This window comes from Vulpes vulpes, chromosome 10 (assembly GCF_048418805.1).
Source record: "Vulpes vulpes isolate BD-2025 chromosome 10, VulVul3, whole genome shotgun sequence".
NCBI classification, from domain to species: Eukaryota; Metazoa; Chordata; class Mammalia; order Carnivora; family Canidae; genus Vulpes; species Vulpes vulpes.
Genome location: NC_132789.1, coordinates 40633769 through 40764379, shown reverse-complemented (window position 1 = coordinate 40764379; position 130611 = coordinate 40633769). Strand labels below are relative to the sequence as shown.

Below are 130611 nucleotides of genomic sequence, written 5' to 3'. Positions count from 1 at the left end.
AGGAATTCTGAAAGTTCTTGTTTGTGACAGTCATGCCCTCAGAGATGAGAAGGGGAAGACACGTGTTAGCTTATTTATATGGAAAAGGGAGATGTCTCAGTGGCAGAGGAGACTGGGTGCTCCGGGGGTGGGCTCCTGTTGGTGCATCCTGCTTGTTAGATGATATCCTGAAACCATAGATAACTCAGTGGCTTTGTTCCTTTTAAAAATAGGCCAGGAATAGTCTGTAGTTCAGGAGGGACTCCTGTCAGTACTTCTAGTCACCACCCCCTCTCCCCTCCCGAGGGAGAACACTGTTGGGCGAAGCATAAGCAATTAGGGAGAATGAGGAATTCATGCTCTTCTTTATTCCTTTGTCTACTGGTACCCAGTAAATAAGCACCCTTCCCCCTCGTATTAATAACCTCATGTTGGGAGGGATCCATTCTATTGTCCCTTGTGGTGAATCAGAAAGAATCGTAAGTTCTTCTATCTTTAATTCTCTCGGCTCAGTCGGGAGCCATTTAGAACAATACAAATGCCAATTTATTAATAAATATTCTCTTTGATGAGATAATCTTGTCTGCTGAGAAGCCAAATAAAAGACTAGCCTCTTAGTTCTGAAAAGCACCGGGATACTTCAGGCTCAGCTGTATTGGAGATCAGCCAGGAGCGCTAGGCCATCAGAGTAAACTGAGTCTACTGGAGTGGACATAGCGCTTTCCTGAGAACAAATTAAAATTGTTATTTCTGGGCAGTCCGGGTGGCTCGGTGGTTTAGCACTGCCTTCAGCCCAGGGCGTGACCCTAGAGACCTGGGATGGAGTCCCACGTCAGGCTCCCTGCATGGGGCCTGCTTCTCCCTCTGCCTGTGTCCCTGTCTCTCTCTCTCTCTCTCTCTCTCTCTCTGTGTGTGTGTTTCTCTCATGAATAAATAAATAAATAAATAAATAAATAAATAAAATCTTTAAAAAATTGTTATTTTAAGTGAAATAGAAAATGCACACAAGCTTATTTTATCTTAAGAGCAGTTACCAAAATTTCACAGACTATACAGAGGTCAGCAATCCCTGATTGCCTACTGGTTGCCCTCAGAGTTATCCCGGCAGGAAGCGTGGAGAATGTAGCTTGTCTCAAATATAATTTCTATTTGGGACTCATTATTTTTAAGGTCAGTGCTACCAACAAATCAGAAGGTCAGAGTACTAGGATTTTACCAAGCTTCAACTCTAGGCTGCCAACACACATTAACTCTATTGTAATAAGTGTAAAGCATATTTTTCTTTTTTTTTTTTTTAAGATTTTATGTATTTATTCATGAGAGACAGAGAGAGAAAGTGGGAGGCAGAGACACAGGCAGAGGGATAAGCAGGCTTCACGCAGGGAGCCTGATGCGGGACTCGATCCTGGGACTCCAGGATCATGCCCTGTGGGAAGGCAGGTGCTAAACTGCTGAGCCACCCAGGGATCCCAAGCATAATTTTCAACTACAATTTTTTTAAAATATTAAAGTCCAACAAAAAGAACTTATATTTATAGATAATTCCAGGAGTGATATTTATCTTCAAAACATTTTTTAAATTCCTACTATATGTGAGGCACTATGCTAGATCCTGGAGACACAAAGGTGAGCAAAAAAAAAGTAGTAGGGCCTTCCCCTCTTGGGACCCGCAATTTTGTGGGAAAGCAGATTCAAACGAAATAACTATGTAAAAAGGTATAAAATTACACTCTGGCCAGTTCTATAAAGAAAAGATGTAGGAAGGAGATTTGACCTAGACTAGGAAATCAATGACTTTTCTTACCAAAGGCACCCTTGAACTGTGATCTCAGATATGCTTACTTTGCAAAACTTGAGTTGGAGATAAACAAGGGAGCATCTTAGACAGGAGGAAGCCCTGTGGAGGGAGGAAGTGTAGTATCTACCCCTCACTGTTTGTATTTTAACACCATCTATAAGTCACATCAAAACTATCTGAAGGCTATATATTTGGGGGTTTTTTGTTTTGTTTTGTCTTCTTTGTTTTTAAAGATTTTATTTATTTATTCATGAGAGACACACAGAGAGAGGCAGAGACACAGGCAGAGGAAGAAACAGGCTCCATGCAGGGAACCCAATGTGGGGACTCATCCCAGGACCCGGGGATCACAACTTGAGCCAAAGGCAGGTGCTCAACCACAGAGCCTCCAAGGCATCCCAGCTCTCTATTTGTTAATAGCCATGGCTCCCCTGAGGCCCAGGGGTAAGATAAAGCCCAGTGATTAACACTGACATTTATTGAGCACTTAACCATGAGCCATGAACTTTGTCAGACACCGTAAAGGAAAATAGACTCTCCTCTGTATCTTCTCCTTTCCTCTCACACAGCAGCTTTACTTCTGACACCAGATGTATGGGTTTCCACACATCAAGCAATTCTCTGACACTAGCTGGATGCCCTACAATTTAACTCAATTCTGACCCTGTAGCATCAGATCCCACAAGGGCTTGGTCCCACACACTGTCTCCACCTTCAGATGCTAATCATAAGTTCCAGGTTGTCACCTATGCTCTGACCAACCCACTAAAAGTCTAGGTTCTCATGATCCCCTGCTTGGGTTCAGTAATTTCCGAGAATGACTTACAGAATTCAGGGAAACATTTTTTTTTTTTAAGATTTATTTATTCATGAGAGAGGCAGAGATACAGGCAGAGGGAGAAGCAGGCTCCCTGTGGTGAGACTGACTCGGGACTGATCTCAGGATCTCCACCTGAACCAAAGGCAGATGCTTAACCACTGAGCCACCCAGGTGCCCTCAGGGAAACACTTATGTTTAATGGTTGATTATAAAGGTTTACTAAAGTTACATAATAAAGAATCACCAGCCAGATAGAGAGACATAGGGCAAGACATAGGGCATGGATTTGGGATGCACCACCATTCTGGTTCATAAATGTGTTCACTAACCCAGAAGCTTTCTGAACCCTATACTTTTAGGATTTTTAGGAGGCTTCATTGCAGAGACATGATTTTTAAAAATAATTTTTATTTATTTATTTATTTATTTATTTATTTATTTATTTATTTATTTATTTATTTATTTGACAGAGAGAGAGAAAGCACAAGCAAGAGGAGCAGCAGAGGGAGAGGGCTCCTTTCACTCAGCAGGGAGCCCTACTTGGGGCTCAATCCCAGGACACTGAGATCATGATGTGAGCTGAAGGCAGTTACTTCACTGACTGAGCCACTCAGGTGCCCCCAAGACATGATCAATCATTAGCTCAATTTCCAGCCCCTTTAGCCTTCCCAAAGGATGTGGCATGGAGCTGGAACTTCCAAAGTACCTAATCATGGCTTGGTCTTTCTGGTGACCAGCCCCATCCTGAAGCTGTCTAGGAATCTACCAAAAGTCACCTCCTTAGAACAAAAGACATTCCTTCTGCCTGGGGGAGTTCTAAGAGATTTAGGAGCTCTGTGTTAGGGACCAGAATCAAAAATGACCTCATTTAAGCCAACAACAACAACCCAATGAAGTGAGCTCAATCAACCCCAACTTGCAGATGAAGAAACTGAGACATGAAGTTAGGGCCAACGTGAGACAGCATGTAAGAAATAGAATTTGAAGCTAGCAATTCTAACTGCAGAGCCCTAATATTTAACCTCACTGCCACCTAAAATTTGCAAGTTCTCAGGAGATTTATTGAACTCACAAGGCAGGGACGCCTGGGTGGCTCAGGGGTTGAGCATCAACCTTCAGTTTAGGGCGTGATCCTGGAATCCTGGGATTGAGTCCTACATCTGCCTATGTCTGAGCCTCTTTCTGTGTCTCTCATGAATAAATAAAATCTTAAAACAAAACAAAAACCCGAAGGGCAGCCCAGGTGGCTCAGTTGTTTAGCGCCACCTTCAGCCCAGGGAGTGATCCTGGAGACCCGGGATTGAGTCCCACGTTGGGCTCCCTGCTTGGAGCCTGCTTCTCCCTCTGTGTCTGTCTGTATGTCTCTCTCTCTCTCTCTCTCTCTCTCTCTGTGTGTGTGTGTGTGTCTCTCATGAATAAATAAAAAAAATAAAATAACAAAAAAAGAACTCTCAAGGCACAGTGGCATCTTGGAGTCAGTTCTAAGGAACCAAGTTTTACGAAGAGTTGTATGATCTAACTCTACACATGCTAAACCATTCTCTGTAGTCCAGCTCCCATCCTATGTCACCAGCAAGCCCTATATACCAGTAGCATATAAACAGTGGTGGGTGGAAGATATTTTTGAACAGGAGAGATAGAAAAAAGAAGCCATTTGTCCCAGATTAAGAAATGTTTTCCTGGGGAGATATCTGGTTTTTCTTGTAGTATCTTGGAATATTGTAACATATAGCCCCTTCCGATATAAGCCTTAGTAAAGTTCTCACATGTACCCCCTAAGAATGCCTGATACTGGGCGCCTGGGTGGCTCAGTTGGTTAGGCTCTGCCTTAGGGTCAGGTCATGATCCCAGGGTGCTAAGATCAAGTCCAGCCTTGGGCTTCCTGCTCAGCAGGGAGTCTGCTTCTCCCTCTCCCTTCTCCCTCCCCCCTGCTCATTCCCTCTCTCTCTCTCAAATAAATAAATAAAATCTTTTTAAAAATGTCTGATACTTTTGCAACAGGTCTATTCCTTCCCCAGTGTCCAGCAATACACCAAGAAAAGGTAAATTCTGAGAACATTTTCTAACTATTCTCCATACAAAGACATTTGTAAAATACACTATTGAAAGAGAAACAAACAAAAGGAAGAGAAATCAGGTTCAGGGTGTCCAAGGACTGCAGGCCTCTACACCCAAAGTTGGGTGCTTGGTAGGATGAATATGGTGCTCCATTTCAATTTCTAGTTTATTTCATGAGTTCTTGCTGTAAGTTGCTTCAAATATTTTTATTTTTTATGAGTTTGGACACAAATCTGTTTAATAAGCCATTCAGTGTTGATACAGAAACTTCTGATCACTTATGAGAAATAGACGTGGTACCATGAGAGCAAGAGCGGGAGCCAGACCATTATCAGACTGTTTTCATTATAAAACTGGACTAAATTATCTTTAATTCTTTCAACCCCAAGATTCTGTGCTTCTATGGTGTTAGATTTATCAGTAAAGCTTAATTTAATAGTTCCCTATTTCATTTTTTTAAGGAGAACCGATAAAGAGGAAGGCAAAGAAAATTGTGCCGCATCTAAGAATTGAAGTCAAATTCTGTTGTAAGCAACAGCTCCATATTTAGATACTGAAAATAAAATACTCTTAAATATAAGTTCAACACAATACAACTGTATTAAGCTAGGTTACGAGCCATGTACTAAGCAAAGCAGAATAAAATAATCTTAAATATCTTAAAATACCCATGCTAGAGATCAATATTTAGCACATTTTTTTAAAATATTTAGCACATTTTTAAGATTCTTTAATCTCTTTCAATGTAATCCATACTCTTGTGAACCACCTGAGTAATCAATTCATCAACTTTGTACATATGGTAATAAAGTGAGTTTTAGTAAAGCATATTTTATTTTAGGTAAGTGTATTTTTTTAAGATTTTATTTTTTCAAAAATTTATTCAATATTTCTTTTTTTTATTTTTTTTAGAATTTTTATTTATTTATTCATGAGAGACACACACACACAGAGGCAGAGACACAGGCAGAGAGAGGAGAAGGCTCCATGCAGGGAGCCTGACATGGGACTTGATCCTGGGTCTCCAGGATCACACCCTGGGCTGAAGGTGGCGCTAAACCACTGAGCCACCCCGGCTGCCCTAAGATTTTATTTTTAAGTAATCTCTATACCCGATGTGGGGCTCAAATTTATAACCCTGAGATGGAGAGTCACACATACTGTACCAACTTGGCCAGCTAGGTACCCAGCTAAGGGTATTTCTAAATATGCTATTATAAAGTTCATTTTTTTTTGTTTTATAAAGTTCATTTTCAATGCAATCCTTGATTACATTTATAATATGGAAAGATAAATTTAGACTTTTTCCAATTTGACAACTTAAGTGGTTAAAAACTTCATAATTTTCAACATAAATTTCAGAATGATAGGTTATGTTTGTGGACCAAAGATATCACAAAGTGAAAAATAAATAAAAGTTGACTTTCTGACCAATTTTTAAGTTACTATGGTTAAAGATTAAGAATTGCCTGATTGTATGTGGCGGGGTTGTTGATTGCCAAGTAAGAGCTGCCTGACTCACGGGAATAATTTGGAGTTTTTCTAAATTCTAATTTCGGACATTTTACAAAATGAACATTTAACATTTAACAAAAATATTGTTTTTAGATAAATTATTGCTGTAATTTGTGCACATGGGTATGTATGTTTGCACGGGGGGAGTGTTTTCTGTGTCTGCAGTTATTTGGAAAATTTGGGGGCAAAACAAAAAATGAACAGAGATTGATTTAATTAATTTTCTTAATATCTTAAATGCAACATGTTGTTAGAATGCAATGGATAGAACTCAAGTAAATAGGCTGGCCCAGAATGTAATTTTGTCTTGAATCCTCAATATGGAGGCAGTGAGATTCTGGGAACACAGTAAAAGTTTAATTTATGTAGTTTTTATTTCCTGCAGACCAGCATAGTGAAGTAAGAGAATAGTCTATGGACTTTTAGAAAATTTTGTCTGCAGTGAAAGTTTATTGTTGCATATAATTTGTGATATGTAACTGGATTTTTAGAACAATTCTTCAGTTTTATTTATTTATTTATTTATTTATTTATTTATTTATTTATTTATTTATTTATTTTAATTCTTGAGTTTTAAAAGTCTTTTGGAAATTGGGGATGGGTAATAAGTAGAAAATATCTGTTTTAGGGATGCCTGGGTGGCTCAGTGGTTGAATGCCTGCCTTCAGCCCAGGGCATGATCCTAGAGTCCAGGGACTGAGTCCCACATCGGGCTCCCTGCATGGAGCCTGCTTCTCCCCCTACCTGTATCTCTGCCTCTTTGTGTGTGTGTCTTTCATGAATAAATAAGCAAAATTTTTTTAAAAAAAGAAAGTATCAGTTTTAAAAGGCTTTCAGGGCACCTGGGTGGCCCAGTCAGTTAAATGTCCAACTTTTGATTTTGGCTCAGGTCATGATCTCAGGGTTGTAACATCAAGCCCTGCCAGGGGCTCCCCTCTGGGTGTGAAGCTTGCTTAAGGTTCCCTCTTGGGGTACCTGGGTGGTTCAGTCAGTTAAGCATTGGACTCTTGGTTTCCAGTCGAGTCATGATCTCAGGGTCATGAGATCCAGCCCAGTGGTGGTTCTGCCGTCAGCACAGGAGTCAGCTTGAGATCCTCTCTCTCCCTCTGCCCCTCTCCTGCTGCTTCTGTGTGTGCACATGGACACACACTTTCTCTCATAAATAAATAAATAAATAAACAAATAAATAAATAAATAAATCTTAAAAAAAAGATTTTCTTTCTCTCCTTCGGCCCCCCCTCCTCTTGTTCTTTCTCTTTCTAAAAAAAAGGGGGGGGTGGGCTTTGGAAATTATCCAGTTCGTCCTTGTAATCCATTCCACTAATATTCAACTAATATTTATTGACAGCTATTATATGTCAGGCATTATTCCAGGCACTTGGAATAGGTCAGTGAGCACACAGGACAAAGATTCTTGTGGTGCTTCTAGTAGGGGAAATGGACAACAGCAATCAATATAATAAATAAGCAAATTCAATAGTATGTTGGAGGCTGATAAGTAAAATGGAATTTTAAAAAATAGAATGGGAGAGGGGCGCCTGGGTGACTCAGTTGGGTAAGTGTCTATCTTCAGCTCAGATCATGGTCTCAGGGTCCTGGATCAAGCCCTTCATTGGGCGCCCTGCTCAGCAGGGAGTCTGCTTTACCCTCTCCCTCTGCTGCTCACCCTGCTTGTTTGCTCTCTCTCTCAAATCAATAAATAAAATCTTTAAGATAAATAAAAATAAAATAGAAAAGGGTAGGAAAGATTGCTAGGCTCTGCAAGGGTGTCATAATTTTATCTTTTTTTTTGTAAGATTTTATTTATTCATTCATAAGAGACAGAGAGAGAGAGAGAGAGAGAGGCAGAGACAGAGACAGAAGCAGGCTCCACGCAGGAAGCCCGACACGGGACCTGATCCTGGGTCTCCAGGATCACACCCCGGGCTGAAGGCAATGCTAAACCGCAGAGCCACCTGGGTTCCCTGAGTGTCATAATTTTAAATAGGATGGTCAAGGTAGGTCTTGTTAAGAAGGGACATTTTTTCAAAGACTTTATAAGGAGGGGAATTTAGCCATATGATTCTCAGGGGAACAGTCTCTTAAGCAAAAGACCTAATTTGTGTGAAGCCTGCAAGGCAGAAGTGTGCTCACTAGAGTTTGAGAAACAGTGAATAGGCCAGTGTGTCTGAAGGAACAGGGAGCTGACAATAGCGGCATCCAGGACCAGATCAAGGAGAGCTTCATAGGCCATTGTAAGGACTTCGCCTTTTTCACTCTAGATCCAAGTGGCTCAGTCTTAGCACTGTTGACACTTTGGGCTGGACAATTCTTTGTTGTGGAGGACTAGCCTGTGCATTCTAAGATATTAAGCAGCACCCTTGGCTTCTCCCCACTAGATGCCAGCAGTACCCTGACAATGAGACAACCAAAAAGGTCTTCAGACAATGTCAAATGTCCCCTGGAACAAAAACCTTCTTTCTCTCCCTGGTCAAGAACCACTATTGTAGATGCTATGGGAAGCCACTGGAGGATTGTAAGCAAAGGAGTTGACGTCTTACATATTTTTAAATAGCTTTATTGTCATATAGTTACATATCATAAAATTCACCTATTTAAAATGTACATTTCAACACTTTAGTATATAGTTATATAGTCAAACCACTTCTCGAAGAGACCATTCTTTCTGATTTGTTTTCACACCCTTCTTGAAATCAATTGATTATAAATGTAAGAGCTTATTTCTGAGCTCTCACTTCAATTCCATTGATCTCCATGTCCAGCCTCATGTCACTACCACAGTGTTTTCATTACAGTAGCTTTGTAGTAAGTTTTGAAATCAGAGGGAGGCCTGGTGGGTCAGTGGTTGAGCTTCTGCCTTCAGCTTAGAGCATGATCCTGGAGTCCCAGGATCGAGTCCCACATCAGGCTCCCTGCATGGAGCCTGCTTCTCACTCTGCCTCTCTCTGTGTGTCTCTCATAAATAAACAAATAAAATCTTTTAAAAATTAAAAAAAAAGTTTTGAAATCAAAAAGTGTGAGTCTTCCAACTTTGTTCTCCCTTTTCAAGATTGTCTTGGCTATTCTAGATTGCTTGCATTTTTAAAAAATATTTATTTATTTATTTATTTATTTATTTATTTATTTGAGAGAAAGAGTGCGAGTGGGGGAGGGGCAGAAGGAGAGGGAGAGAATCTGAAGCAGATTCCTCAGAGTGCAGAGCCTGATGGGGGCTTGATCTCACAATGCTTAGATCATGACCTGAGCCAAAACCAAGAGTCAGACACTCAAATGACTGAGCCACCCAGGCGCTCTGAGATCTCTTGCATTTTCATATGAATTTTAAGATGAGTTTATCAATTTCTGCAAAGACTGGCTGAGATTTTTTTTAAAGATTTTATTTATTCATGAAAGACACACAGAGAGAGGCAGAGACACAGGCAGAGGGAGAAGCAAGCTCTCTGTGGGGAGCCCCATGTGGGACTCCATCCCAGGACCCTAGGATCATGACCTGAGCTAAAGGCAAACACTCAACCACTAAACCACCCAGGTACCCCTGTGTCACTATTTCTTGATTTATTATCTATTTTTGGCTTCCTGCTATGATAGATAGGGGTTTAGCTTACTTAAACACATCCGATCTCCTGCTATCTTCTTAATTAGTAATTCTAATTAATATTTTACATATTTGTTTTATGTATAGGCAATAGAAACATCTCTAGACTCCACATTTTTGTAAAACACAAATATCAGCTATCTTCCCTTTCCTTCAGTGTTCTTCTCCACATTCATCTCCCAACTTCTATCATTTGTATGTCTACTTTTATGTGACCAAGATGGAAAATGTTTATATTCGGGCAGTCCCAGTGGCCCAGTGGTTTGGTGCCACCTTTGGCCCAGGGTGTGATCCTGGAGATCCGGGATCGGGTCCCATGTCAGGCTCCCTGTATGGGGCCTGCTTCTCCCTCTGCCTGTGTCTCTGCCTCTCTCTCTCTTGAATAAATAAATAAAATCTTAAAAAAAAAAAGAAAATGTTTATATTCAATCTTCTGTGGCTTGTCTAGAAGTTAACTCCCAAAGTCAGTCAACTACATATTTCTACTGTTTTAACTGTGTATTTTTCATTCATAGCAAAGCCAAATCATAACTTGTAATTTATATAACTTAATTGTATTTCCCTTATTTTTTCTTTTGTGTTTTTTCAAATTAAATTATTGACAAAGCTGTTTATGATGAGCAAAGGAACTCATTTTCCACCATTGACAGGAAATAGCCACATTGGGTTGTTTTTTTTTTTTTTTTTTTTTGACATGATCTCTTGATGTGAAAATTCAAAAAAAGAGGTGAAAATAAATGAAAGATTTTATTCACATAGTAAAAATAACAATTAAGGTATATGGTAAATTATGGGACATCTCAATTTGTGTTTTAACACCATGGTAGTGACCTAGTCTAGTTTATAGGCAGCTATTTGTTGTGATATAGATTTTATGCAATGTTTCAATGTTTCCTTTTCTACGTGGTAATCTTTTTGAACTGAGTATATATTGTTTGTCAAGAGACCCTACGCCACAGTTCAAATGTCGAAAAATTATGCTGGGCAGCCTGGGTGGCTCAGCAGTTTAGCACCGCCTTTGGCTCAGGGTGTGATCTTGGAGACCTGGGATTGAGTCCCACATTGGGCTCCCTGCATGAAGCCTGCTTCTCCCTCTGCCTGTGTCTCTGACTCTCTCTCTCTCTCTGTGTCTCTCATGAATAAATAAATAAAATCTTTAAAAAAATGAAAAAAAAATTAAAATTATCCTATTGAATCCTATGTACCTGCCCCTGAATGTTTTATATAATGTCCTTAGATAAGATCAATTTCAGTGATTTTGATATTGGTATTAGTATCTTAAACCCATTACCTATGAATATATTGAGTAAATGAGCTGAGTAAATTAGAAAAGTTAAATTAGAAGTCTTATGACAGTAGGCCTCTGGCCAAAGGAAATTAATAGTCATAGCATAAATTTAATGGGAATAAGCTGCCATATTGAAAATGGAATACAAATGTTTCTAAAGTTTTGGGTTGCATTGTAAATTAAATATATGATCTGGTGTGACCATATGTGGCATGGGTCAATGTCTGTCAGTGGGAGACCAGAAGGTACACACCTATAGCCAATCAAAGTAGGGTTTTTTAATATATTTTTTAAAGATTTTATTTATTTAAAGAGAGACACAAGGAGAGGAGAGAGAGAGAGAGAAAGAGAGAGAGGCAGAGACACAGGCAGAGGGAGGAGCAGGCTCCATGCAGGGAGCCCAACTTGGGACTCCATCCCAGGGCTCCAGGATCACGCCCTGGGCTGAAGGTGGCGCTAAACCACTGAGCCACCCAGGCTGCCCTCAAAGTAGGGTTTATTGGCTCATTGCAGTCTGAAAGATAGTAAGCCATGGGGTGTCTCCTTAAGAAGATGTCATAAAGGACTTACAAAATGTGCGCTTGGGCTGGATGATTTGGGAAAGGGTTTAAGGAAGTGTGGCTCTGGTTTGTATTGGATACTTTCAAGAAGCAGGACAAATTCTATGATAGAGTAGCTTAATAATTTTTATCCAGAAGTCAGAAAGATCAACGTAAAGTTAAGGCTGTATTGGCAAACGAGCAGTAGTCAGTCATATTATTCAGGAAAAAGGCATGTCTTCAGTGGCTTTTGTGATTTAGAGGACATTATTGTTTTTGTCTACTCAGACTTGATCAGGGAGTGGTCTTGTTCTGTCTGCCTCTATCATACAGTGGCCTTATCTGATGTTTGTGTTCTGCAAAATGTTTCATGTTCTGCCGGAGAACACCATGCTGAGTTAGGAGTACCAGGCCAGCTCCCAGCTAGGCCAAGGCCCAGGTGTGAGCACCAGGACAGTCCAGATGAAAGGGGCTACATTTCTCTTTCTCCTGATATTAAGAATGTGTATGGTATGGGAGTGTCTGGCTGGCTCAGTGAGAAATACTCTTGATCTCGGGGTTGTGATTTAGAGCCCCACTCTGGGTGTAGAGATTACCTAAATAAATAAATACTTTAAAAAATGTATATGGTATGAATATATCATGTATTAAAAATTAAACAGCTAACAGTTCAGATAAGAAAATAAATGAAAATTGAGAGAAGTATATTGAAACTTCTAACTACCATGGTAAAAATAGAGCAGGAAAAAAAGGAATGTTAGAGAGTGGAATTGCCCTGTTAAATGATTCAAATTTTTGTGTAGAATTTTAACTTCTATTTATGTATTTATTTTAAAAGATTTTATTGATTTACTTATGAGAGACACACACAGAGAGGCAGAGACATAGGCAGAGGGAGAAGCAGGCTCCCTGAAGGGAGCCGGATGTGGAACTTGATCCAGGGACCCCAGGATCATGACCTGAACCAAAGGCAGATGCTCAACCACTGAGCCATCCAGGTGCCCCTTAACCTCTATTTAAGCTGTTTGTATTAAACTAAGATAAAAATAATGAAGTGAGGGTTAAAGGGAACTCATGAATGAAAGCCTTCCACTCAGTTAATAAGATGGTTAATGTTTGCTTTGTTCTGGGCCAGCTGACACCCAACAGTTACTGAGAATGATACAAATGCAGCCTTAGGTCCTAAATCTCTCACACTCTCCTTAGCAAAAAGAAACCAGGGCTTCTTGGAGCGCAGCCAGTGCCAAATCTCCAGGCAGAAAAACTCCTGGTACATTTTGTTACTGATGGGAAACAGCAATTCTTTGGGGATTGCATGTATGGGCGTTGGAGGAGGCAGAGAGGGCAGTTCGAGAAAATGTTCACACTCAGGGACAGTTACCCCCTGGCAAGCTGAATATTGAAATCAATGACTGTGATCAAATGAACTCAGTGAAATCTATAATAATGCCTTAAATCTAGGATAATATGGAGAAAAGAGATGTTAACATATAGTAGGTGTGTTTTTTTATTTCAATGTTTTTTAACATGAAGTAGGTTTAAAATAGAATTGCAATGTAGAAGTAAATGATTGATATATGTTTATGAACATTTGGTTAATATTGTTTACTGATTAAGCCAAGTTATGAGAAGTCTACATTAAAGCTGTGGTCATGACTTGAGTAAATAATCACAAATTAATACCCTACAAGACAGCACTACCCAATAGAAATAAAATGTGAGCCACATATGTAACCTTAAATTTTATAGAAGTCCCATTTAAAAAGTAAAAAGAAACAGGTAAAATTAACTTAAGTAATATTTTTATTTAATCCAGCATACTCAAAATATTATAATTTACACATGATCAATGTAAAAATCATTGAGATTTTCTTTCATTCTTTTTTTTTTTCATGCTAAGACTTTGAAATCTGGAGTGTATTCTATAAGAGTTCATCTCAATTTGTACTAGCCACATTTCAAATGCTCAATAGGCAATATATCCACAGGCTACCATGTTGAACAACACAGCCATAGGCCAAAACACCAAATTGCTTGGCTGAAGAATAACTGTGAAAAAAAAAAAAAAAAAAAAAACAATGCTTGGGACAGCCCAGGTGGCTCAGCTGTTTAGTGCCACCTTCAGTCCAGGGTGTGATCCTGGAGACCCAGGATCAAGTCCCACGTCGGGTTCCCTTCATGGAGCCTGCTTCTCCCTCTGCCTGTGTCTCTGCCTCTCTCTCTCTTTCTCTCTGTGTCTCTCATGAGTAAATAAAGAAAATCTTTTTAAAAAAATTATTTTTAAAAAAACAATGCTTGTTATTATTTTTTTTTAATTTTTATTTATTTATGATAGTCACACAGAGAGAGAGAGAGGCAGAGACATAGGCAGAGGGAGAAGCAGGCTCCATGCACCAGGAGCCTGACATGGGATTCGATCCCGGGTCTCCAGGATCGTGCCCTGGGCCAAAGGCAGGCGCCAAACCGCTGCGCCACCCAGGGATCCCCAATGCTTGCTATGATAACAAATTCCTCATATGTCCAAACTGTGAAAATGTACCTAATAAAAGGGTAGGCTTCATAGAAAATCATAAAAACATCTGTTTATAATGATAACCAACCCTTATTTAGCACTTTCCTTGTGCCAGACCTGTACCAAGACCTTCACAAGGGTTATCTCATCCATCTTAATCCTCACAACACCTGATAAAGTAATTACTGACATTGATAGAACATTGTTCTAAACATTTTGCATCTATCAATGCATTTGATCTTAGGCAACCTGATGATGTAGTTTCTATTAATATTCCATTTTGAAGACCTAAGATGAAGAGATTAAGAGCCTTATCAAGTAAGTGCAGAACTAGAATCTGTGTAAGCCTATTTGTAAAATATACATTATTTATTATTTTTCTTGTCTTAGAAAGAAAAAGGTCACGGCGAATGCATATCAAATGCATTGTTTGCACAAATTAATCTGAGATCACTTTATACTGCTAAGTGATACTAGGCCACAAAAGATGTGATTTTGTAGTAGGAGTTAAAAGTTTTCTCAAAAAAAAAAAAGTTTTCTCCAGAGGCAAGATAAAAGCAGTCCTATCAAGAACCACTAAATTCCTCATAGCTCTTAAAAGGTCTTTGAAACAAATAAACCAATGAGAGGTAAGCTGTCTTTTCTGTTCTAATAGCCTTAGGAAAATAGACCCAAAGTGTTACTGAGCCTGCTTTCTTATGGGTGGAAAACAGGGAAGGGAGATCTCATAAAATGCTTGGGCTTTTCAACTTTTCCTATACAGGGATCCAGTGCCATTATGACATGTCTCAAAAGGGTCCCTAATTTCACATCTATGGTCAGTTCACAATACTTTTTTTTAAAGATTTTATTTTTGTGTAATCTCTACATCCGATGTGGAGCTCAAATTTACCACCCCTAGATCAAGAGTCACATGCTCTACTGACTGAGCCAGCCAGTCATGACCATTTTAGGGAAAACTTTGAATTATAAGAATGTGTAGCATTTCTTCCATAGAGAAATATTTTTAGGGCAGCCTGGGTGGGTCAGAGGTTTAGCGCCGCCTTCAGCCCAGGGCATGATCCTGGAGACCTGGGATTGAGTCCCCTGTCCGGCTCCCTGCGTGGAGACTGCTTCTCCCTCTACCTGTGTTTCTCTCTCTCTCTCTCTCTCTCTCTCTCTCCTGTGTGTGTGTCTCATGAATAAGTAAATAAAATCTTAACAAAAAAAAAAGAAAAATATTTTTCAACCTATTCGGTTTTATAGAAAAATCCATCCTAAAATTCATATTGAATCGCAAGGGACCCCAAATAGCCAAAACAATTTTAAAAAGAACAATATTGTATGTCTCACAATTCCTAATTTCAAAACTTTTTTTTCAAGATTTATTTATTTATTAATGAGACACACACAGAGAGAGAAGCAGAGACATAAGCAGAGGGAGAAGCAGGCTCCCATAGGGAGCCAGATGCAAGACTTGATCCCAGATCCCAGGATCACAACCTAAGCCAAAGGTGGACACTCAACCGCTGAGCCACCCAGGCATCCCAGCTAATTTCAAAACTTAATCCTACCCTGCAGAAGTCAAAACAGTTTGGTCCTGGCACAAACACAGACATAGCCTAAAAGCCTGGAAAAAAAAAAACAACTCTTGCATATACAATCAAATTATTTTTTTGACTTTTGTTTTATTATTTTTTTTAAATTTTTTTTTTATTATTTATTTATGAGAGTCATACAGAGAGAGAGAGAGAGAGAGAGAGAGAGAGGCAGAGACACAGGCAGAGGGAGAAGCAGGCTCCATGCACCGGGAGCCTGACGTGGGATTCGATCCCCGGTCTCCAGGATCGCGCCCTGGGCCAAAGGCAGGCGCGAAACCACTGCGCCACCCAGGGATCCCTTGACCTTTGTTTTAATTGAAATATAATTGACACAAATTTTATATTACTTTCAGGTGTACCAGTGTTTATATACATTACCGATAATAAGTGTAGTTACCATTTGTCACCATACAAAGTTGTTACAATATCACTGAATGGCCCTGTGCTGTACTTTTATCCCTATGACTTATTAATTTGATAACTGGAAGCCTGTACTTCTGAATCCCCTTCACCTATTTTGCCCATCTCCACAATCCCTTCCCTCCCAAACTGGCAACCACCAGTTTGTGTTTATGAGTCTGTTTCTGTTTATTTTGCTTGTTCATTTCTTTTAGTTTTTAGATGTCACATATTCTTGCAGGTCCTTTCAGTAGAACTAGAAAATAGGACATCAGCTAGGAAATAGACTTATGGACACATATCCACACAAACATATTGTGTGGATTCTGAAGTGTTGGGCTGCAGTCAGCTCATATGGGCTTGCAAAAGCCCAATGTTGAATATTCAGAAATTCTGCAAGCAGCTGTTACACTGGTGGTGGTTTGAAATTGGCTATAGTAGGAGTATTTATACCATGGAAATCAGCAAATGCTAAATATCAATGTGGTTTTTTTAAATCAGAAAGCCACTTTACCAGCACACCACTACATATATATCACACACATGCATCTTCTCTTCTCTTTCTTTATATATGATAGTTAATATTAACTCTACCTACACACACACACACACACACACACACACACCCCATGGCTCATGCTTCTATCTTTAATTCTATATTAACATCAGAGTTTGTTCTAGTTTTTTCCATTTCCATATTTGTAACTGTCTTCTTCAACAGTGAGAAACTTGGCTCCCATTATTCTTGATATATTCACTTTTTACTCAACCTCCTAACCCCAGGAGCCATCTGCTTGGCCCCATTCCCACTGATTCTGACTAAGAGAGCTGGATCCTTTGCCTTGAGGGCCTCCTAGTCCTGATGTTTCCAAGCCGCACTTCAGCCCTAGCCCTGCCAGTCCAGACCACCAGAGTTGCTTTCTTAGCCTGGGCCCGTCAGCCCTAAACTCATCAGCTAGGGGATCCCTGGGTGGCTCAGCGGTTTGGTGCCTGCCTTTGGCCCAGGGCACGATCCTGGAGACCCGGGATCGAGTCCCACGTCGGGCTCCCGGCATGGAGCCTGCTTCTCCCTCCTCCTGTGTCTCTGCCTCTCTCTCTCTCTCTATGTCTATCATGAATAAATAAATAAATCTTTAAAAAAAAAAATAAACTCATCAGCTAAATCTTGACTTTAGCTTTTCACATTTTCTTTTTTTGGGGTATCCCTTTCCATTAAACATGCTTGTTTCCCTATTGTTTTTGAGCTCATGGTTTTGAGTAGTTAATTTAATTCATTCATAAGGGTTGCCAGATAAAATACAGGAAGCCCAGTTATGTTTGAATCTGGGACATACTTATACTAAAAAAGTATTTGTTATTTATCTAAATTGGAAATTCAACTAGATGTACTGCATTTTAATTTGCTGAATCTGGCAATCCTAGTTAGAGAGAACTACAAATAAACGTCCTTTAATCCTAATCAGCCCCTGGGTCAACTGAATATGATCTGTAACTCCAGTGTGTCCCTGCACACACTGGGCTTCTAGCTTTTCCTGTACCAAGTACCATCCAACTCATACCCCTGCTTGAAGGGCACAGGTAAGTCCCCCCTCCCCAGTCTCACTTTCTGAACAGCATCTTTTCTCCATCCTTGGTCTGCACATACTGCTTTTGCTCCCTGCCAAACAAATATCAGAGTTGCAGACAGAAGCACACAGTTTAGTACACAACTAGAGGGTTTGGTTTACTAATTAGTTTGTGTTTTTTTATCCTGGAATACACATAAAAGAGATGAGACTGCCCCATTAATCTCCAGGAAGCTTTACCTAAGCTAGCTAGAAGTCTGTAGTATTCCACAGAACCCACTGCATTCTTTTTTCTTTTTTTTAAGATTTTATCTATTTATTTGAGAGAGAGAACACAAATGAGAGAGAGAATGAATGGGGGAGGGGCAGAGGGAGAAGCAGGCTCCCTGCGGGACTGGGTCCCAGGATCCTGGGATCATAACCTGAGCTGAAGGCAGAGGCTTAGCCGACTGAGTCACCCAGGCACCCAATCCACTGCATTCTTTTTATCCCTCTACCATGATTTTTACCTCATTATATATTGGAAACTGTTTACAGTAGGTGGGAGAGGGGGGGAAAAGTATCTGTTTGATATGTTTTGTTATGGAATTATCTCCAGAGTAGAAGTGTTAAGTTAAAAAAAAAGAAAGAAAGAAAAAAAAAAGGCAAGGAGAAGAACCAGAATAAAGAAAGGGCAAAGCTACTATATACAAAGCTACTGTATATAAATACCATATTGAAAGGGGGGATGGAGATAGGGATCACAGGGAGACTTATTTTTACTATGTATTCTTCTGTGCAGATTTTTTTAAAAATCAAAAGCATATTTTAATTCTTCAAAAATATTCACTTTTTTAAAAGAGAAATGATCTGTTTATGTGTGGGTCCCTCACTACACAGTAAGCTGCTGCTTGACGTGAGGGATCCTGTCTATTTCAATTTGAATGCCAAGAGCCCAACATTGTCTCCAGGGCAGGGTCATTATCTGGGCTGTTCATATGTATAATAAAAACAGCATTTCTTCTCACTGATTCATTTCCATTACTATCACTGACAGCACATTATCGTGATATTAAGATAAATTAATATTTATTAAATTATTTAATGTCAAGTGTAGGTTAGTGAATAATAAAAACAATTTCAAATTCAATTGCTACTTGAATTTAAATAAAAGAAGTATTAAAATAATAAAACCTATGAAAAGATTAGATTTTTAGAAATTCCTTTTAAATAAAAAGAATTAGCTCGGGGCACCTGGTGGCTCAGTCAGTTAGCATCTGCCTATGGCTCAGGTCAAGATCCCAGGGTCCTGGGATCAAGTCCAGCATTGGGCTCCCTATTCAGCGGGGAGTCTGATTCTCCCTCTCCTCCCTACTTCTCCCTCTCCTCACTGCTCATGCTTTCTCTTGCTATCTCTGTCTCTCTCAAATAAATAAATAAAATCTTAAAAAGAAATTAGCTCTATTGAGGTATAACATACAGTAAAATACCCACATAAATGTACAGTTCAATGAACCTTGGCAAATGTATATACACATGTAACAATGATCACAATCAAGATATAAAACATTTTTGTTATCCCAAAAGGTTCTGTTTGTCGCTTTCAATCAATTTCTATTCCCTATCCCTGGCCACTGACAACAACTTAATAATTATTAAGTTTTATTAATGGATTTTAAGTATATTCAGTTACACATAATTAACAGAATGCCTGTTTCCTTATTAAACTAAAAAGCAAAGTACTACCTACAAAAAAAGTACCTAGTTTGACCATATTCTTGTTTTAATTTTTTTCTGATTTTCTCTTTATTTTTAGAGAATAAATTTGTCATTTGGCATAAGAAAGAAAAGTGGAAAGGCTGCCTAATTTTCAAAAACAATAGTACCAGTTGCCAATTATTGAGCATCTATTGTGTACCAGGCACCATATTCACACTTCACACAAATCCATCTTCTCATTTGATCCTCACAACAACCCTGAAAGGTGGGTATTTATTAATATCCTCATTTAATGTATAGCTCAGAAATATCCCTAACCTCACCCAATCGTGGTTAACAAATGTACCACACATTTAGCAATAACCCAAATTTCTAAGCTCTAAGCAACCCACCCAATGCTTAACTGGCAGTAAATCTGGTCTTTCAACCAGGTCCCCTGCCCAGTTCTCAAGAATAACTAGAATGACCACTCTTACTCTGCTACCCAAGGACTGCTGCCCTCTTCCAGGCTGCTGAACTTTTCATCTGTTGCCAGCCCGCCCTCCTCTCCAGGGGGTCAGAGTAGCTGGCAAAGACCTTCAAACGTTCCTGGGCTTGAGTCCAGTAGTCCAGAAACAAAAGCCCTCTAGGGGGCAGTGTAGATTAACACCTTGGCCCAACCTAACCAAGGTAACCTCTGACCGCTTAAAATTCTGTTCTATATGAAGGACAAAGCTTCAGACTCAAAGAAGTAAAATGGTCAAGCTTGCCTGATCAGTCAGCAGCAAGACTGGGATTCAATCTTAGCCCTTCTGACTTCAAGACAGTAAAGGCTCTCTCCCCTCTTGTTAGACTATCTTTCCTGACCATCCATCAGACTGAAGAGAAAAGCACACAGCAAGAAGCAATTAAATAAATATGTGTGTGGCAACCATCCGTGCCAGGCCCCAACCCATGAATTGAGCAAAAGAGGAAGGACAGCAGATGAAGGAAGAAATGTTCTCTGGGAAGAGCCAGGTGTAAGTTAAAGCAGAGAAGAGACTGCGAATCTAGGTGGTTTTGCTGATGATAGACCATGAGTTCCATGCATTGTAACCTATTCAGTCACTCAGGCATCCAGCAAAATGTTCATGCTTGCTGTGGCCTCTGAGTTAGGCACTGAAATAGAGTGGAGAACAAAACAGGCCTGCGTGTTTATGATCTAGTGAGGTGGTGGTAGGGGATGTTAAACAAATATGCTAATACTTACATACATAATCACAGATTTTGCTAAGTACTAGGAAGAAAAAAAGTACAGGCTGCTAGAAGAGAGAAAAGCAAGGGACCTACTTTAAGAGAAGAACCTTGAGGATTGAGGAGCTGGATAGGTAGAAAACAAAGCCCTTGAGGTAAGAAAAAGATTAGGATTTGAAGGGCTGAAGGAAGGGCCAGTCCACCATGAATGGTTAATACTATCTCTTCATGCCATCTAGGTCTTTTTGTTGTTGTTGTTGTTGTTTTTAAAGATTTTATTTATTTATTCATGAGAGACACACAGAGAGGCAGAGACACAGCAGAGGGAGAAGAAGGCTCCATGCAGGAAGCCCGATATGGGACTTGATCCCAGGACCCCAGGATCATGCCCTGGGCCAAAGGCAGAGAAGCTCAACCACTGAGCCACCCAGACATTCCTCTTCATGCCGTTTAGTATAAATGGCTGGGAATTCCAGGAAGAGGTGACAAATTGGGCAAAGACACAAAGGTAGGAAAACTGTATAAGGGAGGGTGGTGGTAGTGACATGTTTGGGGAGCTGGCAAAGAACTCCGTGCTCTTAGGAACTGCAGGTGGTAAGTGGTTGGATTTATTTTATTTTTTAAAAATTTTAAAAAGATTTTTATTTATTTATTCATGAAAGACACATAGAGAGGCAGAGACACAGGCAGAGGGAGAAACAGGCTCCATTTGGGGAGCGCGACAAGGACTCAATCCCGGGTCTCTAGGATCACACCCTGGGCTGAAGGTGGCGCTAAACCACTGAGCCACCGGGGCTGCCCAAGTGGTTGGATTTTTATTCTATTTGAAGCAAGAAGGGGCTGAGCATGTTTCAGCAATGTTGGTGAATTTAGGGAGATGAATTTCAGGGAGCAAGGGGGATGACCTAGAAGCAGGGATTACTGTTCAGACCCTCTTGCAATAGCCCAAGCAAGAGAAAAGTAGGACTTTGTCTAATGGTGGTGGTACAGAAAAGGAACCAATGTAAAATCCTCCAAAAGGAAGAGCAAAAAATTCTCTTGCAAAGAGCAAAGGTTCTCTCCCTGGGAGAACCTCTGGCAGGAAGACTGAAGCAGCATCTGTGAGGTTTTCTAGTTTGCATCTCCTCTGAGGGTTCTCTGCCTTTGGGACCCCCGATCCTTCATCAAAACACAGCAACAAAGCCTCCTAGAATGGAACACTAGGCTCCTGGGAGCCCAGGGCGGTGAGGAGTCCAAAGGAGAGAGATTGGGAAGACGTGGTGACAGTCCTGGGAGCTCAGCATTTAAAGGAGGTTGTGGAGTATAGACCTTGCTTCCTCACCTTGCAGGTACTCTTCCCCTCCCTGCTCTTCTCAGACTTTTAGAGGACATTACGCTGTGTTCTATACATGTTCCCAATCCCAGGGCATGGATATGTGGGAATCGGCCACAGAAAAGACAGATGGAAGAAAGTTTCCTGAGGACAAATGGATAGGATTTGGAATCAAACCTGATTAGATCTTGAGGAAATGAAAGAGAGAATAGAAGATAATTATAAAGAAGGCTGAGTGTGGAATGGAGTGATTTAAGATCCTCTAGCTCCCTTTACACTGATCCCACCTGCCCTAAGCAACCTTCTGATGCTAATTTTGTTTCCCAAGTTGACTTTTCTGTAGGGATGCCATTATATTTCTTAGGGTGAATTAATAAATTGGGCTCTTGTGACTTAATCACCACCTCGGTGAAATGATAGAGTTGAGTTCTTGAACTTGCGAATCGGAAATTCTAGCCTAATCAACACCTTTAATGATCCACAATATAGGTCTGTCCTCTGATCATTTTGTGTCTCACACAATAGTCATGAAAATAGACTGCTTCCATAGTCACTACGTGTGGGAGTCTACAATAAGGGAAGCTAAAGTTATTCTCTGAGACTCAACCTCATATAAACGGTAATAAAATTTATTGAGCACTTAGTATGTGCCCAGCCCTCTTCTGGGCACTTTAACAATCCCCCTCTCTCTTTTTAAATTTTGTTTTATTTTTATCCTTTAAGAGGTGGGGAGGGGAGGGTGAAGGAGAATATTAAGAAGGCTCCACATCCAGTGCAGAGCCCAACACGGGTTCAATCTCACAACCCTGAGATCATGACCTGAGCCAAAATCAAGAGTTGGATGTTTAACCACCTGAGCCACTCAGGTACCCCTAATGATAGGTCTTTATTTATTTTTTTTAAGAATTTATTTATTTATTTATTCATGAGAGACACAGAGAGAGGCAGAGAGACAGGCAGAAGGAGAAGCAGGCTCCCTATGAGGAGCCCGATGTGGGACTTGATCCTAGGACCCTGGGATCATGACCCAAGCTGAAGGCAGATGCTCGACCACTGAGCCACTCAGGCATCCCCCCCCCCTGTTTTTTTTTTTTAATGGTATCTCTTTAGATACATTCTAATATTATGTCTATCCTAAGATAAATAACCTGAGACTCAAAGAAATTAAATGATCTAAAGGCATACAACTAATATGCAGTGGGGCTGGGATCCAAACTCGGCAAACTTAACTCCAGAACCCTCTGCTTTTCACCTATTTGGAAAAGAAGTTACCACTACTGTGGTAGATGTCCACATGTTTTTTGAATCTGAAAAGATGAATCTGCAAAATGAAACTACCTTAAATCATCACTTGTAAATGTATTGCTGATGGTGTATTGAGAAATACCCTAAAGGAAAAAAAAAAAGAAATACCCAGCTTCAAAATCTTAAAAAAAAAAAAAAGCATTAAGGATGCCTGGGTGGCTCAGCAGTTGAGCCTCTGCCTTTGGCTCAGGGCGTGATCCTGGAGTTCCAGAATTGGATTGAGTCCCACATCAGGCTCCCTGCAGGGAACCTGCTTCTCCCTCTGCCTGTGTCTGCCTTTCTCTGTGTCTCTCATGAATAAATTAATAAAATCTTAAAAAAAAAAGATAGAGAAATACCAGCTTCATCAAGGAGAACTGAGAGTATCTGTAGAAGTAGAATAGGACTCTCGAAAGTTGAAGGTAAGTTAACTGTAGTGTAACTTCTGGGAAGAAAACAATACAAAACACAGGGACATCCTTTATTCATGACTTTTTGTTTTGTTTTGTTTTCAGTAGGCTCCACAACCAATATGGGCCTTGAGCTCATGACCCTGAGATCAGGAGTCACATGCTTTACTGGCTGAGCCAGCCAGGCACCCCCATTTAATGACCTATTTCTGCACTTAGAACAGTACCTGAAACATAGCAGACCGGCCACGAGTATTTGTTAAACAAATGAAGAATGCCACTCAACACTGCCCTCAGTCTTCGCACACACATATGGTAAGTATTCTTTTCTTTCTCACTCTGAAACAACTCTATCTCTAAAGTTTCTTCTCTCTTCCAATGTTCAACACTGCCTCTCCCCACCTCCTTCCTTACTGTCATGTCAGCTCAACACTTTATCTCATACTTCATGGAGGAAGAAGCACTCAGGAAGCGACTCCAGAGTCTCTCGTTGCCACATTTACACACTTCCCCGCATCGACACCCATATTCAGCAGCTTCCCTCCTGTCAAAGTAGAAATGTGTCTCTAATTTCTACCCTAGACCAAACCTTTCCCTGTTATCTGGATGCCATCTCTTCTTGCCTTCTCAAGGACTTTTCTCTTGCAGTTTGTCCTCTTTTCTACATCACACTTTTTTTCCTGTTTTCTTGTACCATTTCCATATGCATACAACCATTCTGCTTTGAAGTAAGATAAGAATATCCTTATCTTCAAGAATTCCTTCCAAAATCTCACATCCCCTTATAGCACAGCCCCATTTTTATGTTCTTTCACAACCCCCCCCAAAAAAAAACAAAAAAAAAAACTTCTCCAAAGTATAAACTTCCTCCCCTTCCCATCCTACCTTTTTTACTTCCTTACCTCCAGTTAATTCTTCAACTCTCTCCAACAGGCTTCCATACCAGAGATCCACAGACACTTCTCTAGTCAAGGCTATTGACAATACCTATGACGTCATATCAAATGGTCACTTTTCTGTCCTCATCTTACCCAAACTCTTGTTAGCAGTCTGCATAACTAACTGCTCTCTTCCTGCCACTTTCTTCTTTTGTCTTCAGGAATATTCCACCCTTCTGATTTACCCTCCACCTCTTTGGTAGCTCCTTCTCAACATTTTTACTAGTTAGATACTAGTCTTGTGTGTCAATATTGAGTGATCCTGGACCCTCCTCCTTTTTTATGTTTGAGGATTAGAAGATCTAACAAAATACGATCTACATTCCCCCATAGCAATAATTGGCTGGAGCTGAGTACCTGCTGCCTGGGTCATTTTTTTTTTTTAAGATTTTATTTATTTATTCATGAGAATACACAGAGAGGAGAGAGAGAGAGAGGCAGAGACACAGGCAGAGGGAAAAGCAGGCTCCCTGAAGGGATCCCAACACAGGACTTGATCCTGGGACCCTTGGATCAGGCCCTGAGCCAAAGGCAGGTGCTCAAACGCTGAGCCACCCAGGTGTCCCTCCTTCAATTCCATTTAAACACTATAAGCTTTTAAAGCTTCTTCTTTCATTTAACAAGTTGATTGCCCACAATATGCCAGGACCTAATTGTACCAGAGACACTAGGGTTACAGCACTGATAAAGCAAGTCATCCTACTTTCAAAGACCCTACCTACTGTTATACATCAGTTTTATTTCAATCAGGAAAAAAAAAAAAAAAAAACTTGGGGCATCTGGGTGGCTCAGTGTTTGAGCATCTGCCTTTGGCTCAGGTCAGGGTCTCAGGGTCCTGGGATAGAGCCCCATCTTGGGCTTTCTGCTCATCAGGGAGCCTGCTTCTCCCTCTCCCTCAGCCTGCCACTCTGTCTGCTTGTTCTCTCTCTCTGTCAAATAAATAAATAATAATCTTGAAAAAAGAAAAGAAAAATAATAAGGTAAAGCCAATTAATATGAAAATATTACAGAAGAGCAAGGGGATAGAGAAAGCTATTTCAGATAGGGTCACGAGAAAATGTCTCTGAGGTGATACTTGAACTTGAATAAAATGAGAAAAGAAAGCTTTGCGCAGTGGCAGTATCGTAGCCAATGAGGTTTATCCGAGGCGCGATTATTGCTAATTGAAAATGAGAAAAGTAAAAGTACATCAGAGAAAGGAAACAGTAGGTATGAAAGTCATGGGCCTTATTTAAGCATGCTAAGGCCACTGTGTTTAGAGCCACAATGGAGCAAATGAGATGAAGTGATGGGGAAGTGAATGTGGAGAGGTAGCACGGCCCAATAAGGTAGGACTTTGTGGGCTCTGGTAAGGATGATGGGAAGCCCCTGGAATATTTTGAGCACAGGGATGCAATATGAATTATGCCTTACAAGTATTAATGTGGCTATGATATAGAGAATTGACTGTAGAAGGACAAGAATAGAAACAGCTAGCTTACCAGAAGGTTTATTACCTATATTTAGATGGGGTGGGGGGACACGATATTAGTGAAGAGGCCTAGGGGGTATTGCTGAGGAGGTAAGAATGGATTAGATTTGAGAATATATTTTCAGTTTATTTTTTTAAAAGATTTTATTTATTCATGAGAGACACACACAGAGAGAGAGGCAGAGACACAGGCAGAGGGAGAAGCAGGCTCCGTGCAGGGAGCCCGACGTGGGACTCGATCCCAAGTCTCCAGGATCAGGCCCTAGGCTGAAGGCCAGCATTGAACTGCTGAGCCACCTGGGCTGCCCATATTTTCAGTTTAGAGCTTGGATTAGACATGGAGTGTGAGATAGAGAAAGGAGATGAGCATGACTCCAAAGTCTTTGGCTTAATTAGCTGAATGAATACACGGTGGTTTACTGGGAAAGGAAAAGTTTGGGGGGCATATTTTGTGTGAGATGCCTGCTAGATATGCAGAGGAGGCAGGAGGCAGAGTCTGGATGTCAGGACAGTGGTGATAGTTAGGTTCATTCTTATTATTTGTAGGGTCAATAGATTTATTGATATCTATTGATGATATAAAGAATCTCTCAACCCATGTTATGAGTAGACAAATATACATATGACCATAAAATTTAGGGGTCAAAAGAATTGTTTAGTATTGCAAAAATTTTCTTCAGTCACTATGGGAAATTGTGCTAATTCATTAATTGTTTCCAAACTATGAATTAGAATGTGAAAGGCAATTTTAAAAAAGGGACATTCACTACTACTGGGAAATAATACTTGGTTATGCAAGAATATGTTGCATTTGTGCTATCTAAGAGGAAGACTATGACAAGTTAATCTGTGTTTTCTTATCTAAGTACTTCTGCTGTTCAAATTCTCTTAGCACTGCAAAGCAGTGCCTGTTTCTCTTAAGTGGCTCCACCTAAAACTGTAAAGGCCTTAGGATGCAGTTGCCTTTCAGTTTTTTTTGTTTTTTTTTTTTTTAAAGATTGTATTTATTTGAGAGGGAGAGAGGGAGAGAGCACGAGTGGAGGGAGGAGCAGAGGGAGAGGGAGAAGCCAACTCACTGCTGAGCAAGGAGCCCAACCTTAGGACCCTGGGCTTATGACCTGAGTCGAAGGCAAACGCTTAACCTACTGAGTCACTGAGGAGCTCCTCAGTTTTTTATATCATGAAAAAATACACATAAAATTCACTATTTAACCTTTTTTTTTTTTTAAAGATTTTATTTATTTATTCATGAGAGACATACAGAGAGAGGCAGACACAGGCAGAGGGAGAAGCAGGCTCCATGCAGGGAGCCCGACATAGGACTCGATCCTGTGTCTCCAGGATCAGGCCCTGGGCCAAAGTCAGCGCTAAACCGCTGAGCCCCCGGGCTGCCCTATTTAACCATTTTTTAAAAAGATCTATTTCTTTATTTGATGGGGGGAGGGGCAGAGGGAGAGAGAAACCCAACCCAACTCCACACTGAGCACTGAGCCGGATGCAGGGCTTGATCTCATGACCCTGATCTCAGGACCTGAGAGGAAATCAAGAGTCAGATGCTTAATGGACTATACCACCCAGGCACCCACCATTCAATCATTTTAAATATATGGTTCTGTGGCATTAAGTATACTCACATTGGGGATGCCTTGGTGGCTCAGGGGTTGAGCATCTGTCTTCAGCCTAGGTGTGGTTCTGGGGGCCTGGGATCGAGTTCCACATTGAGCTCCTCGATGGGGAGCCTGCTTCTCCCTCTGCCAATGTCTCTGTCTCTCATGAATAAATAAATAAATCCAAAAAAGAAAAGTATACTTACATTGTTGTACCACCATCACCACCATCCATCTCCAGAGCTTTTTTATCTTCCTAAATTGAAACTCAGTACCTATTAAATACCAACTCCCTATTGTTATTTCCCCCAGCCCCTTGCAACCACTGTTCTTTTTGTCTCTGATTTTAAATCCTTTAGGTACCTCACACAGGTAGTAGCACAGTGTAGTTGTCTCTGATTTACATATTTCACTTAGTATAATGTATTCAAGATTCATCTATTGTGTAGCATGTGTCCTAATTTCTTTCCTTTTTAAGGCAAAGTAATCTTCCATTATATGTATATACCACATTTTGCTGATCCATTCATCTCTCAATGAATGCTTGGGTTGCTTCCACCTTTTGGTGATTATAAATAATACTGTTTTTATTTAAGATTTTATTTATTTATTCATGAAAGACACAGAAAGAGAGAGGCAAAGACATAGGCAGAGGGAGAAGCAGGCACCATGCAGGGAGCCCGATGTGGGACTTGATCCCAGGACTCCAGGATCAGGCCCTGAGCCGAAGGCAGACACTCAACTGCTGAGCCACCCAGGCGTCCCTAAATAATACTGTTGTAAACATGGGTATACAAATATCTGCTCAAGTCCTTGCTTTCAATTCTTTTGGTGCCTTTTAGTTAAGGAGGACATAGAGCAAAAGATATGGGAAAGAGGTTCTTGAGTTTGAATAGTGGTAGTTACAAAAGCAAATATTTAGGGTTGTTCTTTGTGGTGAGTGCTAGATCTTGAAAGAAACTTGTGTTATTTAATATAGCTATAGTGTGTGTGTGTGTGTGTGTGTGTGTGTGTGTGTACAGAGAGAGATTTTTGCCAGGACAGGGTATCTTTGCATTGTATTAATGGGATTAATGGGCATAAGTACGTAAATGGTATTAGAACTGGGTGAGTATAGCAGTAAGTGTAGATAGAAAAGAGGTTGGGGCACCTGGGGAGCTCAGTCAGTTAGTGTGTGACTCAATTTCAGCTCAGATCATGATCTCAGGGTTGTGGGATCGAGCCCCGAGTTGAGCTCTGTGCTCAGCATGGAGTCTGGTTGTCCCTGTCCCTCTGCTCTTCTCCCTGCTCATGTTCTCTCTCTCTCTCTCTCTCTCTCTCTCTCTCTCTCTCTCTCACACACACACACACACAAATAAATAAAATCTTAAAAAAAAGAAAGGTTGAAGGGCTGTGCTTGAGACGTTTAGAAGTCAGAAAAAGAAGGGAGAGCAAGAAAATAAACCAAGAAGAAACACCAGGAGAGTATGGAGACTTGGAAGCCAAGTGATATCCAATGTTGAGGAATGATCCACAAGCTAGAACACTGTCAAGGGACTAGATAAAGGACTGATAATTTGACATTTGATACAACAAAAGTGGAAATTACTGGCAACATTAAAAAAAAAAAAAAAGCAGTTTCAGTTAGAAGCGAGGATGAAAGCCTGGCTGAAAAGTGTTCAAGACAGAATGAGAAGAAAGTGCAAACAGAGGGTTTGGCCAGCTCTTATAGGAGTTTTTCTATAAGAAAGAGCAGAGAAACAGGGCGGAAACTAGAGGAGGATGTGGGGAGTCAAAGAAGTGTTGTGGTTTTTCTCCCTTGTTGTTGTCTTATAGCAGGGATATCACAACTGATGGCTCTGCATCTAGAGCCCTGCCCTCCCTGAAGTTCCAAAGACATACTTCCAAGTGCATCCATTTGGATGTCTCATAGGAAAATTAAAATTAACCTGTCCCAAGCAGAACTCTTGGTTCTCTCTCCCCTTCTTCCCAATCTGTTCTTTCCTAAGTCTTCATTTTTCTCAGCATCATTGCCAACCATTCAGCCCAAAAGCCATGCAGTGATTTCAGATTCCTCTCTTTCCCTCACTCCTCATAACCAGTGCACCAGCCTGTTGGTTCTGCCCCCAAAATATATCCTTAATCTATTTACTATTGGGACTGCTACAATAGCTTCATTCTTGCCTCCTACCACCTAATTCTGTGTGTGGTGGCAGCAAGAGTGTAAATCAGATGATATCATACGACCACTTAACACTTTCCAGGGGTTACCTGTCACACTTTAAAAGATTTACTTATTTGAGGGAAAGAGAGCATGAGTTGGGGGTAGGGCAGAGGGAGAGGGAGAGGGAGAGAGAGAACCTCCAGCAGATTTCCTGCTGAGCGTGGGGCCAGAGGTGACGCTAGATCTCACAACCTGAGATCATGACCTGAACCAAAATCTAGAGTCAGATGCTTAACTGACTGAGCCACTGAGGCACCCCTACCTATCCTATCACCCCTAAAATCCCCACTGCCTACCTTGAACTATAAAATCCTATATTATCTTCTCCCTTTCTCCTCCAACCTCATCTCTACCACCTTCCCTGTCTCTCATTACATTACAGATACATTGACCCTCTCCCCACCCTACTCAATCCTGCCTTTTTTAAAACCTAATTATTTATATTCTAAAGATACAAAAAAAGTACAGAGAATATTATAGAAAATCATGTGTCCACTACTTAGATCTAACACATTAATATCTAGTCACATTTGTCCATTAAAATACCATTGTTCTTGGGGATCCCTGGGTGGCTCAGCAGTTTGGCGCCTGCCTTTGGCCCAGGGCGCGATCCTGGAGTCCCCGGGTGGAGTCCCGTGTCGGGCTCCCGGCATGGAGCCTGCTTCTCCCTCCCCCTGTGTCTCTGCCTCTCTCTCTGTCTATCATAAATAAATAAATAAATAAATAAATAAATAAACAAACAAATCTTAAAAAAAATAAAATACCATTGTTCTCTTAATCTCTATTACCTGGGAAAATGCTCAGCACAAAATAGGTGCTAATCAATCAATGTTGACGTTCACTATGCTAATCAATGTTCACTATGCTAATATCGGAAATTTTCATTCATTCATTTACTGGCTATATACTTCCGTGTGTGAATATACCATAATTTATTTATCCATCTCTCCACTTTTGAACATTTAGGCTGTTTCTGATATTTTATCCTTATAATAGTATTGCAATGAACATCAGCAACATAGTGGTTAAGGGGTCAGATACTTTTTTTTAAAGATTTTATCTATTTATTTATTCATGGAGACAGAGAGAGGCAGAGACACAAGTAGAGGGAGAAGCAGGCTGCATGCAGGGAGTCCGATGCGGGACTCGATTCCGGGACTCCGGGATCACACCCTGAGCCGAAGTCAGGAGCTAAACTACTGAGCCACCCAGTGATACCCAAGAGGTCGGATTTTGGGGGTGTCTGGGTGACTTAGTCGGTTTAATGTTAGACTTTTGATTTCAGTTCAGGTCATGATCTCGTGGTTGTGAGATCAATCTAGTCTGGCTTAGCGCCAGAGAGATTCTCTCTCTTCCTCTGACCCTGCCCCAATCTATTAAAAAAAAAAAAAAAAAAAAAGAGGTCAGATTTTGGAGTAGACTATTTGGGATTGAATTCTGGACACCACAATTTATTAGTTCTGTTACTTTGGTCAAGTTATTTAAATTCTCTGTGTCTGTTTCCTGAATTATAAAATGAAAGTAATAACAGTAGCTTCCATAGTATTGTTAGTAGGATTAAATGAGTTGAAATATGTAAGGAACCTTAAAAAGTGCCTGACACATATCAAATTTCAACAAACATCAACTCTTATTATTAGGAATTGCTGAGTCACAGGACATAAGTATCTTCAATTTTATTAAATATTATACATTCTTCTAGGTGATGTACCAATAAACGCCTCTACCGGCAATATATAAATTCCATATTCCTAAATCCTAAAACATGGCACTAATTTAAAACTTCTGCCAATCGAATGAGTATTAAATTATATCTACATATATCTCAAGTTTACTTATTTAATTTCTACACCCAACATGGGGCTGGAACTGGCCACCCCCTACATCAAACACCACATGCTTTTCTGACTAAGCCAGCCAGGTGCCCCATTGTTTTAATTTGTACTTTGATAGTTACAGCGAAGCTAAACATCTTTTCATGGGTTTATTGGCCGTTCGTGTTTTTTTGTGGAGTTGGTTGTTTTTGGTGTTTTTTTTTTTTTTTTTTTTTTTTTTTGGTGAGCTAGCTCTGCATATCCTTTATTTACTTTTCTACTGTATTGAACGCTTTTATCCTTTCGATTTTGGTTCGGAATGTGTTCGGAAACATATATTTTGATGGTTTTGTTTATCTGAATACCATCTAGTTTTTGGCTGGTCTTTGTGTTGCACCTTTTAAAATATATCTTGGTAGACAATCAACACATTTTGGTGCAGTCAAATCTAACAGTATTTTCCCACATGGTTTGTGCTTTCTGGATCCTATTTAAGAAATTCTTCCTTATTCTAGTACCAGAAAGCTATCTTCCCCGAAAAAAAAATATTTCGAGCCTTTCATCCATCTGGGATTTATCTTGGGATATGGTTTAAAGTAGAAATCTAATTTTTATTTGTTTCCTATCGGGAGAAAAAAAAATTTCAGCACCACTTCTTGAAGAGTTCATCCTTGCCCTACCGATTCGTAATGCCCACCGTTATAAAGCACCTTCCCACGGAGCAGGTCTTCATTTCCGCTTCTCAACCTGTGCTTCTGTTCTTTCTACTGGGGGATGCGTTCCTGTCGCGCTTCCGATCGCAGCTCAAGCGTCAGCCCCCTCATACCTAGGTTTTGTCTACAGGTACGTCAGGCTCCTGTAGTCCGCGACTCCAGAGTCCGGGAGGCTGAGGCAGGTAGGAGCACAGGGGCAGGTATCCTCCAGGCTGTTGCCAGGGCGGCCGTCGGGAAGGCCGCCGAGAGGAGGAGCGCCCTGAGCCTCAATGACGCAATCGGGCCGGCGCCCGCGTCGCCAAGGACTGCGTCACTACGTGCGGTCGGCCGGGGGCGGGGCCAGGGCTGAATCACGTGGCTTGGTTGCCTACGCGCTGCTGGGCCGTGGGAAGATGGCGGACGGAAAGGGAGACGCCGCCGTCGCCGCCGGGGCCGGGGCTGAGGCTCCGGCGGGAACGGGAGCCGCAGACGGACCCGAGACTGAGTCCATGGCTCGGGGTCATCGCCCTGCTTCTCCGGCGCCGGGAGTCCCGGGACTGCGACCGTGTCTGTGGCAGCTGGAGACAGAGCTGAGGGAGCAGGAGGTGTCGGAGGTCTCATCTTTGAACTACTGCCGGAGCTTCTGCCAGGTGAGGGGCTGACTGGGGGGCTGAGGGCGGCGGGGCGGGGAGGCCTGGGGGAGAGGCCCCGGATCCGTTGCCGCAGCCGGGGCCGGACTGAAAGGCGCCACCTCTGTCTCGCCGCGCCCCCGGGGCCGGGCAGGCCCAGCTCGGGAAGCTCGACCGCTGGCCCCCCTTCTCCACTGCCCGACTTTGGCCACCGCCTGGGCGGGTTGCGCTGGGCCAGACTGAGAGCCTGGAGGGCGCCGGCGGCTCCCGGGAAGGGCCGTGCCCTGTCGCCGTTGCCTGTCCCCCTGCCGGGTGGCTGGATCGCCATTGCCTTCTGAGAGATTGATTGCTCGTTCCTGCTGGGAGAGCCTTTTTTTTCTTTTTCTTTTCTTTCTTTCTTTCTTTCTTTTTTTTCTTTTTTCTTTTCTTTTTCTTGAGTGCAGATCCCCAAACTGGAAAACCTGGGTTTTCCTGAAAAAATCCGGAGATATGCGTTGGGGCCAGAGACTTCTCTTTGGAGTCAACGTCATCTGGGCCCCTAAAAGGTCTGACAGTTGGCTTTGAAAGGCGTCTAGGGCTTTCTCACTAGGGATTGCGGAGCCCATTGGTTGTTTGGTTTTGTCTTTTTTCTTATTTTATTTTATTTTTTCGAGGGCGGGGGGAAGACTGTTAAGCTGTTCTTTTTGCCTCTTCTGTATTCCTCTGAGGATTGTGCTACCAGTAATGAGGCTAGCGAGCCTTGTAGTGGCTATTAACGGTCTTTGAGTAGAAGAGGATTGAGGAAGATGTGGAGTGTGGTCTCAGTGGTCCCTCTTGGCAGTGGTGTCACCATTTCCATGCTACGGTGGGTTCCTAACCTGTGGTTACATATTTATTGGTATGTTTAGTTTAGTCTCCATGGTTACCTCGAGATTTTTTTTTTTTTTCTCTCTCTCTGAATTTAAAGATATGCCATTATTGCTTATACTTCGACTGTTCGTTCTATCAGGTTTCAGGGCCAACCCTCTGCTCCTCACCTGGTGTATCTTAGAGAATGCAAAATAATAGTAGTATGTTGGTACTTGGACTCTTGATGAGTAGTTGTGTGCGCCGAATAAATTGCAGTGTTCCAAAGTTGTAATTTTAGGGGACAATTTGCTCTGTTGGTCCAGTGGAAAATAAAAAAGTAGACCTGCTTGATTGCTTTTCTTCCTCTCCTTGCTGAGCCAGAGACACCTCATCTCTTCAAATGGAATTTTGTCCATGCTAATCTTTTCTACACATTGTATTATTACAGTTTTTGTGTCTACACCCCGCAGCATTTCCCTACTAGGAAGCGTTGAGGTGTAATTATCCTTTGCTTCTTGGCTCTTAAAGAACATTTGTACTTAGTGCACACGTTTATTCTACAAACTTCTATTGACTGCATTGGATGGTGCCAGGCACTTTATCAAGTGCTGAGGAAATAAGACGCCCTTACCTGTGATGAGCTTACAGTTTGGAGGACATGGTAGACATAACAGTATCTCCAAAAACAGTTTTGGTAATGACTGAGATGGAGGTGTTGTAGAGACATTGGGGAGGGGAAAGCCATCATGGGACATCCTAATGGGAACAGCAATTACTAGTAAAAATAAATTAAAACTTTAACTGTGGATTGTACCTACAAGTAACTAACTAGGAGAGGCTACTTTAGATAGGGTGGTCTAGCAAGGCCCTATGGCTGAAAGGTTAAAAATGAGTCATGGGAATGTTGGGGGAGGAGAGGGGAGCATTTCAGTGCCAAAGGTAGAGATGATGAGAAGGATTCAAGCTTTGGGAGAATGGGGAGCTAATTGGACGAGGAGGAGGAGTGAGGAGGAGGACAGGGGAAGAAATGTGGGTTTGGTGGAAGCCTTCTAAGCTTGTGTTTTCATCTTAGATAAAAGAATGGCTGTAACTAGTCAGATTGAAGCTTCTTAGAGGGTACCATATATATATATATATATATATTTTTTTTTTATGCCTAGTGCTTGCACTTCTCATCTCATTTTAACTGAATGTTTTAATGTCTTGAGTCTTGGTGACACCTAGAAATGTAAGGACAAAGAAGAATTTAAAAAGGAAAGTACTTTTTGTAATCTGTCTTTTCTGTGAGATTTTCTTTTCGCCTGAATTTTTTTCAAAAATATTTTTTTTGGACTAGTAAATGAAATAAGATGTTCCTGTGATGACAATATGTTATAATAGGAAGCACATTGGATTGGGAGCAAGTTGCCCCAGTTGTGACTCTACTACTTATTAGCTAATAACCTTGGGTAAATTGTGCTTGTAGAATTTATTTTGTTTTCTGGCTTTTATTTCCTTATAATGCTTTATATAAACAGTAGAATAGAAAGTTTATATACAATTCTTCACAGTATTTTTGTCACTTTTTTTCCAGTAGCCCAGATAAAATCAGGGTATCCTGTTCACCAAATACAGAAAAAAATTCCTAATTTTGTGATGGAGGAACAACTTCGCCATTCAAATTTGGTTGAATAGCTCTTGGTTTCACATTTGAAAGGCAGAATAAGATTTATTCATCCACTCACTGTATGCCTGACATTGCACTAAGCGCTGGTGATGGAACATGCCCTCTAGGAACACTTAATATGTAAAGATAAGTAACCTGACTTGTGCTCTCTGGGATATTGAACTGCCACAGAAGTGTTTTTATCAGGTATTTAGTTTTTTTGTTTTTAGATTTTGTTTATTTATTTGAAAGAGAGAGGGAGTGCGAGCACAAGCAGGTGGAGGGGCAAAGAGAGAGTGATAAACAGACTCCCTGCTGAGCAGGGAGCCTGACTTGGGGCTCCATCCCAGAACCCAAGGATCATGCCCTGAGCCAAAGGCAGATGCTTAACCAACTGAGCCACCCAGGCGCCCCATCAGGTATTTAGTTAAGAAGTGTTGTTCTAGAGACTTAGATTATACCAAGTAGACAGGCTGGGACCATATTCTCTCCAGCTCTTGCAGTATGGCTCTATCTTTGGAATTGCACCAAGTCAAGAAATAAACTAACATATGAAAGGATAGAGAAGCTTGTCTCATTCTGGGCATGTTTTCAATTTTGAGAAGTTTGTGAAGATGATAAAAATGAAACTTCAGAAGTAATAGTTACTAAGAAAATGATACTTAGATCAACTTGTATTCAGTGAACATTTGTATTCAGTATTCAGTGACTATGGGATGTGGCTTTTCCCTCCTTTCCCTCAATTCCTCTTCTGAAAACATTGTCTTCCAAACCGTGTGGATAAGATTAACTCCAGAAGACATTTCTTCTTTGTTTTTTTGAAAAATTGATGGTATCCTCTCAAGTTTTTGCTATATTTTGGGAATCATGATTTCTGAAGTTTTACAACTGGTAGTTTTCTTTGCAATACAAATTTTGAAGGCTTTTATTTTTATTTTTATTTTTATTTTTATTTTTATTTTTATTTTTTGAAGGCTTTTAAAGTAACATTAACAAACTTTAAATTATTGGGTAATGATTATACTTTGAGAATACCAAAGTAGTTTTATGAGTAAAACTTGTTTATATGAAACACTTTTAGTTTCTAGACTAATAGTGCCTTTAGATTTTTCAATGGTAAAATAAATAATTATGGCATATATTTAAGTTTCTCCTAGATTAGTGATTGAATACAAAGGATCTAAGCAGATGGGCATACTGGCTTCATCATTTAAACTAGAAATATAACTTTGGAATGTACTTTCCTTTAACCCTTAGTTTTCTCATTGGCAAATGGAATACTAATAGTACTTACTATTTCCATGTGAATGTATTATTGTATGGACTAAATAATCTGTAAAAAAAAAAAAAAAAAGTGTTCCCAGAATTGTCTGAGTTACCCAGATTTCTTAGCCTTAGAATAAAAAGTCTTCACCACCTTACCGCTAGTTTACTTATCAGCTCCTACCTTAGCCAATCCTGTCACATAATCCTACTCTTATTTAGGAGTACTATACTTGGAGTTCTTGAACCAAATGTGATCTCAGTTACCCCTGTGATTAAATTTTTGCCTGTACATTTCCAAGCGCATTATTTTGGGTAAGGTGATCTTAATTTTCACTTAATTCTTCAAGATCCAAGACACATATTAAGCTATCAGTAAATATTTACCAAATGATTGATCTCCAAAAGGATAGAATTCCTACTTTTACAAGATCTCAGGTCATTAAGCATTATTTCCCTTTCATTGTCCTTTTCTCTCATTTTCATTTATGTATGTACGTATGTATGCATGTATATATGTGAGAGAGAGCAAGCGAGGGAGCACGCCGGTGCACAAGCACAGAGTGAGAGGGAGAAGCAGACTCCCTGCTGAGCAGAGAGCCTGATGCAAGGGTTCAATCCCAGGATCTTGGGGTCACGAACTGACCTGAGCTGAAGGCAGACACTCAACTGACTGAGTCACCTAGGCTCCCCTCTCAATTTCTCTATGGCAAATTTTCCTTGTCTAGGGCCCACTGCAAACACCGCCTCCCCTGTGAAGCCTTCTCTGAATTCACTAGATAGATTTCCTCCTAAATGTTTGTATTCTTTTGACACTTTGAACATACCTATGCTTTTAATTCTTGTTTTTCTTGCTGTCACTGTTTTAGTTCAGGCTTCATAATGTCCTATTGCAGCAATGTCTTCACTAATCTCTTGCTCTCTGACTGGATTTATCTACAGTCCATTTTGGTATTCTAAATTATAAATATAATCTCATTAGTCATTTTATTTCTTAAAATTCTTAAATGATTTCTTACCCCAAAGACAAGATAAAATTCAGACTTATTAACCTAGCCTGGGAGACAAAGCCTCTTAGAATCTGGATACTGCCTCCCCTTTTCCCAGCTCCTAGCTCCCAGCTTTCCAGCTTCTTTTTTGATAGGTGAGTGTGTGGGGGTCTACCTTCATTACAGTATCCATCTCAGTCTGCCTGATTAACCTCAGGGTCCTTCCTTCTCCATCTGCCTGTTTACCCTTTAAGACCAGGTTCACATATTAGAGTATTTCTTTTTTTTTTTTTTTTTTTTTTTTAATTTACTTATGATAGTCACAGAGAGAGAGAGAGAGGCAGAGACACAGGCAGAGGGAGAAGCAGGCCCCATGCACCGGGAGCCCGATGTGGGATTCGATCCCGGGTCTCCAGGATCGCGCTCCGGGCCAAAGGCAGGCGCCAAACCGCTGCACCACCCAGGGATCCCTATTAGAGTATTTCAGAAGTGTTTTCTGATGTTAGCAGACAGAATGAGGTGATTCTTTCACTTAAGGTCCTCTAGTAGCATCTTTTACGCAAGTGTGGTACTTGAAGAGTTGTTTCTATGTTTGTCTCTTGTATTGACTAGTAAACCAACATGAGCAGGGGTCTTGTTTAGTCTTTTTTGTATGCTTGGTACCTAGCAATTAATATAATGCCTGGCAAACAAAACTAATTTGTTGAATGAATTATAATGTAGAACTTCATGATACTCTCAAGAGGTGAGTACTTCAAAAGGAACACTTGTTGTAAAATCTGATATGTTAAAAAGCAACTTTATCATAAGAAATAACTGTAAAGGAATAGGATAGGACACTGCTAATTTTTTTAGAGATATAACATGTCAACTTAGCCTAAATTAATATAATATTGTACAGATTTACATGTGTGGAATGAGGAGTAATGTTGTTGAAGGGAGAAAATTGGAGGCATTATATTATTGAGGAAGAGTTAGCAGCCTAATAAGACAACAGTTTGGGGATGCCTGGATGTCTCAGCGATTGAGTATCTGCCTTCGGCTCAGGATGTGATCCTCAGGTCCGGGGATCGACTCCTGCATCGGGCTCCCTGAGGAGAGCCTACTTCTCCCTTTGCTTATGTCTCTGCCTCTGTGTCTCTGAGGAATAAATAAATAAAATCTTTAAAAAAAAAAAAAAAAGACAGTAGTTTGAAGATGTTGAGATGGAGAGGATCGGTCTTCCTGACTCCTTGAGATTGGTGGCCATGAAACCTTTTGAGCTCTTGAATTCTTTATTTTATTTTATTTATTTATTTATTTTTTTGAATTCTTTATTTTAAAGGGTTTTTAATACTTTATCTTTTCTTTTTTGTGATTCCTTCTCTTGGGGAGATATCTAAATAGAAACTAGAGGACAGGCAGTTATAATGGCAAAAGCTAGCATTGCACTACATATGATCAAAATGTAATTATAAATGTGACTTGTGAAGCAATGGGAACTTTGGATGCTGTCATTTAGTTGGTACCAGCCAGTCTCTTTTATATTAGTTTCTTTTTTTTTTTTTTAAGATATTATTTATTTATTCATGAGAGAGAGAGAGAGAGAGGCAGAGACACAGACACAGGCAAAGGGAGAAGCAGGCTCCACACAGGGAGCCTGACGTGGGGGACTCGATCCTGGGTCTCCAGGATCAGGCCCTGAGCTGAAGGCGGTGCTAAACTGCTGAGCCACCCAGGCTGCCCTATGTTAGTAGTTTCTGTGTCTACCTATAGATCACACTCTTCCCAACAATGTTAATAAGTCTAATAGAAAACATTTATTTCAAGCCTACAGAGGCATTGGTAAACTAAAGTGTGCTTTTGTTTTCACTTAGTTCCAAACACCTGTTACCTCTCCAGGAGGCCTTCCCTTGACTGTCTTTATTTAAAACAACGCTTCTTCGTCTTCCATCTCCTTAACACTGCTTTCCATTTCTTTAAGTCACCGACTATTATCTGATGTCTATGAGAAATATATCTATTTGTCTCTATCTGCATCTGTAATGTAAGTATCATGAGAGTGTTGACTATTTTGTTTACCCAGTGCCTAGAAATGTCCCTGTCACTTAATGGGTACTCAGTCAATATTTGTTGATCTTTTATCTCCTCCCTTCCTTAAATCACAGACTAGACCTTGAGAGTAGCAATTCTTACCTATGTTTATTAAGAAATAGTGACATTTTTTGGTCAGCGAGTTTATGCTGCTTCCCAGCAGGGATCCGGTCTTATTGTTCTTTGTATCTTGATTACTAAAGAGTAGAACTTAATTTTATTTATGCTTTTTAAGAATTTCTTTGGTTGTCCATATTCCACAATATTTAAAGTAAAGATTTTTTTATAACAGGGTTTGCTTAGCCAGATTGAAACATTTATTTTGGATATGATTGACATCAAACTGGAAAAGTTGAACATAGATAAGGGATTGAGCAAGATGGTGTAAAATATACAGATTCCTAAAATTTTCATTACTCACTAAAGCCAACATAAATTGTTATATGAAAATTAGAGGGACTATTTATTTACTTATCAATCCTTTTTTATGTGCCAAGCACTCAGGTAGATGGTGTTATTTTCATTTAACAGCTAGAAAACTGAGGCTCAGGGAAATTAAGTAACTTTCCCAGGGTCACACAACTAGCAAGCTGTGGGTCTTCAGACTCCTAAGTCCATGCTCTTTTTCCTATATCAGCATTCCTAAACTGTTTTGTTCCATGAGTTATATGTATTAGTAAGTACTTCTTGAACTAAGGATTCTATGCTCCTGTAAATTGGGATAATGTTGGGATAAATTTTTTTTTAAATGTGTCTTCTTGTATATTTTGAGATGCATTGTGAGTCTCCTAGAGAGACATTAAGTGTTGTGCAACATTTGCCAAACAGCAGGTCCAGAACCTTTCGCCATGTTCTAAACCTGGTATCACCCCCAAATCACATGTTTTTTTTTTTTTTTTCATTCTAGTAAAGCGAATCACTGGGGAAGAGTGGATTGCTTTGTGTCTGCATACTACTGAATTTTGATTCCCCAGTTTCAGCCTAAAACATGACTGTGAGCTTTTTATGAAAAGAATTCCCCTCCAAAGTTTTTGCAGGTTTTGAATTATACTTACTGTCCCATATGAAAAATATTTCAATGTATTGTGATTTTTTTTGGAAATTGAGATTGAATTCTATTTCAGACATATCTTGAGTTCAAGGTTATTCACTTAGTTTTACCTGTATTTTTGCAATATAGCTAGCTTGGGAACTACGAATATTTGTCTGTTTCTTCTCACTTTTGGGCTGTCTGAATTCTTTAATATTTTTTTAATGCCTTGTCCTTTTTGGGGAACTCTATTAGCTTATGTGCTCACATTTGATTACATAGTATTTTTACTCCCAAGGAAATAGACTGAGTGTCACATTAGCCAACCAATAATGCCTCTTTAATATGGACACATGTAGGAATTATTACCAGATATGATAGAGTAAATGGCCTAGCTTAGAAATTGCATTTTTTTGATATATGGTTGTATAAAATAGGCGTATTTTTAATTTTGGTTTCATTTTCTTTAATTGCTTTTTAAATATATGTACTTGAAATACATAAGGTATCTTAAAATAATAAAACTAAATATATACATTTAAAAATTTTTGTGACTCGTACCTAATATGTACTCATTCTAAAAGCTTACAACAAGATGTATAGATGCAGAAAGTGAAACCACCATGTATTCCCACTGTTAATAGCTTGGTGTATAACTGTGATATTTGGAAAAATATGTATACAGTATGTGTGTATAATATAAGTATTACATAAATTTAAAAATTTAAAAATTTGAGTATAGTTGACACAAAATGTTACGTTAGTTTCAGATGTACAACATAGTGATTCAGTTTCTCTGTATGTTATGCTATGCTCACCACAATTGTAGCTACCATCTGTCACCATACAAGCTATTACAGTGTCACTGACTATATTCCCTGTGTTGTGCTTTTATTCTTGTGACTTACCGTTCTGTAACTGGAAGCCTGTATCTTCTACTCACCCTCACCCGTTTTTTCCATCATGCTATCTATCCCCCTTCCCTCTGGCAGCCATCTGCTTGTTCTCTGTATTTATGGATCTGATTCTGCTTTTTATTTGTTTTGTTTTTTAGAATCCACATATGAGTGAAATCCTATGGTATTTGTGTTTCTCAGTCTCTATTTCACTTATTAGCATAGTACCTTCTAGGTCCAACCATGTTGTTGCAGATAGCAAGCGCTTATCTCTTTTTATAGCTGTGTAATATTCCATTATATGGATAGATATGCGTTTGTCTGTTAATGGACACTTTTTTATATAAAATCTTTTTTTTTAAGATTTTATTTATTCATGAGAGACACACAGAGAGAAGCAGAGACACAGGCAGAGGGAGAAGCAGGCTCTATGCAGGGAGCCCAATGTGGGATCCCGGAACTCCAGGATCACACTCTGAGCCAAAGGCAGACACTCAACTGCTGAGCCACCCAGGCGTCCTTGTTAATGGACACTTAAGTTGCTTCTATATATTGGTTATTGTAAATAATGCTGCAATAAGCATAGGGGTGTGTTTATCTTTTTGAGTTTGTGTTTTTGTTCTCTTTGGGTAAATACCCAGAAGTGGAATTATTGGGTGTTACGTATTTCTCTTTTTACTTTTTTTCCCCCTATTTTTACTTTTTGAGGAGCCTCCATACTGTTTTCCACAATATGGGAAAAAATTGGTTGTGCCAATTTGCATTATCACTGTGTACAAGTGTTTCTGTTTTTCCACATCCTCACCAACACTTATTTCTTGTCTTTTTTATTTTAGCCATTTTAATAGATGTAAAGTGATACCTCCTTGTGATTTCGATTTGTTTTCCTTGATTAGAGCTGTTGAGCAATTTTTCATGTGTCTGACCATCTGTATGTTTTCTTTGGAGAAATGTCTCTTCAGGTCCTCTACCCATTTTTTAATTACATCGTTTGTTTTTTTGATGTTGAGTTGTCTAAGTTCTTTATATATTTGGAATATTAACCCCGTATCAGATCATCATTTGCATATATCTTCTCCCATTCAGTAGGTTGTCTTTTTATTTTGTTGATTTTTTCCTTTGCAGTGTAAAAGGATGTAGTACCAGTAGTTGATTTTTGCTTTCATTTCCCTTGCCGTAAGAGATATATGTAGAAAAATGTTGGTATGGCAGGTGTTAGAGAAATTAACGCCTGTGTTTTTTTCTAGGATTGTTATGGTTTCAGGCCTCATATTTAGGTCCTTAATCCATTTTGAGTTTATTTTTGTGTATAATGTTAAAGAGTGATCCGTTTTCATTCTTTTATATACAGCTGTCCAGTTTTCCCAGCACCGTTTATTGAAGAGACTGTCTGGGGATCCCTGGGTGGCTCAGCGGTTTAGCACCTGCCTTTGGCCCAGGGCGTGATCCTGGAGTCCCGGGATCGAGTCCTGCGTCAGGCTCCCAGCATGGAGCCTCCTTCTCCCTCCTTCTGTGTCTCTGCCTCTCTCTCACTCTCTATCATCAATCAATCAATCAGTCTTTAAAAAAAAAAAAAAGAGACTGTCTTTTCCCTATTGCATATTCCTGCCCCCCTTCATCATAGATTACTTGGCCACGTAAATGTGGGTTTATTTCTGGGCTCTTTATTCTGTTCCATTCATCTACATGTCTATATTTGTGCCAGCATCATACTGTTTTGATTACTACAGCTTTGTAGTATATCTTGAAATCTGGAATTACAGTATCTCCAGCTTTGTTTTTCTTTCTCAAGATTGCTTAAATATTGGAATTTTTAATAATCCAAGCAATTCATGAATACATTCTAATTTAAAAAATTAGAACAATGTAAAAGAAGAGAGAATAAAAGATGAAAACTGTCACATATACCCTTATACTTCAGTTCTGTATAATTATTTAGGTTATTTAGGTTAATGGTTTTCTTAGGTTAACAGTTTTGGAATGTATACTTACAGAATTTTTCTATGTATGTACATGTTTTTAGAAAAATAGGGTCACTTATATATTAAAGCTTAATATACCAAAGATATCTTTCTTGTGGAAAACACATGTTTACTACTTTGAAAAAATAACTGCATAGTATTTCATTGAAAATTGCTTTTATTTTAAATTCTGCAGGTAGCACAACCTTCAACACTGAACTAAAAATTTTTAACTTGTAAAAGCCGTGCTCAATATGTATAATGTTATAGGAAGGCTTACGGAAAAAAGTAAAAGCTCTCTTTTGCCCTCAGTCCCTCCAGTCAGTCCCCAGAAGGGTTAAGTAAATCTTTTGTGTATTCTTAAAAACTCAGTTCTGCAATTTGATTTTAATTTATTGAGAACTGTTTTCTATATGAAAACATGTTGAGCATGTACCATAATTAAACCACCGTCTTCTTCATTATCATAAGTAAAGTTGTAGTGAGTGTCCTTAAACATTAAGAACTGGTTATTTATACCTATAGCATAAATTCTTGGAATTGAAGTTACTGTATTAAATAGAATGTTTATTTTAAATTTTGCTGGATACTGGCCTATAAAATGTTTGTTTGTTTTTAAAAACTATTTATTTATTTATTTATTTATTTATTTATTTATTTAATTTATTTATTTATGATAGACATGGGGGGGCAGAGACACAGGAGGAGGGAGAAGCAGGCTCCATGCTGGGAGCCCGATGTGGAACTCGATCCTGGGACTCCAGGATCACGCCCTGGGCCAAAGGCAGGCGCTAAACCGCTGAGCCCACCCAGGGATGCCCTATAAAAAGTTTAATATGTACTTCCTTCAGTAGTGTTTGGGAGTTCCTGTTTGTTCGTTGGGTTGTTTTTTAAAGATTTTATTTATTTATTCATGAAAGACACATAGAGAGAGGCAGAGACACAAGCAGAGAAGCAGGTTCCATGCAGGGAGCCTGATGTGGGACTCGGTCTGGGGACCGTGGGATCACACCCTGGGCCGAAGGCAGGCAATTAACCGCTAAGCCACCCAGGCATCCCTGGGAGTTCCTGTTTGACTATATTTTGCTAACCTTGATGTTATTAAACTTTTTAATATTGGCGTGTCTGATAGTGGCAAATAATTACCCTTATACCATTTTTACTAATTTTCATTTTAACAGCATTTGCAGGTTTTTTCATGCATATTAGATATTTGATTTTTTTTTTCCTGTGAGGTTTGTCTTTACTTTTTCTTTAACATACCTATATTTTATTATTAATTAATTAATTTTTAACATACCTATATTTTAAAATGTTATTACTTGAAGGTCATTAAAACTCGATTGTGTCTGATCATGGAGTATGATCATTTAATCCTAAGACTGCATGCTGCTTTGAGGTTCTCAAGAAGCATAGTTAGTTGCAGCCTAATCTGAAGCCATTGGAATATATGATACAAATTCATGATTGATTGTTGCTGTGAGAAATGTCAGTGTACTCAATTCCAACAAACATTCATGATGTTTTGCATATCAGTGCTACTAGACCTTAGGAAGACTAAGTCATAACTGGAAAGACCCTAGATAACGTCTTCTTATATTGTTATTTTTATATGTTTTCAAATAAGGTGCTACTGAATGGATGTATGACCTTGAGCCAGATCAGTTTTTTTTAGGGGCTTTAAGTGTGATTCTCCTTCAAAATTATATAATTACATTGAAAAACATTTGCTAAGGATTATTTTCTAAGTCCCCAAACATTTGTCTTGTGTATCCTTATTGAAATAAATGAATAATAAATGTTTTATTTATGCAGTACCTATGTCATAAGCAACCTCAGAAAAATATAGAAGTGAGTGAAATTTTTGAAAATCATTTAAATAAAAGTGTTGATGTTATAGTTCTGCCTATAATGGGTTATTACTTACCCCTCTAGGGTAAATGCCCATCCCAGTGGAAACCACTCTACTATTTTGAACTGAAGTTATTTGTTACATTAGTTATGTTTATTATCCTTATTTGACTTTTTCCTTAAGAGTGAAATCTTTATTTCAGTGTTTAAGGGATTTTGTAAATGAAAATGTTAAATCTAGAACAAATTATCCCATAAAGTTCTCACAGTAAATGTGAATACCCCATCAAATTCGGTCAGTCTTGTGTTTTGAAATGGATAACATATCCAATAGGAAGTAGATTTGATGTTAGGAGATTTTACTCTAAATCCTCATTCTAGCATTCTTGGGACCTTACATTCTGCCTTGGATCTCTATTCTTGTCTATAAAATTGGGGATAATAGCTCCCCAGTAGGTGGTTGTGAATATCAAGTGGGACAGTATAACATTGCCATTAGCATAGCTTTTGGTATCAGATACTATGCAGTGTGTCCATTTCTTTATTTCCTCTCCATTCTGAATACTGTTTTAAAGAAGTATGTCATGTGGAGCAGCTTTCCACCATTTTCCTGTCAGTATGTACAGCCCATTAAGAGAAAAAAGTTTCCTAGATCTTTATAGAGGATTTGTAATATGGTTTTAGATTCAGAGAGCCTGTGATGAACTATATAGATTGGAAGTGTAATTTACAGTAAATTTTTTTTTACATTGAAACAATATAGATGTTCTTTGGGATCCATATATGGTAGATATACTAAATTTGACCTGTCCCAACTAACCGATCATTCTATATAAAGGTTTTATTTCTTTTTAGATTTTTTTTTTTTTTTTAATTCATGAGATACCCAAAGAAAGAGAGAGAGGCAGAGACACATGCAGAGGGAGAAGCAGGCTACATGCAGGGAGCCCGATGTGGGACTCGATCGCGGGTCTTCAGGATCATGACCTGGGCCAAAGGCAGTGCTAAACCGCCACCCACCCTGGCTGCCCTATAAAGTTTTTTTAATTCATTTGACCATTGGTTTTAACTTGGTTTATTGTTTGGCACTTAAATTATGTATTTCATTTTATTGAAATCTGAACATATCAAAAGTAATTTGAATTTGTAATACAGGGATCCCTGGGTGGCGCAGCGGTTTGGTGCCTGCCTTTGGCCCAGGGCGTGATCCTGGAGACCCGGGATCGAATCCCACATCAGGCTCCCGGTGCATGGAGCCTGCTTCTCCCTCCGCCTGTGTCTCTGCCTCTCTCTCTCTGTGACTATCATAAATAAATAAAAATTAAAAAATTAAAAAAAAATTTTGTAATACATTGGATTTGAGTCCCTGGGTAAATGTGGCCATGTTTTCATAATCCTATGTTTGAGGGAGGAACTTAGAAAGTTATCTAATTCACTTCCTTTTCAGCTTGCAACTTTTTTTTTTTTTTTTTTTAAGATTTTATTTATTTGTGAGAGGCACAGAGAGAGGCAGATACACAGGCGGAGAGAGAAGCAGGCTCCCTCCCGGGAACCTGATGCGGGACTTGATCCCAGGACTCCAGGATCACAACCTGATCAACCAATGAGCTACCCAGGCATCCCTACAGCTTACAACTTTTAAGGGGGAAACCTCTGATCCCTGGGTGGCGCAGCGGTTTAGCGCCTGCCTTTGGCCCAGGGTGTGATCCTGGAGACCTGGGATCGAATCCCACGTCGGGCTCCCGGTGCATGGAGCCTGCTTCTCCCTCTGCCTGTGTCTCCCCCCCCCCCCCCCCCCCCCCCCGCCGTGTGTGACTATCATAAATAAAAAAAAAAAATTAAGGAGGGAACTCCTCAGTCTGGGATGTAGATTGAGGATCAAGAATAGGCAATAATATTAAAATTCTGAACATTGACATATCTATTTACCCATCAAACAAAATTAATGACTAGTGTATCATTACTCTGATGTGAATACCCATCTAAAAAATAGAACCTAAGTATTTCCTTTAAAAAATTCCCAGAAGTTCAGTTTGGTCAACATTATGCTGCTCTCCTTTACAGAATTTGAAAGAAGCAGTGAGAATTTGGAACCAAATCTACTTGGTTGAATTTTTTAATTTTTATTTATTTGCTTGGAATTTTTAAAAGTATTTGAGAGAGAATGAACAGAGAAGGACAGAGGGGAGAGAGGGAGAAGCAGACTTCCTGCTCAGCAGGGAGCCTGACACGGGGCTCAATGCCAGGACCCTGGGATATGACCTGAAGGCAGAAGCTTAACCTACTGAACCATGGAGATGCCCCTGAATTTTAGTATTCATATTGTACTCACATCAAAGATACATATCTGAAAAATTATCTCTTTTTTTTAAAAGATTTTATTTATTCATGAGAGAGAGAGAGAGAGAGAGAGAGAGGGGCAGAGACACAGGCAGAGGGAGAAGCAGGCTCCATGCAGGGATCCCGACGTGGGACTCCATCCTGGGTCTCCAGAATCACGCCCTGAGCCAAAGGCAGGCGCTTAACCGCTGAGCCACCCAGGGATCTCCCTGAAAAATTATCTTAAACTTCAAAAATAAGTTAGTGAATCCTTTAATAATAGTACAAAGCATCAAAAATAAGTAATTACAGAATACCTGCTACATTCTATGTATTATGCAGGATTCTGGTCTATAGTGATGAAAAAAACAGATTTGATTCTTGCCCTCCTTGTTTATTGTCTAGTGGAGAAGGTAAATATTAAACAATTTTTATGTTAGTTTGCTTATTGATATAATAGAATAGTAGTCAGTATTTGATGATCTTCTGTTTTTATCCACCTTCCAATTAGTTTGTCCTTAGGTAAGAGGAGTGTAAGAAAAACAATTCCATGCTTAATTATTACATAATTATTTTTAGGTCTAATATGAATGGTTTTGAATAAACATTATTGTTTTTTTCCAACTTGTGTAGGTTATAAGGAATGATTTTCTTTTCATTATTGAGATTTTTAATTATTCGTGAGAGATAGACAGGCAGAGACACAGGCAGAGGGAGAACCATTCTCCCACAGGGAAGCCTGATGTGGGACTCAATCCCAGGACCCTGAGATCATGACCTGAGCCAAAGGTAGACACTCAACCATTGAGCCAACCAGGTGCCCCAAGAAATGATTTTCCATGCCACTTATCTGTAGTCAGCTTCATTGATATTGGTTGTCAAACTAAAAAATTGAGGCAAGTGTATGGTTAAGAAGGGAAGACCTTACTAATATGAGGGAGAGTAGGATTGGCAGAAATCTATATTTTAGGTTTGGAAATGCCAAAAATAAGTACCCCTTTGAACATCCCAAAACCATAAGACATTTGAGCCCTGGAGATTATTACAAAGAATTAGAAAGCTTGTACGAAATTATTTATAGGAATTATTTGGAGGTGGGGAATGGGACTGGAATTAGATGAAATACAAGTATGATTTTTCCCTTCTTTATTGCATGCAAAATTTTAAAGTGGTGGGATTGTAGGTGAATTTTACTTTTTTGTTGTGTTTTAGTAGTTTTTGGAATAAAACTTAAGCAGATGATAAGTTAGGGCTATATGTATTAGTATGAAACGATATCCAAGATGGTTTTTTTTTCCTAAGAAAAGAATCATATTATCCTCTTCTATAAAGAAGTGATGTATGAAGAAGTTTTGAAAGAATTACTAAAATGTTATGTGTTGCATGAATTAGTGGGACATTCACTTTGTTTCTTGTGTTTTTAAATGGTTTGTACTTAATGTTACCCTTTTATTTTTATTTTATTTTTAAAAATACTTCATTTTTAAGTAATCTCTACATCCACCATGGGGCGTAGACTTAACCCAAGATCAAGAGTTGCATTCTCCACCAACTGAGCCAGCCAGGTGCTCCACCTGTTACCCTTTTAAATTAGTTTTCATTTTATCAGCTGTTGTTTCAGTTCTTGTCTTTGCTTTTCTCCATTCTCTCTGTGTCCTAGCCCCCTTGTGTCTTTTTTTCCTTTTACTCCCTTACTTGAGATCTGAAGGAATACCCTCTGGTAGCTTCCTGAGATCTTTCCTGTCTCTTGTTTGTCTTAGGTTGCGTGTAAGAATCTAGGTTTAAAATCAGTTTTGCTCAGAACTTTGAAGCATATGTTACAAGTCAGATATCTCCAACATACAAAGCAGTAAAGAATGTATAAAATAAACATGACCTGGGGATCCCTGGGTGGCTCAGCGGTTTAGCACCTGCCTTTGGCCCAGGGCGCGATCCTGGAGTCCCGGGATCGAGTCCCATGTCAGGCTCCCGGCATGGAGCCTGCTTCTCCCTCCTCCTGTGTCTCTGCCTCTCTCTCTCTCTCTCTATCAGGAATAAATAAATAAATAAATCTAAAAAAAAAATAAACATGACCTAACAAATAAGATGATTGAATGAACCCTTTCACAAATTCTTTTACCTCCCACCACCATCCTGATTTTGGTATTTAATCATTCTCCTGCATCACTTTACTTAATATTTGTGCATTTTAATACAGTCTGTAGTATTATTATATGTGTTTTTAGCTTTACTTAAATAGTGTACTATATGTATTCTTCTGAAGCTTTTTAAATTCAATGTAATGGAAAAATAAATTCAACATAACATTTCTAAGATTTGTCTATATTGCTATGAATAGCTTTGGTACATTCATTTTCAGTGACATGTAGTGTTTTATGTGCATATGTTATAATTCATTTCTTATTGTTAATGCATTTAGAAGCATTTATTAACTGTTTAGAAGTTTAATAGTTAATGTATATTAATATATTAATATTTATTAGCAGTTAAATTATTAATATATATGCTTAGAAGCATATATTAACTGTTGGAATAGACATCTTTCCAGTATATCTTGATACATGGGTACAAGAATTTCTTGAGGATGTATACTTAAAGTGGAGCTGCTGGGTTCATATATAGGCCTGCCTTCAACTATAATAAATACTGCCAGGTTACTCTCCAAAGTATCTATAGCAGTTTATGTCAGTTTTCAGCGTATGGAAGTTAATGTTGTTGCACATTCTTGCCAATACTCCATGTACTTAAATTTTAGCTATTCTCATTGGACGTGGTATCTCATTTTGGTTTTAATTTGTTTTTGTTTTCATATTTCCTCTTCTGTGAATTGCTTTTTCTTATTTTTTGCTCATTTTTTAGTTGGGTTATTTGTCATTTCATTTTATTTTTAATTTAGATTTAGATTATTATTTATTTTTATTTTGGATTTTATTTATAAGTAATCTCCATACCCAACATGGATCTTGAACTCACAACTCTACGATCAAGTTTTGCATATTCTACTGACTGACCTGGCCAGGCACCCCTTATTTGTCTTTTTCTTTTTTTTCCTAAGATTTTATTTATTTATTTGTGATAGACACAGAGAGAGGGGCAGAGACACCTGCAGAGGGAGAAGCAGGCTCCATCCCGGGAGCCTGACATGGGACTCGATCCCAGGACCCCAGGATTGCGCCCTGGGCCAAAGGCAGGCACTAAACCGCTGAGCCACCCAGGGATCCCCTGTCTTTTTCTTTATAGTTTTTTTTTGTTTGTTTTGTTTTTTTGGGGTTTTTTAAGATTTTATTTATTTATTTGAGAGAGAGAAGACACATGAGCACTGGAAGGAGGGGGTCAAGCAGACTCCATGCTGAGCACACAGCCCAATGCAGGGCTTGATCTCACAACCCTGAGATCATGATCTAAGCTGAAATCAGTCAGCCACTTAACCAACTGAGCCACCCAGGCTCTGCAACTTTTTTTACAGTTTTTTATGAAATTATGTATGCTAGACATGAATCTTTGCAGGTCATGTATCTTAGAATTTTCTTCTCTCCAGCTTATCTTTCATTTTTTGTGTTATCTTTCTGCACAGAAGTTTTATTTTTTGCAATGTAAATTATAAATCTGGCAATTGAAACATGATGTGTACTTTTGACCCATGTGTCTTTTTTTTTTTTTTTTTTTTTTTTGGTGTGCCTGATTGCCTCAGTTGATTGAGCATCCCACTCTTGATCTCAGGGTTGTGAGTTCAAAGCCCCACTTAAGCTTCCTTTAAAAAAAAGCTTCACGCCCAACGTGGGGCTTGAACTCACAACCCTAGATCAAAAGTCACACATTCCACTGAGCCAGCCAGGTGCCCCAACCCAAGGCTGATATATTTTTTAAAACAGCTTTATTGAAGTATAATTGACTTATAGTAAACTGTTTCTAGTGTAAAAATGTGAGATTTGATAAGCTTTGGCACATCCAAACACCCATGAAATCATCACCATAATCAAGATAATGAATATATCCATCACTCCTAGAAGTTCCTTCTCACTTCATTGTGTTTCCTCTTTCTTTCCCTGCCATCTTTCCACCTTCACTCAACTATTGATATACTTGTTGTCTATATAGATTAGATTGCGTTTTAAAGAATTTTATATAAATAAAACTCTGCAGTGTCTTTGGCTTCTTTCACTCAGTATAATTATTTTGAAATTCATGTTGTATATATTACTAGTTAATATGCTTTGTTGCTGGTTATTCGTTATATGGTTCTATCATGATTTGCTCATTCACCTATTGATAGACATTTGGCTTATTTCTAGTTTTTGACTATTGCAAGTAAAGTTGCTTTGAACATTTGTGTATAAGTCTTTGTATGGACGGATGCTCTCCCGGGTAAATACCTAGGTAGAATGGCTGGGTCACATGACAGGCTTTTCACAATAGTTGTATCATTTTACATTACTACTAACAATGTATGAGAGTTCTAGTTTTCCACCTCCTGATCAACACTAGGTATGGCTATTCTTTTTCATCTTAGCCATTTTAAAATTCGTGGTAGTTATTTGTGGCTCTAATTTGCAGTTTATTTTATTTAAAGATTTATTTGTTCATTTGAGAGAGGGGCTGAGTAGGGTGGCAGGAAGGGCAGAGGGAGAGAATCTCAAGCAGATTCCTGCTGAGCTTGGCAAAGCCCAACTCAAGGCTGATCTCATTACCCCAAGACTTTGACTTGAGCCAGAACCAAAGCTGGATGCTTAACTAAGTGTGCCGCCTAGGTGCCCTTTATTTATTTTTTTAAAAAAGTTTTATCTATTTATGAGAGAGTGAGAGAGCGTGTGCATGTGTGCATGCGTGAGTGGGGGGAGAGAGAGAGGGAATGGGAGAGAGAATCTTTCATCAGACTCCCTGCTGAATGTGGAACCTGATACGGCTTGATCTCACGACCCCGAGATTGTGACCTGAACTGAAATCAAGAGTTGGATGCTTCACCAACTGAGCTAGCCAGATGCCCCACTAATGACTTAACTATGTTGAATACCTTTTCATGTGCTTGTTTGCCATCCTTACATCTTTTTTGGTGAAATGCCTTATCAGATCTTTTGCCCATAAGAGAAAACGGATTGTCTTTTTATCGTTGAATTTTGAGAGGGATTGTGTGTCTGTGTCTTTGCCTGATTCTGGACATAAGCCTTTCATCAGGTAGGTTTTCTTTTCTTTTCTTTTTTTTTTTTTTAAACTTTATTTATGATAGTCACACAGAGAGAGAGAGAGAGAGAGAGGCAGAGACATAGGCAGAGGGAGAAGCAGGCTCCATGCACCGGGAGCCCAATGTGGGATTCGATCCCGGGTCTCCAGGATCGTGCCCTGGGCCAAAGGCAGGCGCCAAACCGCTGCGCCACCCAGGGATACCCTCTTTTCTTCTTTTTCTTTTCTTTTCTTTTCTTTTCTTTTCTTTTCTTTTCTTTTCTTTTCTTTTCTTTTCTTTTCTTTTCTTTCTTTTTCTTCTTTCTTTCGAGGCTTAGTTGGCAAAGAATGGGCAGAATGGCAATGGTGATTTGTATCACTTCTAAGGTTATACATGTTCTGACTCTGGTTCACTTGGGACTCTCTGGAGGGAACACTCTTGGTCATGACACAGATTCCATTGTAGTGATGTGGCCATGGGGAAAGCCTGAGGTGCTTCTGCTGTTTATAGGGAGCAAATTACAAGGATGAACTTAGGCAGAACAGTATGGTGGACGTCACACATTCTGGAAAGAACTGTTGGTGAACTCGTGAGATACCATTAAGAACTACTAGAAAATACTGGGTAAGACAGGAAAGAAAGTCCTACATAACTAGATGGGCACATGAGCAGCAAGCACATGGTTTATTTCATTAAATTGATCCCTTCTATAACCACAGAGTTGATGGAGTCAGGGGGAAAAAAACTGAATCAAATATATTCTCCACAAAGATCATCTCCTAGGCTGTGGCTTTTCTTTTTATTCTCTTAACAGTATCTCCTGAAGAACACAAGTTCTTAATTTTGATAAAGTTCAGTTTATCAACTTTCTCTTTTATGTAAGAAATCTGCCTAATTCAAGACCACAAAGATTTTCTGCAGGGTTCCCTTCTAGAAATTTGTTTGAGGTTTTACATTGAGATCTGTGATCCATTTGGAGTTAATTTTTGTATTATATGAGTAAGGGTGGATGGAAATTTTTTGTTTTTTGTTTTTAATTTTTTGTGTTTTTTTAAAATGAATAGCTAAATGTTCCACATCATTTGTTGAAAAGACTGCTTTCTCACTGAATTAAGAAATTGCCTTTGCACCTTGTTGAAAATCAATTAGCCATATGTATGTAGGTGTATTTCTGGACTCTTGTGTTCATTGAGCTATTTGTCTCCTCTGATGCCATTATCATACTCTTGTGTTGCTTTTTCAAACAAAATATAGTTTGAAAGCAGTATCGCACATAGAGGCAGGAAGTAGAATAGTGGTTGCCAGGGGACTGAAATGAGGGAGTAATAGGGAGTTATTGTTTAATAGGCTCAGTTTCAGTTTTGCAAGGTGAGAATTCTATGGATGGATGTTGGTGATGGTAGCACAATAACTTAATAAATATACTTAATGCCACGGAACTGTACTTTTAAAAATGGTTAAGATGATAAATTTTGTTGTGTGGGTTTTTTTATTATAATCTTTTATTAAGAGTTATATTGTACAATGTCTGGGGCAAAATGAGTACTCAGTTTCAGTTGATTGTTTTTTAAAAAAAAAAAAAACCCACAAAAAACAAAACCCAAAGAGGTTAACAAATGATGAGGGTAAGACGTTTGAATCCACAGCCACAGGCATATTATTTCACTCTATTACACAGCTACACTTGAATTTTAATACTTTTCCCCAGTGTGATAAAGCTTGGATTTTAAAGTCTCTAAACTTAGTATTCTAGATCAATCCTTTTAGTAATAATGACTCACTAAAGCAGAAATGGGGGATATTTGAATTTATCTTCTCCCCATCTTCCTGTTGCACACTCACCCACCTATGCTTCTTGAAAGTTGGTAATCTGAAATCTCAAGGCATAAAGTTGACTCTCTTTTTGAGGTGTTTCTAAAATCGTAGTGAAGTGTGCATAATATAAAATTTACCATTTTAAGCATTTTTTAAAAGTTTATTTATTAATGAGAGATAGAGAGAGAGAGAGAGAGGCAGAGACACAGGCAGAGGGAGAAGCAGGCTCCATGCAGGAAGCCCGACATGAGACTTGATCCCGGGTCTCCAGGATCAGGCCCTGGGCTGAAGGCAGTGCTAAACTGCTGAGCCACCGGGGCTGCCCCATTTCAAGCATTTTTAAGTATACATTTGCTAGTGTTAAGTATATTCCATTGATATGAAACCATCACCACTATTGATATTCAGAACATTTTCATCTCAAGCCAAAACTCTGAACCCATTAGACACTAATTCCCCATTCCTCCCTCTTTCCAGTCTCTGACAACTACACTTCTACTTTTAGTCTCTAAGAATTTGACCATGGTACCACGTGTGAGTGGAAACATACATTATTTGTCTCTTTGTGATTTGCTAATTTTACTTAGCATAATGGCTTCAAGATTGATCCATGTAGCATGTGTCAAATATCCTTTTTCTTAAAGATTTATTTATTTATTTCAGAGAGAGAGCAAGAGAGCATGAGTGTGCGAACATGTAAGTTGGGGGAGGGGCAGAGGGAGGGAACTTAAGCAGATTTCACACTGAGCACAGAGCCTAACATGCGGACCTCAGATCTCACAACTGTGAGATCATAACCTGAGCCTAAACCAAGAGTTGGACGCTTAACTGACTGAGCCAACCAGGCCCCTGAAATTTCTGTTCTCTTTTAAGGCGGAATAATATTCAATTGTGTGTTTATATTACAATTTGTTTGTTCATTCATACATTGATGGGTTCTTGGGTTGCTTCAACCTTTTGGCTATTGTAAATAATGCTGCCATGAACATGGGTGCAAAGCACAAATACCTTATTAGGTCCTGCTTTTGATTGTTTTGGGTGTATGTCCAGAAGTGGTAGTGTTTAATTTTGGGAGGAACCACCGTGACATTTTCCACAGTGGCTGCACCATTTTTACATTTCCACCACCTATACATAGGGGTTCCACATCTCCATATCCTTGTCAGTGCTTGTAATTTTCTGATTTTGGTTTGTTTTGTTGCTTGAGAATAGCCATCCTAATGGGTATGAAGTGATTATCTCATTGTGATTTTGATTTGCATTTTTTAAAGATTTTATTTAGAGAGCTCAAGTAGGGGGAAGAGCAGAGGGAGAAAGAGCATCTCAAGGAGACTTGGCATTGAACATGGAGCTCCTGATGCAGAGCTCAATCTCATGACCCTGAGATCATGACCTGAACCAAAACCAAGAGCAGGTGCCTAACCAACTGAGCCACCCGGATGCCTCTGATTTGCATTTCTTCTTTTTTTGGAAAAAAAAAAATTATTTATTTGAGAGAGAGAGGGAAGGGCAGAGAGGGAGAGGGAAAGAATCTCAAGCAGATTCTTCCACTGAGTGTGAATCCCGATGTGGGGCTTGGTCTCAAAAATGAGATGATGACCTGAATCAAAATCATGAGTCAGGTGTTCAACCAACTGAGCCACCCAGGTGCCCTCCTTCCCCAATTGGCATTTCTTAATTAATGATGTTAAGCATGTTTTTAATGTGCTTTTTTGCTGTTTGTGTATCTTCTTTGGAGAAATGCCTATTTAAGTCCTTTGCCAATTTTTAGTTGGGTGGTTTCGTTTTTTGTTGATGAATTTCAAGACTTCTTTATATATTCTGGCTGTCAGTTCCTTAACAGATATATGATGTACAAATATTTTCTCCTGTTCTTTGGATGTCTTTTTATCATGCTGATTGTGTCCTTTGGTGTGCAAAAGTTTTAAATTTTGATACAGTTCAGTTTGTCTATTTTTACTTTTGTCACCCATGGTTTTGGATCTTATTCAAGAATATCATTGTCAAATCCAGCTTTTCCCCTGTGTTTTCTTCTAAGAAGTTTTAACACTTATATCTGTATTGAGTTTATTTTTGTCTATGGTATAGGGTAAGAGTCTAATTCTTTTGCATATGGATACCTAGTTTTCCCAGCACTGTTTATTGAGAAAACTGCTCTTTCTCTCACTGAATGATCTTTGCACTCTTGTGGAAATTCATTGACCATACATGTAAGGTTTATTTCTGGGCTCTATTCCATTGGTCTGTATGTCTGCCTTCATGCCAGTTTGATTATTGTGCCTCTGTAGTAAATTTTGAAATCAGGAAATGTGAGATCTACAGCTTTGTTCTTCCTTTCAAGACTGTTTTTGGCAATTCAGGGTCCCTTGAGATTCCCTAACAATTTTAAGATGAATTTTTCTAATTCTGCAAAATAAGTAATTGGGATTTTGCTAGGGATTGCATTGTATCTTTAGACTGCTTTGGATAGTATTGACATCTTAACAATAGAAGTCTTCCAATCTGTGAACATTTCCATGTCATGTCTTTGATTTGTGTCTTCTTTCATTTCTTTCAGCAAAGGTCTGTAGTTTTCAGTGTGTAAGTCTAGTCTTTCACTCCTTTTTTTTTTTTTAATTTTTATTTATTTATGATAGTCACAGAGAGATAGAGAGAGGCAGAGACACAGGCAGAGGGAGAAGCAGGCTCCATGTACCAGGAGCCCGACGTGGGATTCGATCCCGGGTCTCCAGGATCGCGCCCTGGGCCAAAGGCAGGCGCCAAACCGCTGCGCCACCCAGGGATCCCTCCCCTTTTTTTTTTTTTTTTTTAAGATTTTATTTATTTATTTGAGAGAGAGAGAGAAGAGAAAGCACAGGCAGGGGCAGGGAGAAGAAGAAGCAGATTCTGCTGAGCAGGGAGCACTGTGTGGGACTCCACCCCAGGACCCTGAAATCCTGACCTGAGGTGAAGGCAGACACTTAACTGAGCCACCCAGCACCTCTGATTAAGTTTATTCCCAACTATATTTCTGATGTTACTACAAATGGAATAGTTAACTTCCTTTTCAGATTATTCATTTGTTAGTATATAAAATCAGCTGATTTTGTGTGTTAATTTTGTGTCCTGCAAGTTCAGTGAATTTGTTTAATTCTGCTTGTTTATTTTAAATGTGGAGTCTTTATCATTTTCTACATACACAATCATATTATTTGCAAACAGTGATATTTTTATTTTCTCTCAAATTTGGGTAGCTTCTATTTCTTTTTCTTGCCTAATTGCTCTCACTAGGACTTCCAGTATTGTGTTGATTAGAAGTGGTGAAAATTGGCATCTTTTTTCTGATGGTAAAGGAAAAGCTTTCAGTCTTACCATTGAGTATAATATTAGTTATGGGTTTTTCATCCATGAATCTATATTATGTTCAGATAGTTTTCTTCTTTAATAGTTTTTATTTATTTATTCATGAGAGACACACGGAGAGGCAGAGACCTAGGCAGAGGGGAAGCAGGCTTCCCTGCAGGAAGCCCTATGCAGGACTCGATCCTGGGATCCCGACCTGAACCAAAGGCAGATGATCAACCACTGAGCCACCCAGGTGCCCCAAGATAGTTTTCTTCTATTCCTTGTTTGTTGACTGTTTATCATGAAAAGTTGTTAAATTTTTTAAATGCCCTTTCTGCATTAGTTGATATGTTCTTGTGAGGGTGTTTCCCTTTATTGTTATTGTAATTATTACATTATATGATTTTCTTTTCTTTTTTACATTATATGATTTTCATACACTGAACCATCTTTGCATTCCAGGAATAAATCCCACTTGGTTGTGTTATCTGATCCATTTTACTATGCCATTGATACTAGTTTACTAGTAATTTGTTGATTTTTAAAAAATCAATGCTTATAAATGATAATATGTAGTTTACTTGTAATCTTTGTCTGGCTTTGATATCAATAATATTGGCATTATAGGATGAATTAGAATGTATTTCCTCCTCTTTGATTTTTTGGAAGATTAAAGTTAACTGTTGGAGTTTTCCTCATCCAAGCTCTCTGCCTTACTGTTATTGATAACTCAGATGAAGATACCTTACAGATGCTGTGGTGATTTTTAAGATTATTTCATAAAAGAAATATATGAAGATTTTATTCAACTTCACCAGTAATGAAAGGATTATAAATTGAATAAACATGATAATTATATTTCCCCTATCCAGTTGACCCTCAAAAATTGTATTTAGGAAAAAAAATTGTATTTAGGTTGTAATATACAATAACTTTGACAGCTCCCAATCTGTCACTGTCTTAACACTAATAATAGGAATGTAAATTGGAACACATTTTCTGGAGCAGAATTTGAGTCTATGTAAAGCCTTAAAAATAATGCATCCTTTGACCCAGCAATTCCATTTATAGTATATTATCCTGAGAAAATTGTCATGGATACATGAAAGAAGTTAGCAGTGCTTTCATCATTATAATAATGCAAAGTTAAAAACCATAATATCCAGAAACAGAATTCAGTAATAAATTGTGGTATACACACACAGCTGTACAGCTATAACATACTGATGTTGGAGAAAATTTTACAAAACATTGTGTAGTATAATCCCATTAATATACTTCTATTGATGCATTATGAAAACCTCTCAGTATTACCTGTTAACAGTGGTCTCTTTCTGGATAGTGGTAGTGTGTATTTTTGACATTTTTATTTCTACTACTTCTCTCTGTTTTTTAAACAGTAAATGATACTACTTTTATGATAAAATAGGAAAAGGTATTCTATTAGAATTGAAAATGAAATGATGCAAGAAAGTGTAGTTAAATCTTATGGCAGAATCAGTATCTAAAAATAATCTTGGTAGGCTGGGATGATGGACTGAATCCAGTGAAATTTAATCAGGATGGGTGAATTAGATGAGATAGAGTAATAAGCAACTCATATTTCTGAGTTTAAAAAACCAACTATAACAAGTATGCAAAGTGTGAGGTGGGTCCTAATAGCAGCACATAGAAAAAACTTAAAGGTTTTAGTGGATGCTAAACACCTTCTCTATGTGAGCAGCCAGCAGTTTTCCTACTCTTCTATTTCATTGCACACCCAGCTTAGTCTCTTCATGGGAAACCTCCAGTGTTTCTCACTGAGTGATATTCAGTCTTGTCACCATTTGCCCCCATTTGTTTTAGTCATTTCTGACTTTGTTCAACGTTGCTGTCTATTTGGAGTCCTCCTGTTCCTCTCACTTTTGCTTTTTCAAACTTGACCTGTACTTCAGAAATCAGACTTAGGCTTGCTAGAAGCCTTTTTGTCATAGTGCAATCACATTTTACTCAGATTTATTTAATTCTGGGAATTCCATGTGTCGAGATATACAAATCAATAAGGTTTCTCACTTTATGTGCAAAATCTGAAATAATGCAAATCCCCTTCTATTATTAAAAGTGACATAAAAAAAGTGACATAATTTCCTTTTGCCATAGGACATGCAGATTTAATGATAACTACCAGATACCTTTTATCATGTCTTTGTGAACCACCAGCATTCTAAAGTGTGGGTTGTCAGCACCATTGCCTCAAAAACCTTCCCAGAAGCAGTCTTTTAATGACACTACTTGCAACAAAATATTAAAGATGGTGTATAGGTGAAAAAAGCAGAATTTAAAAGTACGCTTAAAATAGTTGTAGAATTGTGTATTCTGAGAAGACATGAAGCAAAGCAATGAAGTGTGGGCTCTGGAGCCTGATGACCCTGAATTCAAATTTAAATCCTGAATCCAGCACTTACCTACTGGATGATTTAGGGTGAATAACTTAATCTCTCTGTGTCTGTTTCCTCATTTTTTTTTTTTATGATAGTCACACACACACACACACACAGAGAGAGAGAGAGAGAGAGAGAGAGAGAGGCAGAGACACAGGCAGAGGGAGAAGCAGGCTCCATGCGCCGGGAGCCCGACGTGGGATTCGATCCCGGGTCTCCAGGATCACGCCCTGGGCCAAAGGCAGGCGCCAAACTGCTGCGCCACCCAGGGATCCCTGTTTCCTCATTTAAAAAAAAAAGAAAAGATTTTATTAAGTATTGTCTACACTCAATGTGGGGCTTGAATTTACAACCCCGAGATCAAGACTTGCATGCTCTACCAACTGAGCCAGCCAGGCACCCCTCTGTTTCCTCTATTTTAAAATGGGCTGATGATAAATCACCTACTTCACAGGGTTGTTGTAAATTGTGTTAGTAGCATGTAAAACTCCTAGGAGAATGCCTAGCTTATACTATGTGTTCAAAAATACTGTGAGTATTCCTTTGGGAATATTAGTCTAGAACCACTTTTTTAAAATTTTTTATTTATTTATGACGGAGAGAGAGAGAGAGAGAGAGAGAGGCAGAGACATAGGCAGAGGGAGAAGCAGGTTCCATGCACTGGGAGCCCAATGTGGGATTCGATCCCGGGTCTCCAGGATCGTGCCCTGGGCCAAAGCCAGGCGCCAAACCGCTGTGCTACCCAGGGATCCCCTAGTCTAGAACCATTTGAAATTGATTGATTAAGATTTTATTTATTTATCTGACAGAGGGAGCGGTGGGCAGAAAGAAAGGAAGAAGCAGGCTCCCCTCAGAGCAGGGAGCCCAATGCAGGGCTTGATCTTAGGATTCTGAGATCAGGACCTGAACCAAAGGCAGACACTTACTGACTGAGCCACCTAGACGCCCCAAAGATTTATTTATTTGAGAGAGAGTGCATGCACACACAGCCATGAGAGCAGGGGGAGGAGCAGAGGGAGAGGGAGAGAGAATCTCATACAGATTCCCTGCTGAGTATGGAGCCTGAAGAATCCCACAACCTCGAGATCATGATCTGAATTGAAATCAAGAGTTGGACACTGCTTAACCTACTGAGCCACCCAAGCACCCCATCATTTGAGTTTTAAATTGTAATACATCTCTGCATAAAATATGGCAATTCTGTAAGAAATGCTCCCTTTTTGGGGTACCTGGCTGGCTCAATTGGAAGAACACACAACTCTTGATCTTGAGGTCGTGAGTTCGAGCATGTTGGGTGTAGAAGTTACTTTAAATAAATAAATAAACTTAAAAAAAAAAAGAAAAAAAATCCCTCTTTGGTAGTTTCAGAAAATAGGATGCTTCCAATCTCTTTGGAACCATGTAGTGAGGAGTGTAGGTAGAATTCAGATGAGGGTAGATTTTTTTTTTTCTCCTTCATCAAAAACATGGTAATGTTCATTAAAATTTGGGAAATTTAGGGGCACCTGGGTGGCTCAGTGGTTGAGCGTCTGCCTTTTGGCTCTGGTCATGGGATTGAGTCCTGCATTGGGCTCCCCGAGGGAGCTTGCTTCTCCTTCTACCTATGCCTCTGTCTCTGTCTCTCATGAATAAATAAAATCTTTAAAAAAAATTGGAGAAGTTTAGAAAAATATAAAGACAACACAAACTTGTTCATAATGCTACTACTGTCCCTGTGCTAGCCACATTAGCATTTTAGTTGAGTTCCTTCTGTTTTTTTTTTCTCTGTACATTACCTTTTTTTATGTACAAATACATTGTGATTATACCACATATATAGAACTGGAGAGTATTTAGCCTAGAGAAGAAACTATTGTAGAAATCCAGGTGAGTCCATAGTAAACTATGTTGGAGGCCTGGTTAGGGTCACGGTCTATAGAAATAAGTAAAGTGTAGGGGCAGGAAACAGGTATTTCTGAGGTTGATCAATTTGAATCAACAAACTTTGGGGCAATGGTGTCAAAGATAGGTTTTTTTAGCTCTAGCTCTTGAAAAAAGAGGCAGATGGAACATGGGAGGAAGAGCATATTTGCTCGGGAAGATGTTTTGGACATGTTGAGTTTGAGAATTGAGTAGGACATTCAGATGGAAATGTCTAATAGGCAGTTGTCTAATATAACAAAGACTTGAGAAGTAATCTGCCTGGGATGCGAATGAGAGCATCCAGGCATGCCATAAAAATGGCATTAAAACGTTGAAAATTATCAAAGATAGCGCCTATAGAGATACAGATGTATTTGATCTTTCAGTATACCTTGCTTTTTAAGGGCAGGTAGTTAGCCATAGTATTGCCCACATAGTAGGCGTTTGTGGAATAAAGGAGTTAACTGAAACAAAGAGAGGGGCCATTAATTTGGTCTCTGTCGAATCCTAATGAACTTGAGGGAGTCATATTTATTATTTATCTTCCCTTTCTCTTTCAGTTTTGTTGGTGTCTAAAATTTAAATTTCTAAGGAGAAGTAAGAACTCTATTTTTCTTCACTGCTTCTGATGGAATTTTGTTTACATGAGATACTTAAAATGTTATTTGGATGGCTATAATTCGTTCAACTTAATCTTGAATTTTTAAAAAGATTTTATTTATTTAGAGAAAGCATGAGCAGGGGGAGGAGCAGAGGAAAAAGCAGGCTCCCTGCTGAGCCTGATGTGGGGCTAAATCCCAGGACCCTGGGATTATGAACTGAGCTGAAGGCAGATGCTCAACTGACTGAGCCACTTAGGCACTCCATTCTTGGATTTTTAAAAAACAGGTGATAGGAAGATTATTCCAGTGATTGTTCAAATGCTCAGGGTATGTCATAATGGATATGTTAAAGAGACCTATTTATTTTTTAATTTAATGTAATTTAATTTTTATTTTTTAAAATTTTATTTATTCATGAGAGACGGGGGGGGGGCGGCGGCGCAGAAACACAGGCAGAGGGAGGAGCAGGCTTCATGCAGGGAGCCCGACGTGGGACTCGATCCCGGGTCGCCAGGATCACGCCCTGAGCTGATGGCGGCGCTAAACTGCTGAGCCACCCAGGCTGTCCTAAAGAGACCTATTTAATTGGACTAACACATGAGGGTGAAGATTCAGGAATATAAAAATGTATAAATCAGTATAGGGCACGCTGTAAACATAAATACCCATGGGGTATTGAATATTTGAAATTGTGTTACTTGTGGAAGTCTTAATGGAATGTCAGTGTCAGAAAGTACTAGATTGGTGTCAGGAGCATTCTGAGTGGGAAGGTGGACTGAAAAGACCTACTTCACCTATATGCACTCTGCCCTTCTCTTTGTATATACTTCAGGCAACAGTTGGTTAATTTGCATGTGTGGTTTCAACTGTCACACTGTGTTGACTCATTCTGAAAGCTCCATGAGGATAGGCCCCCCCATGTCTTTTTCCTCAGCACCTTGCAGTCTAGGTTAGAGTAAGCTATCCGTAAATATTTGTCCAGTGGATAAAATGGTGAATGAATCAGCAAACATTTAGTGAGACTTGAGAATGTCCTGTGGCAGTGGAAGTGAGTAAATTGTTAAGCCTGTAAAGATTGATAACATAATATCTGACCTTAGGGAGCATAAAATCTGGTATTGAGTATAAATTTGTCAAGCTCTCTGGATTTAGATTAACCAGTGCAGACAATAATTAATTTGCTGACCTGAAACAGACTTTGTTTGTAACAAAGATTTTAATAAATTTCTTGAGAGATTGTGTGAACTCTTATTTACATAACAGATAAGTACATATTCTGCATTCCTTCTCTGTACTCATTCAGCTGCAGAAAAAGGATTGTTATGGGGTTGGTTTTATGAGCCTCTGGGTTTTGGGTTTTTCTTTTTTAAGATTTTATTTATTTATTTGAGAGAGAGAGAGAGGGAGAGAGCAAGAGAGAGAATGAACAGAGGGAGAGGCAGATGGGGAGGGAAAGGTGGACACCCTGCTGACCAGGGAGGCCAGATGCAGGGCTCTATCCCAGGACTTTGGGAACATGACCTGAGCTCAAGGTGCTCAACCGCCTGAGCCACCCAGGCGCCGTTGATCCTCTGTTACTAAGTTTTTGCTTTTATTAAAATTTGGGACTTGATTAAATAAGGACAAAATACTCTTCCGAAAATACAGAAGGAACTCACATTTCTAAAGTGTGGTACAGCAGCAAGACACTTATTTGAATTGATATACTAAAATAAATGACTTGATCATTCAGATATTCAAAGACCAGATAATCTGTTAGCTAAGAGAGTTTTTACTGTATATGGTATGATTGTTTATCATGTATTTCCTTTAAGGTATTTTTTTTAATTAATCCAGATTATTCAGTTCTTAATTATCAGAATAGATATAGATAGGGACTGTTACTTTGGGAACTAAAACTGCAGAAAATCCAGTGGAATCCTGCCATGCTACCACAGCTACTTGTGGTTCTTCAGGCAGAAAAATAAAAGACAGGAAGTCACAACTTTTTGAAGAAATTATTGGAGGGATAATAAATTCAAATCATATGTAATTCACTCAGGATAAAGCTACCCTCTGAAAATAAGACTTTACTATAGAAGTAGCCCCAACCAAGGAATTAGGACTAGCTCAGTCAGAATATGTATTCTAGAGGAAAAAACTTGTATCCTGCCTATGCATAATTCAAGTGGTAACCTAACTTGATAATATCAATTGACCATAAGCAAAACCTAATCAATTGTTAGAAGAAGGTATCTCTATATAATAGAAGAGAGTACAACTCTGAGGAACTTAGAGTGTCCCCAAACAAGAATTTAGTAGTCATTTTGTAGAATTGTCCAAAGAGAACATAAGCCAGCTTTCCACCATCATTTAAACAAATTATTGTGTTGAACACATGTAGTTTATCAGGCTTGATTGTATTTCATTTTCCTTTGTTTTAGATTTCATACTCACCAGATACCCTCTTAGAAAATCATAGTATGGGTAACAGGGTACTCTGGGTGGTAGTATGACTATACTCTATTATAAACATAAATTAGTATTTGGTCTATATGTTAATTTTTAAAAACAGACTTAGTTAAAAATATATAACATCATTCTTTCACAAATTGGTTAGTGAGTGTAAATCAAGCCTAATCAGTTCTATGGGTGCAGGAAAAACTGAATTTGATGGAGCTATAGAGCTGAGGATCCATACTCAGGAATAAGTCTCTTTTTGTAGAAGGCGGGGGATCATAGGCTTATTCTTGGATACCCAGTGCTTGGCACATGGTTAGTGCTTAGTTTAATGTATTAATGAAACTCATTATTGAATTTCAGAGATCAAAACTCCAGACCAACTGTCTGTGAGAACAACTACAGACATTTTATGGCTCTAAGATTTATTCTCATGTCAAAAGAGCAGTTCTGGCTTTTCTGTAACTCAGCAGAAACAATTCAGTAAGTGATGAAAATAGAATCCTCTAAATAAACCAGAGCCTAAAAAGGCAAATAAAAGGTGTATGCATTTATTCGAAAAAAGAAGAGGGACCATGCATTTAAGAACGAAATTTGCTTCATTATTTTTATTTTTTAATTGATACTTTAATTTTATTTTTTTTAGACATTATTGCAATATGCAAACAACAAGAATGCCTCAGAACATATGGTGTATCTTCTGGAGGTGTATCGACTTGCCATCCAAAGCTTTGCCAGTGCACGCCCATATTTAACTACTGAATGTGAAGATGTCCTGTTAGTGCTTGGCAGATTAGTACTGTAAGTTTAAGTACTTAAGTCACTGATAAAGTTGAGTACTTTTGGTTGCGATGTTTGCCTGACTTCTCTTTACTGTGATATCACGTTATTCATAGCACCATTAAAGTCATACCTTTGAATGAAATTTCCTTTGCTTTGAGACTTCATACTCTGGTTCCCAGGAGATAAAGTACAAGTGAAGTTCCAGCCAAACAACATAATCTTTAATTGCCTCCAGAATCTCTTCCTCAGGCTTAGCATCCAAGAATGATACATTTTCTTCCTGTCCTTAGGTATAGATCAATATGAGTGACAGAGTGCCTGGAAACTGTGGTGGTCTTTGAGGATCATTTTGGGGGGGAAATACTGTGACATTGTGCCATTCAGTTATATTATTTGAACTAAGAATAATTTTACTAGCAGAAAATAACAGGGTATATATAAGATTACGACCCTGAGTCCATGATAATCTAGCTGCTGTTTTAATATTTGATGGCCTAGTGGCAGATAAAATTATAGCTTTCATTTAATTTTCATCTGCAAACTGAAAAGGTACAACAGCTATTCAGCTTTTAGATTGGGTTAACTTACAGATTGTTTGGGAGGGTAACTTCTAGTCTAGGTGGTCTTGATTTGTTAGAGGTAAAGATTTGGCCTTGCTAGTCTTTCTGTTTCCTCTGCAAATGACAAGAACCTACATAGATGACAGTTACATATATTTATCTTTATCAACTGAATTAACAATAGCATGAGCTCCTGATTTTGTCTTCTGGACTCAGAATGGTTCCTATTTGAGTATCCTCCTACATCCTAATAAACTAAATAAAACTGCTTTGAATGTGATTTCTAAAAGGAATATATTACCAGATGTTTTAAAGCCCAATGTAATTATAAAGCCTCCTGGTTTTTCTTTTTTCTCTTTTTTAAAGTTGAAAAGCCAATATAACAATGTTGAGGAAAAATTTAAAGAATAAGAAACAAATTTCAAATAGTCTAAACAAATGTAAAATGTGTATTCAGTATTCCTGTCATACTATATTTTATTATGCTTATAACCACATTTATATACTGACTTCATTATTTTACATTATAGGAGTTGTTTTGAATTACTGCTTTCAGTGTCTGAAAGTGAACTGCCATGTGAAGTCTGGGTACTCTTCCTTCAGTCTCTACAGGTGAGTTGATTTGGTCTCAAAAAAGATCTCTGTTTAGATACCCAAGATACCTGGTTAATTTCTCCTAGCAAACTGAAATTGAAAGCTTGGAAGAAAAACAAGTGTATTGTATATTTGTATTAAGTTCATGAGATTTTGAGAAAGAGGTCTTCCAAATGAAAGAGGTGTGTTAAAAAATTGTTTTGGTGTTTCATTTGGTTTTGTTAGCCTTTATATAGCTTAGAAATCAGTGCATATTTTCATTATTCACAAACAAAGTTTTAGACAGAATAAAGCTATTTAAAAATGTAAAATTATATTTGGTTACAAATTAGCCATATTTGGATCATTCTTAGTATACTTGTCTAGTAATTTCCCCTAACATTTCAGGGATTATGTCTAGCATTTTAAGTCTCTCAGACAACCAGAATAGTCATCATAGATTCTGTTCATGCATTTTACTTGCAGGAGAGCTACATTGGCTCTCATATTGACTTGATTATCAGCTTGCTTATAGGTGAGCACATCAGAAAGTAGCAAGTTACGGAGGGTAGAATAGGATAGGAGGAAAATTTGCTTGTTACTGATAGAGACAGTAAAACTATTCCAAAAAATAGACGCAATAGTAATAACTATCATCATTTGTTACCACTGTATACTAAATACTGCTTTACTGTTTTATATCTTTTTTTTTTTTAAGATTTTATTTATTTATTCATGAGAGACACAGAGAGAAAGGCAGAGGGGGAAGCAGGCTCCCTGCAGGGATCCTAATGCAGGACTCGATCCCAGGATCACGCCCTGAGCCAAAGGCAGACACTCAACCACTGAGCCACCCACACGTCCATGTTTTGTGTCTTTTAATCAAGTTACAAACTTTACAATGTAGGGATCATTTGAATCTCCATCTACAAATGGGGAGACAGGCATAGAGTGTTAATTAGCTGCCCAAAGTTATACTTAGATTTATAACCACAGCTTGCTTTTTGCTAGCTGCTCCTCAAGAACACAAACTCTGTGGTAGCCTGGATGTGTTTCATGTAGGCACAAGTAAAGATCTGCGTATTAACAGACATACTTCATTATCTGGAAGTTTCTTTCCTTTGGGATATGTAACCCAAAATGAGATGATAATAATGTTAATCTTTCTCTTTTGGGGGAGAAGAGGATTTTTTGGGTCATGTCCTTGGCCTATTTTAATCCCTGCAATGCAATCCTAATTTCACATATTCATACAGCTGCTAAAATCATCTTTCATACATAACACACTGATTTTGTCATACTATGTTTTGAAGCTTGCTAGTAGTTTTGTCCCGGCATATGACAGTCTAGAAGGGCAAATCTCATTACTCTTCTTAGAACTGTTACTGTTATTTATAGTAGTATCCTTTGTAGAGAGAATACTGTCCTATTTCTTTATTATTTTCTTAGAGTGTATGCCTGCATAAAATCGTTGCCTTTTCCCTCTACCTGCATAACTTTCCACAGGATATATTTTTGAATATGTGTTCAATAAAATCAATGCAGTAGAGGTACAGATAAATATAAGACGTGGTCCTTATTAAAATCTGAAAGGTAAAACCCTGAAGTTTCCTTATTTCAGTGTTAAATGGACAAGGCAGCAGATAGTTTTGAAGAAAGTTTTGGTAAAAGAATAGTTTTATCAGAGCAGGCCACAAACATAACAGACTCATTTCACTGTTTTCAGCTTGTAGAACCCTTCCAGATGTTTTGCCTACGGATATGAAAATATACCCTGAAATAAGTCTTCTAATAAAAATGAGATCTCATTTTTTGCAACTTTTTTAAACCTAATTTTATCATGGTTGTATGTCTAGGTTTGTATATATAGGTCTCCCTTATTTTATGATTGCCTGTGATTCTGTTAGGTGATTACACCATAAATTATTTGGCCACATCTCTGTTATTATAAATCATGCTAGAGTGAACTTCTTGTGCTAGTACTTCTGTATTGTAGATTTTAAACTGTGGACTAGTATATTTTTTACCTTAACAAATTTAAGTTTTAAAATGATTTTTAAATTCTGCCATAGTTTTTTAAAGACTTTAATATTACTTTTTTAAAAAAGATTTTATTTATTTAGTCATGAGAGACAGAGAGAGAGAGAGAGAGAGAGAGGCAGAGACACAGGCAGAGTGAGAAGCAGGCTCCATGCAGGGAGCTCAGTGTGGGACTCGATCCTGGGTCTCCAGGATCACGCCCTGGGCTGAAGGCGGTGCTAAACCGCTGAGTCACCCAGGCTGCCCCCTAATATTACTTTTTAAAAGTAACTTTGCTATAATATATACCTTTTGGTAACAGAGGATTATACACATCATTCTTATGCAGAATACACTGTAGTTTGAACAGATGAAAAATAGAAAGCTGTTTTTATTTTTTTAACCCAGACTATGGCATTTTATTTTAGTTGCTGTGTATCATGGTAGATGGTATTATTTTCTGCCAAAGTGTGATGATATAGGTCTGTTAGATATTGTATATAAGGTGACCAGACCCTGCAGATTCTGAAATTTGTATATGGAATCTTATTCTTCACTGTAGGATAAATGTCTCTTACCCTAAGTTAAGGAGAAAGAAGCCTGAGTACAGTTCAAGCCCTTAAAGGAAAAATTGCAGCATTGATTAAATATTGCTATTAGTAAACTGTTATTTAGAAATATCACTTTCTGTGTCAATTCTAGATTTTAAACCCTTTCTCTACAGAAAGTAACTCAGCATATTGGGAATGCATGTATTAAAAACCTATCATTTTGACATTAGGAGACAAATTAATTTTATTTCTTATATTTCACTTACATGAATATAAGATTATATACTTAGGTCTGTGAACATCATTAACTTATATTTCCAAAGAATATTGCTATAAATGGAAGCTTATGTTTTTTGAGAATTTCGGCAGTCTAAAATAGAGAAACCATTAAAATTTTAGAATATGGGAATAACCAATAACATTCACTAGTAATAGAGGACAGTGACATATACTTAAATCATTTATGTCAAGTTGTATTTCTGACCCCTTTCTCCTGATCCTTTGTGTACATAAATATTTTAAAGAACAAATTATTGGCAATATATTTTGTTTTCTGAGGAGATAGAATGATAGCTACTAACCTAGACTTTCCATGATATTTTATGTATAGCCACTTTTCATTTAAAAAGTCATTTGTGGGACGCCTGGGTAGCTCAGTGGTTTGAGTATCTGCCTTTGGCCCAGGGCATGATCCCGGAGTTCACATTGGGCTCCCTGCATGGAGCCTGCTTCTCCCTCTGCTCATCTCTCTCTCTCTCTCTCTCTCTCTCTCATAAATAAATAAAATCCTTTTTAAAAAAAAGTCCTTTGTTAGAATTTAAACAAAAAATATATCAATTGGCATCATTACATAATATTCCCATTAGAAGGAATAGCTTGCCTTTGTGACTACTTCAGAATCCTTTAAAAGAAAGTTGAACAGTGGGCTTAAAATAGTCTAGTAATGTGAAATTGTAAATTGAATTGTGATAATTTTACCTAAGGAGAATTAGGAAAACATTTTAAAGGTGCCCTTTAATTTAGTGGAATCACTCTAGTTTCATTTTTTTTTTAAGAAAAAGCTAACAATTCACAAAGCTTTGAGGATAGTTTTTTTTTTTTTTTTTTAACCCTTATTTCTTCTTAGAAAATCCAAAGTAATGGTCCTTTTTGTGGACGTTCAGATACATTGAAAAGGCAAAACTATTTTATATATTGCTTACGAGCCTGTTTGTGGATGTGCTATTTTTGTTTTAGGAGTCACATGATGCATTATTGGAATTTGGGAATAATAACCTACAAATATTGGTTCACGTTACCAAGGAAGGGGTGTGGAAAAACCCAGTTCTTCTTAAAATTCTGTCTCAACAGCCAGTAGAAACAGAAGAAGGTAAGCCTCAAAACTTGACTGACTATATTGAAGGAAAGTTTAGCTCTTAGAGAGTTAGAATTGATTAATGGAATAAAAATTTGTGAATATCACCTGTGTATCTATACCCCTCTCCTTTAAATAGTAAAAACTAACCTTAAGCATTTAATGTTTTGCCTAAGGATTCTTGCATTTTTAGGTAGTGTTTTAAATATCCCTTGTACTTACTTTAAAATGTTGCATTGAGTAACAATGTTCAAAGTTCCTGAGATACAAGTGAGTAATCTGTTTCTAGTCTTCCTTATATGGTAGAACTTTACTGCCCATATGTTGTTCACTGGTTACTACAACTAAGGACCATGAAAAAAATTGCTTTTTGATTTAAACTTATGAAATATTGGAATTTAGCATTTTGTAAAGAAATGCAAAGAATGGAAACTTTCATTTGCAAAATTGTCAGTTTAAGACCAGAAGATTTGTGGGTTTGAATTGATACTTGCATTTTAGACACAAAAAATTATCTCATTTGATACCACCAATTATGATTTCATTTGCTTTAAGGTAGTAGAAACTTAAAAGGATCACATTCTGTTAAATATATATTTCTGGAATAAAAATGAGATTGAGAAGAGTTTTTATACTTTTGGTATGTCTTTAATTTAGGTCTTAAACAGACCATTTAAATATTGATGCCTTAAAATACCCTAGTTAGCTTATTCATTCATCAGGTTTGAGAGCCTACTGTATTCACAGTTTGGTTTTTCTGTATAGTTAGAAGATTGGCAATAAGAGTACTTATTCTTGGTTCCTTCTCTCTGCTATCTACTGCTTATTAGTCACACTGACAAAAGGGAAAAAAGAATAAGAGAAAGAGCTATTTAATAGAAAACGATTGGTTTTATTGTTTTCTGTTGAGGTTCCAGTAAATGTCATCCCTTCGTAGATATAAGCAGATGGAGGCTAAAACCACCTTTCTTACTAATAAAAGTTGCTTAGAGGATAGAGCCAAATAGTTTCAGAAGAATCCCAGAATTAGGCAGATCCCAGTCCAGATAGGGCTTGACTAGGGCCAAGAAGAACACTTAACTCTCATACTTTCTAGAGGCAGGCCTAAACTCAAAACAAAAAAGGATAGAGTGGCATTAAAGGTCCCCACTTTATTTTCTCATGATGTACAAATCAAATACATCACCCTACCTCAGGAGTAAACCGCAATTTCTTTTTATATAGAAAAATATCAAGAGATGAGGAGAAGCACCCTTCACCTGATAACCTTGTGGTATTCTGTCTATTCAGAGATTAATTAAGGCCCCACTATCTATAAGATTCTGAATGGGTACAGAACACCTACATATCTAAGGGATTATTCTGTGAACTATCATATAAGTGATGGGTAGCCTATATAGTCTGCCTACTTTCTCAGTTACTTTTACCCTAATTTCAGGTCAGGAGATTAGGAAACTTCCTTTATGGCTCCACTGCCCTTATAGCCCAGGTTTTAACATATATTTGAAACTAGAAAGCAGTGACCATCGTCTTATTGATGAGTGTTTTGGGACATTTCTGCTGGGCATAGTCAGCAGGGAAATAGTAGGTTCTCTCACCCAGGTTTTAGCCCAGATACTGGGCTATCTGTGTATACTACATTGTGTAAAAAATGGTAACATTTAAGGTCCAGTTAAAAACAGCCCTTTTGGAGCCTTTCCACCTCAGGCCACCCCAGCATCCTATCACAGAAGATGGGGATGGTGAGACCAAGCCCAGCTAAGGCTACATTGGTGGTTCCCATCCTGACCCCCATGACTCACGGAACCACTCCTCCCCACAGTAGTGATGGCAGTAGCCACCTGGATCCAGGCAGCTCACAGACCAGGAGACTTCAGCCCACTGACAACAGTGGGGACCCTCCCCACATGCCATAATAGAGTGATTCTAACTCCAACTCAAAAACACCCAGAGCTACCATTTGGTATCTGCTAGTTTTTCCAATTGACCTCTACCCCTTCCAGCACCCTTCTCCCCTTACTTTGCTATAACTTGTGACATCAAAACAATGGCTTTTCCTCCTTTTTCTTGAGACTCAGGAGGACCAAAGCCATAGCCTTTGTGTGTGTGTGTGTGTGTGTGTGTGTGCGCGCTTTTTTTTCTCCCCTCTCCCCTACCAATGGTTGTAAGAGAGTTCCATCCTTGTTTAGAGTCACTAACTCCTTTCCCTAAATGAGGCTGACAAGGAACCAGCTCCTATACCTCCTTCCAGTTGTTTTTATTTCCCACTCCAGTTTATTTTTTGTGTCCCTTAAACCATCTACCTCTGCAGCCATTTTGTGGATTGTCATGTGCCACTTGACCCTCTAGTAAAAACAAAAATGGGCTTTCCTCTTAAAAAAAAAAGAAAAAGGGCTTTTTTTTTTTTTTTAAGATTTTATTTATTTATTCAGGAGAGACATGGAGAGAGAGAGAGAGGCAGAGACACAGACAGAGGGAGAAGCAGGCCCCATGGAGGGAGCCCAGTGGGGGACTCGATCCCGGGTCTCCAGGATCATGCCCCGGGCCAAAGGTGGGCACCAAACCGCTGAGCCACCAGGGATCCCCAAAAGGGTTGTTTTTAACTGGACCTTAAATGTTACCATTTTTTACACAATGTAGTATACACAAGGTAAACTGTCATGATGTTTGCAATTTATTTTTAAATAGCTCAGGAAAAGAAAAGCTAAGTAAAAGGACAAAAACGGTTCAATTGTTGAATCTAGATGGAAGAAAGAATATATAATTAAAAATTATTTTGTAGTGGGGTGCCTGGGTGGCACAGTCAGTTGAGCATCTGACTCTTGGTTTTGGCTCAGGTGGTGATCTTGGGGTCATGGAATTGAGCCCTGCATAGGGCCCCATGCTTAGCAGCATGGGCTTGGGCTTCTCTCTCTCTCCCTCTGCCCCTCCCACTTGTACACACTCTTTCTCTCTAAAATAAATAAATGAAAAAAAAATTTAAAGTACTAAATTGACAGGATACAGGATTTCCTGCCCAGGATTTCCTTTTTAAAAACAAAGTTGAGGGGCACCTGAGTGTCACAGTCAGTTAAGTTAAACAAGAGTTAATCTCACTCTTGTTTTCAACTCAGGTTGTGGTCTCAGAGTTGTGAGATGAACCCACATTGAGTTCCATGCTTAGTGCAGAGTCTACTTGAGATTTTTCTCTCCCTCTTCCTCTGCCCCTTCTGCTTGCGCTTCTTTATTTCTCTCTAAAATAAATAAAATAAATCTTTCAAAAATTGAATAAATAAAAAACAAAGTTAAGATACATAACTTGAAATGAATTTTAAAATTCAAGATTAGGGGCAGCCCAGGTGGCTCAGTGGTTTAGTGCCTCCTTCAGCCCAGGGTGTGATCCTGGAGACCCAGAATCGATTCCCATGTCAGGCTCCCTGAGTGGAGCCTACTTCTCCCTCTGCCTCTCTCTCTCTCTCTGCTTCTGTGTCTCTCATGAATAAATAAATACAATCTATAAAAAAATAAAATAAAATGCAAGATTGGGGCGCCTGATGGCACAGTTAGTTAAGTGTCCAACTCTTGTTTCAGCTGAGGTCTTGACCTCAGGGTCATGATATTGAGCCCTGCATTGGGCTCTGTGCTCAGTGAGGAGTCTGCTTGAGACTCTTTCTTCCCCTGCCCCTCCCTCTATGTGCAGTCTTTCTCGTCCTCTCTCAAATAAATCTTAAAAAATAAATGAAATGCAAGATTGGTTTGTGTGTTAAAAGTTGATACAGGGACACCAGGGTGGCTCAGTGGTTGGGCACCTGCCTTCGGCTCAGGTCGTGATCCTGGGATCCAGGATCGAGTCCCATATCGGGCTCCCTGCGAGGAGCCTGCTTCTCCCTCTGCCTGTGTCTGCATCTCTCTCAGTCTGTGTCTCATGAATAAATAAATAAATATTTTAAAAAATAATAGTAATTAAAAAAAATAAAAGTTGATAGAGTTGTGTAACTTGTTCTAGTATATTGGGTAAAGTAGAAATAATAGCAATTTAGAATTCATTATGTTGTAACCACCATGTAAATGCTTTTCATATCTCATTTAGTCCATAAACCAGGAAGAGATTACACATGCCCAAGGCCACATAGTTAAAATAGGGAGGCAGAATTTGAGCCCAGGTGAAGAGGTATTAAAAGTTTTTTTTTTTAAGCTTTTATTTATTTATTCATGAGAGACACAGAGAAAGAGGCAGAGGGAGAAGCAGGCTCCATGCAGGGAGCCCGATGTGGGACCCAATCCTGGGACTCCAGGATTATGCCCTGAGCTGAAGGCAGAGCTCAACTGCTGAGCCACCTTAAGTGTCCTGAGATACTAAAAATTTTTGACTGAAGAGTGCTAAAGTTGCTAAATATATGGTTTTGTTAAACCCTTCTAATATGTAAGGCATCGTGCTTACTGCTGTAGGGAACACAGAAGTTAACAAGATGTGGTATTTGTTTACAAATTGTTGATGGTATAGTAAGGGAGATGACAGAAACAAATAGCAGCAGCTAGTATTGAGCATTTACTCTGTGCCTGGCTCTGTACTAAGTATCTTATCTGCATTACTGGTATTTCATTTATGATTCCTTCAGCTCTGTGAGGTGGATATTACTAACTTTTTTTTTTTTATAGATAAAGAAACTTGAAGCTCAGAGAGGTCAGTTAATTTGCCCAAGGGTCTCACAGCTAGTATGTGCCAGTCATAATTCAGCCTCATATTAGTGATTCCAAAACCTGAGATCTTAACCTCTTTAAACTGTAATCCTTTATTCCTATGGTTAAAGAGAAAAATAAGTGTGGTGAAAGAAGTAAAATGCTGTGAAAATTTAGAAGAGAGTGGCTTGTATAGATACATACCTGTACTTATGGTGGGGTTTGTGACTCAGCTTAACCTGGTAGGACAGATAAACAGAGCAGAATCTGATGTTGGGTAGGATAGGATATTGGGGTGACAGATGTGGCAGGAAGTAGGATGGAAGAATTAGATTGGAGAGTTTAAAGAATTGCTAGGATACAATAAGGATATAATAGTAATTGAAGGACAGAGTTGGCAAGGAAGTATAATGCCAAAATTTCATTTCTGTATGATTAAGAGAATACCATTACTGAAAATAGAAGTAAGGAATAAGGAGCTGTTTGAGTGGGAGATATGATTATGAGTTCATTTTGTGGAATTTAGTGTCTATGGGACTAAAATAGAAAAATCTAAGTGAAAGTGATCTGTTTTCTGTACATACTTTTTGACCTTGACTAGATATTAGAGTACCTATGGAATTTATTTTATTTTTTAAAAGATTTTATTTATTCATTTGAGATACATGCGCATGCACACACACACAGCATTAGCAGGGAAGAGAGGCAGAGAGAGAAGCAGACTCCCTGCTGAGCCAGGAGCCCAACATGGGGATCGATTCCAGGACATGGAGATCCGACCTAAGCCGAAGGCAGACACTTAACCATCTGAGCTACCCAGGCACCCCTAGAGTATCTATGGAACTTAAAACCAACACACATTCACTCCCTCCCCCCATTCCAGCTCCACGCTTCACCTGCTAAACCAAAATCTGCAGAGTTGGAGCTCTAGAATCTAGACCTTTTGAAGTACCACAGGAAATGAGCACCTTCTTGCCTATATAGAATGAATTATATTTAGTGGGAGAAAAAATAGGTCCTTTAGGTCCTCTGTACTCAAAATATTTCTGGAATGATAAATAAGAAATTGGAAAGTTACTGTTTTTTAAGAGGAAGACTGGAAGAATGGAGTTAGGGCAGAAAGGAGACAATAATTGTACACCTTTTTGGGCTTTTTGCATTTTGTGTCATGAGCATATGCAGTATTACCTGTTTTTGAAAAAATTTTAAAAGCTTTATAAACAATAGCCAAACTATGGAATGAGCCCAGCTGTCCACCGACTGAAGAATGGATAAAGAAGATGGTGTGTGTGTGTGTAAAATGAAATATTACTCAGCCATCAAAAAGATTGAAATCTTGCCATTTGCAACAATGTGGATGGAACTAATGTACTCTGCTAAGCAAAATAAGTCAGAGAAGACAAATACCATTCATTCATGTGTGAAATTTAAGAAACAAAACATATAAATCTGGGGGTGGGGGGCAAAGGGGGCTAGCAAACCATAAGAGACTTAACCATAGAGAACAAAATGAGGGTTGATGGAGGGAGGTGGGTGGAAGATGGGCTAAATGGGTGATGAGTTTTAAGGAGGGCACTTATGAGGAGCACTGGGTGTTGTATGTAAGTGATGAACCACTGAATTCTCTTGAAATCAATATTGCACTGTATGTTAACTACCTAGAATTTGAATTTTTTGAAAAAATGAAAAACTACAGTTTTGCTGTAATTAAGACTGAGCCAATGGTTTATCCTCCCTGAGTTCAATGGTTTATTATTAATACTAATGATTTCTACTCCATGTATAGCCTGTAGACATACCAGCGTGGGCATCATCTGAGAGGCTTGTTAGAAAAGCAAAATCTCAGGTCCCATTTCATACCTACTGAATTAGAACCTGCATTTTAAAAGGATACTTGCGGTTATTTAGAAGGCACTTTCAAGTTTGAGAAACACTCTTTTAGATGAAACACTTAAAGCAGTTTGTTTGCTCATGACTTGTCTTAGCATACAGTATTCTCACCTCTGTTTTTTAAATAATGGTATATAATGATGTCACATATTTGTTGAGTATCTGTTATTCGTAAATCTAGGGATTGTCTGGAACACTGTAAAAGTCAGTGCTTGGGTGCTTAATATTTAGTAGTGCTCAGAGCAGCATTTTCCAAAGTGTGTACTGAACCAGGAACATATATTTTACATTGTACTAATAATATGTGTAAAAGGGTTCTCTGGTCAAATCAGTTTGGGAGACATTGGGTTAAATAAAAGTGAACAGTTTTCTTTATTGCAGGACTGTTCAGAGATTTGACCAAGGAATCCTTTTTTTTTCTAGGACTATCTCTCAGGTCTTTTGGTCGGTGGAACACACTTTGAGAAATTCCTGGTTTAGAGGAAAGAACACCACTGGCTTTGGAATCCTTGGCAAGTTACCTAATTTCTCTGAATATTAATTTTCCTAACCTTAAAGTGGGGATAATAATACTTGCCTTGGTGGTGGTGTGAAGAATAAATGAAAGGTATATTAGAAACACTCAGCCTAAAGCTTGGTACCTCATAAAAGTGTTCAAGTGATAGTTGTTAATATTACATAGGTTACGTCTTTTTCTTCATTTACACTTACGGTTGATTTCTGTATTCCTTAATATCCTTATCAGAAAGTGAGGGAAGAGAAAGTCAATTAATTTTGATAAAATGTTAGTAGTTTTATGAAGAGGTTTGGTGTTCAGAATAAAACTACTAAGTAATGTGGGAATCATTAGCAAATTTAGTTTATTTTGCTCTCTGCTCTGTTAGATGAATATTGAGATCAGAATAAACTTCCCAGGTTATATCAACTGAATGTTTATTCACTAAAAACAAACCAACAACAAAAGATACCAAACTTGCATCTTAACCTTGACATGTTATGAGGTATGTTACCAGATTTTTATTTTTCCTCTTTTCTAGTCAATAAATTGATTGCACAAGAAGGACCTTCCTTTCTACAAATGCGAATAAAACATTTGTTGAAATCTAACTGCATTCCTCAGGCCACTGCTTTATCAAAACTATGTGCAGAATCTAAAGAAATTTCAAATGTGTCGTCTTTTCAGCAAGCCTATATCACATGCTTATGTTCCATTCTCCCTAATGAAGATGCTATTAAGGAGGTGAGTAAAGCAAATTACTATGAATTTAATAGATTTTTATAAATGTCATATGGCAGGATGAAAACCAAGACTTTTTTTTTCTGACTACTGAAAAGTACCATTTTAATTGCATATAGCTGTTCAACAGATTGAGTATAAAGTTGTCCTGTAGGTGGATTTGAAAAGTAGATAATTAAAAAATATACAGATGGGTATTTATGTGTTTGGGCAATGGTTTGCTTTGAAATCTTCAAATATGAAAGTTTTTGTTTTTAAGTAATGCTTTCTTGTATTTGGGAAATGCAGAAATTATTAATACTGACATCAAGAGATAAACTAAAGAGAATGGCACTTAGCTTAAGTTACTTCATACATGTAACTGTAAGCAGAGAAGTACAGAGCTTTAGAACCCAGAAATACATTTTGAACTCTTATTAAGTGGATAAGCTGGACACCCTGGAAAATAATAAAGCAGTTGAGTCTTTTTTAAAAACTATTTTATGAGTCAAAAATGTGTTTTTTCTTTAAAAAAGTTGGAACTTGCTTTCTCTAATAGTTTTTGATAAATTATACAGAGAAAGATGAGGAATTCCTAGTATATTCCATCATCTACCTGTAATCTCTAAGATCTGGTACATGGATTTTCATTTTACCTCTACACTGACCTTTTCTTATGAAGGTAAGAATCCCAAGGATTTGGTTTTATGCTGTAATAATTCTTAAACTTTAATGACAATTTCAATTTACAGTTTTATTTATAGTTTCCTACTCCAAATGCAACTCTGTCTTTCTACCTCTCTCACTGCAGGACCAAGAATCTGTTGATCCTATCACCTTTTCACTCTCCCTCATCCTTCTCATGTATTCATTTCCCTCCTTACTTTGCTTTTCCATAATCAATATTATCACTTCTTTAGTTTCTCTACTGTCTCTCCCTTAATTGTACTTACTTGACTAACCAGCATCCTGATTATCCCTGAATCTTTACCTACTCCATATCTTTACCTGCACCAGTAGGGTCAAACTTGGGTGGAGGAAAGGAAACCAGCCTACCGATTTCACTTGAAATCAGTCATGCTAAATTTTTTTAGGCCTTTCACTTTCCACTTTTGTAGATTACTATTTCATAGTTTGTCTTTTCTCTTCAAACTTACAATGTCTTGTGCCCTATTGCCCTATCTACTGATGAACTTTCTATTTCTCTGAGAAAATTCAGGCAGTTAGGAGAGAATTTCTGTAAGCTGCTTCCATGACATCTATTCATCTATTTGTATCAGTATCAGTGCATGCACTCTTTTGCTTCCCTTACTAAGGATAATGGTATCTGTTCTCCCACCTAAGCAATCCCCTTGACTTCACTATCACATCCCATCTGCTCTCGCCCTCTCAGAGGAAATGCTACAGTACTTCTTTTCTCTACTGCTTCTTAAGTTGCCCCTCTGCTGTAACCATCCTGTCAGCATTTATGCTGTTATTTCTTTCATCTTTAAAAAGGAAATTTTTAGATTCCACTTCCCTTCCAGTGATTCCTCCCCCTCCCTGCATTTTTCTCCTGGCCTTTCAGCCTAATTTCTTAAATGAATGGTGTGAATTTACTGTTCTAACATTTTTCTCTTTGAACACATTGTTTTAAAGATTGTTTTTTAAAGATCTTATTTATTCATGAGAGACACAGAAAGAGAGGCAGAGATGTAGGCAGAGGGAGAAGCAGGCTTCCTGCAGGGGTCCTGACTCAAGACTCAATCCAAGGACCCCAGGATCATGACCTGAGCCGAAGGCAGACACTCAACTACTGAGCCACCCAAGTGTCCCCCCTTTTCCTGAGCACATTGTACATTGCAATATGGCATTCACCCCTGTCAGTCCACCACATCACTAAATCCAATGATGATTTCTCAGTTTTCATCTAACTCAATCTGACGTTGTCTTTTAAACTTTAACAGTTTTCCCACTTGGATTCTAGGTATCGCGCTCTCTTGGTTTTCTGTGCACTTGACTGATTAGTCTTTCTTAGTTCTACCTTGCTCTTCCTCCTCAGTACCCTAGGACTCTGTCCTTCCTTGAGTGTCCTTTATTTCCTACCTATACATATCCCCTCAGTGACCTCTTTTTGATTCATGGCTTTAAATACCAACTGTAATCTGAATCCAAAATATTTTATCTCCAGCCCAAACCTCTCCTCTGGTAGGGCTTGATCCAACTGCTTGATCACTGTCTCTACTGGTATGGCTAATAGCAGCTTAGACTTCACATGTCCATAACTAAGCTCCTGATCTTCCTGACATTAGGGCTTTGTTTTTATGAGCTTTCTTCTGAATGAAGTCTGTTGCTGTCCAGACTCAATGTTTGAGTCCTTACTATATGTTAAGCACTATGCCAAATGCTTTATACAGATTGTTCACATTCACTTCTCACAATGACTCATGAGTAGCTCCATTTTATTGGTGAGGAAACTGAGGCTCAGATCAAATAATGAAAGTGGTTAAGCTGAGATTCAAACCTGAGTTTGGGGGCAGCCCCGGTGGTCGACGATTTAGCACTGCCTTCGTCCCAGGGCCTGATTTGGAGACCCAGGATCAAGTCCCACGTTGGACTCCCTGCATAGAGCCTGCTTCTCCCTCTGCCTGTGCGTCTCTCTCTCATAAATAAACAAACAAATAAATACCTTAAAAACAAACAAACCTGAGTTTGGTATACTATCACTAATACTATATTAAAGATACAGAATAATAAATATCCTAGGTGATATATATGAGATATATAGGGTTTATATGACAAATGCTGCCTTAGGCATTGGGGTTGCAAAGATGAATCTATAAGCCTCTGAACTGGCCTACTTGTTTTTACTCTTGCCCTCTACATTCTTCCCAAAAGTAACTAGAATAATCTCTTTAAAACTTAAATGGAGCCATTACATCCCTTCGATCAAAACCATTCAATAGCTTTCTGTCTTCTTCAGAATAAATCAGAAGTCTTTATTCTGTGTGTTATGGCCCCTGGCTATTTCTATAAATATCTCTGATAGTATCTTATACAACTTAATGGTCACTGCTCTCTAGCTGCCTTATCTTTGCTGTTGTTTGAACAAACTAATTATATTCCTAACTTAGAGCTTTGTAATTGCCATTTCCTCTACATGGAATGCCTTTCTGCAAGATCTTCTGGATGGCTTGTTCCCCTTAACATCATTCACAACCTTCCTCAATATTGCCATATCAGAGAGACCTTCCTCCTTGTCCCATCTAAAATAGTATCCCGGAATACCAGGGTGGCTCAGCAATGGAGCATCTGCCTTCGGCTCATGTCATGATCCTGGGGTCCTGGGATCAAGTTCTGCATCAGGCTCACTGCAGGGAGCCTGCTTCTTCCTCTACCTATGTCACTACCTCTTTCTCTGTGTCTCTCGTGAATAAATGAATAAAATATTTTAAAAAAAAATCCCATCCCTCTACTCTGCCCTATTTTTCTTCAAGTAATACCTGTTGTCATTATTATAAACAAATACAGATACATCTAAAATGGCCCCCTTCATATTCCGTTCCCTTACCTACCTGTTTTTTCTTTATGTTTATATTACTACTTCCACTAGACATCATATTTGCTGCTTCTCCTTCCACCCACTAGATTGAAAATTTTGGAAGGATGAGGACAGGTTTGTTTAGGTGTATCTCTACATTCTAGAATACTTAGCAGCATAATAGTTATTCATGAGGGACTGACTTTAAGCCTGTTTGCTAATATTTATTTGCATTATTGGGAAGGGTAAGGAGACAGGAGAGTGCTTACCTCTAGTAACAGCTGGGAACTGTGTTTGGGAAAATTGATTAGAGTTTTTAAATTATAGTAATGGTTATATTCAGCACCTGATATATACCAGAAGAATTCATTCAGAAGAAGCAGAAAAGCTAGACTATGAATTTGATTCCTTTTCATTCTGTAAGTTAACAGTTTTTCCTTTAATGTCTCAGTCTTTGTTTATTTAAAACTTATTTTGTTTGTAGCATTGTATGAAGCATCGGCAAAAACAGAAGAGTATATATTGCCTAGTTTGGTTGCTAGAAACAATTATAGGGAGATAAGTACTAAGGTGTATACTGCTGCCCCTAAACTATAATATAAAGCTTTATAAAAATTGATCCTTGAAAAAAAAATTGATCCTTGAGTTGGACCTTGAAACGATGGTAGTGTTTGGATGGGTAGAAAGAAATGGTTTTGGGATAACTGCCTATGATAGTAAAGGCAGAAAAATGAACGTGTATGGTATAGGGCCCCACTAGAGCACACCTTGCTGTGGCAGAGTAGATGCAGTAGAAATTAGGAAGGTTTTAAAGGTAGAAAGGGAAATGACTGAAACTGTTTTAGGAAGCTTAGACAGAAGGAGAATGTATTAGGTTTAGAAGAGGTTAGAGTTAGCAAGAGGAGAAAGAACAGGACTTGCTGACAGGACAGAAATAGAGGATAATGTGCAGAGATGCTGTCAAGAGACTCCTAAGGCCTGGGAGACCAGAAGAATGGCGGCGTTCTGCTAACTGACTAGACTGTTGGAGAAGGTATGGACAACAGAGAGAGATTGGGAGAATAATTGGCCTTGTTTGTATTCATGACCTTCTCTGGTTTATTAGTAACAAGGCAACAAAACAGAATTTTTTCCTAGAGTTACATAATTAATTCCTTTCAACAAATTTGTTGAGTTTGTAAGGAACGGAATTAGAGGAAATATGATTTGATTCTCTACAACAGTGGTTATCAAACCATGGCCTGTGGACCAAATCCACCCAACTGCATGTTTTTGTAAGTAAAGTTTAACTGGAACACAGTCATACTCATTTCTTTATGTTTATGGCTGTTTTTACTTTACAATAGGAGAGTTGAATAGCTGTAAGAGAAACTACCTGGCCTTAGAAGCTGACAATATTTTATATCTGGCACTTTATAAAAGAGTGTTGGCGTGTTGGCTAGCCTTTGCTTTACAAGAATCAGATATTCCAGTGTATAGCAAACATTAAATATCATTTAGTCTAACCCTCCATGTTTTACCAGTGATGAAACTAAGGCCAAGATCATAATGTTTCCAAGGTCCAGCCTGCATTAAATTAGAGAGTTCAAGCTCAGGCTTGAACACAGATCTTGCTTCCTGGCAGTGTAGTATAACTTATCTCCACCTGGTAAACATGATGAGCCATGTAAAAATAGGAAACATCTTAGTGGTAATTCATTTTGTTCATATTTATATACTTATGTATAGGTGTGATTTAAAACAGTATTATGATTATTGGAATTAAATAAATCTATGCAAAAACATGTAGCACACATCATAAACTTATTTTGAAAGGAACACTGCTAACCAGCACAATTAGTCTCTTCTCCAGTGATGCTTTCTTTTGCAACTGACAACAGAATTAAAGAGAATCTTTGAATTTAACTTTGGAAAAGTACTAATGAATCACTAGATGTTCATTAATTGGAGTTTAAAATCAGCATATGTTGTAAGGTAACAGGGCTCTATACTTGCCATCTACTTGAGCAGAATTCAGGAGAAGAGTCAAATTAACTTGAGCAACAGCTGGGAATAAAACTACTTGTATGTTGGCTCCTGTGGGTATCACCATAGTGGATGTGTGTAACAGGATACCTCTGCTGGGGAAGATTTAGCCAGACACATACAATTAAGATTAATTGAGGGGATCATCTTGAAAGTCAAAATTCAGAACCCCACATTCAGAACTCAGTGGATCCTTAAGTTCTAGTTTCATTTACAATTGAATGAGATAATATTGCTATTAATTTTAAGTAAGAAGGGTTTTAAAAAAAATTTTTTTTGGAGTTCAGTTTGCCAACATATAGCATATCACCTAGTGCTCATCCCGTCAGATGCCCCCCTCAAAGCATATGAAAGGTTTTTAATGAGTCACAGATTCAGCCATGGCCTAGTGTCCCAAGTGGATGTCTTCTCTATTTTTTTATTACTGAAAGAGGAAATCTTTGCAAAGATCAAGTTTTCCACACATATGAGGATAATGATGTTTTAAACACAAAACATTTCTATTGTTATGAAGAGGCAAGGAATCTGTCAGTAGAATTCTTGGCACAGTTAAGATAGGAGTCCATTTCAGTTTTAATCCCTGAATGAACTATATCTTTGGTGTCTGATGTTAATAGATACAGCAGGAGAGGCTTGTTTCTTCTCTTGATGGGGAAATGAAAAGACAAACAGGACTTAATTTACTCACTAGTCTAACACTGGTGGGAATTGACATAGTCACTAGGTGTAGATGATAAACAGAGCAAATACATTTAAACAGGATCCATTGGGAGTTCTGTTTGGGAGTAGAAGAAAAAGTAAACAGGAGCATAGAAATTTCAGGTGTAGTTTAAATAAAAATCAAGATTAAGATGGATCCTGAACAAGGAATAATAGCAGAGTGCATGATTAAATTAAAAATTAAAATCTAAATAATTTTACTGCATTATATGGGAAATGAATGGTACACTCAACAAAATAGATTAAAGGTCAAAAGGCTGTATGAAGAATTGAGGATTTGCCTAATAAATATTTTCTCTCTTGACACAGAGTTCTTGTAAGTAGCTTTGAAGAGATACCTTTCCAGGTGACCCAGTTTTAAAGGTCTGTTATGAGGAACAGATTATTTGCATTATGCCTCAGAATTGATCAGGAAAATACTAGATTGAAAACTGCTAGTCTAGAGGAAAAAAATGATAAAATATTTCTTTTTTTTTTTTTTAATTATGATAGTCACAGAGAGAGAGAGAGAGAGAGAGGCAGAGACATAGGCAGAGGGAGAAGCAGGCTCCATGCACCGGGAGCCTGATGTGGGATTCGATCCTGGGTCTCCAGGATCGCGCCCTGGGCCAAAGGCAGGCGCCAAACCGCTGCGCCACCCAGGGATCCCTGATAAAATATTTCAACAATGGCACTGACCAGAATACTAGTTCACCTTGGTAGCCTAATTGTGAAAATGAGCCACATACGCTGCCTCTGCTCACCTTTTCTTATGCCATTTGGCTACCGGTTATATATATACCGTTGGTGTTTAATTGGCTGTTTATTATGAAAGTCTTCTAATTGCATCTGCTCTTGTCCCCACAGTTCATTTCCTACAATATCCAAGGTTATCTTTTTTCTTTTCTTTTTAAGATACAAGTAGATATTGGGGCACCTGGGTGGCACAGTTGATTAAACATCCAACTCTTGGTTTCGGCTCAGGTTGTGATATCAGGGTCATGAGATTGAGCCCTGAGTCTGGGTCCATGCTCAGCACAGAGTTTGTTTAAGATTCTCTGTCCCTGGGATCCCTGGGTGGCGCAGCGGCTTAGCGCCTGCCTTTGGCCCAGGGCGCGATCCTGGAGACCCGGGATCGAGTCCCGCGTCGGGCTCCCGGTGCATGGAGCCTGCTTCTCCCTCTGCCTGTGTCTCTGCCTCTCTCTCTGTGACTATCATAAATAAATAAAGAAGAGCTCCTTTAAAAAAAAAAAAAAAAAAAAAGATTCTCTGTCCCTCTGCCCCTCCCCACCCATACTTGTGCATGCTCACACTCTCTCAAATAAGTAAATCTTTAAAAAAAAAAAAAAAAAAGTAGGCTTTTTTTTTTTAAAAAGATTGTATTTATTTATTCATGAGAGACACACACAGGCAGAGACATAGGCAGAGGGAGAAGCTGACTCCCCACAGGGAGCCCAATGCAGCACTCGATCCCAGGACCCAGGATCACGCCCTGAGCTGAAAGCAGATGCTCAACCACTGAGCTACCCAGGCATCCCGACATTTTGTTTTAAGATCATTTTAGATTCGCGTATTATTGTAAGAAATAGTATAGGCATATTTTCCAGTCATTTAACTGTTTTCATTGGAAGACTCTGTTAGGCACTAGGGATACAAAGATGAACAAGACACAAGGGAGAGGAACAGCAAACAGAATTCACACACTGTGAGACTGAAGGAGAGAGATCTGAGTTGGAAATTTAGAGATCCAAGTTATCAGCATTTATACCCAGAGAGTGAATAAGATTAAATTTTTCAGAACCCCAGAAGTTAATAAAGGCTTAGTACAACTCAAGAAGGTTTTATTCAGGCAAAACAGATGAGTCTCACTAAGAACAGTGAAGTCGGTGGCATTCAGCTTGCACTACTTCCCAGCTTCTCCCCGGTTCACAGTAACCTTGAAAACAGCTTAAAAACTACATTTGTGGATCCCTGGGTGGCGCAGCAGTTTGGCGCCTGCCTTTGGCCCAGGGCACGATCCTGGAGACCCGGGATCGAATCCCACGTCGGGCTCCCGGTGCATGGAGCCTGCTTCTCCCTCTGCCTGTGTCTCTGCCTCTCTCTCGCTCTCTCTCTCTCTCTCTCTCTCTCTCTGTGACTATCATAAATTTTTTTTAAAAATTCAAAACAAAACAAAACAAAACTACAGTCGTGAAAACCAGCAGCCTAGCAGCCAACTGAGGAAGCAGAATGGATTTTGGAATTCTGCAAAAGCCTATCCCCAGAGAATTGTCACTATTTGATTTTTCTGGCAACTTTTCTGAAAAGCTCCATTCTCAAGATTTGTCGTCTTCTCTTCTTCTTCTTTAAGATTTTATTTATTCATTCATGAGAGACACAGAGAGAGACAGGCAGACACAGGCAGAGGGTGAAGGAGGCTCCATGCAGGAGACCAAATGTGGGACTCGATCCTGGGACTCTGGGATTGCACCCTGAGCCAAAGGCAGACACTCAACTGCTGAACTGCCCAGGCGTCCCCCTCAAGACTTGTCTTTATTTGACTCACAGCTCACAATGCCAAAAGCTCTATCCTCAGTGTATTTGTCAGAAACAATCAGTGGTAATTGTTTAACGTGACAATTGAGGAGGCATTACCAGTCAGGCTAATAAGAACTTGGCCAAAAAAGATTAAAAAAGAGAAAAACTGGGATATGGGATGTCCATAGGGGATTTTGAAAAGCTCTGATATATTCCTAGAATTCTGTAAAGTAACATGCATGTACAGGGCTGTGTGTCTGATGAGGATTGACCCAGGATAGCCCTAATCCCTCACTTTTTATATACCTTTAGGCTCTGCACAAGTAGGAAATGAAAAGCAAGGGAGAATTTTAAGCTGCTTCCTGAAATAGTGAAAGTATGCCCCAACACACAGAGCCACTTGGCAAAAGCAGAGAATTATTCAGGCATTTAAGTAGATCTCTTGAATATGTTGAACTTGTAAGCTGACCATTAAGCTAACCAAGCCGAGACTCCGGTGGCCACACATGACAAAGAATACAGATTTTATTTACAGAATTATTCTCAGAAAGTCAATAACCAAATAGTATTAATAACAAACCCTAAAAAGGTGGAGGACTCTGATATCCATAGTTGCCACAACATATTACTTAAAATATCCACTTACCATGTAAAGAAACATGATAGGCCATACAAAGGGAAAATAGTAGCCAGTAGAAACTTTTCCTAAGTACACCCAGGTATTGGATTTACTAGACAAAAAATTATAAATCAGCTATTACAAATATAGTCAATTTTGCCACTTGTGGTAGTTATGTTCTACATAGTGATTGCAAACACCAAATTACCAAATACTGAAACCATTCCTATAAGGGGAAATCTGTGGTTAGGTTCCTGCAAGGCTCTGGTCATGACATTTTTGTCAACTGAACAATACATAACTTTATTCTATGTGTGCTTCTGTTAGACACCTTATTTTAGGATATATTGTTGATTTCTTAACATTGAACTCACAACCAGCAGCATGGTAACTCAAGCCTGAATGAAGCTTATCTAAGACATGCATTTTCTCCATGAGGCACATCAAAGCCTCTTGCACTTAGCACTAAACAGCACTTCATGACACTGATGGGCTATTTTAAACAGCAAAATCCCAATGAAAAGCACAAAAATGTAAAAAAGTGCCACTATATAGTGTGTACACCAAAGGACTCCAATTTTTCACCACTCTTTGCATGTTTATGAATGACTATGAAAGCATCATGACTTTGAGAGTCAAAAATAAATTTAAGCACATAGTCAAATTTGTGATTGTAGAATCTGTGAATAATGAAGATCAACTATGTATTCAAAAAACCAAAGGAACCATGTCTAAAAAATTAAGAGAAGGGTGCCCAAGTGGCTCAGTCAGTTAACCATCTGCCTTCAGCTCAGGTCATGATTCCAGGGTCCTGGGATCAAGCCCAAAAGTGGGCTCCCTGCTCAGCAGAGTCTGCTTCTCTCTCTGCCCTTGTTCTTGCTCTCTCTCTCTCTCAAATAAATAAAATATTTTTAAAAATAGAGAATTAAGGGAGAATATGAGAACAGTAGTGAATAAATAAATAAATTCAAATTATAAAAACCAAAAAAAGATCTAGAGTGGGAAAGTACAATAATTGCTAGAAAAATTAATTTGTTAAAGAGGTTCAACATCACATTTGAATTAGCAGAAGAAGGAATCCACAAACTTTGAGTGAAAGAGGTTAATTGAGATTATCCAATCTGAGGAACAACCAAGCCCAAAAATATATATGAGCTGACAAAATTGAAAGGGGAAATAGACAATTCAAATATAATAGTTGGAGACTTTAATACCCTACTTTTAATTAATGGACAAACCAACTAGGCAACAAAGAAATGGAGGCTTGAACAACACTGTAAACCAACTAGGCCTAGCAGACATCTATAGAATACCCAACAGCAGCAGATTATACATTTTTCTCAAATCACAGGGATGATTCTCTGGGAAAGAATATATATTACACCACATAGAAAATCTTGAAAAATTTCAAAGAACTGAAATAATACACTATGTTCTTCAGTCACAGTGGAATGAAATCAGAAATCAGGGAGGAGGGCGGGGGTGGGGGTGAATGGGTGATGGGCAGTGAGGGGGGGCACTTGATGGGATGAGCACTGGGTGTTATTCTGTATGTTGGCAAATTGAACACCAATAAAAAATAAATTTATTATTTAAAAAAAAAAAAAAAGGAAATTTGGGAGGGCAGCGCCAGTGGCCCAGCGGTTTAGGTTCAGCTTGGGGCGTGATCCTGGAGACCTGGGATCAAGTCCCACGTCAGGCTCCCTGCACGGAGCCTGCTTCTCCCTCTGCCTGTGTCTCTGTCTCTCTCTCTGTGCCTCTCATGAATAAATAAAATAAAAAATCTTAAAAAAAATTTTTGGGAAATTCACAAACATGTAAAAATTAAACATCTTCCCAAATAAGCCACGGATCAAGTAGGTTTTATCACAGGAATGCAAAGTTGGCTTAAATCCGTCAATGTAATACACCACGTTAATAGAATAAAGGACAAAAGCCACATGTTCATCAAAGAGAGGCAGAAAAAGCATTTAACAAGGTCCTACACCATTCACGTTAAAAACACTAAACAAATTAGGAATAGCAAGGAACTTCCTCAGCCTGATAAAGGGTATCTGAAAATCCATGGGTGACATATTTAATGATAAAAAATTCAGTGGTTTTCCCCTAAGAGGAGAGACAAGACAAGAATGTATGCTTTTGCTGCTTCTATTCACTATTGTACTGGAAGTTTTAGCCAGGACAATTAGGCAAGAAAAGGGGGGAAAGAAAAGCATCCAGATTGGAACTGTCTCTGTTCCAGCATCCAGATTGGAACTGTCTCTGTTTTCACGAACATACTATCATGTATGTAAATAATCCTAGTAAGACCAGTATACTAAAAGTTACTTATTTATATACATATGACAGTAAACAACATGAAAATGAAGTTAAGGAAACAATTTCATGGACAATAGCATTATAAAGAATAAAATGTTTAGGAACAAGTTTTTAGAAAGTGTAAGACATATCCACTGAAGACATAAAATGTTGTTGAAAGAAAGTAAATAAATGGATCAACATCCTGTGTTCTTGGATCAAAAGACTTAGTATTGTTAAGATGGAAATATTCTCTAAATTGATCTACAGATTCAATGCTATCTCTGTCAAAATTCTACCTTCCTCTTTTGGAATAATTGAGAGACTGATCCTAAAATTCCTGTGGAAAATTAAGGGACCCAGGATAGCAAAAACAATCTTGTAAAAGAACTGAGTTGGAAGGGCACTTGAATGGCTCAGTTGGTTAAGCATCCAACTCTTGATTTTGGCTCACGTCATGATTTTAGGTTGGTGAGATCAATCCCCACATTGGGCTCCACACTGGATCCTGCTTAAGATTCTTTTTCCTTCTCCCTTTGCCCCCCACCCCCACCCCACTCATGCCCCTTTTCTCTCTCTCAAAAAAAAAAAAAAAAAGTTGAAGGACTCACACTTCATTAAAAGGTAGCAGTAATCAAGTCAGTGTGGTACTGGCAAAAAATAGGCAGAAAGATCAGTGGACTAGAATCCGGAAATAAGCCATTACACTTATGGTCAAATGATACATTTATGTGAATTCCAAGATAATTCATTGGGGGGAAGAATAATCTTTTCAATTAAGGAGTCTTGGACAACTGGATATCCACTTGCAAAAGAATAAAGTTTGACCTCTAATACTATATATAAAAATTAACTCTAAATGAATCATAGACTTTATAAATATAATAGCTAAAAATGTAACATCTTAGGAGGAAATATAGGAACAAGTATTTAAGGCCTTGGATTAAGTAATTGTTTTTTTATATTTGACACCGAAACACAAGTGACAAAAGAAAAATAAAATTTCATCCAGCTTTGTTAAAGAACATCAAGAAACTGAAAAATTAATGCACAGAGTGGGAGAAAATATTTGTAAACTTATAAGGCTTTTTATAAAGCCTTTCGTCTAGAATATATGAAGAACTCTTACAAATCAACAATAAAAAGAATCCAGTTTTAGGGCAGCCCTGGTGGTGCAGTGATTTAGCGCCGCCTGCTGCCTTGGTGGTACAGTGATTTAGCGCCGCCTTGATCCTGGAGACCTGGGATCAAGTCCCGAGTCGGGCTGCCTGAGTGGAGCCTGCTTCTCCCTCTGCCTGTGTCTCTGCCTCTCTCTCTGTGTGTCTCATGAATAAATAAATAAAATCTTAAAAAAAAAGAATCCAGTTTTTAAAATGTTTAAAGGTTTTTTTTGTTAAATGAATAGACTTTTTTTTAAAAAAAGAGAAACAGCAGAGGACAAACATTATATGGTTTCATTCATTCGGGGAATATAAAAAATAGTGAAAGAGAATAAAGGGGAAAGGAGAGAAAATGGTTGGGAAAGGTCATAGAGGGAGACAGACCCTCAGAGACTCCTAACTCTGGGAAACGAACAAGGGGTGGTAGAAGGGGAGGTGGGCGAGGGGAAGAGGTGACTGGGTGACAGGCACTGAGGGGGGCACTTGACGGGATGACCACTGGGTGTTATGCTATATATTGGCAAATCAAACTCCAATTAAAAATGGCATTAGGGGGATCCCTGGGTGGCGCAGCGGTTTAGCGCCTGCCTTTGGCCCAGGGCGTGATCCTGGAGACCCGGGATCGAATCCCACGTTGGGCTCCTGGTGCATGGAGCCTGCTTCTCCCTCTGCCTATGTCTGTGCCTCTCTCTCTCTCTCTCTCTCTCTCTCTCTCTCTGTGACTATCATAAATAAATAAAAAATTTTTAAAAATGGCATTAGGTAAACCAAAAATAATAAATAAATAAAAAGCAGAAGCAGTTTAAGAAAAATTGAGTGGAAAGTATAGAGTTCCCAGTTTTGTCTATTAACATCTTGCCATTAGTGTGTTATATTCGTTATAATTGGTGAACTATAAAATCTATAGTTTCCATTAAGGTTCAGTCTTGGTCATGTTAAACATTCTGTGGGTTTTGACAGACGTATAATGACATGTGTCTAGCATCACAGTATCATACCGAATAGTTTTACTGCCCTAAAAATGTCTTGTGCTCCACCTCTTCATCGTTTACCCTCTCCCCTCAAGCCCCTGGCATTCTCTAATCTTTTTACTGCCTCTACAGTTTTGCCTTTTCCAGAATGTCGTAGGGTTGGAATTATGTAGTATGTAGCCTTTCCAAATTGACTTCTTTCATTTAGCAATATGCACTTCAGGTTCCTCCGCATCATTTTGTGATTTTATGCCTCCTTCCTCCTTCCCTTCCTCCCTTTCCTCCCTCCTTCCCTTCATTACTCATGTTGCTCTCTGCCTTTCTTTTTTCTTTTCTCTCTCTCTCTCTCTCAAAAAGAGAGAGTGAGTATGCACTGAGGGGACAGGCAGAAGGAGAGGGAGAGAAAATCCCAAGCAGGCTCTATGCTCATGCAGAGCTCGAAGCTAGGCTTGATCCCATGACCCTGAAATCCTGAACTGAGCTGAAATTAAGCTGTCTGGTGTTTAACCGACAGAGCCACCCAGGCGCCCCTCTGCCTTTTTTTTTTTTTAATTCCATGTTTAGGGTTCAGTCTTCGTGTTGTGTTGTAATTCTATTATCTCAAGTTCTTGGGAGTCTAGTTCTGCTGCTTATTGTGTATGTTGCACTTTCTGGAATGACTGGCGTATTTATACTTTTTATAGTTTGGGATTGTGAACTCAGTTTCGGGTGGGTGAGTAGGAATAAGGAATGCTTTATTTCTAAGAATTCTAATAGGCCTTAGCATGTGTCTCTATAAATCTGTTTTATGTTTGCTTCTGCCAGGTGATTCAGAGGTTACCAGCCAGGACCTTATTTTTATTTTCTTTCTTTTTTCTCAGTTTGGAGATTTTAGACAACAGAGTAGTGTTATAGCCAAGGACAGGTTATAAATTCTCAAATACTTTTTTTTTTTTTTTTATGATAGTCACAGAGAGAGAGAGAGAGAGGCAGAGACATAGGCAGAGGGAGAAGCAGGCTCCATGCACCGGGAGCCTGATGTGGGATTCGATCCCGGGTCTCCAGGATCGCGCCCTGGGCCAAAGGCAAGCGCCAAACCACTGCGCCACCCAGGGATCCCTCAAATACTTTTTTATCCCAGCAGAATCCAGGTTGAGATTGCCATCTACCTTTCTCAGAGTTTTTAGTTCTTTAGGAGTTATAACTTTATGCAGAAGGTCTCACTACCAACTTCCTATGCCTCAGTCCAAGCTTTACCATCTCCCATCCAGGAGTTGTAAAACATAAGCTTCTTAGCGAAATTAACAATGATCCAGCAAGTTGTCCAGTCACATTTAATAAACACTTTTTCCCTTTAGCGATTTATTTTATTTCTTGAATGTTTGGCTGTGCGTTCTATAAAAAGCATTTCTAGGGCAGCCCCGGTGGCTCAGCGGTTTAGCGCTGCCTACGGCCGGGGACGTGATCCTGGAGACCCGGGATCGAGTCCCATATCAGGCTCCCTGCATGTAGCCTGCTTCTTCCTCTGCCTGTGTCTCTACCTCTCTCTCTCTCTCTCTCCTCTCCGTGTATTCTCATGAATAAATAAATAAAATCTTTAAAAAAAAAAAAAGCATTTCTATTTTACCTGGATTTCTAAGTGCTTTGCCACCAGAGAACTTTCAGGCTTTACTCTTGTCAGGTCTGATTCTTTATTCCTTATTCAGCACCAGGACTGGCAGGAAGGTATGTAAATATATATTTGGTTTTTATACATATAAAACTGAGAAAAAAGCAATAAAAAGAAGGTCCTGGCTAGTAACCTCTGAATCCCCTGGCTGAAGCAAACATAAAACTGATTTGTAGAGACACAATGCTAAGGCCTATTAGAATTCTCAGAGATAAAGCACTCCTTATTCCTATATATACATATATATATATGGTTTTTTAGATATAAAATTCATGGGGTAAGGTGGTACATTTTCATCTTTGCCCCCAGAGTTTTCCAGCATTAGGCACTTTATTCCTTATGCTGAAAGTTTTGATACTTCCAATTACAAATGCAATTAACAATGCTTAAGCATGATTTATGTTTTTGTATCATTAAGTTTATCAGACTTTGTTAGGGAGTAGATTCTGATAAGGAAGAATATGAGGAGCTAGTTACGATCTTGAGGAGGCTTAATGTGTAGGATGAAGGTTCCTAACTAGTCTTTCAGGTGCTTTTAAGTTCTTGACTGACTCTGCTTTCTGTCCTTCAGTTCAGTAAATGTTTATTGACTATCCTTAGAAACAAAACAATCACATGTCCTCCAGTCTCCTGCTATTGTTAGCCTATATGGTACCTTTATGGGAATTGGCAGAAAGTACCTTCTCTTTCACATGGTTGCCTTCCATAGGTCTCCCTTCTGTAAGGAAGAGCCTCATGCCAAAACTTAGGGCTTGGCAAGCTGACTGAATTTCAGCCTCCGTTAACTTCCTTAGCTTTGTGTAGTATGAAACTACACAACTCTAGGGTATGGCCTTATTTAGGATGTCTTCTGCTGTCAGATTGAGCTCTGTCCAGAGTCTCTAACTTTTTTAAATCCAACCTTTCATTCACTGAATGCTAGCTTTAATGGTAGATATCATTCTTTACAGTTCTGTCTTGTAACCTTTTCCCTCCTCCTAAGCCATAGTTACTCTCACATTTATCAGTTTCCTCATTCTGGCATCGTTTTTTTTTTTTCCCCATTTTTTAATTTGCATAATATTTTTATTATTTTTTTTATAAATTTATTTTTTATTGGTGTTCAATTTGCCAACATATAGAATAACACCCCGTGCTCATCCCGTCAAGTGCCCACCTCAGTGCCTGTCACCCAGTCACCCCCACCCCTCGCCCACCTCCCCTTCCAACACCCCTAGTTCATTTCCCAGAGTTAGGAGTCTTTAATGTTCTGTCTCTCTTTCTGGTATTTCCCACTTATTCTTTCTCCTTTCCCCTTTATTCCCTTTCACTATTTTTTATATTCCCCAAATGAATGAGACATATGTTTGTCCTTCTCTGATTGACTTATTTCACTCAGCATCGTTTTTTTTAAGCCATCCCCACCCAAATGTATCTAGACCCTGATACTCCCCCCCCCAAGACCTATTTCCTTAAAGCCTCCTTTGCTTACTCTAGTCCATGTTATTTTTGTCTTAAGGTAGTTTTAAAATACTCCTTACTTATTTATCCTGTGGCCACTATGTTATTTATCTTGTGGTTATCTTTTATTCTAACAAGCCTGGGACCATTGTAGGCACTGAAGATACAGTGGTGAATAAAAACAAATTCTTGCCCTGATGGAACATATATTCTACTAGGCAAGATGGAAAGTAAACAAAGAATCATTTGATGCATGTTATCCGACTCATCTTAATTATAGAATGTAAGCCACAGGGATATGAATCATTTTTAAGAACAAAAAAATTCTTTCAGTACCTAATGCAGGTATTTCCTGGATACTGATTGAAATTCTCAGAAGCGGGGCACCTGCATAGCTTAGTCAGTTAAGCATCAGCCTTCAGCTCAGGTCATGATCCTGGGGTCCTCAGATTGAGCCCCACATCAGGCTCCCTGCTGAGCAGGGGCCTGCTTCTCCCTCTCCCTCTCCCTCTGCCTGTAGTTTCCCCTGCTTGTGCTCTCAGGTTCACTCACTCTCTGTCAATAAATAAAATCTTAAAAAAAAATTCTCAGAAACTTGTTAGTAATCTCATTTTAATTTATGGTAACTGAAAAGTATTTTATGGCATATATGGTTTTTAGTGTGTGGTCTTAAGGTATTTTTTAGAAAAGGTTGGGGACCAATAGTATACCATACTTATTAATGAAGCATTTTAAAAGTATATCATTTTAATTTACCTGGATTTTTCTATTTTTTTATCTTATTTTATTTCTTTATCATAATTCTTTTTTCCTCTGTTTCAAGAAAATACAGGTGTTTGGGGCAAAATACTGATAATTTTTTTGACTAAAAATGTTAACTGAATGCTTACTTGTCACATACAGATCCTAAAGTAGGCACTAAGTGAGATAAAAGCATGAAATGAAATTGGTATCAGCTTTTAAAGGATTTAGAATCAGGGAGAGTAGGTAACAGACTGAAGAATTCTGTTTCTTCGTTTTTTTTTTTTTTAATAAATTTTATTTTATTATATTTTAAAAGATTTTATTTATTTATTCAAGAGAGACACACAGAGAGGCAGAGACACATGGCAGAGGGAGAAGCAGGCTCCATGCAGGGAGCTCAATGTGGGACTTGATCCCAGAACTCCGGGATCAAGCCCTGAGCCAAAGGCAGACACTCAACCGCTGAGCCACCCAGGCATCCCCAGTTTCTTCGTTTGTAAGAATGATCAGATTTTTTTCATTACTTAAAGGAAAGTGAAAAAGTATTGAAGGATGCCCCTGGATTAGTAGCATCAGTAAGTATGTGTGAGGCAAATGAGTTCTTGAACTGGAAGGTTGTACAAAAACCCCACTGTATGCTAATCCTGTTTTCTCAATAGTAACTTAGATAGAAGTAAAACAGTCAAGGTAATGGATAATAAAAATGTATGTATGTTACCATGCTTAGATGTTACGGACCTCTCAGAAACTTCATGATCAGACATATAATTGAGTTCTAAAATGTCAGGTAAACTGTAATATTAAACATGAACTAAAAGGATGCTAGTATTTGAAATTTGCTAGAAAATGTATAACATTGGAGAGAGTTGAGGATAGAAGTTGGTAGAGGTTAGGTTGGTGCAGGAGCATGCATGGTTACCAGCATTCACTGTGGTAGTGTCAGAAGACACTGAGATACCAGAAGAGCAGAAAGTGTCTACTCTTTAAGAACTCACTAGATATGATGCTCCAACACTAGTGCTGTATTACCTTTAGCTATACAGAAATAATTTATTTCTATTTCTCCAATATCATACTCATTTTTACCCTTTGGCTCTTGCAATGTGTTTTTCTTCCTTCCTGGAACAATTTTATTTCATTTTACCCTTTCCCATAGCTTATTTCTACTCATTCTTTAATTCTCATCTTATTTGTGACTTCATCGAGGAAGTTGTTTTTGAGCTCCCAGGTTTGGGTTAGATTTTTCTTGCCAAAGGTAGTTTGTTTTATTTTTAGGATTTTATTTATTTGAGAGAGGGAGCATGAGCAAGGGTGGGGGTGGGGGCAGAGGGAGAGGGCCAAGCAGACTCCCTACTGAACAGGGAGCCTGATGCAGAGCTCCATCCCAGGACCCTGAGATCATGACCTGAGCCAAAGGCAGATGCTTAACTTACTGAACCACCCGGGTGCCCCCAAAGGTAGTTTTAAAATACTCCTTACATCCCCATTGTAGCAGTTAACATACATTGTAATTCTCAGCAATTACCTGCTTCCTCATTTATTATCTGTAACTCAACTGTGAGTTCCATGAAGGCAAAAATCAGGTTGGCTTGTATCCCCGCCACTGATTTTGAAAGATACGTACATTTTAATTTTAACGTGGCTTTTTTTTTCCTGTGGATTTTTTGCACAGAGGATTTTGGATATCATTTATAAGACTGTGCTCTTGTCTTCAAAGAATTCATAGTCTAGTTGAAGAGCATAAGTTAAAACCTCAAAACAGGAAAGTAATAAAAAGGCCAGTATGAGTTACTAGTTCAGAAGTTGACCCAAGGTGAAATAAAAGCCCAATTAAAAACATTGATAAGAGGGCAGCCCCGGTGGCGCAGTGGTTTAGCACCGCCTGCAGCCCAGGGTGTGATCCTGGAGACCCGGGATCGAGTCCCACGTCGGGCTCCCTGCATGGAGCCTGCTTCTCCTTCTGCCTGTGTCTCTGCCTCTCTCTCTTTCTCTGAATAAATAAATAAATCTTAAAAAAAAATGTTGATAAGATGTTGTGAATTCACAGCAAGACAGGAGATCTTAGACATTAGAATAATCTATAAAGAAGACTTCATGATGAAAGAAGTTTCCACTGAATGTTGAAGGATGGGGAGGATCGGCTCAGCATGCAAGGGGAGGAGGGCTGTTTGTTTAGGTTTATAATACACTAGCAGTGTTCATCTGTAGAATATTTGTAATAAGTGGAAATAATATATATATATATGCCTTATAAACTACTAATCTGGATTTTTCATATCATTTCCTCCTCCCCCCATCATTTTAGGTTAGGAAATTTTGGCTTGAAATCTCTATTTCTAGTTTACTTCACTTTTGTCCCGTTTTTCTTGACACTGGTTCCAAGGTGAAAGCTCCTATACCTCTGAATTATACCCCTTTAAAATGTAAGGGCTTCCCTGTAGGAATAAAATGAAGTGAGATTCAGTTTTCATTTAGTTTACTGTTACTTCTGATTATTAGCCACAGTTGACTGGAGACGAGAAACAGTCTCTTCTTAGGCTCATCTTTTACTTGTGAATAGAAATATTGCCTGCCTTGTCCATCTTACTATTTATCATCTGATAAAATGAGATAATACAATGATCTCATTCAAGTTATTTGAAACAGATAAAAAATGTTCTAGAAATGCAAGTTGACAGGGAACCCTGGGTGGCTCAGCTGTTTAGCGCCTGCCTTCGGCCCAGGGCATGATCCTGGAGTCCCAGGATCGAGTCCCACATCGGGCTTCCTGCGTGGAGCCTGCTTCTCTGCCTGTGTCTCTGCCGCTCTCTTTCTGTCTCTGTGTGTCTCTCGTGAATAATTCTTGGTTTTAGACAGGAGCTTGAACACACCTGGATAGTAGCTGCTCTGGAACAGCTGTTTTCACTTACTGTAGAATTCTCATTTTAGTCCCTTAGTCACTTAGATTTTATTTTATTTTATTTTATTTTTTTATTTTTATTTATTTATGATAGTCATACAGAGAGAGAGAGAGGCAGAGACACAGGCAGAGGGAGAAGCAGGCTCCATGCAGGGAGCCCGACGTGGGATTCGATCCCGGGTCTCCAGGACCGCGCCCTGGGCCAAAGGCAGGCGCTAAACTGCTGCTGCGCCACCCAGGGATCCCAGTCACTTAGATTTTAAATGCCCTATGGCTTTTGTCTCTGGATGACCCTTCTGATTCATTGAGCTATGAATGAGGACATGATTGTTTAGGGCATCAGTAAAATTCCATCTTCATTAAATACGATGAGGTCTTTTTTCTCTTAGCTGAAAATTGATTTTAATTATGTTTTAGGTTCTAACAACTTAACTTTACCTCCCAGTACTCCTTAAATATAAATTTGCATCAAGTGTGGTCTCGCATCTGAGAGTGATCTTTTGGAATGACTTTTCTTATTTCCTATTTTTAAAATTTACATATTTCATAAAAACAGTTTTCTTTAAATATTGTATTTATTTATTCATGAGGGACACAGAGAGAGGCAGAAACCTAGGCAAAGGGAGAAGAGGCTCCCTGCGAGGAGCTTGATATGGGACTCGATCCCTGCACCAGGATCGTGGCCTGAGCCAAAGGAAGATGCTCAACTGCTGAGCCACCCCGGTGTCCCCATGAAAACAGTTTTTTTCTTTTTTAAAGATTTTATTTATTTATTTATTTATTTATTTATTTATTTATTTATTTATTTATTTATTTATGAAAGACAGGGAGAGAGAGAGAGAGAGAGAGAGAGAGAGAGAGGGGGGCAGAGACATAGGCAGAGGGAGAAGCAGGCTTCACACAGGGAGCCCGATGCGGGACTCAACCCCAGGTCCCCCGGATCAGGCCCTGGGCCAAAGGTGGTGCTAAACCGCTGAGACACGTGGGCTGTCCTGAGAACAGTTTTTAATAGCTCTTCTTCTTGATCCCTATTAGCCAATCCCTGTTAGAACTTATTTTTTAAGACTTAACTCTAATAGGCACAGATACCACATTTTTTATTGATGTATAATTGACATATTAACATTATATTATTTCAGGTGTACAACATAAAATTTGATTTTTTATATGTTGTCTAATGGTAACGAAAATAATTCTAGTTGATGTCTGTCATCATACATGGTCACAAATTTTTTTTCTTTTCATGAGAACTTTTATGATGTACTCTCGTAACAGCTTTCAGATTACTAACTAGAGTCACCATGATGTACTAAAATATAGTAACTTCTTATAATAACTCCATGAGGGAGGTTCTACTATTTCCATTTTATAGATAGGAAACTGATACATTGAGTTACTGAGAAGTTATGTGATGTATCCAGGGTCACACAGCTAGCAGCTATAGAGCTGGGAAGAGAATATATACAATCTGGTTTTAAAATAATTACTTAAAAAATAAAATAAAATAATTACTTTTAGGGACTCCTGGGCTCAGTGGTTGGGTGTCTGCCTTCTGCTCAGGGCATGATCCCAGAATGCGGATCGAGTCCCACATCGGGCCCTCTGCATGGGGTCTGCTTCTCCCTCTGCCTGTGTTGTGTCTCTGCCTCTCTCTCACTCTCTCTCTCTCTTGCTCCCCCCTCCCCCATCTCTCATGAATAAATAAATAAAATCTTTTAAAAAATAAAATATTTACTTTTAATCACTGTACCACACTGCTTATTATTTCATTGCATTGTCTTTGAAAACATTAGAAAACACAATTGTATGCGTTTCACTTTGTAAACACGAACATTTTACCCTGATTAAATTTGATTCATTTACTCCATTTATCAGCATTTACTTTTTTTATGTGTTGCAGACACTGTTAGGTGCTGAGTTTTGAACAAGGTATATACATAGCCCGACCTCATTCATTTTACATTCTAGTAGAGAAGACAGATCCTAGTAAGTTCTTCATCTAATGATTGAATAGCAATTGTGATGGATGTTACAAAGGAAGAATTAAGAGTACAGTTTTTGTATGTGGGTTTGTCCTTTTTCAAAATTGAAGTATAGTTGACTTTTGGAGGAGTTGTTTTTTAGTTTTTTAATTGATGGGAATAGAGTTTTTGATGGATATTCTTTTTTTTTTTTATTTGATGGATATTCTGACATGATCTTAGAAGTAAAATGATTCTATGAGAAAATGGTATTTGATCTAAACTTTGAAAGAAGCCTTTCTGAGGGTCTGACTAAAATTAGAGACTTAGAAACCACCTATTGGAACTGTATAGCACTTTGGAAGAGATGAGCTCTTATATACCTTATTTGCCCTGACATATGCTTCATTTATCCTGAAATTTAACATTGTTTTATACATTTAGTGTCTGGCATAATTAAGATTTATAATGCTAACACATAGACAAATGACAAAGATTATTCTTCATCTTCTTTATTAAGGTAAGGAATGATAAAACACAGTTGAGAAAGGATCTTTTGAGGTCTTTTCGCCGTTTTATTAGTATGTAAAATAACTAAGCCCCAGAAAATTCTTGATTTGCCCAGAGGTAGTTTTAAGATTTCTATAAATAGTATAAATAAAAAAGATATATATCTAAATGTTTTAGTTGTTTGAAAACTCACTTATACCAAAGATTTTTTTTTTCCTTAACTCTATGAAAAAGTGATAAGTTACTACAGTATTTGAATTTAACAGTTTTTCATCCCGCCTCCTTTAGCTTTACTGGCAGTGAGGATAAACTTTGTGTTTTTCTATCTGTAACTAGAGTGACTTGAATAAAATTGAAAAAGAAATAGGAGTACCTGTTGGCTCAGTTGGAGGAGTATGCAACTCTTGATTTTGGAATCATGAGTTTGAGCCCTATGTTGAATGTGGACATTACTTAAAAACAAAATCTTAAAAAAAAAAAAAAAAAGATGGTGCTTCAGGTGAAAATAATCTGAAGTTATTTCATTTATATGGTGGCAGTATTCATGAATAATTTTTTTAAATTAGATTCCACACCCAATGTGGGGCTTGAACTCACAACACTGAGATCAAGTTGGAATGCTGTACCGACTGAGCCAGCCAGGTGCCCATGAATAATTTTTTTTTAACTGTACAAAAATGTTTTTATCTGCCTTGGGACTAGAGGGGGACTTCCTTACAGTGTCTACTCTCTTCTCTTTAATATTTTCTTATATGAAATATTCCAGAACACTTGGCCATGAGTTAATAGAAAAAAATTAAATCCTTCTAATTGCTTCATCAGTTATCAAAAGAGAAAATGTTAGGGACACCTGGGTGGCTCACCGGTTGAGTGTGATCCTGAAGTTCCAGGATTGAGTCCCACATTGGGCTCCCTGTGGGAGGCCTCCTTCTCTGCCTATGTCTCTGCCTCACTCTCTCTCTCTCTCTCTCTTTCTCTCATGAATGCATGCATAAATGAATAAATAAATACCCAAAAAGCTAAAAGAAGCTTCATATTACATAACAAAATATGTAGGAAAGTCACCATTTTCTTTTTGACTCCATCTTCTCATTTTTGATAGATTGCAAAGGTCGACTGCAAGGAAATACTAGACATCATATGTAATCTGGAATCTGAGGGTCAGGATAACACAGCATTTGTTCTTTGTACGACTTACCTTACCCAACAACTCCAAACTGCAAGTGTATATTGTTCTTGGTAAGTATATTTACTTTTTATTCTCCTTATTTGTTTAGTACAGAGTATGGCATTTAGAGTTTATGTAAACATTGGTTTGTTTCAAATTTAAAGCCTGATGACATGTGAATTAAATCTTGCTTAGAAGCTAAACCATTTAATTAAAAATATTATTGGTGGGATCCCTGGGTGGCGCAGCGGTTTAGCGCCTGCCTTTGGCCCAAGGCGCGATCCTGGAGACCCGGGATCGAATCCCACATCGGGCTCCCGGTGCATGGAGCCTGCTTCTCCCTCTGCCTGTGTCTCTGCCTCTCTCTCTCTCTCTCTCTCTCTCTCTCTGTGTGTGTGTGTGTGTGTGACTATCATAAATAAATAAAAATTTAAAAAAAAAATATTATTGGTTTGATATTTTCCAGAAGAGTCCAGAAATAAAGAGAAGGTAAAAAGTTTGAGCTCTTCTTGATCATCCTATAGAGGATTGTCTGTTAAATTTAAGATATATCTTTGAAGATAAAATTATAGCAACATGAAACAAATTGGTGTTAGGTCGTTTTCTTTTACACTTAATGTATCCTCTGATAGTTTTTTCCCCCTCTTGTTTGGAAACCCACTAATTATGTAGGTTTCTAGGTCAACTTTGCCCTAGAGAAGGATATCCATTTGAATAAGCATCTCTTGCAACTTTGGTACTATATAGCAGAATTACACAATTTGGTTTTAATTCAGTTTATATCTTGTTTGCCTGCAGAGTACTTAGTTGCTAAAAAAGGAAACAAACAGTAAGTGTAACCCACTGTTCTTTCATTCTAACTGTATGGCATCTTTTTAGTACAAAGAGGCAGACTTGGTACACAGGAAACCCAGAATGTAAGACTGTAAATGAGTATCAGATTAGTAATACGGATAATGCTATAGGATGGATATTAAAGAAAGGTGCTCTCACTGTATGTTTAAGAAAAGTTTCAAGGAGGAGGTAAATATCTGATGAGCTTTAATTCAAAGAAAAAGTTGGATTTGCATGATCTTGGTAAGAGGAACCTTGAGCATTTTAGAACCTTAGGATGGTTTAAAGTTGAAAATGAGCATTTTAAAACCCAGTATAGCCCTTTGTTTACTTTAACCTTCATCAATCTCTTTTTGGAGGATCTGTGTGTATTAGTACAATTTTATTATTATTAGCATTATATACCACTATATTTCTTTTTATTATTTTATATAGAAATATTATTTATGTACTATCAATCATCTCACCCAACTCTCATAATTGTCATTGTGCAGTTGAGGCAGTGGAGGTCCAGAGGAAGTTTTGTGATTGTCCAGGATCTTAAGGCTAAAGTGATAGAACTGGATTCACATCCAGGGTTTTGGACTGCTAATCCAGTGCTTTTCTTCTCCTGTGGTGGTTTTCTTGGCACAGGCACCAGAATTCAGATTGTAGCCTTCTACCACTGGGTCCACTAGTCCAGAGTTATATCTCCTATAAGAAGGTAGATAGTGGAATAGAGAGTTAAATATATTTTGTAATACTCATTATGGGCGTTTTATAAGGAAAATAAAAAATAGGTGATATAAATAAAAAGAATTATGTAGCAATGAGGGTTTTGATCATTAAATTGAGGGTTTTTTTCATACATTATAGATTAGAGATTTTAGCTTTAGAAAAACAGATGTGTTTCTTGAGAAGCAAACCCCAATTTTAATTTTTCTTGGGACCGTTAATTTCTTTGCTTATAATGAAAAAGTATCTGCTAGTGATAGCTAGATTTTCAGGACTAAGAAATGTATTAAATCACATATGGGATGTGTGTAGATTACAGAGGTAGGTTTTTTGTTTTGTTTCAGATGTACAACATATGATTCAACATTTCTGTACATTACTCAATGCTCATCACAATAAGTGTGCTTTTAATCCCCTTCACCTATTTCACGTATCTCCCCACCCACCTCCCCTCTAGTAACCACCGGTTTGTCGTTTGTCCTGTTTTTAAGAGTTTTTTCATTTGTCTCTCTTTTTTATTTGCTTTGTTTCTTAAATTCCACAAATGAATTAAATCATATGGTATTTGTCTTTCTCTGCCTGACTTATTTCACTTAATATGGTACCCTCTAGATCCATCCATGTTTGTTACAAATGGCAAAATCTCTTTTTATGACTAGGGTGTGTGTGTGTGTAGTAGTATCTTTTTATCCATTCATCTATTGATTATGTTGATACTTGGGCTGCCTCCATATCTTGGCTCTTGTAAATAATGCTGTAATAAACATAGGGGTGCATATATCTTTTTGATATGGTAATTCTATTTTTAATTTTTTGAGGAACCTCCATATTGTTTTCCAGAGTGGTTGCACCAGCCTGCATTCCTACCAACAGTGCATGAGGTTTCCTTTTTCTCTACATCCTGGCTCATGCTGGTTATTTCTTTTATTTTTTTATATTGGCCATTCTGACAAGCGTGAGGTGGTATCTTATTGTGGTTTTTGGGGTTTTTTGTTACTGGTTTTGTTTTGTTTTTAAGGGGGGCACCTGGCTGGCTCAGTTGGTTAAGCATCTGCCTCCGCTCAGGTCATGATCCCAGGATCCTGGGATCGAGCCCTGCGTCAGGCTCTCTGCTTAGCAAGGAGTCTGCTTCTTCCTCTCCCTCTGTCCCTGCCCTGTCATTATCTCTCTCTTTCTCTCTCTCTCTCTCCCCCCTCCCCCACAAATAAATAAATAAATAAAATCTGTGAAAGTTTGTTTTAGAGAGAATGAATTGGGGGAGGGGCAGAGGGGGGGAAAGAGAGAGAATCTTAAGCAGGCTCACACCCAGTGCATTGCCTGATAGAGGGCTCCATCTCAGGACCTGAGCCAAAATCAGGAGTCCAAAGCTCCGGATGCCTGAGTGGCTCAGCAGTTGAGCATCTGCCTTTGGCTCAGGGCCTAATCCTGGATTCCCTGGATCGAGTCCCACATCCGGCTCCTTGCATGGAGCCTGCTTCTCCTCCCTCTGCCTGTGTCTCTGCCTCTCTGTGTGTGTCTCTCATCAATAAATAAATAAAATCTTGAAGAAAAAAAAAAAAGAGTCCAAAGCTCAACTGAGCCAATGAGGATCCCCTCATTGCAGTTTTGATTTGCATTTCCCTAATGATTATTGATGTTGAACATCTTTTCATATGTCTGTTGGTCATCTGTATATCTTTGGAAAAATGTCTTTTTGTGTCCTCTGCCCATTTTTAAATTGAATTGTTTGTTTTTGTGTCTATTCCATTGTATAATTTTTTTTATATGTTTTTGGGTATTAACCCCTTGTGAGATACATCATTTACAAATATCTCTCCCATCGGTAGCTTGTCTTTTCATTTTGTTGATGGTTTCTTTTACTATGCAAAAGCTTTTTACTTTGGTATAGTTTGAATAGTTTTAATTTTGCTTTTGTTTTCCTTGCCAAAGGAGACATATCTAGAAAAATGTTTCTATGACTGATATCAAAGAGATTACTGCCTTTGTTTGCTTCTAGGAATTTTATGGTTTCAGGTTTCACATTTAGGTCTTTTAATATAATTCTGAGTTTATTTTTGTGTATGGTCCAAGAAAGTGGTCCTGTCTGGTTTTCTCAACACCCTTTGTTGAAGAGATTGTCTTTTTCCGATTGTATATATTCTTGTCTCCTTCACTTAGATTAATTGACCATAAAAGTATGGGATTATTTCTGGATTCTTTATTGTGTTCATTGAATTGATCTGTGTGTCGGTTTTTGTGCCAGTATTATACAGTTTTGATTACCTCTAGCTTTGTTCTTTTTCAAGACTGCTTTAGCTATATCTGGGGTCTTTTGCGGTTTCATGCAAATCTTAGGATTGTTTGTTCTAGTTCTGTGAAAAATGCTGTCGGTATTTTGATAGGGATTGCATTGAATGTGTGGATTGCTTTGGGTAGTGTGGACTTTTTTTTTTTTTTTTTTAAGAGAGTGGGAGGGGAATGGGGAGTGCAGAGGGAGAAGGACAAAGAGAATCCAAAACAGGCTGCACGCCAAGCATGGAGCTCAACACAGAGCTCAGTCTCAGAACCCTGAGATCCTGACCTGAGTGAGCCAACATCAAGAGTCAGGCATTGACTGAGCCACCAACATGCCCCAGGTAGTGTAGATATTTTAACAAGAGTAATGGTCTTTCACTTCCTTGGTTAAGTTTATTCCTAGTTATTTTATTATTTTTGGTGCATGAGTTAAATGGGATTGTTTTCTTAATTTTTCTTTCCACTACTTTATTTTTTTTTTTTAGGATTTTATTTATTTTTTTGAGAGAGAGAGCACAAGTAGGGGAGAGAGGGAGAGAGAATCTGAAGCAGACTCCGTGCTGAGCACAGAGCCCAATGTGGGGCTTGATCTCTTAACTGCGAGATCATGACCTGAGCTGAAACCAAGAGTTGGACGCTTAACTGACTGAGCCAACCAGGCAACCCCCTTCCACTGCTTTATTAATGCATAGAAATGCAACAGATTGCTGTATATTAATTTTGTGTCCTGTGAATTTACTGAATTCATTGCTCAGTTCTAGTAGTTTTTTAGTGGCATATTTAGGGTTTTCTATATATAGTATCATGTCATCTGTAAATAGTGAAAGTTTCACTTCTTCCTTAATGATTTGACACCTTTTATTTCTTTTGTTGTCTGATTGCTGTGGCTAGAACTCCCAGTACTGTGTTGAATAAAAGTGGTGAGAGTTAAAAAAAAAAAAAAAAAAGTGGTGAGAGTGGGGGATCCCTGGGTGGCTCAGCGGTTTGGTGCCTGCCTTTGGCCCAGGGCGCAATCCTGAAGTCCCGGGATTGAGTTCTGCGTCAGGCTCCCGGCATGGAGCCTGCTTCTCCCTCTGCCTGTGTCTCTGCCCCTCTCTCCCTCTCTGTGTCTATCATAAATAAATAAATAAATAAATAAATAAATAAATAAACAAATAAACAAACAAACAAATAAACAAACAAACAAACTATCTTTAAAAAAAAAGTGGTGAGAGTGGACATCCTTGTCTTGCTCCTGATCTTAGAGGAAAAGTTGTTTTTCACCATCGAGTATGATGTTCACTCTGGGTTTTTCATATATGGTCTTTATTATGTTGAGGTATATTCCCACAAAACTTACTTCCTTGAGAATGTTTATCATGAATGGATGTTGTACTTTGTCACATCCTTTTTCTGCTTCTGCTTTGAGAGGATTGTATGGTTTATCCTTCCACTTGTTTATGTGACATACCACGTTGATCGATTTGTGACTGCATCCCTGGAATAAATACCACTTGATCATGATGAGTAATTTTTTTAATATATTGTTAGATTTGGCTTGCTAATATTTTATTGAGGATGTTTGCATCTGTGTTCATAAGAGATACTGTCTTAAATTTTCCCTTTTGTGTAGTGTCTTTTTTTTTAAATACTTTTTTTAATTATTTATGATAGTCACACAGAGAGAGAGAGGCAGAGACACAGGCAGAGGGAGAAGCAGGCTCCATGCACCAGGAGCCCGCTGTGGGACTCGATCCCGGGTCTCCAGGATCGCGCCCTGGGCCAAAGGCAGGCGCCAAACCACTGCGCCACCCAGGGATCCCCTTGTGTAGTGTCTTTACCTGGTTTTGGTATTGGGTGATTGGTATTGGGGCCTTGTACAGTGGATTTGTAATCTTTCCATCCTCTTCTATGTTTTGGAATAGTTTGAGAATAGATATTAACTATTCTCTAAATGTTTGTCAGAATTCACTTGTTAAATCATCTGGTCTTGGACTTTTGGGACTTTTTTGATTACTGATTCAGTTTCACTGCTACCAACTAATGTTGGTCTATTCAAACTCTCTATTTCTTCCTGATTCAGTTTTAGAAGGTTATATGTTTCTAGGAATTTATCCATTTCTTCCAGGTTGTCAAATTTACTGACATATAATTTTTCATAATACTCTTTTATAATCCTTTGTATATCTGTGATGTCAGTTATTTCTCCTCTTTAAATTCGGATTTATTTATTTGCACTTTTTTTTTTCTTAGTCTGGCTAAAGGTTTATCAGTTTTGTTATCTTTTTAAAGAACCAGCTCCTGGTTTCGTTGATCTGTTTTCTTTAGTTTCTATTTCATTTATTTCTTCTCTAATCGTTTTTATTTTCTTCTGTCTTCTGGCTTTGGGCTCTGTTTTTCTTTTTCTAGCTCCTTTAGGTATAAGTTTAGGTTGTTTGAGATTTTTCTTGATTACAAAGTAATTTTAAAACTATAGTTAGACAGTTCTTTTAATATTCCTGATAACGCTTCCCTTTTAGAATGACCTATAACTTTTTTTTCTTTCTTTGTTCACTCAGCCACATTATAGCCCTTCCAAGGATATTAGTGGCTCTGGGATTAATGCTGCTCCCCTGCAACAGGAAGGGATTAAGAGGGATTTCCCTCTTGTTGGCCTCCTGAGGAGCTATAATGAGTAGACGAAAGAAAATATTAAGTCACATCACACTTTGTTAAAAGTGAGCTACTTACAGGCAATTCATAGAGAAACAGGATCTACAATTTTCAGATTTGGAAACTTTTTTTTTTTTTACCCTTTTGTTGTTTTCATAGGTGTTTGCTTACTTGTTTTGCTATTTGGATATTGAAATTAGAATAACTATAATGTAAAACAGTGAATTTAAGGAAAATGAAACTCAGGAATTCTTTTCAAATAGGTAGGATAGATTCTTTTGTTGTGCTAGAAATTTCCTGTGTTGAAAATAGTGGGCTATATGGAATATTTGTGGAGAAGAGAAAAAAAAATTTAAGTGGTATTTTTTGTAACATATTTGTAAAACTGTGACAGGTTGGAATCTGAAAAAAAGCAGTCACTTTTTTTTTTTTTTAAGATTTTATTTATTTATTCATGAGAGACACACAGAGAGAGAGAGAGGCAGAGACACAGACAGAGGGAGAGGCAGGCAGGCTCCTTACAGGGAGCCTAACATGGGACTCTATCCCAGGACTCCAGGATCATGCCCTGGGCCAAAGGCAGTCACTCAACCGTGGAGCCACCCAGGTGTCCCAGAAGTCCCATTCTTGAATGTGATCACTACAGAAGATAATACATGAAGTATATAAACTATGTAACTATCACCCAAAATAGTTTATTTTCTTAGAAATCTTCAGAGATATTTACAAACCACAATAAAACATGTCATAATACTTTATAGCAGTCGCCACTTTTTTTTTTTATCAACAAAAGGTATATTGCTTAACTTATTCATTAATCTTAGCCCCAAAAGAGTTTTGGTTCTCTGCAAAAATCAAAATTGTGCTGGAGGAATGAGTTTCCTATGTCTGCAGTGGTAATAGAGTAGTCAGGCAAATGAGAAAGATAACCATTTTTGAATGGGACAGTATACACATAGATGTGTAATTACTATTGCTACTTTTATTTTTTATATATTTTGGCTTTACTTAAATTCAAGTTAATTAACATATAGTATAGTATTAGTTTTAGGGGTAGAATTTAGTGATTCATCAGTTGCGTATAACACATCAAGTGCCTTCCTTAATGTCCATCATGAATTATTCCATCCTGTCACCCGCCTCCCTTCCAGCAACCCTCATTTTATTCCCTGTAGAGTCTCTTATGGTTTGCCTCCATCTCTGTTTTTATCTTATTTTTACTACTTTTATTTATTTATTTTTTTACTACTTTTAAAATAGAGTTAATACAGGTGAAACTTAAACTTCCACACAGAGCTTTCAACAAGTATTTGCTAGATGATTGTTGCTTTCTTAGATCTGAATTTAAATCTTGTATATTGTACATTTGTGTTTCCTCAGATGTAATTTCTTGCTTGTTCTTTCTCAGCCTAGACTGTGATATATCAGGGTCAACGTGAATGTTATTCTCAGTACCTGTCAAAGACCAGATATCCATATGTGTTTTATTTAACCCAACTTTGTCAGAAATAAAAAGTCAAAAAAAAAAAAAAAAAGTAGTCATGAGAATCAACTACTATATTTGTAGGAGCCATCTTTAAGGATGGTCACTCCTTAATTGCACAAAGTTTTCTTTGCCTCATTTCCAAAATCCCTAAATTCCGGATATCAGTGTGACATACTAGCTAGACTCCACAAGCTTTCTGCAATGCCATAACACAGTGTAATTTAAAGTTCCTGCTTGGTAGCTAGATCTCTACCAAAATATGTTTCCCACTGTTTTTTTTAAGACTTAGAGAGAGAGGGAGCACAAGGAGGAAGAGGGAGGAGGAGACTCACCACTGAGCAGGGAGCTGGGATGTGGGGCAAGGGGAGGCTGGGGAAGGGGTGTGTGGGGGCTCTATCTCCGGACCCTGGGATCATGACCTGAGCCCATAGCAGATACTTAACCAACTAAACCATCCAGGTGCCCTGTGTTTCCCACTATTAATAGAACTAAATGTCCTTTCCAGACTGTTTGAATTTGTATGTAATTTTTTTGACTTGAGGTATGGATCAGGCTAGTTTGAGGGTACAATAAATTATCTGAATACTGGAAGCATCTGTACAATAGAATCATTTTCAATATATCTTTTAACGGCTATTCATCTTTTAAAATTAATGGCTATTCATCTTTTAAAATCATCATTGTAGTAATGAAGAAGCATTTGTCCTTCCTAGCACTATTTATATGATCCAGCAGGCTCTGGGTTACTATTTATTGGTGGTTTCAGTTTTCCAGTGTGCAGATTTGAATGGATGGCATCATGGCATTGTCATAAGTAATATACTGTTTTAGTTTCATTTAGGCAAGTTTATATGTTTGGGTGGGTAATGGCAGTTTTAAATTATTGAATTGTAATTGTGTAAGTATGTATAAAAACAAAAAATACATGATAAAAATGATCCTTTTTTGGTCATGATTATTTGGATTTAAAATAACTATAGCTTGAAATATTTAGTTTGGAATAAATCAAGCCCTAAACATTCTGGTTTATTTTTTAAAAATTATTTAAGGGGTGCCCGAGTGGCTCAGTTGGTTAAGCACTTAACTCGTGATTTTGACTCAGGTTATGATATTGGGGCCATGAGGTTGAGCCCCCCCCCCCCAGGTGGGCTTCTTGCTTAGCAGAAATCTTCACTCTGCTTGAGATTCTCTCTCTCCGTCTCTCTCTGCACCTCTCCCTCTAAAATAAATAATCTATTAAAAAAATTATTTGAGAGACTTTAATTCTCAACTTATCACTTTATCAGATTTGCCTGACTTTGAACTTCTAGCCAGTTGATGAATTTTATTTTATTTCATTTTATTTTTTTGACAGAGAGCACAAGCAGGGTAACGGCAGGCAGAGAGAGTGGATGAAGCAGGCTCCCTATTCAGCAGAGAACCCAGTGAGCTAAAGGCAGACACTTAACTGACTGAGCCACCCAAGCACCTCTAGTTGATGAATTTTAGATAGTAGATATTCCTTACCCTTTTCTCTTCATAATGAGGTTTTACTGGTTTTCTTTTCAAATAGGATAATTTTGTTCTTTTCAAATAGGATAGATTTTTTTTTGCACATATATTTTGGTAGAACTCCTTTTTATCTCTGAGCATATATAAGTCTCCACTTCCTTTGTTATTCTGAATTTTGCACTATCCTCAAAATTTTTTATTACTAAGATCTTAACATCTATAAGAAGCAGTCTTGTGGGGATCCCTGGGTGGCGCAGCGGTTTGGCGCCTGCCTTTGGCCCAGGGCGCGATCCTGGGGGACCCGGGATCGAATCCCACGTCGGGCTCCTGGTGCTTCCTCTGCCCGCTTCTCCCTCTGCCTGTGTTTCTGCCTCTCTCTCTCTCTCTGTGACTACCATAAATGAATAAAAATTAAGAAAAAAAATATTTAAAAAAAAAAAAAAAAGAAGCAGTCTTGTGAGTTTAAAAACTAACAGTGGTCCCAGTTACTTGCCTGGCCACTAGCTATTCTGAAAGGTGACCTGTCTCAATTTTTACTTTTTCTGGTTAGGAAAGCAACCCTAGTCACCAAGACAAATATTTAAAGGCATTTTAAGTTCATTTTATTTATTATAGCTCAAATTTTCCATCACAAAATGATTATAAGCTTTTTTTTTTTTAAATTTTTTTTTAATTTTTTTATTTATTTATGATAGTCACAGAGAGAGAGAGAGAGAGAGGCAGAGACACAGGCGGAGGGAGAAGCAGGCTCCATGCACCGGGAGCCCGATGTGGGATTCGATCCCGGGTCTCCAGGATCGCGCCCTGGGCCAAAGGCAGGCGCCAAACCGCTGCGCCACCCAGGGATCCCTGATTATAAGCTTTTAAAAGTATAATAAAATAAGTTCTGTTAAATATGTTTATTTTCTTTTTTTTTTTTTTTTTTTAATTTTTATTTATTCATGATAGTCACAGAGAGAGAGAGAAAGGCAGAGACACAGGCGGAGGAAGAAGCAGGCTCCATGCATCGGGAGCCTGATGTGGGATTCGATCCCGGGTCTCCAGGATCGCGCCCTAGGCCAAAGGCCAAACCGCTGCGCCACCCAGGGATCCCCCAAGTCACTAACATTCTCTCTTTAGTTTTACTCAGTGACTTACCTTGCATTCACATTTCACGTTCATATTAGCATTTTTATCCTAGGTACTTTTTAGTGCTTTTCCTTAAGAGTTTTCTCTTAACCCATTCAATGCTTTTAATTAACTTATTTCCAAACTTTTCTTTGTTTCCATAATGAATATTTATAGGATTCTCGTATTTTAGCCATTTCCAAGAATGCCATTTTACTAGTTTTATTAGTAATATTTAAACATTCCAAAATACATGCCTAAGTAGCATCATCAAATTTAATAGAGCTGGAAAAGAGCAGATTTAGTGTGGAGAAGTATGCTGTTAGAATATTTATTAGTTGTGTACATTTTGCTAGCAGTGTAGGAATGTCAGATGATCCCTGCCTACTAGGATCATGTTTAATTCAGTCAATATAATTACCACTGTAAGGGGTAAAACCTTTTGGAACACGATGGGAGTGTTGAGGGTCTAACTCTTGGTCTCAGCTCAGGTCTTGATCTCAGGGTTGTGAATTCGGGTCCTTCATTAGATCCGAGCATTAAAAAAAAAAAAAAAAGTCAATATAAAGGAAGTAGTCAAAAAAAAATAAAAATAAAAAAATAAAGGAAGTAGTCTGTTGTTTTTAACTTTTCTCCACAAAGAAGAAAAGTGGTGGAATTTTCAGAGAGGATTCTTAACAATATTACCAGTTTGAAAGGACACAATAAGGAATATAGATAGCTTTTTTTTTCCTCTAGTTTTTGCTTACTATTAAATACAATCAAACAAAACACCAAAATGGGGTGGGGAGGTGGATAGCAAATACCAGTTGCTTTAAATGTTTTACCTTAATCTTTCTTTTTATAGGGAATTGACTCTCTTTTGGAGTAAACTACAAAGAAGAATTGACCCTTCTTTAGACACTTTTTTGGAGCGCTGTCGTCAGTTTGGTGTCATAGCTAAAACACAGCAGCATTTATTTTGCCTGATTAGAGTTATACAAACTGAAGTGAGTAATTTTGCTTTTTTATGATAATTGTCCTGAAATGGAGGAATGAGTGGGGAGATAACTTCTCAGGCAACTCCTCTTAGATGAGGGAAAATGAGAAATAATGGGCTTTAATAAGATTATGGAACTGGACATATCTAGCTGTTTCTACGGATTGACCTTCTGGAATCTATAGCTTTTCTTAATTTGAAGGGACAGGCCATTGGAGTAAAGAACAATTATGTTTCTGAGCTGTCACTTCAACTACTCTATATCTACTTTTACTAGAATAATTTTCTGTTTTTATATTTTCCTTAAGAATGGAATGATACATTTTCTAAGTGTTGAAAGAGTAGAACAGTTCCAGAATCAACTGTATATAAATTGTAAACCTCTGTGAAAACCAATTGGAAGCAAGTTAGATATTTTCAGGAAATAAATATTTGCTAAAATGAGAGGAAGCACCATATATAAAGCCTTGTGTTTTGAGTTCAGCCCTATATATATGCTAAGCCTACCAGCCTAGAGATTCAGGATGAATCTTAACTCTATTTTTGCTCTATTTTTGTGTTGTTTTTAGTATCTGCTCATGAGTGAGCTCTTAGTATACCCGTATCTATAATGGCAAATGGGTATGTTTTATGGGTTACTTCTTTGACAACATCCAAGAATTGTTTATACCAAAGTCAAGGCACAGTTGTATCTTTGATACATCCTGTCTCTTTTAATGTTGTAACCGTCTATATCCTATACTTTTTTTTGAAATATGTTAGTCTGGTCTTTTCTAGTGAAGACAGGAAGAAGCAAAACATTTTATTAAAAGTAAATTCAGTAAATAAATAAATAAATAAATAAACGTAAATTCATGGTCAGATAGATAACTTAGGTGATAATTATTTAATTACCTAACTAAATAAGTTAAATATAACTTTATAAATATAAGTTAAGTTATATTTAACTTACTTAGTTAAACCTTTATTTTTTAAAAATTACTTCTTGCTATATGACATAATCATAGGAATGATACTGTATTTACAGGATCCCTTTACACTTGAGGGGAGGAGAGAACCTCTCACCTCTCATACAAAGGTGAGAGTCACTGGGGGGGGGGGTCACTTTAGAATTCTACTTACCATGAGAAACCACAGAAAATGAGAAAGCTGCTAGAGGACTAGGGAAAATGGGTTTCTGACACAGACTAAGGAATTTCTGTCCATTTGCATAACCAGACCCATTTCTCTTTAAGCCTAGTCTAGGGTACTTTCTACTATAATCATTCATGATAATTGGCCTGAAGGGTAGAAAATATGTGGACTGGTGGGTGGAAGGGAAGTGAGATAGAATTCCTTTCAAACTGAGAGACTCACTTCTAGGTTTTTAAAGAGAGATGATCTAACCTATTTCAGTTAGGATCTAGTTCTGCTATGAATGGTAGATATCCTGCAATAGTAGTGGTCTAAAGAAGATGGAAGTTTCTCCCTTTCTCGTATAGATAAATAATCCAGGCAGACAGGCGAAGGTGGCTTATAGTGGCTCCACTTAATGGAAACCCAGGTACCTTTTGTCTGTCTACAGTCAATATATAGTTTGATCTCATATTCTAAAACCTAACTATTTCAGTCCTAGGTATCATGTCTCCATTCCAGATAGCAAGGTGGCGGGGGCGAGGGGAGTGGAAAAACCACAGGAACCACACTATGATACACCTTTTCCTCACTCCCTCCAGTATATATACACACAAACACACACACACACACAGAGACAGACAGATACAGGGCCATCCATATCTAGCTGCAAGGGAGACGAGATATATTCATTATTTCAGGTTACTTACTTTATAACCGATAGAAATCAGGTATTCTGTTCTTAGAGTAAAAGAGGGGAAAGGATATTGGGAGGCAACTAGTAAAAAGTGACATAGACCTTGGGATGGAACAGGTTAATGATGCTGAAAAGCTTGTATGGGCTTTAGGCCTCTTATGGCAATAGTGGGGACGCCTGGGTGGCTCACTGGTTGAGAGTCTGCCTGTGGCTCAGGGCGTGATCCTGGAGTTCCGGGATCAAGTTCCACATTGGGCTCCCTACATGGAGCCTGCTTCTCCCTCTGCCTGTGTCTCTGCCTCTCTCTCTGTGTCTCTCATGAATAAATAAATAAATAAATAAATAAATAAATAAATAAATAAATAAAATCTTTAAAAAAAAAAAAAAAAGAAGGCAACAATGAGTATATAATGGAGAGGGCCTTATTATAATACCTTTTATCTTCTGGGCTTCCATTTTATATAAATAGCTTAAGCCAGAGTACATCATCATAGAAGTCACATAAAGTTATGTGACTTGTAAGGATCATAAACCTGTTTTGCAGCAGAGTCAGGACTAGACCATGGGTATCTTGACAAATTGCATAATGTGATTATCATTTATAAATTAGAGCACAGAGAACTTGGAGGATCTGATAAGTTTTAAAATAAGTCACAAATAATCTGTTCTCAACAAATTATGATTACTTAAACTCCATTTTGGAAGACTGAGATAAACAGCAGAGAATGTCTATTCTTTCTTAGTCAAATCTGGTTAAAAGGGTAAACTGATGAAATCACTAAGCACTGTTCAAAAAATAGACTGAAAATACCATTATACATTCTAAACAAGTATACCAAGAAGTTACTTGTTAAAAGATGGTGAATATATTAGAATTAGGATATGGAATATGGAAATAAATTTTGAAGACATTGATAGATAAAACTAAATTGATTTTAAACCAGGTAGCTGAAGGAATGAGAGTGGTGAGATACATTATATCCAGGGCACATGGGATATAGGCATGTCAGATAAGCTTTGGAATTTTTATTGGCTGTGTAAAGTGGTTAAGAACTCGGGTTATGTACAAAGATCGCTTTAAGTTTAAATCCTTGTTCCTCTGCTTATTAGCTGGTGACTTTGGGCAATTAACCTACTGAGCTGTGGTTTCTTCATCTATAAAATGAGGATAATATATGAAAAGAGTATTTGGAGTAGTGCCTAGAATGTAGTAAGGGTTCTGTAAATTGATGGTAGTTGTTTCTTTGTGTTCCTAGAATTAGAATGGTGCCCAACACAGAAGAATTGCTTAACAAATTGATTACCAATGTGAACAACAATTTATCCTCAGTTATTTTACATGGTATTCTGTTGAATACTTATGATGTGCCAGCAACATAGTAATCACTTTATATTATCTTCATTTTCATAACAATACTAGGAGGAAAATCTAACATTACCACTACTGTTATCATTTTATAGATGAGGCAGCAACAACTTAGAATTTAAGAACTTGTCACTGTAGTGAAGCTGGTATTCAAAGGTAGTCAAAATCTGATTCAAAATTCTATGCTCTTGGGGACCTGGCTGGCTCAGTTTGTAGACCATGTGACTCTTGTCTCAGAGTCATGAATAGAGCCCCATGTTGGGCAGAGGTAAAACTTTTAAAAAACCTTTATGCTCTTAAGTACCAAATTTTAAGCCACTCTGCCATATAATCAATCCCACTTTACTTTGCTCATATTTTCACATTCCATTTCAGTCTCTCACATAAATCATTTTGTATGCACTAGCCTTTTATCACATAATGACCAGATCTTTTTCCTGATTTTTGACTAGTTTCCGAGAACCTCTTGCTATATAGAGATTTAAAGACTCTGTTGTTTTTCCCATGGGAAGTACTTTCCCATAAAGTACTAATTATTTTATGAGAAAATAGGGCAAGGGCACTTGGGTGGCTCAGTCAGTTAAGTATCAGACTCCTGATTTCAGCTCAGGTTATGATTTCAGAGTTGTGAGATCCAGCTTTGGTTCAGGCTTGCTTGAGATTCTCTCCTTCTGCCCCTCCCACCTCTAAAAAAAGGGGTTGGGGGCAATGGGGCATCATTTATTTTAGCCTTAAGATTTTGAAAACACCCAGCTTCTCCTGACCCATGTGTTTCTTCAATTGAATTCAATCCTAGACTCACTTTTATACAGGTGTTTCCTCTTATACCCATTTATTTAAGCCCTGTCCTTCTAACCAGCTTAAGACAATTCTTTTTTGCATCAACTTCAATGACCTTATTTATCCTGAATTCCTTTGAATTCATATACCTTTATTGTTTATATACATTTGGCATATAAGCAAATTCTTTGAGGGTTAGAGATTGCTTTAATATGTAGTGCCTTATAAAGTTGGACACTATAAATGTTCATTGTTATTCATGGTTGTAACATCTAAGCAGGATCTAAATGTCAGTTGCAGGAAGAGAGAGTAAACATAAATTTAAGAACTCTAAAAGTTCTGAGAAGTCTATATCTTACCAATATTCCTTGAATGAATATTTAATATGAAAAAGAATAATGACTTTCCCCCCTATTTTTCTTACAGGCTCAAGATGCTGGTCTTGGGGTGTCAATTTTACTATGTGTCAGAGCTCTTCAGCTCAGATCAAGCGAAGATGAAGAAATGAAGGCATCAGTTTGTAAAACAATTGCTTGTCTTTTACCAGAAGATTTAGAGGTCAGACGAGCCTGTCAGCTTACAGAATTCTTAATTGAACCCAGTTTGGATGGATTTAATATGTTGGAAGAACTGTATTTGCAGCCAGATCAAAAATTTGATGAAGAAAATGCACCAGTTCCAAATTCTCTCCGATGTGAGCTCTTACTAGCTTTAAAGGCCCACTGGCCTTTTGATCCTGAATTTTGGGACTGGAAAACTTTAAAACGACACTGTCACCAACTGCTAGGACAAGAAGCCTCCGATTCTGATGATGATCTAAGTGGCTATGAAATGTCTATTAATGACACAGATGTTTTAGAATCATTTCTCAGTGATTATGAGGAAGGTAAAGAAGATAAACAATACAGAAGAAGAGATTTAACAGATCAGCATAAAGAGAAAAGAGACAAAAAACCTATTGGTTCTTCTGAAAGATACCAGAGGTGGCTTCAATATAAATTTTTCTGTTTGTTATGTAAGCGGGAATGTATAGAGGCCAGGATTCTTCATCATTCTAAGATGCATATGGAAGATGGAATTTACACCTGTCCAGTTTGTATTAAAAAATTCAAGAGAAAAGAAATATTTGTTCCTCATGTGATGGAACATGTTAAAATGCCACCAAGCAGAAGGGACCGCTCTAGAAAGAAATTACTGTTGAAAGGCTCTCAAAAGGGAATTTGTCCCAAGAGCCCCTCTGCAACCCTGGAGCAAAACCAGTCCTTGGATGAACAAGCCAAAGGAGAGTCTCATGAATATGTCACATTCAGCAAACTAGAAGATTGCCACCTGCAAGACAGAGATCTGTACCCATGTCCTGGCACAGACTGTTCCCGTGTATTTAAACAATTTAAATACTTAAGTGTGCATCTTAAAGCTGAACACCAAAATAATGATGAAAATGCCAAGCACTACTTGGATATGAAAAACAGAAGAGAGAAGTGTACTTACTGTCGACGACATTTCATGTCTGCTTTTCACCTGCGGGAGCATGAACAAGTGCATTGTGGTCCTCAACCTTATATGTGTGTATCTATAGATTGCTATGCAAGGTTTGGATCAGTGAATGAACTACTTAACCATAAACAAAAACATGATGATCTGCGTTATAAATGTGAATTAAATGGCTGTAATATTGTTTTCAGTGACTTGGGACAGCTTTACCACCATGAAGCACAACACTTTAGGGATGCATCTTACACATGCAACTTTGTTGGCTGTAAAAAGTTCTATTATTCCAAAATTGAATACCAAGATCACCTCTCAATGCATAATGTTGAAAGTTCAAATGGAGATGTGAAAAAATCAGTGAAACTTGAGGAGGCTGCGCCAGGTGAAAAGCAAGATTGTATCAATCAGCCCCATCTACTTGACCAAACTGATAAATCACATTTACCTGAGGATCTTCTTTTCTGTGCAGGATCAGCTAATTCTCAAATAGAAACTGCAGAAAATCTGAAAGAAAACAGTGACAGTAATTCTAGTGATCAGTTAAGTCATAGCTCTTCAGCTTCCTTGAATGAAGAGTTAATTGATACACTGGATCACTCTGAAACCATGCAGGATATATTATTATCTCATGAGAAGGTCTTTGTGCCCTCCAGTTTAAAAGAAAAATGTTCCAGTGTGGCAGTTTGTTTTGATGGGACTAAGTTTACCTGTGGTTTTGATGGCTGTGGTTCCACATACAAAAATGCAAGAGGGATGCAAAAGCATTTACGGAAGGTTCACCCATACCATTTCAAACCCAAAAAGATAAAGACAAAAGATCTCTTTCCCTGTTTGGGTAATGAACATAATCAAACAACTGAAAAGTTTGATGCAGAACCTAAACCCAGCTCAGATACAAACAGTGACTCCCCCGATGAAGGTCTAGATCACAATATTCATACTAAATGCAAACGAGAATATCAAGGTTATTCCACAGAAGCTTCCATTTGTGCTTCTAAAAGGCCGTGTACAGAGGATACCATGTTGGAACTTTTGTTACGCTTGAAACATTTAAGCTTGAAAAACTCAATGACACATGGATCTTTCTCAGGGTCATTGCAGGGGTACCCATCCAGTGGTGCTAAGTCTCTTCAATCGGTTTCACCTATATCAGACCTTAATTTTCAGAATCAAGATGAGAATATGCCAAGTCAGTACCTGGCACAGTTGGCAGCTAAGCCTTTTTTCTGTGAGCTTCAAGGATGCAAATATGAATTTGTGACCAGAGAGGCTTTGTTAATGCATTATCTTAAAAAACATAATTATTCAAAAGAAAAAGTCCTTCAGTTAACCATGTTTCAACATCGGTATTCCCCATTCCAGTGTCATATTTGCCAAAGGTCATTTACAAGAAAAACACATCTTAGGATTCATTATAAAAATAAACATCAGATTGGCAGTGACAGAGTAACTCACAAACTGTTAGATAATGAAAAATGTGATCATGAAGGCCCGTGCTCAGTAGACAGATTAAAAGGTGATTGCCCTACAGAACTTGGCCGTGATCCCAGCAGTAACTCTGAGAAGCCACACTGTCACTCTAAAAAGGATGAATGCAGTTCAGAAACAGATTTGGAGTCATCCTGCGAAGAAACAGAAAGTAAAACATCTGATATTTCATCACCAATAGGTAGCCATAGAGAAGAAGGAGAAGGAAGAGAGGGACGAGGTAGCAGGAGAACTGTTGCTAAAGGAAATCTCTGCTATATTTTGAATAAATACCACAAACCATTCCATTGTATCCATAAAACTTGCAACTCCTCATTCACCAATCTAAAAGGCTTGATTCGTCATTACAGAACTGTACATCAGTACAACAAAGAACAATTATGTTTAGAGAAAGACAAAGCAAGAACCAAAAGGGAACTTGTCAAATGTAAAAAGATATTTGCTTGCAAATATAAGGAATGTAACAAACGCTTCCTGTGTTCCAAAGCTCTTGCTAAGCACTGTAGTGACTCTCATAACCTAGACCATATTGAAGAGCCTAAAGTGCTTTCTGAAGCTGAATCTGCAGCAAGGTTTTCCTGTAACCAGCCTCAGTGCCCTGCTGTTTTTTATACATTCAGCAAGTTGAAGCACCACTTGATGGAACAGCATAATATTGAAGGAGAAATACATTCAGATTATGAAATTCATTGCGATCTTAATGGCTGTGGCCAGATTTTCACCCATCGCAGTAATTATTCTCAACATGTATATTACCGACATAAAGACTATTATGATGATCTGTTTAGAAGCCAGAAAGTGGCAAATGAAAGGCTACTAAGGAGTGAAAAGGGGTGTCCTACAGCGCTCACTCAAGGGCATGAACATCAGACTACCAGGAGATCATTTAATGCTAAAGCTAAAAAATGTAGTTTAATCAAAGAAAAGAAGGCTCCGATTAGTTTTAAAACAAGAGCTGAAGCCCTCCATATGTGTGTGGAGCAGTCTGAGCACACACAGTATCCCTGCATGGTTCAAGGATGCTTATCTGTGGTGAAGTTGGAGAGCAGCATAGTGAGGCATTATAAACGCACCCATCAGATGAGTAGTGCCTATTTAGAGCAACAGATGGAAAATCTTGTCGTCTGTGTTAAGTATGGTACCAAAATTAAGGAAGAGCCCCCTTCTGAAGCAGACCCCTATATAAAGAAAGAAGAAAATAGCTGTGAATCAGAGCGCACGAAGCACAGCCATTCCCCAGGTGACAGTAGCGTCCCTGCCCAGAGCACTGATTCCCTTCATCCAGGCGAAAGGGAGGGAGGTCAGAAAGGATGTACAGAAAGCAAACCAGTGTTTGATGCAGATACTTTGCTCTACAGAGGAACTTTGAAATGTAACCATAGTTCGGAAACCACTTCTTTGGAACAATGTAATATAGTTCAGCCTCCTCCTTGTAAAATAGAAAATTCCATACCTAATCCTAGTGGGACTGAAAGTGGGACTTACTTCACAAGTTTCCAGCTGCCTTTACCAAGGATCAAAGACTCAGAAACTGGGCAGCAAAGTTCAGGGCAAGAAAACACTGTAAAAAATTCAACCCATGTCCCAAAAGAGAATTTTAGGAAGCATCCACAGCCTAGGTCATTTGATTTGAAGACTTACAAACCTATGGGATTTGAATCTTCATTTCTGAAATTTATTCAGGAAAGTGAAGAGAAAGAAGACGATTTTGATGATTGGGAGCCTTCGGAGCACTTAACATTAAGTAATTCTTCACAACCCAGTAATGACTTAACAGGGAGTGTTATGGCAAATAATATGGTGAATGACAATGACCCTGAAGTTGACATACCTCATTCTTCCAGTGACTCTGCAATTCATGAGAACCTGACTGCAATCCCACCTTTGATAGTAGCTGAGACAGCAGCAGTTCCTTCCTTGGAGAACCTGAGGGTTGTATTGGACAAAGCATTAACAGACTGTGGAGAGCTTGCCTTAAAACAGCTTCATTATCTACGGCCAGTGGTTGTCCTTGAAAGATCTAAGTTTTCCACACCAATTTTAGACTTGTTTCCAACAAAAAAGACCGATGAGCTTTGTGTAGGAAGTTCCTAAATAGCAATTTTGTTTTAGAAACAGACTGGCTCCAACACTGCAACATGGGGACAATTGCCAACTTGAACAAAGGCTGAGAACCAGCCACACTGTTGTTTAGGGTAGAATAGGCTGTGTATTTACATGAATGTATAATATCTATGTCAGCAGTATTGGCTGAGTCCATTAGCTCTCCAGTTGGTTTATTGATTGGGTTTTTTTGTTTGTTTGTTTGTTTATTAAAAAAATGGAACTGTACTCTTGTTTGGTGCTAATTAATACATCAAAATATATTGGGGCTTCCTTTTTCAAATTAAGTGTGCATGATTGTATATGGAACAAATACTAAGATCCCAGGGTGGGAGGGCTAGGGAAAGGGATATGGAGTTCTTACTTGACTTGAATGTGCACCTGAGGGTGCTTTGTGTAATATATTGTACACTACAGCATCTTATATTTTTTGAGTTGAGTTTCAATAAATTACAATTTTTCACCCATTTCTTGTTTACTCATAATGAGTTTTCATACCATACATAAACTGCACTTAATATTTTCTGGAATGTGCACTTGTATTTGCCCCAATAGTTTTTCTTGTTAACCAAACCATTTCGATACAGCTTCTTTCTGAATGACAATATATTGTCTTTAAATTTTTGTGCAAAGAAAAATCTAAAATTGAATAGTCCCAAGAGTCAAGATAGCTCCCAAAAAAGGATGTCCAGGAGTTGCCTGGGTAGAAGGAGAAAATACCAAGTAGAACATGAAGGGCATAGATGTGTGCAGTCATGTTTCCAGGGAACCACAAGTAATTTGGTAGGCTGCAATGAAAGAGAAGCACTGAGGTGGATGAGATTATTGTAGAGATAGGTGGCAGGAACCCAACCATGAATGCTAAGGAGTTTGGACTTGAAGCCACAGGCAGCTGAGACCCTTTGAAGGATTTGAACAAAATAACATGATGAAGTTCATTGTAATAATGTTAAGTCAGTAACAATTTGTAGGTCACTTTAGTATGATTGAGACACCTGGTGGATTCATTCTTAAGACTCCTTATACTAGAGACTTTTTGGCCCGGAACAAGAAAAAGTTGCTAATTGTCTTAAGACTGAACTACATCCATTCATCCACTCCTGACTTATACCCTCTGAAAGGATATAGTTAGTCCGTTTGTAGGGGAGCCAAACCCTAAATTTCAGAACCCTATTGAAAGTTTGCTTCAAGTACAAGCCTAAATGATTTATCCTAAATCACTTTCTATTCCAGTTGGAGATATTGTTTCATTTTGTGGACTTACTAACGACCATGTTTTATGTCAAACCCAGCATGTGAAGTTACATGACAATATAGAAGGTCAGAGTTTTGTACTTTTATTACTATCGTTTATATTTGATGTGTCTTTAGGATTTATCCCCAATGCTGGTATGAACCTGGAAGCAATGACTTTGTTTTCAAAGCCCTTTTATTTTTTATTTATTTTTATTTTTACTTTTAAAGATTTTATTTATTTGAGAGAGAGTGGGTGGAGGAACAGAGGGAAAGGAACAAGCAGACCACACACTGAGCACAGAGCCCCACAAAGGGTTCTATCCTATGACCCTGAGATCACAACCTGAACTGAAACCCAAGAGTTGGACGCTTAACTCCGTGAGCCACCCAGGTGCCCCTCAGAGTCTTTTTAAATTCAAGATCTGCCCTGTAACTGACAGAAGTTGAGAGTGCCACTTTCATTCTATCCTTTTACCCAGAATGCACTTGTTTCAGTGTTTCCCCTTGTTCATGAACATGTGTGAAAGAGAGGGTGGGGAATGATGGAGAAGAAACCTTTTATTAATCCCAAATCTATCCTCTATTTGTCCTGGGTTGCCTACTTCTGACCTGCATTGCCAAGAACATAGTCATTGGAAGATGGAATTAGTCATTAACCAAATATTCAAGTGTACACGTATTTAGAGGCAGTTTCAGATGCTTAGGGAGATAAAAATCCCAAAATAAATTTGTCAAGGCATCTGCCAGTGTGGAGCCTTCATGTGAGGGCTAGGGTAGCTTAAACATTGTTAATCGTAGTGTGGCAGTGGACCTGCAGCATGGGCATCACCTTAGAGCTTGTTAGAAATGTAGAATGTCAGGCCAGGCCCCACTCCAGAACTTCTGGCCCAAAATCTACATTTTAGTAAGATCTCTAGATGATTCATAGGCACAGAAAAATTCCTGAAGCAATGGCCTAGAACATAGTGGAAAGTACTGTGAGAATTCAGGATAGCTACACTTTCTTAAAAGCACTTTACATAAAATTATCTTGTTGAATTTTCATAACTTCAGGAAGTAGGTACTTTTCCCTTCATTTGACATACAGACTTAAGGATGGAGTGTTTTCCCTAGCTGTTAGAAGCTGGGGATAGGTGGAGCCTCGTTTCCAATTTCTTCTGACTGGAAGGATATCAGGGAGTGGAACTTCATGTGAAGAAAGTACATCAAAAACAGTATATTGTTTGTGGGAGTGAATAATTGGATATAAAGTTTGAAGTGTAAGTATAAGCCAGGTCATGCAGATCCAATTCTAATTCTACATCTGTTGACGTTTTCTCATTTGAGGAAAGAGAGGAAAACTGGCTCATACTGTTTCTGTGAGCCTGTTTCTCTTTCTGAGAGGAATTTGTAAAAGTCAGAAAGGTTTCTCAGTCCCTTCTCCCCACCTCTCACCCTCACGATAGACTGTGATGCCTCTCGCTTTATCCTGCTGACTCAGGGGCAAAGCCTTCTCTTATGTAGAGCTGAGACTGGAAAGAGGGACCCGCTCTAATCTGACTTGCTTGGTCTACACCTGCAGGAATAGATTCTGTGATAGACTGCATTTGGAAGTCGGAACCACCTTGAGAACAGGAACCAGGATAGTCAGACTTAACCTGTCAACCTGTATTTGACAGGTTTCACCTGTATTCCAGGCGCCTGAAGGCACAGGAAAGCTACAGCCAAATATTCACGAAGCAACACTATCTGCCAACTCCTGGGTGTTGAACTTCACAGTTTCCTGCATCGTGGAGATGAGAGTCTAGTAAAGAAGATACACAATAAACAAAACAATACAAATGAAGCGCTACATGAGAGCTGTGGCTGTGACAGGACCCCCAAAAAAGGCCAGGAAAAGCTGCTTTGAGGAAGGGATGTTTGAAGTGAAACCCAAAGAACCAGTAGGAATTAGCCAGAGAGTATAATCGTATTGTGTGGAAAGGCTTTGTGGTGTGTTCATGACATTGATGAGTCTGGTATAGCTGGTACTGAGGCTAAAAATGGGAAAAGGAAATGAGAGAAGGCTGGATAGGTAAACAGCAACCAGGTATTTTAGGGCTATGTAACCAGCTTCTAGATTTTTGATTTTGTTTGAAAGGCAATGAAGAACGTATAAGGCATAAAGTAAGCATTGCATGAGTCCGAAGTTCCATCCTAATAGGGTCCGATGTGGAAGATTACTGGGTGGACTGGCTGGATAGATGGATAGATGACTATCTAAAGGTAGGCTGAGATGCCTTGCATATCGATAATTCTTCGTTGTTGGACGTTTTCAGGTGTCTAAGAAGGGAGTCAAACTATAAATGGGGGTTTTTTTGGACTAGATTCTTTTAAGGCACCTTACACTATTGAGATTTACAATACTGTGTATTTTGTCATAAATGTCACTACAAATAATAGTTGCACTTACCTATAAGGGTAGCTTGGGGTTTTTTGTTTTTGCTTTTTTTTTAAGATTTGTATTTATTCATGAGAGACAGAGAGAGGCAGAGACATAGGCAGAGGGAGAAGCAGGCTCCCTGCAGGGAGCCCAATGTGTGACTCAATCCTAGGACCTTGGGATCAAGACCTGAGCCAAAGGCAGATGCTCAATCACTGAGCCACCCAGGCACCCTAGCTTCTTCTTTTATACAAATTATCAAATTCCCATTACAGGCCTACAAGGTAAGGAATTACTCCCACTTCACAAATGAAGATAGATATTAGGGCTCAGGTTTAGTAATTTGCTCAAGGGAACAAGGTCAGTGAATGGGAGAGCCAAAACTTTTAACCCAGATTCATTGTACTCCCAAAAGCCTACCCTCTTAACAGCTACTCTATAAAGATTCTGTCCAAACAAGTACACAAATACGGTAATAGGCACTTGATGAATGAACAGTTTAGGCCATAAGGATATTTAGGATTCTTTTTATTTTTTTTTAATTTATTTACGATAGAGAGAGAGGCAGAGACATAGGCAGAGGGAGAAGCAGGCTCCAGGCACCGGGAGCCCGACGTGGGATTCGATCCCGGGTCTCCCGGATCGCGCCCTGAGCCAAAGGCAGGCACCAAACCGTTGTGCCACCCAGGGATCCCGATATTTAGGATTCTTTCCGGGGACTTTGCATTCACCTAATATTTTGTTTAATGCCTGTTATGTGCCAAGCCCTAGGGATACAGTAGTCAATAAAAGGGGCATGGTCCCTGTCTTCCTTAAGTTTACAACAGTCACAGAAACGCCTGGGTGGCTCAGTGGTTGATCCTCTGCCTTCGGCTCAGGGTGTGATCCTGGGCCTGGGGATCGAGCCCACTTCAGGCTCCTGTATGGAGCCTGCTTCTCCCTCTGCCTGTGTCTCTGCCTTTCTCTCTGTCTCTCATGAATAAGTAAATTTTAAAAAATTTTAAAGTTTACAACAGGGAAGACCAATGTTAAACCATAAATTGCACAAATAACTATAATTATGTCAAGTGCTTTGAAGTAAGGTGCCGTGTAACAGGGGGCTCTAATGTAGTAAGGAGAGTCTCAAGTAATGATTTAGTTGTCACAGCCCTATCTTTCTCCAAAAAGTTTCTGGTTACCATTCTTTAATGGTTTCTGACCTATGTCTAATCTATAATAGCCAAATCCAAAGTCTTATCTGAGTCACTTTTATTCCTTGCTAGAAAGAATTCTCAGTGTTGTCAGCCTCTAGCCGACTGTGGATTTAACATCAATAGCAGTCACTCTTAAATCGGTAGGTCATTTCACCCTGACATAAGTACTACATTTCCTTTTTCTTTTTTTTTAAGATTTATTTATTTATTCATGAGAGAGGGAGAGAGGCAGAGACACAGGCAGAGGGAGAAGCAGGCTCCATGCAGGGAGCCCGATGTGGGACTCGATCCCAGGGCCTGGGACCATGCCCTGAGCCCAAGGCAGACGCTCAACTGCTGAGCCACCCAGGCGTCCCAGTACTACATTTCCAACAGCACTCGAGACTCCATTTTCTGGATGTGTCTCTGATACCTGAAGCTACCTGCCATACCTCCCCTTCCTGCAAGAACAAAACAATTATTCCTCCTATTACAAACCTCCCTATTACTGTTCTTTCAACCTGAATGAACAAATTGAAATACAATCAGACAGTACTTTTCTAAAAATTGTCATAACCGACCCTTTCGCCCCTTCCTTTTTGTGCCTCCCCCCTCCTATTGGTACAAACCCTCTTTTGGATTCTTGCTGACTTCACAATTGACCTCACAGTTTAGAATATACATGTGTGTGAACTCTTCTCATAAGGTTTTTGCATACAGATGGTACATATTTTCATACCTCCACGCTGAATGTAGATAGGTACAAGTCAGCAAATAATTGATTTGATAACATGTCATATAACTTACTGCACAATACGCTACAGTTTACAAAGTGTTTAGAAAATTATACCATCTGTTTCTAATATAAACTTTGTAAAGGATGCGGAATCCCCATCTGTAAACAGATGAACAAAATGAGGCTCAAATATGTTTAAATAGTCTTCCCTAAGATCACAATTTCTAGATAATAGTGACATGTGAAAAAAATGAATGCTGCAAAATAATCCAGTAATAATCTCCTTCCACATTTACCAAGTAAACTATTCACTCTTTAGGAAAGCTTTCTTTAAATCCTCTCAAGTCTCCACTTAACCTCAGTTTTCTCATTTGCCATGTAAAAATAATTGCTGTCCCTTCCATGTGTCATTGGAAATGTTCTGTATCTACACTCTCCAAGCCATATTGGCTAACTTAAATGTAATTACAATTAAATAGAATGTAAAATTCAATGTCTTGGCCACACTATTCACATTCCAAGTGACGACTGGCTACTATATTGGACAGAGCAGATATAGCATATTCCCATCGTTGCAGAAAGTTCTATTTGGACAGTGCTGTGCTACAGCTAAAACTTGCCAAAAATCGAAGAAAGCAATATTACTGAACTGAAAATCTAGGAGAGTGTCTGATTGAGTGAGAAAGTTCACTGGGTGAGTGGGAAGCAAGCTGACCTTTAGAACAGTGACATCACAATGCACAGTTCACACTGGCTCCAGAACACCTGGGCTCCCAGGCCACTCTCCCTAACGCATATCTAGGTTCCTGAAGCCTCTGTACATGTAGTTCCTGGAGCTGCTGTCTTATTAAAATGTCAACATATTTTTCTTCATCTTCATCTGTCTGGGACAACATCGTAGATTACCTTTCTCTGAGCTCAATATGGAATTGGCTACAAGCAACTCTTCTGGGAGAGACTAGTCCACCTCAGCAAACAAATTTGGGTCTACTAGATAATCTTGGTCCAACTGTGCAAGTTATCCTGGGGATTTCCTTTTTGCTTTTGTTGGGAATAGGAGTGTATGCCATGTGGAAACGAAGTGTTCAGTCAATTCAGGTTATACTCTTTTGTTACAGAGGAATTTAAATAATTCTAAATTGAAATTTGGTTAGTCCTCTCCTGTATTCCTGCTACCCAGTTTTAAGACCCTGCAGATGAGCAAAGATGAACCCTAGTCTCTGAAATCAGTTGAAACTAGATTAATCTTAAAAACTTTTGCCAATTAGGTTTTGAGCATAAAATGCTCTTTCTCA

At 38.5% G+C, this 130611-nt stretch overlaps 2 protein-coding genes, 1 long non-coding RNA gene and 1 pseudogene across 4 annotated transcripts in view; 3 read left to right on the top strand and 1 right to left on the bottom strand.

The window, feature by feature from the left end:
* The first annotated feature begins 25604 nt into the window (after positions 1–25604).
* On the top strand, positions 25605–25677 carry LOC112908278 (U4 spliceosomal RNA; annotated as a pseudogene).
* Positions 25678–27200: 1523 nt separating this feature from the next.
* Positions 27201–32585, bottom strand: LOC140594182 (uncharacterized). The gene is made up of 3 exons (XR_011994763.1): positions 32295–32585; positions 27608–27736; positions 27201–27504 (listed from the first exon to the last, which is right to left on the bottom strand). It is a non-coding gene; the product is annotated as an uncharacterized lncRNA (long non-coding RNA).
* A 25-nt stretch (positions 32586–32610) lies between these two features.
* RLF (RLF zinc finger) lies at positions 32611–123999 on the top strand. 2 transcript variants are annotated; one of them, XM_025983691.2, is made up of 8 exons: positions 32611–32939; positions 66080–66234; positions 67307–67388; positions 71156–71288; positions 78860–79062; positions 103152–103288; positions 114602–114743; positions 119116–123999. In XM_025983691.2, the coding sequence occupies exons 1-8, from the start codon at positions 32703–32705 to the stop codon at positions 123760–123762; spliced, it is 5736 nt and encodes a 1911-aa protein (XP_025839476.2). In that variant the 5' UTR covers positions 32611–32702; the 3' UTR covers positions 123763–123999. The 2 variants fall into 2 exon arrangements, with proteins under 2 accessions (XP_025839476.2, XP_025839477.2); XM_025983692.2 differs by lacking the exons at positions 32611–32939; positions 66080–66234; positions 67307–67388; ... (2 more) ...; positions 103152–103288; positions 114602–114743 and adding an exon at positions 115728–115811.
* A 6169-nt stretch (positions 124000–130168) lies between these two features.
* Positions 130169–130611, top strand: part of TMCO2 (transmembrane and coiled-coil domains 2) — a 2602-nt gene continuing 2159 nt past the window's right edge. The window contains exon 1 of the mRNA XM_025983732.1: positions 130169–130414. Within this exon, the coding sequence (XP_025839517.1) occupies positions 130169–130414 (246 nt within the window). The remainder of the gene's footprint in view (positions 130415–130611) is intronic.

Bases quoted from the DNA above. Each gene is read 5' to 3' on its own strand.
- RLF (XM_025983691.2), top strand. From the start codon at position 32,703: ATGGCGGACGGAAAGGGAGACGCCGCCGTCGCCGCCGGGGCCGGGGCT. The intron at 32,940-66,079 runs GTGAGGGGCTGA...TATTTTTTTTAG, and splicing joins ACTGCCGGAGCTTCTGCCAG to ACATTATTGCAATATGCAAA. The intron at 114,744-119,115 runs GTGAGTAATTTT...TTTTTCTTACAG, and splicing joins TTAGAGTTATACAAACTGAA to GCTCAAGATGCTGGTCTTGG.